Here is a 144,179-nt window from a genome sequence, read left to right as displayed (position 1 = left end):
ATAAGGTCAGGATATGCTTTGCAAGGACTAGGTTAAATGATGGTCTTAGGCCTCCTAACGAACCTTAGAGGGGAGTAAATTATAATTTACTGTTATTGAGCAGCAGCTGTTTTGACGGTGCATAATAATGTGATCGGCAAATATGATAGCAATTTATCCCAAGTAGTAACTGTGAGCTGCTATTTTAGTTTCATAAAAACATAGTTACAAAATATCATAACATACCAAATCAACTATTTTATGATCTCATAAAAATCATGCTGAAATGTGCTGTCCATGGAGTGCGGAGACAGGGCCATGCCTGTGGGGACAGGAGTCCGGGCAGGCACCACTGCCTTCAACTGCAGCTTATTCCAAACTGCTTTCCTGTAATTGCAGAAGAAGCTAACATTTCATGGCTCAGCATCGCATGGCTTCCAGCACCATGGTTGGATAAGGGGGTCAGATTCCCCTGGACCTGTGCAGACCTAAATTGGAACCAGAAATGGCCCTTGACACATAGCACAAAGAATGAATCTGGGGAGATTGCTGCCAAGGAATGTTTTTATCCTCTCTCTTAAGTTTAAAATACACTGAAGGTAGTGTAACCCTTTGGGTACAGGTAATGGCAACAGCATCAAGAGTAATGTTTGAAGAGCTTGGGGCACTCCTTAAAACTAACACTTTGGCTTGAGCCTGACCTAGAATTTCAAAATACCTCTCCTTAGTGCTCCAAACTGGCCATGCTTCCTCCTTAGCAGAGTTTGTGTCCAGAGAAAGGGGAATTGTTGCGGGCAGGAGCTCAGCATCAGCCCCAGCATCACCAGCAACAGCCCCCTGCCTGTACAACTCATAATTAACCCAGGCTGCAGTGTAACCTGCTCCCAAGGCTGTGTCCAGTACAAATGCCTGTTTTTCCTTTCCACACTCTATTTAGTGTTTAATGTAGACACAAAGAAAAGGCTCATCCTCACGCTGCTGGGTTTGTGGCTTAATTGTACTTAGTCCCAGCTCTGAGCAGGACAGATCTCATTAGAAATATTCCCTACTGGCTGGAAGCCCTTGTCTGAGGTAGAACTAAGAAGAGCTGATGTGCAGCTAGGATGGCTGGGAGCTTCAAGCATCACCTTGCAGATTGGGAAAGAAAGATAATAAAACCAGCAGCTCTTTCACTGGATGTACCTGGAAGTGATGCAGTATTATTTTAGGTGCAGTATTATCTTTGCAACTAAGCCTTCCCAAGAACCTGTTCCCCAAAGCCCCTGCTTCAGGATGCAAAATCTGGCCCAGAGAGGAGTGAGGTCTCGGTGGGTAGAGGAGGCTTTGATTCAGCCATAGTCTTGGATTCTGACAAGATCCCAAAGCTGACTACACCTCTGGGCAGACCAGGACCAGTGTGCCTTCCAGTCTGGCTCCAGGATGCACCCATGGGAGAGCAGCTCCTCCAGAACAGGACATGCTTTTTGCCATAAGGCAGAAACACCCAAGGGCAAATCCATGAGGAAAAAGCTGCACTATCTCCAGAGATATTTCATCCAAGTCTGTGTGGAGTGAATTTTGCTCAGCATAAGATTAAATGGCAAATCGGTTAAATGGAGATCTGGGGATCCCCTGAGTTTCAGGGGATGCAAACAAGAAGATGAAGCAATACATATGTTGTTCAGGAAAATTTCTAAGCCTTTGTCTTCAAATTGATTGTTGTCTCAATTCCTGAACAAATCCATGAATCATCTCCCCATTAAGGGAAAATCCTCCCACACCAACCAGCCCTGAAGTATCAGGATTAATGTTAGCCTTAATTTTCAGTTGTGACTTGCAAGGAAATATTCTACCTTCATATTTCATAAATACAGGCTGAATTTTGAAATCCCTGAGAAATGAAAATTTCTCAGCTTTTCATAACATCCAGGAATGGCTCATGAAGAGCAGTAACTTCTCTGGCAGAAGGCAGGATGGCCTCCTTCACAGCTGGCTTGCTGTCATTTATCCAGCAAAAGCTATCCCACAGACAGGGAATAAATTATGCAATGCACTCTGTTTCTTGACATCCTGATAATGAAAAATCTAATTAGTGTGAAAGTGTAGTTTGTTGGATCAGCTGGTTCAACAAACATCTTTCAGTTTTTCTCAAAACCAGGAGCCGGAGTTAGGATGAAAAACTCTCTGCTGCATTTCCCACTGGAGCAAGAAAATATACAGCCTGACCTCTGCATTAAGGCTGTTGCTTACAAGTTTGCCAGCTCATTTCTGCAAAGTACCTAAATAGCAGCTTCACATTCCAGGTGTGGAACCAGCTTTAACATACTCCAGGATGTTCAGGAGTGTTTGGGACCCATATGACCTCTTGGTCCTACAGGATCCTCCCATGCCCTATGTTCATCAAGGTTTTGATTTAAGTCTCTGTATAATGACTCCCAAGCAAGGATGGAAGATACAACACTGCCCTTTTTAATGAGTGATGTGGCTCAAATTAATATTCAGAGTATGAAAAGGAAAGACTCTTGAAAGAATGTCTCATTATTTCTGATGTCAAATGCTTTACAGGGAAATCCAAGATCAGAGAAGATTTGGGGAGAGTGGGTGTGAAGCTGGGTTTGTGAGTGAAACTGGGTCCTTCATCAGTGGTCTGAGTGGGGAGGTGATTAGCTGAGAGTGCACAGTGATGTATCTGGGCTTTGATTAATTTGTTAATGAGCTTATGATAGCCGACACCATGTCTATCTCACGTCACCCTTGCTATGTGTCATTTATCCCTTGAAATTTAAATCAAACAGAGATGCATTTTAATGTCATTTTGGACTTGGGGTGGTAGCTGTGGAAACAGTTAATTATCACTGATTTTCACTGAAATTCTGGACCAATTCAAGGCTCAGAGCTTCTTCCTTGACAAGCTGCCAAAAGGGCCATAGGTTCATCCCTTGTATGAACTCCCCTGTTTCCCGTTTGCAGCCATGCTTTGAGTTTTGCTGACCACAAATGCAGCATCTAATTTCTTTTGCACCCAAAGACAAGATGCATCTGTGCCCTGGTCCTGCAGACATTTATCATATCTTTCCAACTTTGCTCATTAAATATTTCTACTCATTTCAGTGAGATTAATAACACCCAATGCAGTAGATACAATAATGTTGAAATGTTTGGGACCTTAAACTGCATCTCTAAAATTCCTTATTTCCCCAGAGATTTTTGATGCTAAAGGATCGACTTCTTGAATGCTGCAAACTCTGTGTAGTAAGAGGCAGAAGCCCTCATATTCATAACAGGGTGTACTTTATGCAGACAAAAGCAATTTAAACGAAAATTGATCCAACAACACAAAAAATGATTGGGTCAGTAGTTTAGCAAATCAGAAGGATGAGTTCACTCCATGGGCATCTGCAGTGGATAATAAATTAGATAAAACTGAAATATTTTGACCAGAGGGTAGTTTTTTGGGTTTATTGTCAATCACAACTAAAGTATTATGCAAAAATCTTTTAGCTCAGGGCTTCAGGAGGATGAAAGCCAGGTCCAGGTGATTAAAAAAACCGTGTATCTGGACAAGAAAAGGGGTTGTAGTGTCAGCTTATGGATAAAATTCTGTCTAAAGTTCAAAAATTCCTGGAAACTCCAGGTATTCTTTATTTATACTGTAGTGATCATGTGACACTCACAAAGAACAGAGATAATTTAAAACATTTTAAGGCTTTGAAATTGCTTTGCTTCTGTAGGAAAACGAAACTGTTGCTGCAGTGCAATACAGACTGAACCCCTGCGTCAGGATGCTGCTTGCCTGACAAACAGGCAAAGGTGGGACAGGGGTTCTGCTCTAAAACAGGCTTGTGAGAGAGGCTCAGCTGCCTGTTAGTCAAACCTGAACCTCCTGATTTCATTTTTGCATCCAAATGAAAACACTTGCAAAACCTTAGACTGTTTCACAAAATGGAAATGGGGGTTTCTGATCAGCTGCAGGCTTTTTTCATTGTTCAAAATATTAAAAAAGCAGTAGATTATGAAAAAGTTGACCGACTGAAAATGTTTGTCACATTTTAGTCTATATTCATGCTGTAAGCTGCTTAAATACCTTTTACCTGTGTTTGAGGGTTCCTGGGATGTATGTGGTGAATTGTAATGCAAAATATAAATCCAGGATTTCACAAGTAATGAATTTGGGTTGATATGATCTATTCCATGCTTGCTGCAAACAGTTTCTGAGAAAAAGATCTTTTCATAAAATGGGGCTTGGTTATGTTGTTAGGCTGAGTTAGGCACCAGCTGAGCAGTGCTTTGGGACTCTGCTGACCTGGGATGATGTGGATCTGGCCCTCTCTCCACAGCTCCAACTCACCTTCTTACATCAAAGTGGGTGTCCTGGGGTGTCTTTACCTTTAAGATCGCTTTGGGAGCTAGGGAAGTTGAAGCTGCTGGAGGCTGATGGGAATTTTTTCTCCTGACCAATTATTGGCCATTTCTGAGAATTGGCGGTGGTTTTAACCATTGAGAAGTGAGATCAACTTGTGAACACCACCTTAACATGTAAGGCCAGGGCTCTTTTGCTCTCTTTGGTTTCCGGCTTTTGAACAGGTAACAAGGCTCCGGCTCGGCTTCCCTGCCCCCCACCCCCAGGCTGGACAAGGTCGCTGGCGGGGGCGGGGAGGGGTGGGAGGTGAGTGGGCCCAGGCCGGGTCAGGCCGGTGTCCCCGGCTCGGCTGCAGTTTCTGCCGCTGCTGAGTTTATCAGAGACTGCTGAGTAAAGAAAGAAGTCATCGCAGACAGCTCCAGCCCCCGCTCTGGCAGAGATAACAGAACCAGCTACAAAGCCTGGGCAAGATTTTAACCCTTTCATTACCCAGATGAGACTTGCAGATTAATCCTTTTTTCCAGAGAGAGAAAGAGAGATGTAAAGATGGTTGTATGTATGTATGTAATGCATGTATGTACATGTAAAGAGCCTTTATAAACTATCAAAGACAGTGAAGAAAGGAATTAAGCTTCAGAAGAGGTAGAGATGCTTTAATAAACTGAAATATTTTTCTGTTAAAGCTATGAAGATAAACAATAGTGTTCTGAAAAAAACTCCTTTAATTCATGACAGAGTATATTGGGAGGAATGGAGTGTTTCAAAGTGTGGATTTTGAGAAAAAAGGTGAAGTGGTTGTGATCTTATGAGATACTGAAACAGAAGAGGAGAAGTAATAGTTGAAGATTTGTGGTCTTGAGAAGCAAAGAGAAAACTTATGTTTGGAGGGAAGCTCACAAAGACAGATGAAAAGAACTTTTGCCTTTGAATAACTCATCCTTAAAAATGACATCCCTAGACTCTTTTGACCCATAATACACTTCAGAGTGATGTGAAATGGGAGGAGTAAACTGATAGCAAATTTTCGGGCAGCTGGCATCAGAGAAATAGAAAGCTATGAAGTAAAATAGTTTTCTTGTGAGAAACTCCATAGATTAGCAGAAGACTTCTGTTTCTCTACAAAGATTGATGAGAAGACTCTAGCAAGAATTTGGACTGTTTTAAACACCAAAGTTTTTTTGTCTCTATGTTGTCATATGAACAAGGAAATAGTTGAGTAGTGGGGGAGAAAAGGGTTTTCTGGAAGTTTTATTCTGGTTTTCTTATTCTTATAGTTTTTGTTAATAAACTTTCTTTATTCCTTTTAAGTTTTAAGTCTACTTTGTTCTTGTTCTAATCCATATCAGCAAGAAATAAGTAAGTTTTGTAGTAATTTTTTTAGTTACTGTTTTAAAACCACAACACTTGGACAGTAAGCCTACAGGGGCACAGTATGAATGAAATGGTTCAAACACTGTGCAAACTACAACAGAACATGTTGGGTTTGAGTAAAGGCTTTCAGGAGTGGATTAACTACTGCTCCAGAACCTCCTGTCTGAAAGAGAAAGTGGGGTCGGCAACAGACATTTGCAAGACCTCCATCAAGATTTTAGGTAATAATTTCAAGATAAATCAGTTGTTTTAGGATTATAAATCCCTGTTTGAAAATATGGCTTAAGATCTTCCTGGACACCAGGCAACTAAGTGATCAAAATTGCTATCTATCCTCTGTCCTTAGTGTTAGTTCAAACTAATCTGGTTTATTTTACTGGGAACCAGTTGAGACAGAAACCACATGTCAGCTAGTAAATATTCTGCTCTGATGTCTTTCTTTGTTTATGGACAGCATTCAGGGCTGCAGATGGGATGTTGGCACAAGATCCCTTTGTCACAGGCTCTTGTAAGGGAATAGCAAAAGAAGAATCTAAGGCTTCACCCAAAAGAGTTGTTCTTCCGTGAGGACTGTAGAGAGATTCACAGGTGTAAAACAACAAGGTTATATTAGTTCTGAGCTCAAGGTCTTTCAAATCTTGTAGCATGTGAATCTGGATGTTTTACACCTCAGGTAAGCCAGCAGCAAGCACTGTTTGTGAGCATTTACTCTCAAAGACTACCAAAATCCAGTCAATTAAATACAGAGATAAGACCTCTGACATGAAGAGATCCTAGGCTGGTCGGATGGGTTTGTATATGAACATTGGGTTGGACATCAGGAAGAATTTCTTCACTGAAAGGGTGCTCAGGCATTGGAAGGGGCTGCCAAGAGACACAGTGGAGTCCCTGTCCCTGGAACTGTCCAAGGAATGACTGGATGTGGCACTCAGGGCTCTAGTCCAGTTGGCAATGTGGGGATCGGTCACAGGTTAGACTTGATTATGATGGAAGTCTTTTCCAACCAAAATGATCCTGTAATTCTGTGTTTAGCAAAGTGTTCAGACTGTTTGAGTTGTGTTCTTGGGCAGAAATCCCCTATCACTCTGTTGAGTGACATAGTGGATTGGGAAGGCACATTTGGAGTTTTGTTGGCAGGTGTGTAAAACTGAGAATTCAGAATTCAGAGCCGTTCTGACAGCTAATATAAGTGCCAGTTGTTTATGCAAAGGACTGCTAAAATGAAGTCTGGAATTATTTGTTTTGGTTTTTAAATCCCCTTCTCTGAATTTATGTGATATTTGTGCAGCCATGAGGGAACACCTAGTAAAATTTTCTGAGATGTGCCATGTCCCTACAGGAAAGTTGCTCTACAGATTTTTCTCTGAAGGCAGAAATGCTCTCAGTTTCTTTCCAAAGAGAGGTTACTCCACCATGCTCTTCAAGATCTAGGAAGAAATTACAAAGGGACTGAAATATTTTGAGGTAGAATTCTGATAACGAATTCCCTTCAGAAAAAAAATTATATATTTGCAGGGTGAGCTGGCCATAGTCAGGCCGGCCCTCAGTCACAATCCCATTCCCTGACGGCCACCTCAGTTATTCTGTGTATTCTGCAGTGACAAAGGCATTTTTGTGGTTGTTTTAAAAGCTGCACAGACTAAGATAATGTCGTAGAAGCTGATAATCCTCACTAGGAAGAGACCTCAACTCATATGGTGGTTGTTTATCTTCAAGGAACATGAGCTGGGGCTGAGGAAGATTTTGAGGATTGTTCTAATGAGAGTCCGTGTCTGAGGATTTGTCTGGCAGCTGCCTGGAGGTATCTGCTTTCCTAGCAGGCCACACGTAATGGCATTTTCTGTGTTTCCCTTTTAAGATGAAACAACTGAGAGCAGCACAAACCAATGACATTTGTGCTTTCCAGAGTCTGGTCCTGTGTCTGTGTCAGTGACACTGCAGAGATTATGACAAGCTCTTGGCTTCACCAGTGTGGTCCTTACAAACCTGAAGAGTGAATGTCACTGCAAAGACAAGTGCAGCCATGAAAGGAGGAGGCAAACTAGGAACAATGCAATATAATAGTCTTACATGCTCTTTTCTCTCACCCCAACTGGTTTTGCCTTCCACAGCAAGAGCAGCTTCTCCTGTACAATTGCTTTGCTGTGTCTGTTCCCCCTCCTGCCTTAATGTGTGAAAACCACAGGGGATGAACCACTAACTGTGCTAAACTGATGATTAAGAAAAAAACTGATTATTTTGAAAACTTTTACAGTGCAAAAACTATTGCTGGGTGACATCCTCAGAGCAGCACATGCTACACTGACCAAGGCATTCACCTGAACAGGTCTGTGCTGGAAACTGTCTGTGGGGTCACACCTCAGTAGTGATGTGCAGAAGGGAGGTGGGAGCATGGGTATCCAGAGTAAGCTGTTCAGAAATGCCCTCTCTGTTAACAGCCTTGACTTCCATGACCTACTTATATCGCCATCTGTGGGCATTAACAAACTGAATATTAGAAAAATCAAGAGGTAAAGACCACTGTCCCTGCTCTAAATTGAAGCTGTAAAAGCAGACTGAAGTGCACATCAGCCACATCCAGATACAGAAATTTCCTGTCCTTATTTTTCTAATCGCCTGGGGAACACCATTCACTTTGTGAAAGCGTGTGATTATTAGGGAAAAGAAAAGATATTGAAGACTTGCTGCCAGCATTGGCTTCATTACAAATGCAGAAAGGAAACTGTCAAATAACTGGTTGTGTTTTCAGATGTACCACATATGACTGGTGCCATGTTAGAAAACATGATCCATCCCATGTAAATCATGAACCATTGAACGAAAGTCTTATTTGTAAATTTGAATACTGGCAGCCAGCTTTCAAACTCTCTGTCTTGAAAATAGTTCTGTGAAACTTTGAGCAAGCACAGAAATGCAGCAGGACTCTTCCAGGTTCCCTAGACCTTGCCAAATTTTGACTCAAACCTTCTTTGCCTGCATAAACGAAGAGAAAAAACAGAGTAAGGATCCCAAATATATACACATGAAGCAAAATCTGGCTCTAGGAAAATTTACTCCAAACAATATAGGCTGTCAGACTGACCATATACTGTAATTCTACGGGCACTCAATCACTTTTGTAAATTACTCCCGTTGATTTGCCTGTTCTGAGAACACACAAAAGAGAGAAACCCCATAAGTGAATTGAATCACAGCTTTTTTTATGTGGGTTTTGAAAACCTTGTAACTCATTAGGCCACTTTTTGGACAAAAGGCTTAAGCAAAAAGGCTTTAAGCCAGAATATCATGTTCTTAGATAGCAGGATGTTTAAGGAAACTGTTTTTTATTTAGTTTTCTAAGAGAATACAAACTGAGAATCCAAACTGAAAGAAGGGAAATTTAGGTCAGATACAGGGAAGAAATTCTTCTCTGTGAGGATGATAAGGGTCTGGAACAGATTGTCCAGAGAAAGTGTGGATGCCCCATCTTGGAAGGCTTCCAGGCCAGTCTGGGTAGGGCTTGGAGAGAGCTGGTCTAGTGGATGGTGTCCCTGCCCATGGCAAGGGGTGGAACTGGATGAGCTTTAAGGTTCCTTCCAACCTGAACCATTTGATTCTGATTCGAACACAGTGATTTCACCACTCACCTGCCATTGCAGGCTTTTCATGAAAGTTTGGTTTTACTCTGGAAGGGAACAAAAGCAAATTTTTATTCTTCAGTAAGTTGTCATCCTCTGGGCAGAGCTATTCATCAGAAGGAGGATTAATATGGGCAAGCCAGCACTGAGCTATGAAAGTGTCACATCCCCAGCTCCAAGGATGAAAAAGATCTGTCGTGAACATTACACCACCTCATAAAAATACAACTGAAGTAGAGGTCAGTGCTTTTTTCAGAGAGGTCTGTGATCTTGGATTCAGATGGCAGTGTGAAAGGTAAAGAATGCTGGGTTGTCACCCAAATTGCACTTTGCATGTAAACTTAAGCAAGTTTTTTCTCTCCATGCTGGTATTTATGCATGAAACTCTTGAAAGGTGCTAAAGTTTTCTATTTATATGCAAAACCCATTTATTCCAAACTCCAAATAATCTAATTTTTGAGATTTTTATCAAATAAGAGAGCATTTCACAAACTACAGCCATGAGGGGGTTATTTCCAAAATTCATTCAGTAGCACCTAGGGGTTCCAGTGACACTTGCTGAAAGAGGTAAATTTTCTTTAGTGTGTGGTGGTAGGGCTGGGCTTGAGACCCTGAATGTGGGGAGATTTGTTTTCTTCAGTCATTATTTCTCCAGTTTTGAGTTTATCTAGGACAAATTGGAGAGCTGTTGAATAATGAAGTAATTAAAAATCAATCTTGAAATACCTTAAGCTGACTTGATGGGCTTTTTATTTAGCAAACTACTTAAACAGATCATTGAGTAAGTTACGTACTGCAAGTTTCTTCCCCTTTCCTTTGGAGGATGTCACTATGGCCAAGGGCAGGGAGCTGATGAACCCATGGTTTGTCCTTTCCTGGTAATGCCTTGACCTTCAGATAACAAAGTATCCATTTTATATTACAGAAATCCTTTCTATTGTCAGACTTTGATGTTGCCAGGATAAATATTTATGTCCTGGTGAACCTGCCAAGACTTGGAGGCAAGTGTGCTTTTATGTCTTTTTGCATGTGCAAAAGAGTTTGTGTAGTAAGTGTGGGTTATATGCTATATTGTGGTGGAAGTGGCAATGATAACATCAGCAAGGCAGCCAAAATGCCACTTCTCAGCTGTTTTCAGTTCCAGCCTTCCTCTCTCAGGCAGGTAAGAGTTTGCATGATGTTATGGAGTCCCACAAGGCACTGAGAAACCATCCCGCCAAAAAACCCACTAATCACTTTGAGATAAAGCTCAATTGAGTAACTAAGCTTTTCATCTGACATGAAAAGACCAGAAGCTACATTTGAGACAAAAGCTAAAAGTTTAACAAATTACATTGATCAAAGGAACATTCAATTATATCTGCAACACCTAAATGGAAGGGTTGTTCTTTTACTTACTTATTTTGTGATAAAGAGGATTATTAGGTCTTGTTATCTCTCTTCACTTTAATGCATTCTGCTGAAACCCTCAGCAAAAAAAGCAAGATTTGTGAACAACAAAGTGAAGTGAAACTAATTTGTGAACAACAAAGTGACAAGTGAAAAAGAAAGATTAAAATTAGTTAAAGGATAAAAAAGAGTGTATATTTTACAGTCAAAATCATCTGGTATAAGCATTGATGTGTTCAAATGGAGAGAACAGATCTTGATTATGATGCCACTCTGCCTTGCTGCACTGAGTGCCTGGCTGTGGTCTTGCTGCAGACAACTAAAATGGCTTCAGAACCCTGAATTTGGGAAAAAAACTCCAAACAGCTCAGACCATACAGAAAGAGCTTACTACTTCTGGAATCATCACATGCATCAGATGAAAACCGAGAAGGTTGTGCCTGCTGGAGCAAAACTGACAAGGGAGACTGGGAATCATAGATATGGGAAGCTGAGATTTTCCTTCCTGGGAAGATACTGTTATGGTTTAACAGATGCCAGGTTATGGTTTAAAGTTACTGAGCATTTGTGGTAAGAAGGCTCTCAAGTTTTACAACCCTTGGTCATAATCCTTTCACTGCCTCCAACCATATATTTTTTCCCTTGGATTCATCTTATTAATCATATTTTTTTACTCTTAGAGCCTGATGCAAAGCCCAGGAAAATCAATGGAAAAATTTCTGTGGACTTATCTGATCTGTGGTTTAGGCCCCAATAAGCTTTTAGTCTTTGACTCAGATGATGCTTGCATGTTTTGCTAGCACAAATGTGAGATAAACTCCTTCCCTAAATAAAGGTATTAACCTTAAGTTTGTTCTTTGTCTGCTTCCTTTGAAGCCTGAAAAGAAAAAAAAATCCTCTTACTCCAAACCCGAGGGTTTATATTCTGCTTTGCAGAGCCGTCTTCTCATACAACAGAGTTTAGAGCAGTGGCACAGGCATACACAGCACCCACAGCAATTCTTTTAAATTTTCAATTAAATTTTCCACCAGCCCTTGTGATTTCCTTGAGCTCCTCCAGGTGCTGGAACACCTAGGCATGGCAACACAGCTGGTGAACAGTCAGGAGCACAAGTATCATGAGAAGCACCTGAAGGAGGGCTAGGGGCCTCAGCCTGAAGAAAAGGAGGCTTGGGGGAACTTTCTCACGCTCCACAACTCCCTGACAGGAGGGTGCAGCCAGGTGGGGGTGGGGCTCTGCTCTCACAAAACAGGGGACAAGACAAGCGTAAACAGCTTTGAGTTGTGCTAGGGGAGGTTTAGATTGGACATTAGGGAATTTTCTTTTTACTGAAAAAGTGGTTAAATACTGGCACAGGCTGCCCAGGGTAGTGGTAGAATCACCATTCCTAGAAGTGATCAAAAACCATTTAAATGTGGCATTTGGGGACATGGTTCAGTGGTGGACTTGGCAATGCTGAGTCAAGGGTTGGATTCAACTATCTTAGACATCTTTTCCAACCTAAATGATTCCATGGCTCTTTCCTGGAGGCTGAAATCCTTCAGGTGCTGATCATCTACCACTGCCAGTGGTGCAGAAGCATCCAAGATGTTCACAGAACCTCTCCTGCTGTATGTGTAAGAGCAAATGTTCCACAGGGCACAAATACTGAGTTGTTACTGGTTTTGGTGCTAGGTGAGGACAGTAAGTTCATTGAGCCAAAATGGTCCTCCAAAGCTCTATGACATTTTAGGGAGCAGGAGAGTGCTTCCCATACCATGTTGTCCTTGCTTGGTGAGGACACTGCATCCTGTGAGATGATAAACTCTCATGGTTTGGACTGTCCTCTCAGCTCACCAGACACTGTGACAGGTGGAAATAGCACCCTTCAGATCATACATAGTGACAGCAATATGGTTGCTGTCATCAGCATGAGCTTGGGAGGAGGTGATGCTGAGGAAATGGGAATAACGGCTGCATAACAAGGAAAAAATTCTGCTCGCTGCATTGATTGTTACACCTGATTTAGCTACTGAAAGAAGAAAGAGAAGCCATGAAGACATTAAATCTCTTATCATCCTGATGGAGTGAAATTGAAAAGAAAAAAAAAAACAAAACAGTTATTTGGCAGCAAATTGGTTTATTAACTTATAAAATGGTGTGTGTATGAATGTGATAGGGAAAGCAGTATTTGTCAGTGTTCACCACATCAAAAGACAAATTAATCCTTTGAAGAAAAGTAGCTTTTAAAATCCCTCTCATTAAACAATCTATCAGGAGACTGAGCTGTGGAGCCGGGCACTGGTTCCTGTGTAGGAAAAGGACCTACAGTTGACACAGGTCCACATATGGCTGCCCTCCTGTGTCAGGGTTTTCAGTCTGAGCCTTAAAAACCATGATGCAGGACCTACTTACAGGCTGTGCTTTCCCTTCCAGCTCTATCTTAACTCCTTTCCTGCTACAGCACCCACAGGGCTAAGGAAGTAGAGACTAGCTGAGGTAGCATGAGGAATTTTGATGACTTCCTCCCACCCCACCATCTCCCCATTACAGTCCCACCAGACTTCTCATGTCTCTGCCACCCTCTTCCTTTGGCAGCTGGTCAAAAATCACTGCTGGTGACTTTGTAAATATTCTTTAAAAAACTTCAGTGAGTCATGTGTTGCAAAAGGCTCTCAATTTCCTCTGATAATCATGCTCTGCAAGACTAACATAACCTTCTGTCATGGAAACCGGTGTTCTGGTTTTAGGTTTTTTTAGCTAGGATGGTCTGGTTTTCCAATCTGCTGTTTCCTGTGAGATGCCTTCTCCCCTCTGGAGCACTCCTCTAATGGGCAGCCTTTGAGCTGCAGCAGCATGACGCCCTCTGTCACAGTAAATACAAATTAAATACATGAGTGGCATCTCTCCAGATGGGAAAGTTACATCAGATATTGTGTTAAGAGGAATGATGCAGAAACTGAAGATTTTGCTACCTACTTCCTCTTGCCTCCTGGAGATCTCATGCATTTCAGGCATCTTTCTATGCACTTATTGAGCTCCTCAGCTACATCAACAGCTGCACTTTGTCTAATACAGAGCAGTAACAGATAAAACTAAAATCTCCACACCACAAAATGAGCTCATGCAACCACTCCTTTGCTGGCAAGTAAAGCAGGAAAACGTGTGAAATCCTAGCATGTGTCCACAGTGTACTGGATTTGCTGAAATTCCTGGTTGTTTCAAGTTATCTACACCTCTTTTAAATCCCTTTGGGAATTGTGGTTCCACCTCTTCCCTGGGCAGCCTGTTCTAATGCCTGACAACTCTTCTGGTAGAAGGTGTTCTTCCTAATAACAATCTAAACTGCCCTTGGCACAATTTGAGACCCTTTCCTCTTGTCCCTTTGCTTTTTACTTGGCAGCAAACAAATGTCCCAGAGCCTTTGGTGATGCTGGGACACCCTACTGAGGCAAAGTTAGTGTCCCTGCTGGAGACAGGTCTTCTGCTTGGACAGGCACAGAGCAATGTCTTACAGCTCAGGGTGTCCTCACCCTTTGTTTGGCTCTACCTGACATCTGTCTGTAATTAGCACTCAGGTTTCAGATAATGAATGAACAACTTTTTGTCCAAAGGGCCAGCAATGAGGGCAGAGATACTGCTGGGTTGTTTTTTCAGCCCCAATTCTAAAGCTTGGCAAGGGTAAAAATATTCATTGTTTATCAGCTCAGCTTCCCTTTAGGTTCAAGGACAGGCAGTGGCATCTCTTCCCATTTTACACATGTGGATATGTTGCACTGGAAAAGGGAAAGGCAGAATTAGATCCCAATCCCATAAATTCCAGGTTTCATCTTCCCAACAGCTTTGCCAAGCATGGATAACAGGATGGAAACCACCCTTTTAGAAGAACTGCTGGTTGAAACAGATTTATTGGCTGTCTTAAGATAAAGTTCCCAACATGCTAAATCAGCTTTCCTTCTTTTGAGTGGGGGCTATTACAAAAAATAAGGTCCAAACGGAAGTGTCCCCTTTCCCAATTTCTCACTTACTATGCATTGGAATGGCATAGGAGAAAAACCCCAGAGTTAGTGTCTCCAGCCTGGAAAGCCTGGGAAGCTTTGCAGCAAGCCCAGCCCTGTCAATGCCAGAGGAGATTTGGGCACCCTGTTTTCCTGAGTCTGTCCAGGCACATACATGGTTCTGCAGGAGCTCAGCAAAGTGTCTGGTATCTGGGGTTTGAACTATTCTTCCCCTGCTGCCAAGGAAGAGAAGAAAACAACCCTTTGAAGAGGCTCTGCACCTTTGATCTGAATCCTGGACAGTTCATTCCCTTGATCTTGTGGAAGACTTCCCCAGGCACAAAGTCCACCATATTATATTATCCAATGTAAGAAAGAGCTGGTTCTGATTACCACAAAAAGGAGCCCAGCAAAAATCAAAACATTAGGTAGGATAGATTCACTAGTTACCCTAATATCTTCTCCCCAACAGGCTGCAAATTCATCAAGTAGGAGTAAAGACAGTGTTTCCTTACGATCACTGTGCCTTCCATTAGCAAAAGTTTAATTGTCAAAACAATCATTTGCCCAATGTTGAAAGGCTGTGAGGAGAGAAAGAAAAGAAAGAAAAGAGGAAGGAAGAAAGAAAGAAAAGAAAGAAAAGAGGAAGGAAGAAAAGGAAGAAAAGAAAGAAAAGAGGAAGGAAGAAAAGGAAGAAAAGGGAGGGAGGGAGGGAGGGAGGGAGGGAGGGAGGGAGGGAGGGAGGGAGGGAGGGAGGGAGGGAGGGAGGGAGGGAGGGAGGGAGGGAGGGAGGGAGGGAGGGAGGGAGGGAGGGAGGGAGGGAGGGAGGGAGGGAGGGAGGGAGGGAGGGAGGACAATACATTTGACCTAGCTTCTGGGAGAGAAACTCCTCATAGTCATTACAAGTCAACTGTGGAAGTAGAAACACACTAATTTTAATGGATGTGTCTGAAACAAATTCTTTCGAAGAGCCAACATTCTTCTCTCCTTCAACCCACACCTGAAGGAACAGAGAATGGAGGTTGTCTGCCACAGCAAAAGTCCTTTGTTTCCTTGGTTATCTGAGAAGAGAGCAGAGGCATAAGTGTAAAGTAATTTATCAGACCTGCAGGAAAACAAAGTTCATCAGGATTTCCTCCCAGTTGCAAAGACAGCAGCAATATATTCAAGTGCAGTTAAATGATACACTCATTTTTGTCACTTAGGTTGTGGTTCTGGAAAACATCTTGGAAAAGAACTTCAGTATATGCTGATACTTAAACCTGGGTGTGAACCCCATGCGGACTAGTGAAACTAAAGCATCTGCTTTACACATAAGCATGGATCCACTCAAGTGCTGTCCTTATTAGGGATGGTGTTTAAGTGGCTCCTTGAGCTAGAGACTCCAGGTTTGAAAAGGCTCTCATATTCTTTGTGTGCAATGCAGAGAGAGCAAACTGAATACTCGCTTGTTTTCTATAGCACTGACCAGAACCACCTCAAGTGCTAGGGCAGCAGACATACAAGGAAAATTGACTCTGATCATCCTTGGGGTCATTTAATGAAAACACACATTTCAGTGGAGCTAAGTGTTCAGTGCAGCCAAATGCTTTTCAACTCCCATGGTGTCAAAACAATTAGCATATCACAGCAGCACTGATTCACTAGTGCTCCAAGAAAAGCATCTGGCTAACATATGGAAATTTAACACAAGCACCGAATAACCTCCTCCTCTCACCATCAGCTGCCTTCGGGAAAGCACAGTTCAGATGATTCACAGGACAGGTTATGCAATTGAACTTAACCTTCTGAAAAGACATCACTGCAGAATTCCAATTACATATTTATATCACAAACCTGCTTTCCATGGATTACTCCTGTTAGAATTAAGAGAATATAAAATAACCTGAGTTAGAAGGAACCCAAGAGGATCATCAAATCAAGTTTATTTAGCAAGTTGGAGATTTTGATTTAGATTAGATATTTGGAAGAAATTCTCCCCTGTGAGGGAGCCCTGGCACAGGTTTCCCAGAGAAGCAGGAAAGTGGTTCCCAGAGAAGTGGTTGCCCCATCCCCTGGAAGTCTTCAAAGCCAGGTTGGATTGGACTTGGACCAACCTGGAATAGTGGAAGGTGTCCCTGCCCATGCCAGGGGTTGGAATGAGATGATTCTTAAGGTCTCTTCCAACCCAAGACATTGTGTGATATTTTTAAATCCAAGACCTTCTGTCCACTTGCTATTGGTTACATCCCTATCCTACTTTGACAATTCCAGAAAGTATAATTTGTTACTAAAGCAGTCAGTACTCTTGCTGGCTAGTGAATGAGATCATGCCTGTCAGATTGGAAAAACACTATAACACAATGAGCCTGACCATTTACAAGGCACAGGCAGGGAAGCAGTCTCTGTGTGGATGGCATGTAGCTTTGAGATAGTTATGCATCTGGCATTGTCATATGGAAACAGAAAAAAATGGGTATGTGGATGGTGCTTAGTGTTTTCTGAGGCTCTTTCCTTAGGGAGGACTACAACCCTGATGGTAGGATGGTGTTGAGGGTTAGGTGGGAATTTTTACCCATTATGTGCTGGGACAACCTAACTACCGGTACTTAGGGGTGCTCACAAAGGACAAAGAGTGGCCGGGCCCAGGGTGGGGGGGAAAGGGGGCAGAAAAAAGGAGGGTGGGGACAGTTTTTAGCTGGCTTTTTCCTCGGCTTCGGGGAAGGACGTTCATGCGCTGGGTCGCGGAGCTGCTTCTTCTCCTGCTCCCCTCTTTGTTGGTGGCCTCGCACCCCCTGTCCTGCCAGGCATCGCCGTGGAGCTGCTGATCCACCTCATCCACCAGCCCAGGATCTCAGCTCGTCCCTGCTGTCCCAGCCGACTGTTTCCTCGGAGCCCTGCAGGAGCACCGGGACTGACTGCCCGAGGGGTTTGTGAAAACAAAGCCTCTCCTCCATCCCGTCTCAGCCGAGAAAGCTGTCCCGGGGTCCCTGGTTCTGTTTTCTTGTTATTGCTGTAGTTATTGTTTGTTTGTTTACCTGGTTATACTAGTAAAGAACTGTTATTCCTATCCCCAGATCTCTGCCTGAAAGCCCCCTTGATTTCAAAATTATAATAATTCGGAGGGAGGGGGTCTACATTCTTTCATCCCAAGGGAGGCTCCTGCCCTCCCTAGCAGACACCTGTCTTCTAGAACCAAAACAGATGGTCAGTGTGTTTCTAATTAATGTGCTTGTCCCCATCAATGGAACTGCCGTGGGTTCAGCAAGGAGATCCAAGGATGTGAGTGCTATTACACATGGTAGTTACCCCAGAGTTCCCTGTGTTTCCAGCAAAAGGTGTCAGATGGGGTAAACAGCAGCACAAAATACACTCTGTGTATAGTTCCATGAATTCCCTCACAATGAAAAGCAGAAGGTATTTAATCTACTTTGGTGTAGCGTATATTTCTTCTGATGCTCAAATTATGTTCTAGCATGGGTGGAGCAAACTGTGCACAGCTTACATCAACTGCTGGGTGACTTGCTATATTCTTCCCACCTCTAAAGGGGATGAAAGGCTGCAAGTGACCTTCAGCATCACCCAAAAAGGGACTTGAAAAGGCCAACCAGAGAGCAGATATTGTCAGATACCTCCTAAAAAGCTGAGATGTTTGCCCATCAGGAATAGGACACAGACAGATTTTCAGTTGATAATGAAAGTCCCATTCAGTCAGGAATGGATTTCATTACTCAAATGCATTTTTAACATAGCTTCAGACCTGGCTGAAAATGTTCCTTCTTATTTTATTATTGGCATATATTAACACAGCTATTAGTTACATTAATTCAACCTCAGTGGTATATTCACTGACTCCTAACAGACAGTTCTTGTGTATACCACATAGCAAATGTGACCAGAAGGAATTTGACACAAACGACCCTTCCTTTGGAATCAATGTGGGATCCAAAACAAACCTCTGGTGATCCCAGCATCACTGCCCAAGGAACCAGGCATCCTACAAATAAATACTGAATTGCAAATCTGTGGCTAGTTGTGAATAAATCTGCTTCACTGGAAGTGGGAGAGAAAGCAGAATTCAAAGTTTCTACTGAATTGGTGGCCAAATGCCAGTACCATTCACTTTAGGGTAGTATAAAATCATTCATCTGACAGGCTGACCCTCTAGGCTGGGAAAATAAAGCCATATAACTCAAAGTCTTGCAACAGTGGTTCTATGCCCTGTTAAATGGCAGCCATCTTTCTCCATGGGCTCTTCACTCATGCAGAGCCCACGCAGGACCTCAGCAACACTTCCAGAATGCTGCCGCTATTCAGTGTTGTTGGTGGGTTTTATTTCCCCACCTCTTTTCTGTGTAGTTCCTAGAGTTCCTAATTGACAGTTCTCAAGCTTTCTTGTGCACTTTCACCATTTACCTATTTTGCTTCACTCAGATGCTTTTCAGACTGCTTTGGGTTTGGGTTTTTTGCTTCCTCCTCTCCCACACCATGCCCTGCCTCACAGCAGCATCATGTACCCATTAGCTGCAGCTGACCAGCAGCAAATAAACTAGGTCATAAAACATACATGTGGAGGAAAGTCATTACAAAATCATAGGCCAAAACATTTCAGATCTGGATTTTTTTTTAAAAAAAAAGCCAGACATGTAAGCACTGCAGTGCTGTCATTGCATGTAATTGCTATTTTGTCCCCTCCATTGTCCTTGTGGTAGGACATCTGTTGTCTTACTACTAACTGTCTTCCTACGACTTTGGCATCTCTCAAGAGCATCCTGCATCATGCAGATATTGCTGTCTTTGGTATCCTCTGTGACCCTTTAGTGCTCCCTGAGTTTTGCACCAATCACTGGCACAAATCTGTCCTATTTCAAGACCTTTGTTTGACTCATTCCTCATCAGTGCAATAAAGTGATAACTTAGAGATGGCGCACGGTGTGCTGGAAAAAATATTGACATTGCAATTGGGACACCTACCTACGTACGGGCACTGTCTTGGGTACACACAGTCTTGTAGGACCCAGGTGAATCGTTTAATCTTTCCTTTCACATAAATTTGTTAGCATTTGAACGCTACATGTGTTCATGAAGAGTCACTGAAGGGAAAGTGAGCTTGGGTTTTGCCAGTGCTCATCGTCAGGCCCTTTGTTACTTAGGCCTTCCTCTCCAAACTCCAAATAAAAATACTTGCTTTATTTTCTTTTGTCTAAATTGTCCATTTAACATCAACATGGATGGATTTTTCAAGCCTTGGTACAGTACCTTGCCCAAAGGTGCCATGTAGGGCTATTGAGGTAACTTTGACACAAGCAACAGTGTTTTCTTCCACATCAACTTCTGTGCAGCCACCTTACATATGTTTGAGGCATGAATTTGGGAGAACTGATATTTCCATGTTAGAGATCAGAAAATTTGGGGTGCTGGAAGGGATTTCCCCTATATCAGCCATGAGGTGCCTGTGGCCATCAGAAATAGGACCAGAATCATTTATAAGACCACAAAATATTTCTTTACTGGGAGGGTGGTCAAACTCTGGAACAGGCTTCCCAGACAGCTGGTTGATGTGCCAAGCCTGTGAATGTTTAAGAGGCATTTGGATAATGCCGTTAATAATACTCTTTAACTTTTGGCCAACTCTGAATATTCAGGCAGTTGGATTTGATGAACACTGAATGTCTCTTTCAGCTGAAGCAGTTCAGTTCTATTCTATTCTATTCTATTCTATTCTATTCTATTCTATTCTATTCTATTCTATTCTATTCTATTCTATTCTATTCTATTCTATTCTATTCTATTCTATTCTATTCTATTCTATTCTATTCTATTCTATTCTATTCTATTCTATTCTATTCTATTCTATTCTATTCTATTCTATTCTATTCTATTCTATTCTATTCTGTTCTGTTCTGTTCTGTTCTGTTCTGTTCTGTTCTGTTCTGTTCTGTTCTGTTCTGTTCTGTTTTCTGTTCTGTTCTGTTCTGTTTTCTGTTCTGTTCTGTTTTGTTCTGTTCTATTCTAGCCACCCTTTTTTATTTCCTCATCTCCAAATCCTCCTTCCATCTTGTGCAGCTGTGCCAGACAGTCCCAGTGCTATGTTATCCTGGCAGCAGAGTGTTGGTTTATCTCTCATAAACCCTTTCAGCTGGTTTTTAGTTTTCCCTCTGAGCTGCTTTCTTTGAGGTCTGCTCTTGCCTTATCAAATAGTTAATTTCTACAGTGCTTTTCCCTCAAAATGTCTTGAACTGCTTCAGAGGGTACTCTAGGGTGACAAAGGAGCCAGGTCTGCTTTTTGGAGGAGCTGGTGCCCACAGGTGAGTGACAGCAGTACTGTGCAGTGTCCCAATACTCCCACATTTGCAGCTCTGTGGTGGCACATTGTTGGTCCCTGCAAGACAGGCACAGGGATGGTTAGGCACAAATCTCTCCCGAGCCTCTTGGGATCTACACTTGAACAAGGATCCTATCTTCCTTCCATCTGTATCCCATGCCAGGCCTTTCCGCCTTTGTTGATGTCCTGTCACATGCCTCAGATGCCCAGAGAATCCATTCCTATGCAGATCTCTGGGCTTGCTGTTCTGATTTTATCATTACACCTCTGAAATACCCTCCAGATTTTGACACTCTCACTCTTCTCTACAATTCCCTTCTGCTTCTATTTCTACCTTTACAGCTGAAGGTTTTGCTGTAAATTTTTTGTGGGCATCAGGTCAGATGTATTCCTAACAGAAGGTGCCTGTTCCTGATCTGTCCTTAGGGCTCCTCTGTGCTCTGCCTGTATTTAGGTCTTTGCTGTTTTCCAGAAGTGCAAATGTTACTGTGTTGGATCAGAGTGGAATCTGTCTAACCCTAGCATCCTGTCTGTCACTGAAGGCTCTGGAGTTGTAAGAAACCCCCAAATCAATATTTATAGGCCAGCAACTCCCATCCCCCCAGTTTTGGCTGCAATAAGAACACATTCAGTGGCTCTGTCCCACTGCACTGCTATTTTTGGTCTGCAGTTTTCACTGGCTCTAGTTCAATTTTAAATTCTGATCCTTGGATACTACAGATGCAGTATTTCTCTTTGAAAAGATTTACTACTAATCTCTCTGGTGTCTGTGACAAAGGACAGTTTCTCAGCATTACCTCAAATGTTAAAATATTCATGAGGGAAGAGTTTAGTATCTGGCAACTGCCGTCTGCTAGCACTGGAGATGGACTTAATGATCTCTGTGCCTTTGCTACTGCAAAATGAATATCTTGCATGGGAGAGATTGGACAGACCTGGCACCTTTAATAAAATATGGCCTCTAGTTCTACAGATGTATTTAAAATAATTTTAATCCTTTAATGTTTTATGAAATAGCAAAGCTATTTAGAAAGCTATTTAGAATGGTCTCTAAGCACTGTGGTAAGGTTTTTCTTGACCCAGCTCCCATTTGTAATGTGCTCACTCTTTATATCATGTTTATATATATACATATGTAATTTTTTTCTACCCAGATGACTTTTTGAAATGAATGGCCATAAAAGGTGCATGGTTGTTAGCACGACACACCAAGAGTTTGGAAATGAGCTGCCTGTGGGAACCTTACAAGCAGTCTGGTTTTCCTGTATTCTTGACATCAGTGATCCCACTGAACCCCATCTCTTCCAGGTGTTACCTTGTACCAGGACACAGCCACAGTGGGCACAGACATCTTTGAAGAGAGACTGGCCACCACCAGACAGTGCTTGGTGACCACTCACAGCTTAGTCAGTACGCAGAATTGTCCACAGGAGAGCCTAGAGGCCTTGCATGAATATCTGTACTGGTTTCCCTGGTTAGGAATGAAGACAAAGCTGCTGTTATTGAACATTCTGAACACTCCATCTATTTTTACCCAGTGCTCAAAGGGGGAAGGCAAGGCAAGATAAACTCTAGGTTCCTTCTGGCTTCTCCCTGCTGACCTTACAGTCAAGACATGCTTTTGGCAGCACTGGGCTTTCACTGATTCTGCTACAGTGTAATATGCCAATAAGGTGGGATCCTGCCCCTTGGGGAACACTGGTAACCTGTTCTTGAACAGAATGTAAAGATTTCAGCCACTCACACAGAAAATTATGGCTCTGAAATGTCTCAACAAGCAAATACGGGTCTGGAGCAGAGAAGCTGCTGAGAGCAGGTGGCTGGTGAAAGCAACAGAGAAGCCTGCCTTGCCACAGGCATGATCAGCTCCAGATCAACCACCTCCTTATCCACAGATCTCCATCATCTTCAGGCTGTGGCAGGAGAGCAGAGAGAGTGCTGGTGAGAAGGATTCTTACCTAAGTCTTACCTGAGCTCACTGCAGGGAGATCATGGCTTTTTCATTCAAGGGTTTTCCTTGTCACTGCTGGGGTCCTGGTACAGTTTTCAACTGCAGAAGTGGAAAGTCCCATGCTTTCACTGGATGGGAATAGGATGGGAAGGCATTTCCCTAGCAGGGATTAAGGATAGGAGAGGTAAGAGTGAGGTCCTGACCCAGGAGATTGTTTGACCTCTCCCTTGAGGAGGCAAGGGCTGTGTTGTCCCCACAGTGCAGTGTCCTTCATGGACACCCTGGGCTCAGCTCCATGGGCTGGCCTCAGTGACAAAACACTGACTGTGTAGTTCCACGGTGTATCACCAGGGGCTGCCTGTCCTCAGCCCTGAATTAAACCCTCCTCACCCCTTTCCCCACGCAATACTGGGCCAGGTGGACATCTGTGAATAACTCATCTTTTAGTTAATGAGTAATTCTCAAAAAACCCCTATGAAACTCTGTGGTTTCAGCTGTATTCCCAGAATTCAAGCCTTTCTTCTTTGAAAAGAAATATAATGTGCCTGAAAACCTACGTGAAGGATGGGGAATCTCCCATTTCCCTGCAGCAGTTTGGGAATGGGGGAGATGAAGTTCAGTTCCCACAACTGCCTTGTTACAATTTCAGCTCTTTACTTCCACAAGAGAACTCAAACAAACAGGCCATTTATACATGTTCAGGCAAAGTCCATCCATCCAATCAGTGGCACCAGTTTCACTTAGTGCAAACTATTTACCTGGCCATTGAGACAAGGGCCAAAAGGAGGAGACTGGTCCTGTGGGTCTCATGTTTTGGACTGCCCTGGGAGGCGGTTACACAGCACATGTTCTCTCTGGCACACAGGACACATGAACTAGGGCTGCTCACATCCCTTGTGATCAGTCCCAACCCCCAAGATGCTGGTAAACCAATTCTCTGTTTCCCACACTCCTTTGAAGCTGGATTTGCATTTCACTTGCTTTTGTTACAGTGCCTAAAATGAGCTTTTTTTTTTCATACAGGAAGGTGAATGGAGCATTGCACAGCCATGCATTTTTTATGGATTGGCTGAGAAGAGCAAACTATAAACTCAGGCTTTGGTTGCCTCCAGCCAAGCGCTTGGTTTTGAGTGCTGGGAGTTGGAGCTGTGCCTGCATGTAGTCACATGGGCACATGGAGCACTGGGTTTCAGTCCTAGAAAGAAGCAAGGTTCTTTTGTGAATTGCATGTGAATTGGTCAAACCTTCAGTCCTTTCCCCCAAAAGAAGAATAGAATCACAGAATAGCTTGGGTTGGAAGCTTTATGATACTGGTATCCCCAGTATTCCAAACCCTCTGTCATGTACCGTTCACTAGCCCAGGTTGCTCCAAGCCCTATCTAACCTGGCCTTGGGACACTTTCAGGGATAGGGCAGTCACAGCCCCTCTGGGCAACCTGTGTCAGGGCCTCACCACCCTCCCAGGGAAGAACTTCTTCCTAACATACATTTAAATTTATCCTCTTTTAGTTTAAAACTGTTCCACTTTGCCCTATCACTAAAGCACAAGTAACATACAATCTGCAAACACAGATGACTTTTTAAAAAGAGCAGCTCCCACCAGTATCACCACTCTTGTTTTTATAGCTTGTTGCAACATCTTAGGATAAATATATATATATTTATTTGCAGATGAACTTATAGAGACCTGCTTTATGTAGGCACCGCCTCGGTCTTTCAGGCCAGTAGTGGCACAATCTGTGTGTTGCAAACACCACGGCAGTGGGTTAGCAGCTCTCCTCATAAAACAAGCTCAAAGTCTTGCCCTGTTGCTATGTTTTTACTTTCCCCATTTAGAAGCTAATGAAACTAAAGGTGACCTGCATGGGGAAACTTTTAATTAAACTACTAATATAGAGTTGAGTCATTTCTGGTGGAAGTTTAAGTAGTCTGTGGGAAAAGTGATGAGTTGTGGGAGAAGAAGTCAGCGTTTGTCTTCAGCCCTGGAATTTGTCCATTCATCAGTCATCCCAGGACTTGTAGATGATCCAATTGCATACTAACAACATTGGCCATTCCTCACTAGAAATCAGTTGTAAAAAGTTCTTTAAAAGAACATTAATTCATCTTGTTTGTCCCCCCTCCAGCCCTCCCTTTGCCATGGATTTTCATCACCCCTAGTGAGAATTTCAGGGGAAATTGTTTTGGAATGCCTATTTTCCAGGGGAGGCTTTTTTTTTTTTTTTTTCTGTTAGAAATTCAGTTCAGTCTTTTTAAAAATGAGTATCTAAAGTCAGGCTCCCAAACTCACACCCTAATTTGCAAGTTGAACAAGAATATGAAAGGACCTCAGGAAGTCCACATATCACCCAGTTCCTGATGTGCATTGCCATGAAATCTGGAGTTCCCTGCTTTTATTGCTCCAGCTTAGCCTTGATAATGCAATAAACCATTGATAAATGGCTCCAGCCAGATTTCCTGAATTTTCTTTGTCACATTGAATCCACTGCAGAGACAGTATATCAGGTTACCACTTGGGTTTGGTGCTGTTTTACTTTATCTTCCTTATGCAGGTATAAATGGATCCATCAACCCTAAGGAACAACAGGGTTTATTTGCAGGGAAATCTTTCACATACCTTCTCATCCCTGTGCAAATGACTGTGGTGGGCTTTATACTGGTGGCTTTTCCCCATTGCAGCTCTACTGACCTCAGAAAAAGTGTCTTCTAATTTACATTATGGAGATCAGACCCAGCCTAAATTCACTGGCATTTTATGCCCCTGTTCCTCCGAGGAGACATGAATCCTCCTTGTACATGAGGACCTCAGAGAACCAGATACTCCCCACATCAGGGGTTTGCATGTTCCTGGAGGTGCCAGCAAGGAGCACTTTCTGAGACTTGTGAATTCATATCTCTTTTATATTGGGCTGCAATGGAAGCTTTCCTAACACTTTGTTTGTGTCCTGGGGTGACTTTATGATACTGGTATCCCCAGTTGCCTGGTTTATGTTATATATTAAGTTCTGCATGTTTAAGACTGGATCTGAGAGTGAAGGGGGTGAAGAAGAAGCACGCAGTTTGTGTTGAAAGAAAACATCACTCCCCCGCATCCTGCTCCTGGGCTGTGGTGTCTGCAAGACAGACTGCAGGACAGAGCTTCTCTTTGGCTTTTAGTTAGTTTTAGCTAGCTGAGGCAGAGGAGTTCCCTGGACTTCTTTTCCCTTTTTTCTTGGATACGTGCAAACCTGCTCTGGACTGAAAAACACCCAGACAAACCCCAGGAGCTCACGCCCACTGGGGCCTGGGCCTTGGCGCTTTCCGGTGCTGGAGGGACTGATAAGAACCTGAGTGGGCTGAGCTACACCACATGAAAAGGACTTTTCTTCCGGGATTTGCCATCCCATTGAACAGTGAGAGGTTTTATTGTTTAATATTATTCAATTTCTGTTAAATAAACAGTTTTTTCCACTTCTCTCCAAAGAAATCTCTTTTTTCCCAAACCAGTTGGGGGGAGGGATCGTTTGTATTTTGCTTTCCTGGGGGAATCCCATTTAGAGGCTCTCTCCCAAATTTGCCCTAAACTAGGACAGTATGGAAGTAGGAGCTGTCTTCATCCCAGCCCACTCTACAGTGGGGAAACAGGGAGTGGTCCCTCTCTGCCACACAGCACAAGAGTTTTCCAGCCAGGAGGCAGGACTCTTTATCTTTCTCCCATAGAAGCACCACCATAAAAAATTCTCACTCACAGAGGCATGGAAGAAATCAAATGTCATACACAGTTACTGTCTCCCTGTGCTCCTGGCCATGGGCCTTCATGTGGGGATGTGCTGTGTGAGACTGTGAGCACTGCAGAGGCACTTACCTGTTGCTGGGAAGTACTGAACCATTATTTACCATTCTTTGTTCCTGGTCATATTCAAAAACCTCATAACATTATTTTGTTAAATGAGTAGTTGCTGCTCCTCAAAGGGAATATTTAATTTTCTATAGCCAAGTGTGTGCTTCTAACACACCCAGCCCATCTGGTCACACACTCACACACTTAAACCCATTTTAACTCAGCTAAGAAACAACATCCTATTTCTTCTGCAGAAGGTACTAATACTCTCTGGCTTTGGATTGCAACTTATCTTTGCCCAGTAAAGAGAAATTCAGCAACTATCAATTTGGTACTGGGATTTCTGAGCAGTCACAGGACACCTTGGCTTAATAGAAGGTCATCATGCTGAAAGGCCATTTGATTAGGAAAGGACAAAACAATTCAACAGGATGAGAACTGGATCCAGAAGAGGAATCCAAAACTTTGGCAAATTGAAACCTTCCTGGTATTTCAGAAATTCACAAAGCAGAAACAAAAGGCTGGATCTGCCACCAGGGCTGGCAGAGGGGGAGCAGAGGCAGCTTGTGACCTGTGGTACCTGCACATGGGATGAAGGGCTCTGCAAGCCCCTCTGTGACCTGGGCCAACTCACCTGAGGATTAACAAAGGCAATGCCATGAACTCAGCTTTACGTGGGAAGTCAGTCTTTAGTGATTATTTTGAACTCCCCCACTATTGGTGTGTATAAATACGCTCGCTCGCGGTGAGAGACTTCTCCAGGGTCAAGCTGTTCAAGTATAAGCATTTTATTATAAGAGTAAAAGGAGGGGAGACCCGTGTCCGCCACCAGCCTCGGCGTCCACGTGGTCCGGGGGAGGGGAGAGAGAACAGGTAGAACAGGGGAGGTGAGGTTGGATGGGGGAGGGAGGGAGTAAGAGAGCAGAGGGAAAGAGGGAAACGGCAGAGGGAGGCTGCAGGGAAGACGAGAGGGGTAGGAGCAGGGAGAGGGGGCTGAGAGTTAGGAGTGGGGGAGACGGGTAAAGGGGTAAGAGGGAAAGGCTAAGGGGTGAGGGGTAAGAGGTAAGGGAAAAGAGTTAAGAGGTAAGAGGTCAGAGAGCGAAGTTCTTGTTACAATCGATTATATGCTTTCCTATAGTGAATATTCTAATTCTTAGTAACCAATCACCATGAGACACACCCACTAAAGAATTTACATCCAGCCTATGCGCTTCCCTATATTAACATATAGTGTTGCATTTTAGATTCTACAAAACCTTACAAGTTCTTTCCTTGCTTCTTGACCTTTGCATTCTTTATCAGCAGAAGGACATTGTTTTATCAACAGGGATTCTCCTCTAGCTGGCTAAGCTATTGTTCTTTGGTTAACCAGTACTCAGTATCCTATGACTCAAAGCAGGCTTTCATTGCTACTTTGATTCTAGCCTTCATATTTTCAGAATCTTTTGTTAAACCATCACATTCATAAGGTTTCCCTGTTTCACCTTCCCCAACACCCCACAAACTTCTTCTTGCTTTACCTTGGTATTTTGGGAAAAAGGTATTTCTCTTCTGGCTCATTTGTAGCTGTAAATGCTTCGGGACAGGGACTGTCTCCTACTGTGTCTGTGCCACGCACATCAGATCTGGGCCACTGTGAGGTCTGTAAGGACTGAACTAAATTATAGGATGGCTAATTAATACTAAATGACTGCAATGGTTATAGTTCTGTGATAGAAGCATAGGAGAATTAAATTTTAGACAGGTGGTTTGGGGATTCTGGTGAACACTGTGTGCTGGAAAGGATAAACTTTTCAAAACAAAGCTGAATCATGATCCAGAAGAAAGTAGGACAGATGCAGAGCTTGTTTAGTCCATGCAAAGATGCAAAGTCTTGCTAGTCCAAATCTTTGCAAGGGGAAGGGGCTACACTTGCAGTAACCATTCCATTCCCATCCTTAAGGAAAATTTTATGTGGAAACAGGAAAATACAATAGCTGAGGAGCAATAAAAAAAAAAGAGATGGTGGGGAAGTTGGATACAGCACAGTTTTTTGGCAAGGAGAAGGAATGGATGCTGAAGCAAGCATGTGTCTTGCCAAGGAGGGGAGGTTTTCGAGAAGACGGCAAGGGCAATTGGATGAGTGACTGCTCCTTGAGGCATGAGGAAGGTTTTTAGAAATATATCACTGTCCCCTGTTCCTGTACCCCAAAATGACACCTTGGTTCTTCCCTCAGGGTCACTGCTTGGTTCACTGAGTGGGAAACTGCTCTGGCACTTATTCTGTAGGAACAATCTCACCTGCATCTCCACCCAAGAACTGTTGTTCTTTGCCATAACAACTTTTTTAAAATAAAAGTCCTTTAGTCCTAAGTTTAGTATTTTTAACTTTTTGTTTCATTGTTTCTCCATGGAAAAGGTGTGCTGACCACATAGAGTGCATAAAGGTAATTTACATTTACGTCTCGGTGTTGATGATACATCTCATGTTTTGGTCTAACACAACTGATTTTGTTTGTACATCCAAATGTTCTGCCTCATTATGTAGAGTGCTGTGCCCAGTCCTGGGCTCCTCAACAGAAGAAAGACAAACTACTGAGGAGGGTCCAGTGGAGGCCACAAGGATGATCTAAAACATCTGCGTATGAGGAAAGACTGTCAGAGCTGAGCCTCTTTAGTTTGTGAAAGACTGAGGGGGGAATCTCATTGATGCAAATAAATATCTCCAAGGATGCCAAGAGGATGGTGCTAGACTCTTCTCAGTGGTGCCTAGTGACGGGACAAGGAGCAATAGCCATGAACCGAAACACATGAAATTCCACCTCAACATGAGTAAGAACTTCCCATGGAGGGTGGCCAGAGCACTGGAGCAGCTGCCCAGGGAGGGCGTGGAGTCTCCCTCTCTGGAGACAATCCAATCCCACCTGGATGTGTTCCTGCTTCACCTGCTCTGGGTGATCCCTGCCTTGGCAGGGGGGGTTGGATCCGGTGATCTCCAGAGATCTCTTCCAACACAAACGATTCTGTGGTTCTGTTATTTTAGGTCGTTTATTTTGTACGGGTAGAGAGGCGAACCTTTTGACTCTTTCCACACTGCTTTTATGTATTGGCCTGGGGAATTTCAAACTTCGGTATAAAAAACTTTCACTAGCTCAGTGCACGGCCACCGCGCACGGGCCAGCAGGCCTGGCAGAGCTCCAGGGTGGAACCAACGCGAGCGCCCCTCTCGTCGGGACAACCCCCTACCGGCCGCTCCGCCTCCGCGGTACCGCCGACCCGGAAAGCGTTTGGAGGTCGCGCCGGGAAGATGGCGGCGCCCAGGCGATGAGAGGAGAGCGGCGCAGCAGCCGCGGCCATGAGCGCTGCTCGCCGCTGCTGCCTGCTGCGGGCGCTTGCAGGTACGGCGGAGCCGTAGGGCGAGAGGGCCGGTGTGCTGGCAGAGCCGGGGCGGCCCGGCTCTGTGGAGCTGTCCCCGGAACCTGCACGGCCATGCATGTGCGGGGCGTCCCCCTGTGCCACACTGCGAGCTGTGTCCTCCACACGTTTGACTTTGCTGTTGTCCTATGGCAGCTGCTTCCTCTCAGTGCTGCTTTGGCAAGATAATCTTGTTGACAGTATATATAGTAGTGAGACAATACTACATTTTACGATACTCCATCACCAAGGCAGCCTGAGCTCAAGCAGCGTTTGGACAACGCTTTCAAGGTTAGGGTGGTATTGTTGGGGTGTCCTGTGAAGGGCCAGGAATTTAATTCGATGATCCTTGCGGGTCTTTTCCAGCTCAAGATATTCTGTGAAAACGCGTCTTTCTGGAGCTCAGGAATTTGGAAGAAACACCCAAAATTATCGAGACAGTTTTGGGCCCCTCGGCATAAGAAAGAAAAGGAGGGGTTGGAATGTGTACAGGGAAAGGAACGGAGCTGGGGAAGAGTCTGGAGCACCAGAAGCAGCTGAGGGAGCTGGAGGGCCTCACCCTGAAGAAAAGGAGGCTCAGAGGAACTTCCCATTCTCCACAATTCCCTTACAGGAGGGTGCAGCCAGGTGGGGGTCAGGCTCTGCTCCCAGGGAACAAGGTTCAGGATAAGAGGAAGTGGCCACAAGATGTGCCAGGGGAGGTTTATATTGGATGTAAGGCAAAATTTCTTCACTGAAGGGATGGTCAGGCGCTGTCACAAGCTGCCCAGGGCAGTGATAGTCACCATCCATGTAAGGGTTTAAAAAACAGTTGGATGTAGTACTTAGGGATGTGGTTCACTAGTGGAGCTAGCAGTGCTTGGTTAATATTCAGAATTGATCTTAAAAGTATTTTCCATCTTTAATGATTCCATGATTCTACACTGTCAGGTCTCTCACCTGGGGCAGCAGACATTTTCCCTCACCTGACCCTGATTCCCATTTGTTGGGATCTGTTGTTGGGAGCTGTGTCACAGCTGACAACAGGCACTGTAGTCTTAAGTAGGAGTGAACTCAGTGGCAGAGAAGAAACTGGAATCTATTGCTATATTTTTTTCTTGTTTTCCTTTATAAACAGGATTCTTTGTTTGGCGTCTGAGGAACACTGGCATACCGCAGATACCATGCCGGTTTGTGCACCTTCACCGTGTGGCTAATGACAGGTTGATTACCTTTCAGTACTTTAACTTTCTGAAACGAATGGTAAGTCAAGGAGTGAATTTATCCTGTGTTTCTTGTTCATCCCATATGATAAGTCAAAATGGAGGTTAGTTGATAAAAGTAATGCTTTTCTTATCAGCAAAACTCAGGTAAATCTAAGCATCTCCATTTCTCACTAAATCAGAGTTAAAGCACTTGGTATCATAAAACATCTGAGGCTGGAGGAAGCTTTCTGTAGCAGGGACAGTGCCTTGTGCTGCAAAGTCTCCTTTGCTTGACAGGAGGCTTCTGTGCCCTTGAAGCAGGCCACTCATCTCCTGTTGAGTGACGTAACATAAAATTATTTTTAAGTCATTATTTATAAAAATGCTGATAAAGTCACAACTTGGCTAGCAGTCATACAAGTGGTAGATGGAAGTCATTTGTGAAGGTGGTGTATTCTGAGTTAATCAGTTTGAGTCAGAATTCCTGAGCTCATTAAGTTAATGGGTTACATTTACAGTGTGCTGTTAGTTTTAGGTATTAAAAGAACTGTTATTATCATTCAAACCCTTGAAATTGCATCTTCTTCTTTGACCACTTATATCATATGTAAGTGGATGGTAGTATTTTTTTTTAATTGTGCTGCTGATTTGAAATGTATTCACATTGCTTATTCAGAATTGCAGATCACCTTTCCTCATTGTAATTATTACTGTGTACTTGAAATCAGGATTGGTTGAAAGTTCTGTCTTTCTGTGCTTCTGGTGCTTGAAATCTATAGAATATTTTGGGGAAGGATATATGAGGTGGACTCTAAATACTCTTTTTCTTATTCTGTGTTTATTATGTGAGATCTAGAAGAGAGCAAACAGCTCTCCTTATTTGTTGTTCAATATATGTTCCTTTCAAATTTTTTGTCTAATTTTAAAAAAAAGTTTGGCATAAATAATAATAGACTAATGTGGGAGATGATTTTATATCATAGGTGATAGATTGTATTTTTTAGCATATTTTTAATTTTTTTGTTTCTTAAATACGCATAAGTGTAGTACTTATATTTGGAAACTGAACTTGTATGGGCATTTGTATATTCCTCTGTTTAAAGGTGAATTTTATTTGATCAAAGGTAGGACTCAGTGATCTTGGAGGCCGTTCCAACCTTTTTTATTCTGTGGAATTGATTAGTTGTAAGTCAAGTTGTATTACCTGGTGGTTTTGAATATGACCAGAGTTTGTTGTTGTAGCTTTGGGGGAGGAAGTAAACTTATTCAAAGGCGATTCTCCAAGCTTATGTTAACATTGTTGATTCAACTGTGAATTGTAAAGCTGATTTTGTCATATCTAAGCCAACTTCAGAAACCTTCCTGTGTGTGAAATAAGTGTCTGAAATTCAAACTCAGGTGTGTCATGGAAGTAATTCTCCTAACAAGGATAAAATAATAATATTGTTGGTGCTAATGAAGTGAAATGGATGGAAATATATTTATCTATTTGTTTTAACATTTCTCATTATATTTAGTATGTAACACAGTGCAACAAAGACCTCAGCCAGAGAGCCAAACCCAAGTCCGATTCAATTGTGTCTCCTTTTCGTGAGCTTCAGCAATTGGATCAGGAAAAAAAGGTTGTGTACAAAATAAGTCCAGTTTCACCTGTTCATCAGTCATGGTCTGAGACATCAAGCAGAAATGAGTTGAGAGAAGTGAAATCAGCTGCAGAAACTGAAGACTCAGTCATACCAGTGGGAGGTGAATCCAGAGAAGACAGACGATGGAAAGAAATGAAGGTACAGCTGGATGATTTGCCAGGAATTTTGGCACGCTTGTCCAAAATCAAGCTTACAGGTATTACTGGTAATTTTTTTCTTATTTCTCTGCATTCTGCTTGATAGCAGAATTCTTTGGGATCTTACTGGTATGGTTTAGGTTTGCATGTGATTATTCCCACTTTAATGATGCTAAATTGGATAAATTTCATCAAGTATGTGCTAGGAAAATTGTTTATGGCAGTATTTAATAGTTTTCCCATTAAATTTGTTCAAAAACAATGAGAGGAGCTTGTATCCTGCTGTCAGCTAATTTCTGGGAAATAAATAAGTGTTAGTAGACAGACTACAGTGAAACTGGGTAAGGAACTGAATTTACAAATAATATGTTCAATGTTTGAAGTTGCCTTGCTTAAGTTTACCAGTGTTCTGTCTTACATGCCTTTCAATGTAGTACTGCTGGTTGTGAATTTAGCACTAAAAGGCACAACATAAGATAATCCAAATAGTTTCCTATATTAGAGAAGAAAATGTTTGAGTCTGACCAATTAAATTTTACAAAAGAAGATCTGATTTACTTTTCAGTCAGTGATAGTGTCTCTTCAGCCCAGCAATTTGTTAAGCAATTGCCTTGCAGCCTTAACTATATTTTGTCTTGTTCCAGTAATAATACTTAACAACTATAAGTTACTCCTTTATCTATAGGAACAGCTATAAATTGCCCCTTTGCCAATAGCTAGTGCTATGTATACTTTAATTTCTGAGGAAACTCTAATGATTTGGCCAAAGCCTTACATCTTACCTATGATATTAAGTCCAAGAACAGAAATGTTATTTCCTAAGTCCTTGCCTGGGTGCTCTCCAATGGGTCAAGTTGACTTCTGATAACAAGACTGTTTTTTGCCATAAAAATTTGTTACAATGAATTTTCTGAAAGCAGTTTACTTTTAAAAACTTTTTTGTCTTGCAGTATGTAAGGTTTCATAATTTGTTTTTCTGTGGAAAAATCTTGCTGTATATGTAGTGTGTATAATGGTAATTTACATTTTCATCTCAGTGTTGATGATACATCTTGTGTTTTGGATTTGGCACAATTGATCTTGTTTGCACATCCAAATATTCTTCCTCATTGTTTTTAGAAAGCCTGAGGGCATTTATTTTGTTCCGGTAAAGAGTTTGATGAGATGGAAATATGTGTTTTGATATTATACTATGTCACTAATATATTAGACTTGGAAATTTCCAACTCAGGTTATATAAGGCTCTCATGCCACATTCAGCAATTATCAGGATTATTTGCAGCAACTTTGTGGTACATACAGCCTCAATTATTACCTCATCTTTCTTTCTGCATTATACAGGTTTTGCCTTTTTCTCCCCCATGCTGTTCAGTTTTAGTAATGCTTTGCTTCTGTTGGGCTCACCATGGGTAACTTGGAAGTGCTGTGTTAACAATTAGCTCTTTTGGCATATTTTCGTTGAGGTGAATTTTCATTGACGTGAAATTGAATGCTGTGCTAGCTGTTGAAGTAGAACTAAATTAAAAAAAATCACTAGATCCAGAAATGAAAACTTAGAATGCTATGATTAAGGGATCAGAGAGAGAAAATTGGCTGTTGTCGAAAACACTTGAAATATCTTTTTTATGTATGCTGATGGGTAAGCTCAGTGCTCGTATCCTATCTCAGTGCTACTGGTGCTCCTCAAAATGGGAGTTTCAACAACCTCAGCAAGATGTGAGACTGTCATTTTGAAGAGGAATCTATTTCATAAAAAATACTTTTTTATGTGGCCTCAGAGTTGTTGCAAAACTCTTCAACAGTTCCTGGTAGCCTCTTTTAACTAGGCAAGCACCACTCTGGATTTAAAATAATGTATAGAAGGCAAACATTAAGGACTTTCATTCCCTTCAGGACTGTTGTTTTTTGTGAGAGTGACTTTTGAGGTGTAAGCTTATCTGTTAATTTTTGAACAGCATTACAATTTTTAATCCACCTCGCAAGCCTGTTGGGAAAGGGACTGTGATTTTAGTTTGTCTCTGCTGTGCCTGGAAGAGTTCTTGATCCAAGGTAAGTGTGGTAAACTTTACCTGTTGAGAAGGTGTAGAGAGATGGAGAAAGAAACTTTACCTCTTTTCTTGTTGTGATCTTTGGTGTTTAGATTTTTTAGAAGTGGAAAGTGTAAAAGTAAGTTGGATGACGAGGACTTTGTAGGAGAAGAGTTCTATTGTTGTTCTTCATTGGTCATAGGATAGTGTAGGAGATAAGCAGGAATAATACTGTGTGTAATATGTGGAGCAAGGAAAAATTTTTCGACTTGTGTAGTCATTTAGACAAATTATATATTCTGTGAAGACTGATGTTGTAGTTCTTTGATTTTATTTTTTTAAAGAAGAATAAATTCTCTGAGGTCAGTTTTTAAGTTGCAGATGTCATACAACTCAGTTCCTTTCGCTCGTGAAGTTCCGATAGATCTCATATCATGTGTGGGTTTTTTGGCAGACACTTTGTTTATACTTTTAGAAATAACAAAAAAAGCAACTCAGCATGATGCTAAAATTGGACTTCCTTATGCTCTGTTCTTTTCCTGCTGCTGCTGGAAAGAGATTTTTTGTTTGTAGTATGAACTGTACTTCACCTTGAAAAGGAAATGAGTTTTGCTATTTCCATACCCTCCTGCTTCATGTAAACTGCAGCTTTTGTGACTCTGCCATTAGAAGTTCTGCCTTAAATAAAAAAAAAAAATTAATAGATTTTTGTTTGTATTCTTTTGCCATAGAAAATAATTAGGGAACTTTTAATGAAATGTCACATAATCTACGTTTTTGGGTTCAATTTCCATCCATTCCCATCTTTGTGGTGTTTTATGTTGGCTGCTCTCTGAACAGCTGTATCCTACCATCCAGGCACTTGGAAAGCTAAAACATCTTGTCTGATAGGTTGTCAGAATTATAAATGCATAGTTTTCAATTTGATCCTAAAGTTGATGTGTAACTGAAAATAGGAGAGAGACAAGGGAAAGTATGGGAATAGGACAAAATTCTAGTGATTTATAATGTGCACACACGTTAGGAATTTCAGGTTGTCTTGTCTTCTTAAATTTATCTTCAAGTTTAGATTTAAGTAATGTTTTCTCCAGGGATTACAGATGAAAACTCAGATGAACTATATGTAAAACAACAGGAAAACCAAAATTCAGTTTTTAGTTTGGGCAAACTGATGATAGTATGATATGAAAAATGCTGAGTGTTCCCTTAGATAACGCTCTAGGGTTTGTGAACGTTTCCTTGTTGTTGCTCCTGTAGCATGTTGGTCTTTCTGTGAGGACAAGCAGCTAAATTGGAACAGGCTGTCCCATCGCTGGAAGTGTTCAAGGCCAGGTTTGACAGGGCTTGGAGCAACCTGGGGTAGTGGAAGGTGTTCCTGCCCATGGCAGGGGGTTGAAAGTGGATTATCTTCAATGTCCCTTGCAACCCAAACAGTTCAGTGATTCTATGATTCTGTCATGTACAGCACCCTGTGTCTTTAGGAAGAGACAGAGCATGGCACTCAGTGCTCTAGTCCAATTGACATGGCGGTGATCAGTTAAAGGCTGGACTTGAGGATCTCAGAGGTCTTTTCCAACCTCCTTGAATCTGTGAGTGCATAGCACCTGTCTGAGAAGTGGATCAACATGGTGGACAAATATGCTTATTTCTGAGCATTTTCAGCTTTGAAGACTAAACCAGATTTTTTTTTTCATATGTCTTGTTATAAGAAAATAATTCTGTTGTGTGTACTAGGAAACAGCTGGAATTTGTTGGATATATTGCTTCCATATGGATTTGTGTCTGGAATAGTGATCCTCTAGCACATATGTGCTGAACCTGAAATCAGAAGCATGAGATGCTTGTGAACATTCCTGCTTTATCTCTTGTCCGTTGTGTATTGGTGACATGAAGATGATGAAGATCCACTTTTTCATAATGACTCTTACCAAACTGCAGCAATGACTAGATAAGGGGCCTATGTTGTGTTTATAGGCTGAAAATCTGGTAACAGCTGCCATAGTAAAAAAAAGTATTTGCTTTAGTGGAGTTCCCATATGTTACTGTTGATTCTGGAATAATAGCATTTATCCTTTAAATGGTAACTTAAATATAGCCAGAGACTTTGACAAAGATTTATTGGTTGTTATTGTTCTGATTATTGCTAGTCTACATTTATTAACAGTTCTAAATATATTTCATGTACTTGTCAGAGTAGTTCTTCTTTTGTAATTATTAAACCAAGTAACTATTATCCCATCAAAGAAGCTAAAGCTGAATAGTGGTAACTTTCTGGTATTTGGTTTTCCATGCTACAAGAAAAATAATTGAAAGAAAAATAAAGCATTATTAGAGTTCATTTTTATCAAGGTATTTTAAAATTGTTTGATGGTAAGAAGAGGTTATCTGCTCTGTTTGTAATATTGCACTAGAATTTTGCATGATTTGATGCAGACTTGTTTCAAATCATTGTCCCAAATTTAAGTTTGCTTCAGTAGCTTGGTCTTTATTAGTGTGCAGGTTATAATCTATATCACAACTTTGATCTGCCTGAACAAACCTGGGTTTACAAAGGACATGTTAGTCAGGTGAGTAGCACTAAATACTGCTGCTGCATTTGGCTTTCCAGAAACCAAAGTGTGAAAACTCAGGAAGAAATATTTCTTCAGCTTTTGGAAGACTACTTGCCTTTAAGGGCTATGTAAACTTTTGCAGTAAAACAGTGGAATTGTTTCTTGAAAGAAAGGTACAAATGCATTTGCTTTTCTCCTTCCGTATGTACTGATATATCACCAGTGCAGGGCCTAGAGCAGGATTGATTTGCTTTGACTTTCTGTACTTTTATTTTGGCTTGGCTACTTTTTAACAGTAGGTAAACAAAATATGGCATAGTGATTCACATGCTATAAATAAAAAGGATTTATAAAGGTAGAGCACATTGTGATGAAGTGGAAAAAGAATGTAAAGAACACACTAAACTTTTGGACTGTATTTTTATTCCAGAAACATTATAATTCACTCTTTGTCACCAGTCCATTAGCATTTTCTTTTTCATCTACATTGACATGGGAGACAAATGTCCCCTGTTAATTCTTGTTTTAAAAAAATTGTTTTTTAGTAAAAGACTGAAAATAAGACTTAGGCTGAGATCATAATTTTAAATCTTGGCTTCTTTTTGAATAACGTGTATAATGCCAGCTCCCATCAACAAGTCTTAAAAGGATCAATTCCATCTATTATGCAGTAAGGTGAAGTTAATTTGGCCCCTAATGCACTAAACTAACAGGGATTAAAAAACAGAGTCAATGACCTCATTCCCTTGATGTGATCTCAATTAAATATACTTTTCTTCATGAGGGAAGTTGAAGAGTAAATTATTGCTTCCACAGTTAAAGAAAATGAGCTTCCCAATCCAAAGGGAGCATTTTCCTATTTACTGCTAATGTGTTGTATTGGAATATGTGGGTGATGAGGGAAGCAGGGGATGCCTGGTGTGCAAACCCTGCCCAAGCAGGAAAAAATACCTGCTTTAGTGGGACACCAGAGAGAATGCACTGCAGCCTTTTTAAATGAGATCCTGATAAGTCATGCTGAAATGACTGGCTAAAATTAATCTAGAGAAATCAATGGAAACTTTAATTAGTGCTGTAACTGTGCAGTGTTAGAATTTCTTTTGGGTCAGGGTAGTGGTAATGTTACACTGACCTAAACTGTTACACTGTTTGCCAATTCATTCCACCTTTCTTCCGTAAATGAGTTGGTGTTTTCCCATAATAAATTGGTGTAAAGTGCTCTGTAAGATAAGTTTTAATTAAATTCTTGTCTAGAAGTGAGCATGTGATTTATTATGCAAAAAAAAAAAAAAGAATGTAATCACTCTTGGAAATGCAGATGCTGCTGTTCACTGTCATTTTCAGTGCACTTTTAAAACCTTCTCAGTTACGCAAATGCATTTCGTGTTTTCTTGTGCATTCCTAAGGAGAATTCAGGAGTTTGGAAACTAACACAGTGTTGTATTTATATCATAAATAAGATCTGGTCTTTCAGAATGATCAATACCTTCATGTTCATTTGTCTTGGGAGGCAGCAGAATCTGTGGTTCTTAAAGAGCTGCTCAGAAGGGTGACATTCTGTCATAGATTTTAAAATCTGTCACTGTATTTTAAAAGTAGTCTGTGAATCCGTAACAGGCTAAATAATTAATACCTATTGTAATATGCATGTTATAATAATATTCAGCCATCAATGGATTTTAACACATAAGGAAAAGTTTTGATGAGCAACAAGTTTTCTCCATTGTGTTTTCAGGATTAAATCCTCAGGTTCTTATGTAGGCACAGTTCTTGAAATGAGCACTTTGCATGTGCATCCTTACTGGCAGGTCTCTGGCATGACATTTAGTTTTTCATCTCAAGTAGTGCAGCTTAATAGATAATCCAGGTATTTTCAGTCAGCAAAGAATATTTATTTTTCATTTAATTTCAGACCAAAAGGAGACTTTGTAGGAATCAGGAAGATAAGAACATTTTGATGCTTTGATTTAAGGTAGCTGAGGTCTGAAACATGTAACTACATCAGAATATAATTAAAATACTTTCTGTAATATCTAAAAATTTCAGATTGTAAGGCTCAAGGTCATGAGCAAGATGTTCTGTAAGTGTGATGATTTTTATAGTATAAGAAATTTGTCATGTCATACCATTTCTTGCCAAAAGTGAGGTTTTTGAGACGCATTATTTGGCTAATTATGATATTAGGATTGAAACTTGGGCAATTTTTATTTTAAGGATGTGATTTGTGGTACTGTACTAAAGGTACAATTTTGCATGACAAAACTAAAATGGAATTTTATAAACCCACTCAAATTTTGAGGCCATTAAATATCATTGGGTCTCTGTGATGATGTGATTGTACTTTCAGCCCACAATGGGCATGTCGAATAGGAGCAATGGGAAAAGAGATTCTGCAGTGAAATTACTGTAGCTACATGCCCCAGGCCTCTCCTTGACTCTGCACTACTGAAGTTCCTGCTAGAATTTTATATTTTTTCTTACTGTTTTTCTTCTGCGCTAGACTTTGCAATGATGTGTAAGTTACTGGAACAAATATTTGTCCTGTGTATGTTTGTGTGGGGCAGTTTGGTTCTGTAGCAAATCCATTCCAAAATGGGGAATACAGAGACCCAAGTTGTATCCTCACATCTTCTGCTAATATGCTGCTGCTTTTGGGTTTCTTGTTTCATCTCTGTCAGTTCTCATTTTTGATTTCTTAATGTAGAGTGTTTGTATTAATTGTACCCAATTCCTGGAGCCACTGTGAACCATAAAAATAGCAGAAAGTTAATCTGCACGAGAGTTCTTTCAGGGTTTGAAAGCCGTAACTCTAGTGTTATATACAAAGATGGTTTCTTGTTGATGCTTTGAACTGTGTTTGCACTTTCACATGTGTTGCAGCCCTGGTCGTCAGCACTGCGTCCGCTGGCTTTGCCATGGCCCCAGTCCCTTTTGAGCTCACCTGCTTCCTGTTCACCTCCCTTGGAACTGGCCTGGCATCCTGTGCTGCCAACTCCATCAATCAGGTCAGTCCATCTCTTCATCTGTACAGCAAACTGGTGTTGTCCTGCCTTCTGAAATGTTGCCAGGAGTGTGACTGGATGGCCTGGAGTGCCATGTCTTCAGCTGCTGCCTGAGCTCTGAGCTGCTAAAACTGACACCACAAAAGTAATATATGCCTGAGAATTTAAGTGGAGTTGCTAGGCATACTGTATTTATATAGAATGGAGTTGATGAGGTTTTAAGCCTCCCAGTAATGTTTATCTTGGTAATACCCAAGCCTGGGTCCCTGGAAATGACAGCAGGAACTGGGTAATTGGAGTGTAAGAATATCCAGTGGGGCTCCAGCCTTATGGACTGGATTCTTTGATTGTGTTAATGTATGACCTTGTTGGATCTGTCTTAAGAGTGGCTCAGATCCACTGTAACATCTTAAGACATCTGTAGTGGACATCAGTAGGATTTTGTCTAGGCTGGGATTATGGTCATCTGCATATCTGCAGAACGTACTGGGAACCTCCATGACATGGAGGTTGTTTCCTGCCAGAGATGTTCCGGGTGCCTGAACTTGAGCTTCCCTGCATGTGTCAACATGCCTGTGGAGCTTGATGCTGATCTTGGCTCTCCTGCACTCAGTTGTTAAGCACAGTGGCTTTTGGGCTCTCCCTACCTCCCAAAGGAAAACCTAACTTGTAGGTAATAACACTTGTAGATGCTGAATGGAGTTTCAAAGTGTAGTAGCCATGGTCACTTTCAGTTGTAAATGTGGCCTGGAAAAAGAAGGAGCAGCAGCAGTGCTGCATTTGACAGCACTTCATGGTTTCAGCAGTCACTTGTGAGTCCTGGGATTCCAATAGTGGAGGTTTCCTATGATCCACACCCTGGAGTCAACTTGGTTGAGTTGGGCTCTTTGATGTTTACACCTTGTAACACCTCAGTTGTTAGGTTTGTGATGTGTTTTTCGGGGTTACACGCATTTTCCTCAGCCTAAAGTCAGTCCTATTTACTGTTTTTACAGGTTTTAGTGTTTATTTCACTGAGCTTAAAACTGGGGCAGGCAGCTCTGTTTCCTCTGCAAAATGGGAAGGATGATGCATGATTTTTAATTGCTTGGAAATGTTTAGGTAGCCTGCCTAACTTGGTAACACACAGCCTTGAAAAATAATTTTAAGTAAGTCACACTATTTTCTGAAGAATACATTTAGTTATCATATACATATTTTTCACACAAAGGCTGAGTAGAAAGGCTGTCATAACTAAGGTGAAGTTTTGCTGGGTTTTGATATAATTTGAGATGCATTTTTTTTCCTCCCTTTTTTCCTTTACTACCTTTTTAATATTAAAAATTAAATTTATGGGTTATCTTTTGAAATATTTATTGTCATATGTACCTGCACTTACTGGACTAAGATAATTAATGATTGCTTATTTAGAGACTCCTGTGCAACTTGTCTTGAGATTTTGCTAGATCTTCTGGGAGGTGACATTCACACACAAATAACTGGTTTTCTTTGTCTTCAGCTTCCATGTATTGCTCATTCTATTTTGTTCCTTTAAAAAGAGTTTAAAAAGTAGGCACTTTTTAAACTCTTGGAAGCCAGTTTTCAAACTCTTTAATTACTCAGGAGTAATTCTGTGCTGTAATTCGGAATTGGACACTTGGGATAGAAAAGGGGAGTTAGGAGGAGTGCAGGAACTTTGTGCTGGGGCTCATAATTCACTCTTTACACACTGCAAGTTACTCCAGCCTGGTGGTGTGTCAAACTGTGTTCAAAATTTCAGCTGAATACTTTAAATTTTTACACTCGCTTATGTTGAGTCACTTGCCTGTGTAGAGAGACCTTAAAAGGCAGATTACTCCTACCATAAAAAATAAAGGAGCAGAGTTGGTAAGGAAGGAAAAGAAAAGAGCTCTGGTTGGTGCAAAGAGATCTGTTGTTTATCAATTTTCAGTCATTGAGTGTCCTTTTCCCAGTGTTACTGTCTGAATTGTCTCGGAATTTAATTCTCCATAATTACTTAAAGCTTGGATAGTCCATCTTGACCATTGGGAAGGAGCACATTTGACTTGGAACTTCCTTTATTGCTACTTTGCTCTGTCCATTGCTCCCCATATGCATCCACTTCTCTGGCAGCTCATGACTCATTTTTCCCCTGTTGCTCCTTGCTATCCCTTAAGGACCTTTTTATATGATAACTGTCTTTCTGCTTCCCATATTGCTATAAATCTGTACATCTTTAAGGGCAACTCATCTTTCCCACTCCTCATTTCCCTGATAAATCTATGTGTACAATTTACAGTCCCCCCATATGCCATGGGAAGGTGAAGTGTGAATTGTGTAAGATTCTTCCCTATGCTTTAGGACAGGATGTGAGGAGCCTGGTCCTGTGAAAATGTAATGAAGATTCTGTAAAATTCATGGAAGTATTGATAGAAACTTGTAACTGGTCAGGTTCTGAGTTTTGAGGGGTTTTTCTGTCCCTTTTTTTTTCCTTCTCTCAACTACTTGATTTCAGCAATCTGATAGAAGCCAAGATGGTTTTACCCACAGTGAATTAAACTGAATTAAATATTTAAGTTGACTTAAGTCCTGGGGCAGGAGCCAGGCTTGTCCTAAGTTCTTCACAGACACCAAAACATTGTATTTTATTTCTTTATAAAGTTGGCCTAAAACAATCTTCTAATTACCACTTTTTCCTTGTTTTCAGATGGTTGTATGTCATACTTTAAACTTATTTTTTCCTGACTGCAAGAACCAGAAAGTTGCAAAAATGTGCTTTAATGGAGATCGTCATCCTGCTTTCACTGTTTCTAACAAGAAAGCAATAAAAAAACACCTGGTGCAAATTGATGACTTTGTATTTTTTCATTGTTTATAGAAATACAGTCTGGATAGGTGTGTGTTTAGAAAAAGGTTTCACAATGCACCAATTCTAAATTCTAGCAGTGCTTTCCAAAGCAAATAGAAAGAACGCATTTTGATGGTGATTCTGTGAAGTTGGACAATGATTTTTAAGGAGCTTGTGACTTAACTGTTCTGTGACTTGAGAGTGAAAAAGTCATATCGGAAAATACAGACAAAAAATGCAAAAGGGATATGTGGTGCCTGCAGTATGGCAAGGTCATTCTAGAAACATTTGTTTAGAAAGTGTCAAGAAAAGTATCTTGGAAGAAATTTTAGAGACAAAAGTTTTAGAGACACAGACTTTGGCTGGTGGAAAATGTTACGAATTCTGGGGATCTGGATAAATATCAGAGGTCCTTGGATTTTCCTGTGGAGTGTGTTGGGTCTGTGGGCTGTGAGAGAGGAAACTTCTATGGGAAGGTGCCAGAGAACAGATAGTGTTTTATTTCTCTTGTCCTCCACCAGCGTTTCTGCCTCTGCCTCACTCCTTCCTATCACAATACTTCAGAGTTGTACCTCACACCTAATCCAGCATTGCAGTGGCTCCCAGAGCCCTGGTTCTCTTCCACTTCATTTAACTCCATGTTATATCCTCCGGCCCTTTGGAATTGTACTATAACATGTCACCACTCCTCAGTCCCACCTGCTAAAACAGCTTTTGGCTTTTTTCCCCCCTCTTTCTAACAGCATTCTTTCTTTTTTCCATCATTGAAGTAACTTAAAATTGTTTTGGACAGGTGTTCTTTATTGGTATTCTGTCTTTTGAAAAAACCATTATTTTACAGTGGGTTTTGAAGGAAAAAAAGACATCTCTTAATGCATTTACGAAGGACTGGATTAAGACACACTGTGTCTGTAACATTACTACGATAGCCAAAACCTCAAGAAAAATCTCATAAGAAGGGATCAGTCTTATTAGTTGTGGTTATGGTAAGGAAATGGGAACATATTCTGCAGTTTTGTCTTGTTAACACTGCATATTAATCTTGAATCAAACAAGTAAATGCTTTAGTGTTATTCCTTACAAGTTACAAATAAATTAAGTAAACCCTTGGTTTTTTGATTAGTGAAGGCTAGTTTCCTAACTTCTTTTTTTCCCATACTCCAGGTTCTCATAGAAAAGGAGTGGGAGAAATTTATATTAAGTTAGTTAATAATATTTTGCTTTTTCATAGCTCTGTTTTTTGATTATTTTTGAAAGCTCACTCAAGCTTCATGGAGTGGAGGCTTACATTTATATTAGAGAGAAAACATCTAATTTTTGAGACTTCGAAGATAGTTGCCTCTGATTTATGGAGAAGGAGATAAAACCAGAAGAGATGTTTACAACACAATACATGGCATTAAAATGTTAGAGGAATCACATGCACATTTTATAGGTCAAGTACATTCTTCTGTAACTGCAGCATGGTTAAAAAGTGGGAGAGAACTATAAAGATGAAAGCAGGATGTTTAAAGTGGTTTGAATTTAGTAACTGAGAGATTAAATTATGTGCTTGGGTTTGACTGCTGGTACCTTGACAAGGAAGTACGCTGGGCCAAATGTCTTAGCTGAAGTTAGAGAGCTGAAAATGAGGAATACTGTAAATATATTAAGCAGGATGAGAGAACAAATGTAAGTTAATATTTCTGTCCCTTGAGGGTCTAATCTGATGACTTTCTTTTGCTCTTAAAGTCTCATCTTCTCCTGACAGCGGTGATTCCTTAGAAGTGTAACTGTAAGGAGCAGGAGGGATGGGTTATTGTTAAAATAATGGTCTGAAATACAGGGTTTGAGTTCAGTTACCAGCCCAGGGAACCTGTATGTGATCTTTGGTGTAAGACAAACTAAATTTCAACACAAAGGAGAACAGCAATAGTTCTGTACCCCAAATCTAAACTAGGTATGTTTTTGGTGTTATCTCCATACCAAACTTCTCCTACCAAAGAAATATTTTATTGAATGTCCATGGGGTGGGAACTTTCTATTCTAATGCTAATGTTATTAATAGGCGCTACTCCAAGTTGGAGGAGCTGACCTCTGTCAGATCATGCAACCCACTTCCACTCAGTACTGGAGGTTTTTGCTAAGTAAACTCCTCAAAGTTCTTTCTTGCCCATTTTTGAGATCTCTGAAATTTTGTTTTGCTCCTTTCCCTCACAGATAACTGCACTGTCATGTTGGAATGAGAGAACTCATTTCAAATGCCAATGAGGTTTGCTCCATACAGTGTATGTAAAAATGATATAGTTGAATGATTGAAGTGATTTAGAAATAGTTTAAAATCACTTTCCCAGGCTTTGGCTTTGCAGATCAGAATAATTCATGCCCAGCTAATAGCACTTTTTCCCTCCTACCTCTGGAATGATCATACTGTAGCAGATGCTTTCCCTTTTCCTGGGAATAGCAAGTGTCAATCAGCTCAGTCAGGCCACACTTCCCTTTGCTTATTTGGGTCACACCTGATGTATCTCTGTCTCTCTCTGAAGTCCCTTTGTTTTGACTGAACTTATCACCTGCAGCAGCTGCCTGGTCTTTCATCTGCCCCCCACCCCATTCCTGCCAGCAATCAAACAACTGGCAGGAGGGGCTATTAAAACCTGATGTTGAACTTCACACTTCAGGACTGTTAGAGGCAGCCTGGGATGTAATTTACAGTGGATAATAAATGTAAGAAAAGTGCAACACTGGAAGTCTGTCTTGTGCTCTAAACTGTGTTGATATATGCTGCTTTGATAATTTAACTGCTAGGCAGCCTTTATTAGTGATCATTGAAGATCATAACTTACAGTTCCAACAGATAATTCATAATTGCAACAGATGGATCAAGTTAGCATGGTGGAATCATTGATAATGGAGTATCATTGGTCCATGTATCATGGAGTAGGACTAGCTCAGCTTGTGAGGATGTATTTCATGAGCAGTGAGAATGATGAGCACTAATGAGAACCAACCTTCTGAAGGACCAATAAATTTTAAATTATCTTTGCAAAGCATGAATCATTTGACCCACAACTGAAGCTTGATAAAGGGTCTTAGAAAAATAATACAAATTAATGCATATCATTGTTGAAATAAATTCTCTTTGCTTGCATGCGTATCGTATGAGTATGGTAGGCAGAGTCTTAAAGTGAATGGATTCACATAACCCTTAGGACTTATACCCCAGTCACCATTGTGATGTTCAGCAAAGACAATGAAAATGCATATAATGGCATCTTTGTTACTACTTTCCTGCCTTCTGTGGCTTTCACTATTAGCATAAAGTTTCAGATTCTAGGGGAGTTCGAGTCAAAACGTTTTGATTTGATTCTTACTCTTTCGTTGCATCTCATATATATTAAAATCTAACAATGACATAACTGGTGGATAAAAAATGAATTTAATGTTGTGCCCCCCCTTTTATGGATCATCCTGCTTCCTGATTTGATAAACACGGTTTTCTGCAGATGCACAAAGTAAGCTTGTGCCATTATTAACAGGGCAGACTTGCTTTCCTCCCTGGTTGCATTGTTGATGAGCAGCTGATTTCCTAAACAAACACCAGCAAGGTGGGAGGGTGGTAAAGGGGAATGTTTTAGAAGTGTGGAGACTGCAGTCCCCTTTGTCCTGCTGGGACAGAGCAAGGGAAACAGCCTTGTGGTCCTTTGTTTTCTTTCCATCTGAAACTAACTGTTCATCTGCACAGGCACTGGTGATAGACATGGGCTGGGAGTGAACAGATTCCTGTTAATCTGCAGTACCAAAATGTTGGACAGGAGCTTTCGGATGGCAACTTCAGAAGCCCCTTAACATCTTTGCATACAGAGATCCTTGAGACAATGCATTTGGATGCATCAGGAAGTTTTGTCTCATTAGAACCACACTCACAGGTTCTGTGGAAATACTGGGTGCGAGCAAGGTAGGGGGTAAAAAAGAAGTAATTTACCAAGTGATGAATTGTCAGGAATACTTCAGTGATGTGGGGTTCCCTTTTGATCCAATGCCAGATTTCCCCTGGAAACCCTGATCACGGGCAGAACAAAGGAATTTCAAAGTGCTGAAATGAGGGAATGTGAAGAGAGGACTAGACAAAAGGGAAAACCAAATACTTAATAAGATTTATCTGGCCTTTTGATCCATAGGGGTATTGCCTTTCTAAGCTCAGAAGAGTGAAAATAATTATTGTTTTTGCCAACCTTTAAGTGCATGTTTTGATATTTCCAAATAGCTGAGAATTCCTTCAGCAGTGCAGGTATTAAATACTAACCTTATTAGATAAGTAATGAAATGTCACTTTCATTTTGTAATTTTAATGGTGCCATATTCAACCTGTTTTAGAAACAGCAATACAGGACCTAGTGTACTGTGCTGTATGAAAAATTGCAACAATGTGGTGAAGTCCAACTCAGAAGGGTTAAGGAAAATTATTTCCTGGTTCCCTGAAATAGCCTACTGATACCATTTCCTTGGGAGTAGCTCATTGGAACACAAATTCAGAGAATTCTTTCAGTCCCTTTCCTTTTGATTTATTTTAGGGTTCTCTTCGAATTTCCATTGTTAAAAAATACTACATAAATGCCACGAGTTCAGATTCTTTGTCATCTTAGCATTGGAAAGGATTTATGTGCAGTAAAACTTAGTGAAAGTTCTCTTGCTTTAGTTTTCCATGACTGTTGTCTCTGTTAAGATAAAGTTTCATTCTTCTTTGACTTTTGACTTTGTTCCTCACTCTGGTTGTCAACTTCCTGTGAAGAGTTGACCTGACTAGGGGAGAGATGATCGAGATTTGCTTCAAGCATGGACTGGAGCAAGCACTCAAATGCTCTTAATTGTATGGGCTGCAAGAGTTTCAGGTACCTTGTGCGGCTTTTGACTTTTTTCCAAAGCTGCAAGGCTTTACAAGAAGGTGTAGTGCCGTGTTGGTTTCTCTGACCTGATCTGCCACGGCTTGGGACAGGCAGGTGTTCCAAGGGAATCATTCCTTTCTCTGCTGTAGCTTGTAATAGAGAGAAGGAAGACAGGATATCTCTAGGATATGAGAAAAGGGACAGGGAGGGTCTTGCCACACCTTCTCCTAGGAAAGAGTTAAAGAGCAAATGGCAATTGCTGGGACTGCTGGAACTGTGAGGTTAAAGAAATGAAACTCTTGTTTTCTAAGGATCTTTCATGTGAAGAAAATCAAAGTGACCATTTCAGTTTTCTGTAGGGGTCTGGTATATATGTGGGTAAATGTCTCTGTAGCCCATGCAGTAATTACAGAATCAGATTCATAGAATATCCTGAAATGGAAGGCACCTCTCAGGATCATGGAGTCGTATACAGGTATGTTGGTTTCGCACAGCCTGGTTTTTGGTAGCTTGGGGGCCACAGAGGTGGCTTCAGTGAGAAGCTGCTGGAAGCTTCTACTAGGTCTGGCAGAGCCAATCCCTGATGGCTCTCAAGATGGCCATGCTGCTGGCCAAGGCTGAGCCAATTAGGTATGGCGATAACTCCTCTGTCATAACGTATTTGAGAAGAAAATCAAAACAAAGTAGGGCAGAGGTTTTTTTCTAACCAGAGAAGAGGAGGAGGAGGTGAGACCATGTGAGGGAAGCAACATGGAGACACCAGGGTCAGTGGAGAAGGAGGGGGAGGAGGTGCTTTAGGCACTGGAGCTGAGATTCCTCTGCAGGGCATGGTGAAGACCATGGTAAAGCAGCTGTGCCCCTGGAGCCCATGGGGATCCATGGGGGATGCAGAGATCGACCTGCAGCCCGTGGGGGAGGTGCCCATGCTGGAGCATGTGGATGCTTGGAGAAGGCTGTGATCCAGTGGAAGACCCAGTGGAGAGAGGGGCCCCTGTTTCCAGGCTGGAGCAGCCTGTCCTTGGAGGACTGCACCCTGTGGAAGAGTGACCCACTCTGCAGCAGCCATGGGACAACTGTTGCCCATGGAGGAATTAATGTTATAGCAGGTGTGTTAGGACTGCTGCTTGTGAGATTGGACCCATGCTGGAGAAGTTCATGGGGAACTGTCTCTCCTGGGAGGGAAGACACAGCCTCACGGGGGAAGGACTCCTATCCCTGAGCAGCTGAAGAAAGGTGACCAAACTTTCCATGCCCTGTCTCCCTGTGCTGTCAGTAGGAAGGTGGGAGGGGTTGGGGGACAAAAAGGTGTTTTTAAGGGCTTATTTTACTTCTCATTATCCTCCTCTGACTTTGTTAGTAATAAATAAATTTTATATATCTTAAGTTGAACCTGTTTTGCCCTTTACCTTTCATTAAATTTGTCTTTCCTCTACCCAGCTGTGGCAGGGTAAGTGAGGGTGAGTGAGTGACTCTTGTGGTTGCCTGGTGTTTGGTCAGTGTCAAACTGCAACAACAGGACACCTCAATAGTCCCACCCCTGAGAGCTTTGTCCAAATTCCCCTTGAGCTCTGGCAGCCTTGAGGCTGTGACTGTTCTCTGGGGAATCTGTTCAGTGCCTGACCACCCTTTGGAAGAAATACGTTTTCCAAATATCTAACCTAAACATCCCCTGATTCAGAAAGTGTGATGACACTAGTATAGGGTACTTAATTATTTAAATTCTTCTTTCTTTTGTCACATTGATCCTTTTTTATCTTTGTATAAAATTGCACTGTGCTTTGGTACAGATATCACAGTGTTGTAATTATTTTGATTTTTCCTTCAAGCTCCATAAATAGTTTATTGGAAAAGCCCTTCTAGGGTTGTCAGGGTGGCAGGTCATGGAGAGCCTGCTAAGGTGATCTCTGACAGAAGGGATGCACCGGTGGGTGTGTTTCATTCCAGTTTGGAAAACTCCCTGTCAAATGCAATACCAGTTGTCTGCTCCTGAACCAGTGCTCATTTAAACATTTTTGAAGGCACTGTAATAGATCTTTGAAGCAGAGTGTGTGCGTTACAGCAGATACAGGTGACAGAAGCCTTCCCTTCATGACTGTGGTGGTAGCACTGAATTTTCTTACTTATTATCTGAATTTCAGTAGTGTCTTGAGAGTCTGATGGTTTTCCAGCATGTGTCCTGCAGAGTTTACAATGTGGGAAGTTATAGTGTGAAAGTATGTGGGTTTGCCTCTAAAAACCAAAACACTTCTGCAAGTCACACACTTCAGTTTCTCAGGGGAGCATAGAGAGAAGATTCAAAACTGAGTTGATTAGTCTGTAAAAGTCAAAGAAGGTAGTTATTGTTGTGAGAGATACAGCCTTGAATGGAAACAAGCTTCTTTAAATCGATAAAAACTCAAGGACTATCCATCTTTCTTGACATGACTTAACTGAACCTTGGAATTGCTGCAGGAAGTATTAAGGTTTGTCAAAGGTTGTGAATGTTGGTATAGTTACTGACTAGTGCAGCTGAGAGTTGACTGAAAATCAGCACATGTCACATCCTACAAGAAGCAAGAAACTCACTGAGAGTTGATTTATGCAGATTAATATTCCTACTCATAGAACATTTTTAAGTTTTTCCCTGTATTGCTGCTCATGGATTGGGTTGAATGTTGCTCTAGGTACTAGCGAGGTATGTTGAATCTTTGATTCATGCTTATGCAGTGCAAGAGCTTTCCAATATGTGATCTATATAATTTATGGTAGGGGGAGTGCTCATGGCATGTACAACATCCATATTGCCAAATCTTGGGGCATTTATCAGTTGTCCTAAAAAGATCTCTTGACCCATAGTTGCTAACAGCTGGATTTTTTGTTTTAAAATTCATAATTCAGGACACATTTCTTGTGAAGGTGTAGATTATATATACACACACACATATATATATATATACATATATACATATGTATGCATACACACACACACACACACACACACACACACACACATATATTTGGAGCTCCACATTTTCTTGGGTTTTGATGGGAAATAGCCATCCAAATTGTACAAAAAAGTAAAGGAGTATCCCTGGTGGGATTATAACACTAGTATGATTTGAAAGCTGAAGTAAATTATTTTTAGAAAAATTTTATTTGTAGTGTTCAATAGCCATTTGCCACTAAGTGACTTTTTAAGAAGATTCTAAGCATAAGCTGTTTAATGAACAAGTAAACCACAGCTCTGAGCAGTAATCCATTTCTTCTGGCTTTTACAAGATCTGTATGGAAACTGAAGGAGGAGGTTAGTTTTCAATACCAAAGTCATTAGGTACATCATCCAGATTAAAAAACAGAAGGCATGTTGGAGGTATCATTAAACTAGGACAAGAAATAAAATGGGACGCGTGGATGGAGATGTAAGACTTACGGCAGCTTAACTTTATAAGCTTTGACTTTAAACCAGACGTGTGCAGATCTTGGAGGTTTGGTATTCTCAGGTCACTAAAGGCTAACTCTGCCTGGATCTGTATAGATTATGTAAATTTTTGAAGTAAACCAGAATTCTAGAAGATGAAAATCTCTCCCTATAATTCTCCTTTTAAGACTTCTTATTGCAGTCAAGATTTATGTTGGTGCTTCCAACAGCGACGTGACAATCCATTGTAACTTCAGATAGTACTATAAAGATGCTGGCATTTGAGAGCAGGCTGGATAGTTCGGCCTCAAACTCATTTTTATGTTCTGAAATGAGATACTTTTAAAAATAATAACCTTTTACAAGCTACTTAAAGACTTGGAATGCCTTGTTTTTTTTAAAGGACATTAAAACCAAAATATTATCTTTGAAGGGCATCCATTATAAAAATGTTTATCTGAAATGGCCTTAGGCAGCAAGGGAGCAGAATTGGGAATAGAAAATAAAGTTACAGTGAAGGGAGGTCTCTGCTGTGTTTCTCTTGCTGCTTGTGCTGGTTACAGCCTGATTCACAGTTTTTACCATTATTCTTGGCCTCTTCCTGACAGTGGGAGTGTGCAGCAGAGCCAGCCCTGCTTCAGGCAGGCTTCTTCTGCTCAGCTGAGTTTTCATCAATGAGAAAAGTTCCTGTTGGTGTGAAGGTAAGTAGCAGAGCCGTGTCTGGAAGGGACAAGTGGAGAATATCACCTGGCGATGTTCCAAGTGTTAGAGGGAGATGTTGAACTGTGATCTGTGTGTTGAGTTCACATTCTTCATCCCTGATTAAAGTCTTCAGGGCAACGACCACTCCTGGTGGAAATCGTTCGTGCCTCCTCTGTAAAATGATGGTTGACTTCAGCTCCCTACTGATCTGAATGTTTCTAAAGTTTCTTTTGAAGTGCGGCCAAGAGGTGATGCAGAGGCTTATGAGCAGTGCAAGTTTTGTAGGGAGATTTCAAGATTTTTATTAGAATTGCTGCTAGAGTCAGAGAAACTGGATAACCTATAAAGCACAAACTTTATTCAAGTCATCATACAAATGTGATTCCATAGCTCTGGTCAGATCTGGGATTAATTTAGAGTAGAGTTAGAGTGCAGTTGTTTCTGTGCCAGGATTGTGTAAGAAGAAATCAATAGTACTATTACAATGTCATAATTAGTTTCCAGGTAGCATTAAGTAGTTGACAGGCAGAGTGTCATGAAGGGCTGTAAAAATACAACTGTCTGGGAGAAGATGTTTAGGAGATGGTTATTTACTGTCACTTGAAAACAAGAATGAGAACATTTAGGAAAAGGCAAGATAGAAATGAACAAACGAGTGTTGTTGGGCACTGAACAGGCTTCCCAGAGAATGGTCACAGCCCTGAGACTGCCAGAGCTCCAGGAGTGTTTGGACAATGTCTCAGGCACGGAGTGGGATTGTTGGGATGTTTGTGCAGAGCCAGAGCTCCATGATTCTTGTGGGACCCTTCCGACTCAGGATATTCTGTAACTGTGATTCTTCAGCCAGTGCAGTTACAGTGAAACTCCTCGCCCTGAGAGGTTTGGATGTCCAAGGTTTTGGTGAGGGTGCTCATGTCTCATTTGGTGTCTTTGGGATTTGTTTTGTTTATTTTCCAGTTTCAGTTTCATTACTGGCCACGTGAACTACATTGAGACATGAAAACTGAACACAAGATCTAGAAAAAAAATCCCAAACAACCAAAAACTGAAACCCTCAACAAATTCCACCCCTAACAAGCTGCTAGTGAAAATTAAAGCTAGTGGACAGCAAATTGCTTTTCTAGCCAAAATCCAGCATCCCTATTCACTTGACTCTCAAAATCTTTGCTTCTGCTGCTGTCACCACTAACCTTTTGTTAGGTCCGCTTGGAAAGCTGTAGTCTTTCTTTTTAATCTGGATTTTGCTGCAAGTGCTTGGGTGGTTTTTACTGTTTCTTCTATTACAGGTTGTGCAACTTCTGTGGGGTTTTTTTGCAGTTAAAAAGAGAGTTTGGAAAGGCTGATTTAAAGTATTTTTCCCAAAGAGAGAAATAGAATAAAGAGCCAAGTGCTTAACTGCTTTGAAATTAAACACTTCCAAAGAAGCTCCTCAAATAAGTTATCCCATGACCTATTAATTGTATAATTTTGCTGACTTTGGATATGCAGCTCAAGTGCAGAAGACTTTTTCTTCTATGTCTCCAGACATGGAGATATACTGAACACATATCCTTGGTTATGTTTTTTTAAATGCCTGTGAGTTCTGTGTGAGCATTCTTTCTGCAGGCGACAGTCATTGTATTTCAGAAAGTGGCATTAATTGTGATAATGTAGCATAGAGCTTCTCTTTGTGAAATTCAAGTCTTTTTAACATCTCCACCTTCAAAGACAATAAAAATTCCAGTCTACATTTATCTATTCCCATGTGAGAGGTTACTGCAGTGTATATTGTATCATTCCATATGAAATTCTTCTGCTTAATAGTCTCATTTATACACAGTTGTCTGAGGTCAGTTTTCCATTTTGCAGTTGTCAAACAGCTGTCAAATTAAGAGACCAGATCCCAAAGTTCATTTACATTTTATGCCATTCTTTGGGTGCCTGTTTCATATCTTAATATAACTAATGATTTATCTACACTTGTTTTTCACAGATGTTCACATCCTCTCTTTCTTCAAGAGCAGCCCTTAAAATAAAACTTGTGTAACATTTCATTTGGTGAAGCTTAGTTATACAGCGAAAGGAAGGTGGTTCTTTATCTTCAATGCAAGCAATGAAAACAGTTTAAATTCTGCCTCATATTAATGGTAATTTGAATTTTGAATTGAGAAACAGAACAATAAAAAGTAGGTCTTGAAATGTGCTATTAGAAATTACAAAAGAGAAAAATCTGTTTCATTCATTTGTTGTTGGTTTTGGCTAATAATTAGCCCAGCTATTGATTCCCTCCTTTAACTTTAGATTTCTTGTTCTTCAGTAGGAAACAAAAATAAAAAGGGCTTTGTTCACAAATCATCTTTGTAGTAAAATGTATTAATTTTTCATCAATATCAAAGGCTATCACGTGAGTGAGAACACAGAGACTAAATTGAATACTATTTGTGGTTTTGTGGCATCATGATTCTTACATTGGTGAGTTCCAAGCATAAATTTATATGGTGAAGATTTAGGGGTTGTTTTCTTACTTATTTTTATTGGTGTAATGATCAAAGGAGTATCTCTATACATGCCATTGATGTCTTACTACAAAGTACTTAAATAGCCCAGGGTAGCCATCTACTTTATAAAAATTCCTTAAAGACAAGTAGGACCCTTGGGCGTTAAACGTATACTTTTGAGCTTGTTGTGTTGTCAGGGGAGGAATGCAAGAGAGGTTCTGTCACAGGCCTCATTAATTCTCCATAGTGCTGAGATTTAAAGGGCTCTTTTAAAATGTTGCCTTAAATTATGGTCACTGGAGGAAGTTTGTCTGGGATATGCCAGGCTAGAGAATGTTCCTGTGCCATTTCAACATCTTTCACTAACGTATTCAAGCAGTGTAACTTGATTAACTCTTTCCAGGTTTGAGGGAAAACATTCTGGTCTACACATATGCATTTGTAGCTGCTTAACATTCCGGAAAGAGATTGTTTCAAGGCTGTCAGTCCTTCTTTGTGCCAGTCGCCTGAAGACGCTGTGCTTTGCTGAGGAAAGGGAAACAATATCTGCGCTATTTGCTGCATTTCATAGGCAATTACTAGTCTTTTCAGTTGATGGGATCTGCATTGGGTTTGTAATAAAACACAAGTCAATGTGAAATTGGATGCAGACAAGGAGAGAAGATAAAACCAAGTGAAAATTAATGACAGATGTAAAAGTTGTTGGTAATAACGTAGTCATCTTTTTACAATCTTTTTCCAAACTATATGTTTATTACAGCAGATGTCACTTGAAATCTTTGGAGTAAATCATCTCTTTGATTTTGATTATGATCTTCAATACTGAAAGTAGCTTAATTATGATGGGTTCTGACTTACTTATTAACAGATTTTTACATTTGAGGGCAGTTGTTCTGTACGGTAGGATGCAGAGTGTCCCAGTCCGTAAGTCTGTTTTAATGGCTCTGGGTACCACTAGTGTTAACTCCAGAGTCCACAGAGCATCACTGAAGCTGGGGATCTGTCGTTGACACAGCTGGGACATGGGGAGTGGCAGGGCTGATTTGCCTAATGTTCACTAAGAAAAATTTGGGAAAGCTCGACTTTTTGATACTTGTTCAGAGCTGAGAATAAGTAGCACTTCTACAGGTAACTGCAAAAAGCCTTCCCCACTTATTTTAAATCATAAGCTAGCTTTGTTTTCTTAGTTTCTTACATAAGAAAGACCATCCCTAGGATGGTCAAGCCAAAGGCTGTCTGATGCAAGGATTCTATATTCAGCAGTATTCATGAATGACCCTCTGTCTCAGACCCATTGGGTCTTCTCATTAATCTCTTCCTGACCCTGTTGCCTATTGGCAGCACAGGTGGGAAGATGCTGGACTTCAGAGTTCCTAGGAGCTGAGACTTCTTGTCCTCCATGAAGTATAACTAGGCAGCTCCCACCCAGTCCCTGGGTGCGTGCAGGGATAGTGGGAATTCCTGGGGACTGAGGGCCTGGAAAAGACTGGTTGGTGTCTCCAGCTCTTCCCCAGTTCCGCACTGTTGACGTTCCTTCTCTTTTTCATTGTCCCTTGAGCTTACCCTGCAACACTTGTTCAGAGTAGAGATGGAAAAGGGTATTTTTCTTTAGAAGGTGAAATTCCATAACAAAATTGGGTAGTAGATACTTAACCTTAAGATGTGTACAGACATGAGTCTCCAGAAGACTTTCCAGCAGATTTTTTGTCAAGAGACAATGATGGTGTCTGTATCTGTGCAAACTTCCCTCCATGGATTTGTCCAATTCCCCTTTGTAGCACTGGGAGAGTCAATAGCCACTCACTCAGTTGGTTCTCCATGCCTTTTATGATTTTGTGGACATCTCTTGTATTTTTCCTCTCTTGTCCTTTTCCAGGCTGAGGAAAGCTGCTCAATCTTGGTTCTCCTACACGGAGCTGTTCTGTACCTGCTCGTCTTCATTGTTGCTTGGTTTATGATCTTCTCTTTGGGAAAGGTGGACCCAGAGGGTGGAGGCCCAGATACAGGACAGTGCAGGAGGGATTTATATAGCAGTTGTGTATGTGCAGGGCAGCATCCCCTCCTCAACAGGCATATCCATGTGTGTGCACACACTGTTGAGTGCAACTGAGAAGAGCAAATTTGATTAATCAAAGCCTTAAGATAATTAAAATGTCATAAGATCTCTTGGGACAGCAGTCAATCACAGCAATCAACAGTCTCTGGTACCGTGCCTCTTGCTTTTGTTTCTCTTTTATTTGTAAAACTAATTCCTGAACAGTGACCGGCTCTTCTATAGACCCATCTATTCCTACCTTCTGGTGTCCTTCTCCAGGAAAAAAGTCAGAGTTGATTGGTTTCTTTTTCACAGGTGACAGAACATTGACATTTATGTCACTGATGGTGGAGACAGGAATGCGATATACACAGACCAAAGTTCATGCAGCAATAGCCAACTCTTTATTGAAGCACGCCCTCTTTTGTAATGGCTTTGAATTTTCCACGCTCACAGAGATGTTTGGACAAAGGTCTTAACTCCACCCAGTGCACTGGCCAATGATATAGGTGCATTTGTGGTTCAAAGGGATTGGCTGCGGTCCCCTGGTTTGAGCTTGAATCCAGCCTGTCATTTTAAAACTTGAGGACTTGTTTACTCCTTGTTCTCTAATGAGCTGGGCTGGTTGAGTTGGTATCTGTTATGCCAAATTATCTGTGCAGCTATAGACCAGCTATAGCTGTCACAATTTGTACCTACCCACCAGTTTCTGCCTCTCAGTTGGTATCTAAGATACTACTGGAATTCTTCACTATCAGCTTCCACCCTTAAAGATCTGGAATTTCTTATGTATCACAGAAGCATTTAGGAACATTGTTCAAACCTGTACTTAATACATTAGGAACCATGTATTTTAAAATTAGGCATGAATTACCATGAATTACATATCTAGACAGCCTGTGTTCTCAATGTGATCATGCCAGTAAAAGATCTGATTTACGTGGGCTGAGCACGTGCAGTTTGTGCTGAACTTAAGCGGAGCCAGCTGGGAGGTGTGAGCCCAAGTCTCCTACAGAAGATACAGATAACTTTGGGCAGCCTTATCCTGATGAGGGTGTTCCTTGCTTTTGCTGCTCAAAAGTGCCTGAGATGTTAGTTTTGACATGTGGGAACAACAATTTTATTTCTTTTTTAAAATCATTGTTGTGAAGGTGTTCAATTGCTGTTGAGGGAGGGAGGGAGGTAGGTTCAGCAGGTTTCAGTGTGGTGACTTCAAGGTTAACCCATCATCTAAGGGGTCCAAAATGTGCTTCATGTGGCTGGCTCAAAAGAATGGCTTCACTGCAGTCTTCTGCTTGGTCCTTAGTGCCCATTCCAGAATGTTTTTTATTTGGTGGAGGAAATGTGCACATTTTAGCTGCCTTCCAGGGTGTTACTGCTCTCATCCTGTCTTTTTTACGCCTGTGTTGACTTCTCTCATGTGGCTCAAAGAGAAAATGTCTCTTTCCTCCCATGCCCAACTCAGCTGAACAGTTGCATCTGTTTCAGATTGTCTGTGCTTAGAAACTTGTCCCTTTTTTTCTTCTCCCTGAACTATATAATTTGTTCCAATAAAATGTTTTTGATTTTTTTTCTGTCTACTATTCTATAGTATCCTGGAGCTACTAGAATTTGAGAAGAATTTGAGAAGTTTGTCCTAGCTACCTTGTACTGTTGTGCCTCCAATACACAGTTTACTGTGTTTGTGTTCAATATATCCTTTTATCTCTTTATTTACCCCAAATGGACCCAAAACTGAATGTGAATCACTGCCAGGATAGAGTATGAACCAATGGACCTGTTGTCCAGGTGCCTAGACATGTTCTAGGCAGAAAAACAGCATATCCATTGGTGACCTTGCTGACAGAGCAAAAAAACTGAAAGTGTCAAAAAAGCTAAGATATGTTAGCCTGACTGCCTCTATTTGTTAGGGTTAATTACTGAAATTAAAGGTATTAGAAAGGCAGGAACATTTTTCTCTCATGATTCATTTGGTTTGGCCCTGAAAATCCATACTACAAACTGCATGCTGATAAATTATTTTTGCACAGATCATAAAATTAACAGTAAATTTATATAAAAGGCTATAAATTAGAATATTGAAATGTTATTTTTATGGCATGTTAGGTGGAATTATTTTAATGTAAAAGGTTTATTTCAAGGAAACTGTGAAATTGATAAATAAATCTGCTCTGTTCCAGTGCTAAACATATGAAATGTAATCTTTCTGAGTCTTATATCCATAGGCCTACATCTTTGTGTTTGGAGTAGGATGTAGGTGCTACTAATGTGTGTAACAGGTGCATGTAATTTAGCTGTGGAACTAGTCAAAATACCTTTAATCAGTTAATGTTAAGTCAAACCATATGTGTCGAGGCTGTTTTTCTTGTTCTCTCCAATCGGTGCTTTTGTGGCTCAGTGTCTTGCAGGATCCAGCAGTGGGATGGAGGGAGGACCCAGTTGCTGAAATTTTAATCTTTGTGCCCCAAAGTAACAGCTGCCGGTACTGGAAGTGCACAGTGATCTGTTCCAACTTTTCTGCTTTTATGTAGGCATTAGTTTGGGAAACTGCAGTGAGTGATGCTGTGAGGAGCACAAAGACCAGCGTGTTCCTGGGACCGGGGAGCTGTTAAAGGTGCTTCAGCGTCGGTCTGTGTGAGAAACATAGCTAAGTGAATGCGGAGAGAACAGGGTGTTCGTATGGTTAATCACTTTCAACACCAAGTTTCTGGGATATTTTAAAGCTGATGTAGTGAAAGCAAAGCATAAATATCATAGAAGATGAGACCACTCACCAAACAGGCTTTTCCTGCAGTGGAAGTGAGTAGCAACCAGAAAAGAGCTTCACTGGTTATCCAAGGCATGGATATGTTTTTATGCATGTAGAAGGCAAGTTGCTTTCTCACTCTGGAATATTAGTTTTGCCAAAGACTATTTCAACTGGGACAGAAACAGATTTGCTGCTGAACTAGAGTAGTGTGAGTGTCCGACAGCACTGAGCAGTAAGTGGGTTTAGTTTGTCTTTTTGCAGTAGGTGAATTTCTGCTTGAAATTGTTTGCGAGAGCTTAATTTTTCAGGCAGTGTATTTGGTGTGTATATTCCCTGTTAGCTGGTGCTACTGGCAGAGAAGTGTTCAACGGGTTTGTCTTTCTGGGTGGTCCTTCCAAAGCCGTAATCAATGTATGCACAGCAGGTCTTGTCAGCGTGGGGCTCAGTGCCACAGATTTATCATGTAGGATAGCACTAGCCAGAGCGTATGGCCAACAAACTGTTCAAAGATCCTGTATACAATTAATAAAACTAACTTTTGAAGTGGCCTTTTTCTTTCATTTTATTAAAACAATTGGGAACACCAAGTTTTCCCTTTGAAGTTTAATTTCATCAGCCTGTGCTAGTGGCCTTTATTTCTGCGGATCACAGATTCAGAAATATCAGATGACAAATTTACTCCTGAGATGTTTGTAGAATTTGTTTTCTAGGAAGCGAACCTTAGCTAACATTTAGCTTCATCGTTAGAGTCTCCTCAATGATTAGTTGCAATCAAATGCACAGAAATAAAACATTCCTTTGACAGGTATTTAAAATAGCCATTGTAGTAAGTACTGTATTAAACACAAAAATACCATCAAAATAATTTTAAAGGCTGTTTTTATACTTTTTTATCCTTTTACTTACAATAAGTATTTCAAGTCATTAATTTAATGACTTTTTCTGCTAATACAGTCTAAAAAGCAAATGTTGGTTATTATTATCAAACTATTTTTCGGAAAACTGACTTGGGAAGCTAGAGAAAATACATTAGATGGCACACTTAGGCAAGGTTGGAGAGGCACAAAACTATAAAATAATTTTGATTTAAAAATTACAGGAAAATAGCCTTTTGTTGCTGGTTATAGTAAAGACAAGCCAGCCCAGCAGAAAACAAGGCACATCGGTACTACAGGGAGTGTGTGCAAAAATATTGGCATTTCTTTTATATGCCTTGTGAAAAGATTTCATCTTTACTCTCTGCCCTCTGAGAAGACTTCAGCTCTAATGTTCTGGGTAGCAGAAGACATCTGCTCTACTTTCAGCTTTTAAAGCCCAGTCAGCACTTAAGTTGGGTAGACAGCAGCACTAATCATGTTAAGCACAGTCTCCGCAGGCCGGGTGAATGCAGAATTAATGCATTGTTTTAGGGTGCGGGGCTGCAGCGCAGGGCAGAGTGTGCAGCTCCCTGCCAGCAGTGGCCCAGCCTGGAGCTCCCTAAATCATGTTGGTTACACCTCGAGCAGGAGCCAAGCCGTCAAGGAGCCCCCATTCAAGTGCTTGCCATACCGGCTCTGGGGTAGTAAATGCTAATTTGGTGTCAATTAGAAGAATGCCAGTGACGGGGTGCTGCAGTTAATCAGAGGTGCTTCTGTTGATTCCTGGCTAGGTGGGTTTATTCCCTCTCCCTGTATTTTGTGACTCTCTCACCACTTTGCTTTTTCAGTTTTGAGCCACTTCCGTGCATTTTGCTATTTAATCTCCATTGTAGATATTACTCCAAGTTTACTTTAAGCAGTATATCCTTTAGTCACCCAATGCAATAAATGGTTGTATGCCGTCTTTTTAACAATTAAATGGCAGAATAACCCTTGGATCTGAGCATTTATGGTTGTTTTGTAAAATCAAAATTTATTATTATGGGATGGAATTTTAAAAATGTGTGGCAGACTGTGCTACATACGTGTAGGTACTTTGCTGATAAATTTATTGCAAAGTGAATCCTGGTTTAAACTTTCATTCCCCACCTTATCTTTCAAAAGATGGAAAATGTATGTTGCAGATATGTGGTTGCAGTCTGGTGTTTTTGATTTTTCTGTTTTTTTAACTTTCCTGTGACAGCATTGTTTCCCCAAGTTAGCCAAGTGTTAACCTCACAAACATTAGTTTTATGAGTAGTATTACCCTCATAAAACAAAAATGAATGGATAACACTTTAAAGAAAGTCTGCAGAGGAAAAGGAGTTTGAAATAACATTCTACTCTGGCTTTCTTGACTAATTTGAACTACTGTTATATTTTTGGTTAAAGGTTGATATTACTTTAATTGGCCTCTTAATCGGACATCTGTGTTTCGCTGGGGGGTGGAAATCACATGGAACAACATGCCCTTAGCATTCCCATTTCTCCCTAGAAATCTCGTGGGATTCTCCAGCCTTTCTGAAGTGTACTATCAGAACTAATTGCCTCCATGCCTGGAACAGCTTTCTGCCAACAAATAGGATAATATTTTAGAAACTAGATAAATTCTAGCATTGACTTTTAAATCCTTTAAGTAGCACATCTGAGCTTTCAGGTGCTCTTTGGAATGATTTGGAGAGGGGGAATATAAAATTAACTACTTTTAATTAGCAAAATAAGATTTTAATTTAAAAAGTAAGCTATGTATTTGATTGTATCGTGTGAAAAGTCTGAGAAAATTATTTTTTTGATGTTTGAAGTTTATTTATGCCTTGTGTAGTGCTGTGCTGTATTCTCTTGCACAGAGTAGTGTGTTCATTGCGTTTGCTTTAGGCAAAGTCTGTTTGGACAGAAAGCAATGGTAGATTTATGCTGCATTTAACAGGCATAGGATTGATCCTACAGAGCTAAATATGAATATTTTTATGTACTGCTAGAAAACAGGAGGGCAGTGAACCTCAAAAGGAGATACGTCATAGTGAAAGCATATTTAATTCATCCACCCAATGGCATCTCTGAAAACATGGGAATGGCTTTGATTTTATAATTGGAATAATAAAAAGTGCTAGGAGACAGTCAACTTAATTTTTTTTCATTTTTTTTTGATCACCAAATACTGATGTGCTTGGTATGTAGCCAATTTTGGTTTCCTGTTGAGAAGTATGTACGGCATTTTTCATTTGATTCTGTAGGCCTTTCTTACATTAATAGGGGACAGAGAAGAGTTGGAACACAACTCTTGAAATGATGAAACTCATGAAATGATACATGTTAGCAGGGAGTCTGCGTAATTTTGTAATGCCTGGAATAACTTTTAACTGACTTAATGCTGTTTATCTGTTACAGAATAATAATCTCTCTGTAGCATAAATCAGATGTGAATTAAATCATTGCTTGTCCAAGAAGATGGGAAACTTGTGAAAACTTTGTGGTAATTGTTAGAAATATAGCTTTTAGTTACAAAATGGCGTTTTGGATTGCCTGTATTTTTACATCTGGTAAACACCAAGTGCTTCTTGGTTTTGAAAACCTGTATGGTTCTGCTTTGTCTCAGATTTACAATTTGCATTATGCCTATGCACTGCATTTGTTATCAATATGTTTGACAATATATTTTACTAATGAATATAGGGGCCTGTAAAATGAACAGTTATCTTGAGTGCAATAAATAATAATAGGGAGAAAGATGCAAATCAAAGACCTGGTCTAAAGATCTTACAATTTTCCTCAGTAACACGGACAAATACAGCTGTGCATTTGTGAGTGTTTATAACCACACTGAAAAATCTGCTTTGTACCATTGGATGACTTGGGGCCATGTCATCCTGCATGTTTTTCCTGTCCTGACAGTGGCTGGAAGTCCTGCTCTGGGTTAGTTTATTACCAATCCACTACTGTCTAGTGTCTGATTTTTCACCAGTGCCAGAACACCCTCCAGGAAGCCACATAAAAGTTCGGTTCCCCTTCCCATGAGTGTTCTTAATTTATTCTGAAGTCACATTTCTAGTAGTGGTCTAAAGCTATGATGCTGTGTGTGGTTTTGGAATTACAGCAGCAAACCACAAAGACAAAAAGCTCTCAACCCAGATCCTGCCATTCCTGAATGTAAAGCTGACTGGCTTCCTTCATTTTCTACAGTGGAGAGCTTTAAAAGGATTCTGTCAAAATAAGTTAGGATCACAGTCTAGGTTATGGAGTGTGGTGGAGGAAGAAGTGATTTCCTGAATAGTTTGGAAAACTTGATTAAAAAACCATTGTAGGTCGCTGGGGTGTGTTGTCCGCTATCACCTGCACTGCGTGCAAAGGTTTGTGGAGGTGTGGATGTACCATGCCAGCACCTATTACTGTCTGGAGCTGGGGGCGGGGCATGTGTTGTGCTTGCACAAGCTGGATCCAGCCTAGATCTTGTTTCAAACTGTGAAAGCTGCCCTGGATCCAAAATCCAGAATGAGAAAAGTCAGGGTTTCTAGCAGTATTTTCCCTATTTGTGTTAAAATACCCGAACACATTCTACACATACTGCCAGAAATGCTCTGCTGACTATTTAATGTCTGGGGTTTCTCAATATATTTTAAAGCTTAAGGTACATTTCAAAATTACCTTTTTGAAATTAACAGTTGCTGCCTCAGGGAAAGCCTGTATCTACTGCTTAAACTTCATCCTGTGCTGCTGGAAAGCCTCCAGTTGCTGGAAAAGGTAGCATGATTTTATAGTTACAGCAGTAAGAAGTAGAGCTTGTTACCTGAACAGGAGAACTTGGCATGTAGTAAACTACACATTAGAAAACTCTTATGAAGATTTCTTTTTAAGTCTTTAATTGATTAATAAAAATAAATTTATTTTAGAAGTGCTTTTTTCCACGTATACGGTGGCTTCTTAAGAATAAGGCAGAGCTGTACTTAGCAGATAAACTTTGTTTTCTCTTGCTGTGGCACTGCTGTGATCCCCATGGAGCCCACACTGAAGGGGAAGCTGCAGTATCCAGTCCTTGGAATTTGTCCTCTCTCTCCCATCCCAGGTATCTCTTGCCAAGCTTGCAGCAGAGCAGACACTGATGTCAGGATGGGATCAGAGATATTTTGCTCTAGCAATGTGAAATGTAGAATCCATTCTTGTGTATTTTGTTTTGCCAGCCCCTTCTCCTTTCTTGGCAACACTGACAACTGTGCAAACCAGCCTTTCTCGAGTGTACTTTGATACCTGTCACTGATTTAAATATCTGAGTGAGCACTGGAGGATGAAAATCATGAGCTGGCTGGGTTAGAATACCAAAGCTGTTGTCCTGCAGGGTGATGATGCCTGTGTCCTACAGCTCCGGTGTTGGACCTGGGGGCCCGGGCACAGGGAATGAGTACCGGGGAATGCCGGGCTGTGGGCGAGAGGGAACATGAGCAAGACACACTGCTGTGGGCAATTATCCTGCTGTTGGGTGGTGTCAGCTTTTAATTCAAGTTAACAGGGTTTTTGCATGACAGTCTATATTTAAACCACACTGGTGTATATTGCTTACAGGACTTTATTTTTCTATTTTCATTCACAGAAATGCTCATCTTCACATATGGAAACATTTTCTCATTTTCCAGTAATGAAGCAGTTTTGACTGTTATACAGGATATTATGGATTGTGTATCAGTCAGTACTTTTCATAAGAGTCAGGATTTCTGCACCGACTGACTGTTTTGAATGGTTAATTTGAACAATCTTTGTGTGTGTTTTTGAGGCTGCTGGGAGGGACAGATTACAACAAACCCTTAAATCATAGGTAGCTCCATACAGAATGAAGTGCATGGCTTCAAATTAACCATGTTAATTATCAACTTCAAAAAAGAAAGTTATTTCGTCTGTGCTCTGACTTCTTTTATGAAGTTTATTTTCTGATGTGAGTGATAGCATTTTAATGCATAAAAGATGCACCAAAGTATTTATCATTCAGGCTTCTGTGGTTTTGCTTCACTGGATACTCGCTGAAACAGGAGTGTTTCAGATTCTCATCTGAATTTTAGATGAGAGCTGGGTACTCACCCAGATTTCTTTATGGCAGGCATGGAGTAGGATTAAAAACAGACCACCTTGTTTATATCCTTTATATTAGCTCAGTTTATTAAATCCTTATGAGTTTTAATTTACAAATATTTATGAATTCATTCATTTAATCACAGAGGAGGAAAGAAGAAATTCTGAAAATTATTTAAAGGGGATTTTAAGGGAGAAGGATGTGTCTGGGTAAATGCTTGGGTATGTGTTGGAGGTCCATATGTGTGGGATACAGGACTAGGTTTCTCTTTGGTTTCAGGTGAACACACATTCACCTGCCTACTGAAGGACCAGAATGCTGGTGACTGTTCATCCTCTTTCTTTCATATCAACTCTTCTAAAGGATTGTCTGGACCAGGAAACTGAATCCCATCTGGAAAACATTTTAGATTTTAGGGCTGCGCAGGGTCATTCATGACTGTCTTGGAAGGACGGTGGCAGGAGCTGAGGTCCTTCAGCATGTGGAGCCTGTCCCAACTTCTCATGTGTTGTGCCAACATGAACTTTACCCACCTATTTTACAAAGGGAGAATATTAAATAACTTGGTGTTCATTGCAAACTTTTTAAAACAACCTTGAAGTTTCATGGGTGTGGTTCAACACCAAAGTCCAGAATAGCCAGTGACAATTTTGAAACAAATCCTTTAGAAAATTTTGTCATTTTAAGTAACTTCTACTGTATTTTTGCTTTTTCCCTTAACTCTCTTTCACACCCTTGCTTGATGTCTCTGGGTTGTGGACAATGAAAGCTCTGTCTCTGCTTTGTGTAATTTCTAGTGAGAAAATGAATCTATTTATGGGAAAACTCTGCAGAGAGAATGTGTAATGATTGATGAAGTTAGTGTTTATTTAGTTTGCATTTTAATAATTGCTTTAAGAATTTGCTTCAGATTTTAAAGAACTTCATAAACTAAGCTCTTACTGGCAAGGAGGCAATTATCTAGGTTGTGTTGCTCATCACTGAGTGTTCTTTTTTCCCTTGGTGATTTTTTTTTCCTCATTTGGGAAGAATTATTTGTTAAGCATGAAATTGCATTTATGCTAAGAAATGCTTTTTAGAATTAGCTTTAAAAATGTATGAATATAAGTTAGTTTTTTTAAAAGGATTGCATTATAGCATTTTTAATTAATGTAAAAGAGGCATCCTATAACTTAGAATGCCATATGGAGACTTCAAGTTCTGACATATATAAAATATACAGAAAGGACATTTAATCAACCTCAACTCTATTCTGTATAAACATCTATCTGGAAAATGGGTTTTGTTCTACTGCAGCCATAGGCTGGGAGATGGTGTTGTTTTTTGCAGCCTCCTGCTAAATGTTTATAAGAAGTAAATTTGAACATGAGGGGTCTTGCTTAGAGCAGTCCTGTGGTGAACAACCACAGGTCTTGTATTTCCTCTTGATTAAGTAGTGTCAAGATCAGTTAAGCAGAACAACTGAATTTTTGGAGTGCTGACCTAGCTTTGGATGCCCAACTTCCACACCTTCACCAGACAGGAACCTTTTTCCTACTCGGTCTGTATGTGGTCCATTGAAAATTGGGGATGGAAAATCCTGCTGGGCTTCAGGGAGCTTGGAGAGCATCTCCTTTGTCATGCCCCATCACATGTGTGCAGACAAGTGTGAGCTGAAGGTTTCTGAGAGGGAGGGGTGTTGAAAAAGTGTTTCTTGGCTGCCCAGCAATGGAGATGAAAAGTCAATTCCTCTCCCAGACATGGTTTCCGAGCACAGTGGGGCTCTGCAGGGAGCCTGGGTTTGCTTTCTGTGTGCCACAGATGTGTTCAGCCCTGAAGAAGAAATGCTGCTCCACCCAGGAGGACGTCAAGCTTTTGGAACCTCTTGGTGCTGTACCTAGAGGTGGGTTTAAAAAACTGAACAAGCATAAGGCTCTGAAAACCAGCTCTGACTATAATCACCTGTGGCTTAAGCATGAAAAAGTATGCTCTCAGTGGCAATTTGATGGCTAAAGTAATTTTGCATTCCTGGGGTGTAAAATGTGCAGTGCTTAGGGACCTGAGCTGCTCTGCAGAGGAAAGAAGAGTGGCCTTTTTTATCATCCAGGAAGAAAAGGCGTGTCTAAAATCCAGACAATCGTGTTCATCAGCTAGCATTTCATAATTTAAAAGTTTAACCCTATAGTTGTGACCTGGGTAAAAGAGAAGAGTTTGAGTTGCAGAGCTGCTGTGGCAGCCCTGGTTTATCAGCCCAGATGTGTTTGTCACACCTGGAGTAATGCATAGCCATGCCTGAGGCTCTCTGCAGTTTTTGGTACAAGTATTTTAATCACAGCTAATATGCTATTGTGCTTCAATTACTCTCCTTGGAAGCTTCTGTTACTGCTCTGGAGTAATAGGGAATTTTTATCTCCAATTTTGAAGTAACACATTGATCACATTAAATGGAAGCATATGAGTAATTCAGCTATTCAACAACATTTTTTAATCACTGAAATCTCAATTTTTGCAATCAATCCTTGTATCCTTGCTTTCTGTTGGACTGATGTAGCTGTTACCTTGGGTACTGGAAGCAGAGGAGTTATCTTTTGTGTAAACAAGTGATTGATTTTAGGCATTAGACATTCACTGCGATGTAATAAATATTTACATTTTCCTACTTCTATTTCGAAGTGACCTAGAGGCTTTCCCAAACAGGTTGTCTCAAAAAACTACTAAAAACATCTTTATACATTCTTTGCCATAATATTTTTAAAACGGGGTGACTGGACAGTTGGCTGTGTGGAGTGGCCTTTTCCTCTTCACCATATGTGCATAACTCTCACTATACTCATAGGGGAACTACATGTGCATTGAGAAGAAAAATAGGTCCTAAGTGTCAGAGCTGTCAGGAATTTTTTCTTCCACTACATTGCTTTGCTTTCTTTCTACCTACAGGAACTTTTCAGCTTTTGCACCTTGTTATCTGCTGCCTGTCAAATGTCATGTTTTCTATTTCCTTATTCTGAGCTGCCGTGGTGCTCCGAAGGTTTTGGGAGGATTTCTTAGGCATGTGTGTGTTGCTCTGAAAATCCTGCACCACAACACAGCTGTAACAGGAGAGAGAAGTCAGGAACACAGCAAATACAACATTATAGTTTGGTCTTTCCTATTCTGATCTGGCACACCTTTCTGATGACTGCCTGACACAAAATGTGAACATCAGAGCTTCACTCCCTTCTCACCTTTGTTTAAAAATGTGACACATAAGAATCTAAGCTATCAATAAAAATCACCTCTCCTAGAATGTTTTAAGAGCTATTTTAAACATTTATATCAATAAAAACCAATCTGGTGTTTATTCAGCATCTTTGCCCTCATAAGAACATTGGGGTCTTTTCAGAGAATTATGCATTTGTGGAGGCAAGGAGAGATAAGTTTCAAAAAAATATTTGGCTTAGTGAGGATGGAGATTCAGTAGTAAAAAAAGGGAACTTGACAGAAGTGGAGAAATATGTTTCTGTGAGTGGAGGTTCAGTAAGAGCATTTTGTTATGCCCAAAGTTTTAAATTTTTTTTACGATTAGTGTGGATTAGTTTTCTAAAAGATGTGAGTTGTGGAAATCAGAGCTTTCCTTCTGTTGTCAGTTTGCTCCATTCCGCTTGAAAATTTTGTTAGTGTGTCTGACACAACTTTTGTATTTTTCTCTCTGGCTTTCTTTGCTTCCTCTTGCTTTACTTTGAGAAAGGTAAAATAGGATTGGTTAAGAAAATGCATAATATTGATAACTGTTTGCGTTGCTTGGGAGAGTTCAATAACTTTGGTTGTTGTGCTGTTTGCTCTGGTGACCTTGTTAGACAAAAATGCAGTGGTTACTTTTAAAATTTCTTTATCTGGTTTTGCTGATCTGACTTTGGATTTTTGGGATCTAGGTGACAGACATGCAAGGTTTTTCTTTCTTTCACCTGTAGACGTGATTGCCTGTGAAATCACCAGATTTTCAGTTAAATCTATGTGGCTTATAAAATAATTCCTCTCATTTGGAATCGGAGATACTAGGAAAAAAAAATCAGTTCTTAGTAGTGTTATCCAGGGCTTGGACTCAATTAGGGATGAGGCATAAGCAGTTGTTTATTAAATGCCTACTGAGTTTTAAGCTCTGCATTAGTATGACTTAATCCTGCCTTTTGTGTCTGTTTTAACATTAAGCTTTTACACTGGCTGCTGAGCTTCAAAATCAGTTCTAAAATGTGGCTGTAGTTTTACTGTGGAAAGTCCTGCTTTCGATGGCGAGATTGTCTAGACCTGCCCATGTGTGTGCTGCTGGCAGTGGTGGTGCCCATTTCTAGCAATAAACACCTAAATGAACAGCATAAATTTGACTTCTGGATTTATGCAAGGAATTGATGGCAGCACAGCTTTGTGTTGTATAAACAAGTATTCCTGGAGAAGCTGAGGTTCCTTGGGTAAGGAGGGTAAGGAGCACCATTCTCGATGGTGAGATGGCTGCAGGCAATCAAGCTAACAGGAAAATCAATACAATTTCTGGCCCTTTATCATGGTTTGTGAAGATGAGAGGTGCACCCCTGTGTGATAGTGCTAATTGCTGCTGAGAGCCTGCATTAACCTTTTGCAAGTAAGCTGTATTGAGGGGAGTAAATCTAATAGGAGGTTTTATGGAAACACAGCAATTATATACATACAAAATGTTTGGGTTTTTTGTGTACAACAGTGTTGTAAGACCATCTTTTCAGTGCTGAGGACTTGCCAGCCAGGTCACAACACAGGTAACCCTGCCTGCAGAAAACAGCTCTGCTTACTCATCCCTGAGTGCTTGCAGAGCACCACAAAGAGCTCCACAAAGGTAATGTCTTTAAGCCACTGTTAGATTCCACCAAGGTCTGATGGTTTTATTTAGAAGTTAACGATGTGTATTGCCCATGCATACTCTTATATGTGAGATTTCCTTTAGGTTTTACTACCCATCATTTATTCTGATGTTTTACAAACACCTAGAAAACACATATATATCTTTTCATGTTTAATTCCCAAAAATTTGCATAAGAAACTAGATAATGAATAAAATGGCTTAAACTACCTTTGTGATCTGGCTAATATTAGATTATTTGTATTGGTTTTCACTAATACAAAACTTGATAATTATAGGTTTTATATCTCAGAGCAAAAAAGCCAATAGTGTAACTTCAACAGCACTTTACCTGTCATCTGTTTTTTTACTTCTCCCTTTTCTATCAAGGCATGGCTTAAGAAATTCCAGGAAGAAAGCATGGATGTGAGGGGGCATAAACGTGTTTGCTACGTCAGTGATATCTGTAAAATGCATAATCGTGAAAAATCAATGCAATTCAACCCAGAAATATTATCAGATTACAAGCTAAATTATTTTACTGAGGGGAAGATTACTACTGCTGTGCTGTGTCTTCTAGGCAGTGATTGAAAACTGTGAGCAAAGTTTAATTTTAAGGCTTGGGTTCTTAGAGTGTACAAAGCTCTTGAAATCAAGAGTTTTTGTTGCCTGCAGTTGAATCATCTGTCATGCAGCTTTAGATGAATTAAATCAACAGCCAAAATCCTGTATTGCAATATAATTTAATTAGAATTGTAAATAATTTGGTCAAAATTGTAATTCATTATCAGCTCATTAGTGTATGTGCTTGTGTGAAAAATGTCTGTAACTAAAGTTTTTTCAAGGTAACCAAACCCCTTCTGTTGAGCAAGAGCTCTGGGAATTTCATTAGCTCACAGGAGAATTTTTTTCTGTATCTTCTCTGTCAGCAACTAGCAGTGTTTCTCAAAAATATTTGAAAATCTACTGTTCCTGTTAACATCTGCCACTTAATGTTTCACATTTTCCGCTGTGTTATAAATAATTTATTATAGCTGTATATTTTTATTTCACTGTAATGATTGTATGCAGGGGATTATATTGTGAAGATGCTATGTGGTGCAGCATTGGAGGGGGTTTGGGTTTCTAGGATTTGTAATAGTGTTGTAAAGCATAAATACCAATCCAAGTGGAGTCCAGAGTGATCTTTTAATTTACTTTTGAACTGATATTTTAATTGCCTCCTGTTAGCGTTGAATTCTTTTATAAAAGATCATATGTTATTGATAACTCTTTATTATACATAATTTCATTGGCAGTCTGGAACTTTTTCCAGTAGACTAGAAGAAGGAATTGCTTAATTTGTAGGCTGCTGTAGTTCTCCCACATTATTTCTTCCAATTTATTCTTTGGGGTGTGCCCGTATTTATGTGCAAAACAGTTGCTCGCAGTGAGAGACTTCTCCAGGGTCAAACTGTTCAGGTATAAGCAATTTATTATATGGGTAAAGAGAGGGAGAGACCCATTTCCGCCGCCAGCCTCGGCATTCACGTGGTCCAGGGGAGGTGAGAGAGAGGGACGGGGAGAACAGGAGAGGTGAGGTTAGAGATGGGGAGGGAGGGAACAAGAGAGCATGAGAGATCGGGGAACCAGGGAGGCTTAGGAGAGAGGACAAGAGAGGGGTAAGGGGGGGGGAAAAACCAAGTGGGTAAGAGAGGGAGAGAGGGAAAAACAAGAGGGAGAGAGCAGGGAAAAACAAGAGGGTAAAAGAGGAAAAAACTAAGAGGGTAAGAGTAGGGAAAACAAGAGAGACCGAAGTTCTTGTTACAATACATCTTTTTCTGTAGTGAATATTCTAATTCCCAGTAACCAATCACTACGAGATACACCCACTAAAAAATTTACATACAGCCTATAAGAATTACTACCTTAACATACAGTGTTGCATTTCAAACTCTAAAAGCTTTACCAATTCTTCCCTTGCTTCTTGACCTTTGGACTTTCTATCTGCAGAAGGACATTGTTTCATCAACCAGGGATTCTCCTTTAGCTGGCTAGGCTATTATTATTATTATATAGACTAGTATATAGAGCTGTGCTATATATACTAGTTACTATATATAGTCATATAGTAACTAGTACTCAGCATCATGACTCAAAGCAGGCTTTCATTTCTACTTCAATTCTAGGCTTCATATTTTCAGAATCTTCTGCCAAGCAATCACATTCATAAGGTTTCCCTGTTTCATCCTCCCCAACATGCCGCCTGTTTAACATAATTCCTTTTTTGCTTGAAACCAAGGTTTAAAACCATTGCAGTTCCTACAACTCAAAAATTTCATTCATCCTTTTCCCTTGCCCTGTAAAACTATTTCAGAAACCCTAGGGACTTGGCCAAGAACTTTAAAGTTATATAATTCATTGCAAGATTAGTGAATTTATGCAGATCTATGTGTTGATTTTTGCATACTCCTAAATTAGATCCATCCTCTTTTATTTACAAAGAGAAATCTCCTTCCTAGCCAAAGAATCTGGCTGTAAATCACTTGCTATGCATCTGGCCAGCACCTGATTGCACATGCCATCACCAGGAAGGTTTCAGCACTATTCTCCATTATTTAATGATTGAAATACTTTTTTTACCTGCTCCCAAGGGCCAGAAGATTTATAACCCTTTGGGGACCTCTGGAGATAGAGTATTTCCTTTCACAGTTGCTCCTACTCTGATTGCAAATGATACTTGCAGGGTAACTAATATTATTTCCTCCTCCTCCACTTTCCTTTTCCTGAAGCCATCAGATTTGTTCATTTACTCTTATGTGTGTTACCGCTGAAGATGAACAGATCACACGGACACAGGTCGAGGTGTGGTGAAGAGAAGAGAGAGTTTATTTTTCCCTCCAGGATTTATAGGTTTCTGACCACGGCCAGAGATTGGATGGTCAGGATAACACTTTCTCACAGCACTGGCCATGAGAGATGTCCATCACAAGACGTGTAACAGAAAGAATGTACACATATCTATGTTTACAGTTACTGTCCTGGGAAAGTCTTTAGAAAACTATGTTAGCAAGCTCAGAAGCTGAGTTTTCAGGGCGACATATGTGCTCTTGCAAGGCACTCTAAGGCTCTGGTTTCTTGACTGAGCAGATTTCATGTGCTTCCAGTTTGAGGGAAATGCCAGTAGGGATTGAGTTTAGAGACAGTGCTCCCTCGTTAGCCTAAAATCTTTGTTTCCTGTGCCTTCTTCTATTGGAAAGGAGGTCTAGGAAATAGCTGTCCAAAGTATCCTTGGAAAATGTCAGGGAGTAAAATAAAAATCACTAACAAATTGTCCTTATATATGAGCTCTTTTAGTATCTTGTATGTGATACTGGAAATTTTATGAGTCTTTCTTCACTGCAGTTGAAAATTTGGAATTTGATGAGCACAATAATTTTATTTTATTTTATTATTGTCTTAATGCTCTATAGAGCTTTGCATTAGGTAATCTTCAGCACTTGAATGAAATAATAGTGCTTTTCACTCACTACAGTACCTGCAAATAATATATTAAAAGTATTTGTAGCAGCTTCTGGACACAGTCATCAAATATTTTAGCAATCCTCTGAGGATTCCTGTTCCTTAGCATCCTGTGTTCTTTGGGTTTTTCTAAAGTCTTTCAAAATGAGAACAAGAAAAAAAGAAAATGGAGAAAATGTGAAGAAAAGTAATATAAAGTATTATGTTCAACTTGGAGCTTATCTCTGGGAGTGAAGCATCACTTCTTGGAAAACATAATGAGATTCATGAAATTATGCAGAGTTGAACATCTTAGGTGAGGCATTTTAGGAAAATGGGTGCCAAAGAAGTCTTTGTTTTGGCTGAACAACTAATGAGATGTCCTTTAAAATATCTTTAATCATCATCTCAATGGTTGAACACCAAAATATGTTATCTGTAAGCTGAGATAGTTTTGAATGCACAGGAGTGGATTTAAGGCTGTGTGGTACTTCATTTCAGGATATGGGGAATTGTGTGTCTGTAATAAGGAAAAAATTTCAACATCATATTTTGTATATTATAAACATATCATGTTTTCTTGAAGGAATGAGCTTTCACAAAAAAGGCACTGTGAATTCAATCAGTTTTCCCTTCTGCATCATCAAGAAACATTATTGTTAGAATCCTGAATCTCTTATATTTGTCTGGTGCTGTTTTACTCTTCTTTTTAGTTCACTTTTCAAACGTGAGTGGTAGTGCACATTAATTTATGTTTAGTATTTTATCACTCTCAAAATCTGTTCTGTTCTCCTTCTTTCCACATTGTGACACTGATCCAACCTAAACCTCACTCTTGCGGGTTTTTTTGTTTGATTTGGATTTGAAAAACTGGAATCCTAAATATTGTTTTGGGTAACTGGATGACATGAAAAGCATAACTTATTAAGCACTTCCCTTCCTTACTTTGTTACACTAGTATATAGGATTTAATGTGTTTTTTCCTGTGTATTTTTTTCCACTGCTTATAAATTTAAGCATTAGTATGTGGTACAGACTCCATTTCCTCATAACTTTTATGGATTTAATTACATTTGGGCTTAATTTGGTTTAAAAACCCCTGGTTTCCTCACTTGTGGAAAGAGAGGATAATCAATTTTTCGCAGTTTCTGTTCCTTTTCCAAACTACTGTGGTACACAAGGAGGCTTACTAAAATGCCACTGAACCTTTAACCTGGTGCTTTTGACTGCCTTCATTGTAGTAGAGGATAGGGGCAGAGACATGGCAGCAATGTAAGAGCACAAGATACATGTGGCTGAGAGCAGCTTTTCCAGTTCCAGCAGAATAGCTTGAATGAAATATTTGGAATCTTTAATGTGAAAACTGGTCCCCAGATTTTTCAGATTGTGATTTGCTTTATTTGGGAATGGCAGGGAAAGGGCTGCTGCTACTTGGTGAGGCTGTTGGATTGGGAAGTGCAAATGCTGGTACTCCCCTTGAAAAGCTTAATTCAGTTTTATTTGTTTGATTTGTTTTTTTACTTAAGTTCTTTTCCAACCCATTATGAGAATCTGAAAAGCTTTATATTGTTCTGTTGGTGTTGCTCAGATCCTGAGCTGTCTATAAAAACTCATGGATTCCTGAAGTTGTTTTGGATATTGGATTTCAGGCAGTAAGCTGCTGGCTGCTGCTGCTAATTCTGTTGGTTGTTTTAGGCAGTGTTTGTATTTTAACTCTTGTACATGGTATTAAATAAAAAGTGGTTATGTCTTATTTTGTGGCACTAAAATGTTCAGCATGTGACCCCAAGATCTGATCCATGCCAGTGGCACCAGGACTGGTGCATCCCTTCCTTGGCAGGTCCCACTGCAAATGGAATAACCTTCCCCTGCCCTCCCTCTTCTTTTCCCACCATTCTGGAAGATGGCAGTGCTCTTTCAAAACACAAGAAGCTATTCTGATACCACGTCACAGAATTTCACAGGGATTTTTTTTTCTTCTTTTCCTCCTTTTTTGAGAAGCAGGCATCAAGTAGTACACAGGCCAACTGAAATACTGGGAAAATACTCAGCATCCTATCCATTTTGCATGGCAAGTGTCCTTCATGCTGTGGGACACATCAGCAATTTCAGACCTTTCAGCAGCTCCTCCTGTGGTCCCAGTCCTGCCCGTCTGTCACGCATTCTGCCAAGGTTGCCCCATCTCTCTATCATTTGATATGGGCTGAGAATGACAGGCAGGGGAGTGAGGGCAGCCACAGGCGAGTGGTGGGACTCTGAGTACAGCTGCCGAAAGCTGTCAGGATCTTGCCGGCTCATCCCCTAAAGGAAGATCTTCCATTATGATCTTTCTCTGTGGCTAGAGACTTTTCCAAATCCACTGCATGCTCTTCCAGAAGCCCTGATCTGAAGTTGCTGTTTGTAGGGATAGAAAGCATGCCAGAGATTTTCCCTTTTGTGCCTTTGGCATTCGCAGGCATCTTAGCCCTGTCTCTTCCCCAGGCCCCCTGATATTGTTCAAAGCCATCTTTGTGTGTCCCTTTACATCATGTTACCACTGTTTGCCTTTCCATTGTTTATTTCATGCCATCTCCTATGTTCTGGAAAGCTTCCCCAGTGTTATTGGACAACCACACTCTGTCTCTTTTCCCCCATGTCCCCTGATCTCCCCAGACTCCCTTTTCTGAAAGTACAATTTGAAGTGAGGTATAACATTCCCCCATATCCTGCTCCCATTTTTACTTACTCTGTTTTGCCTGATAGGGCAAATCACTCCTCCTCATTTTTAATAACAAGCAGAATGCTTTCAATTACAAACCTTTCCATCTTGCCACAGGATTAGTTTATAAACCACCACCAGTTTATTTTAAAATAAAAATTTTAAAAAGCAGGTTTTTTTTATGTAGCATTAGAAATATATATATATATATATTTTTTTTTACATAGGTTTTTTTTTTTTTTTACATCGTAATCCAGGGCAGTAGTAGCTGGCTCCCAATGTGCAATTTCCTTTTAAGTTTATGATCTAGGCACAGGACTTTTCAGTTGAAAAAACAAAATAAAAAACAAAGAAAGGCCCCCAAAATACCCAGCCTACATAGTGTGCTGGGACTGTTAGTGGGGCATAACAGCCTGGTAGGGTGAACTCAGACCTCACATACCCATAGAAAGAGTTATCTTGTCCCAAGACATTTATTCATTAAGCTGTGTTTATCCTGCCTCCCCTACTCACCCTGCAGCCTAAGCTACTACACAAGTAGTCCTATTTTTAATAGGAACATTCATAAATAAATTAGCCTCAGGGGCGGCTGGGAAGAGGTTACATCTGCGGTTATAGATGAAACAGCTCCACATGGCCAGGATGATATTATTTACTGCTTGGTTCTGTATTTCTGCTTGCTGCTTTGAAAAGCGCAGAAGTCACACCAACTTCAGTGTTGAGGATGGCTTGTTTTGCAGTTGGAAATCCTGATTTAAAATAGTCTCAGTACACAATTCTGCATTTTGCTGAAAAATGGGCACTTAGTTGAGCCTTTTTCTTCCCTGGGTGCCCCAAGGAGGTAATGCATGTGCGGATGATAAACCCAACAGGTGCCAGGGTTGGTGGGTACTGGAGCCAGTTGGCTTTGTGCCGGCAGCGCACAGTAGCTATATTGTGTCTCTAGGTTTTTGTGTGCTTCCATGTCCTTGTGAGGGATGGTATAACTCAGTTGAAATACATACTTAAACTCCTGAGGGATTAAGTGTGTTTCCTTTGCTTTACAGTTCAGAATTTTACAGTTTCTTTGTTTGGGGGTTCTCAGATTGCTTAATGATTTTTTTTCCACCCTGTTTTGCCCAGATGTGTATAATAGCAGTATTTGAACCTTACTAGGTTTGCCAATTTTATTACTCAACATATGGTATAGCCTTTTATTTTTGTCTAGTACATAATTCTTCTGCTGAGAAATCTCTTGGTACGGACTTCTTCCTTACCATTCTTCAATGGTTTGGTTTGTAACTTGTCTGTACTCCAAACTTCAGCTTTTTGGTAGTTATCTGAGGGGACAAAATGTCAGATGTTTTGCTTCTGACTGAAAAGTATTGTTTAAGCTGTCACTTACTGGAAGTCCCACAGTCAATTATTGTTAAAAGAGCCCCCTTTCCCACCTCCCTGGGAAGCTGTTGCTCTCTGACATAGGAGAAGCACGAGGAGAAGGCCTGAGATGATGTGGGTGCTGCATCAGCCCAGGAGCAAGGGCATCCCAAGCCCACGAGTGGCTCCTCTGTGGGTCTGCCATTAGCTGTGCTGGAGAGCCCGAACTTCCTAGTGAGGAGGATGAGCCCACATGGGGTCTGCTCAGCCAAGGCTGGTGGTGTTGTGGAGCACGTTCAGCCTCAGACTGGATTCTTGCAGAGGTTTGGGAAATTAGTGTTTATTTCCACTTCTAAAGCATTCCAAAACCCAGACTCTTATCTGCTCTTCTCTTAGCCGTATGGGGAAGTTAGAAATGAGACCCACATGGGCAAGTTGGTTTCCCATGATACAAAGATACATTCATTGCTCCAAGCATTATGTAGTCCCTCCAAATCCCTGCATCTGTGGCTCATCCTTGCATATTTATTCTGTATTTATAGTGACCAGCATTTGCAGAGAATGTGAGTAGGGATTGTTTTCCTGGTAGGCTTGGGAGCGGATTCTTTTGTGGTTTACATCTCTATAACTCAATTAAATTGCATTAGGATAGACTTACATCAGCTGAGTTCTCTGCCTGGAGTCAAAGTATAATTCTTAATAATGACGGTTTTACAAGTGATTTTTCTTTATAAAATTTCATTAGTGTTTTTTTCTGAGTGGTTTCTTAAGCTTTTCCTCCTTTGTAGCAAAGTCTGTAAGAGACTTCAGACTAAGAATATTTTGTTTGAGAGTCAGAGACTCAGAATGATTTGTAGTCTACTGAAACTATCCCAAATGTTCTATTTGCATAACTCTTGTATAAGCTTCCCATTTCAATTGTAAAGGCACAGATCACTTGAATTCTATCATTTGTTTCCCAAGCAATGGGAATAACACATGGCTTTCTCTTGGCAAATAGTTAATGTTTGTATCTGAGTTTGGAAATTATAAATTGCTGTCTGGTGCTAATTGCTAATAATTGTAATAATAGTGTAATCTTCCATATAATGAGAAAAAATATTATTTCATTTAATCATTCCTGATATTCACAGTGGTTATCTTGTTAGGTGCCTTGAGGAAAGGAATAAAATTCTGAAGCTACCAGGTATGTCAGTCATGTATCAGACAGAAGACCTAGTTAGAAAAATCCTTTTCTTTTTATTTTCTTTAAATAACAGGCAGAACATTACATGATATATTTTTCAAAACACTAATAATATCTGGCCATCCCTTGTCTGGAACTCAACTGTTGACTTCCCAACAAGTCTAGTTACTTGGAAGCTGATGCCCAAATTACTGAGCTGTCATTCCAGTGTTAATTAATTCCTAACCTTTTACTATGATTAGGTTGGCTGAGCTTTTGGTTGCTGTACTGGGATTATCCCATTGGTGATACCTGTTGAGATATCTGCTGGCTCCTTCTGCAATTATTCCCATAGCAGACACTCGGGGTTAGGTTTTTTGCCAGACTTAGTAACTGTGAATGAGGGTGAGTACTAAAGATGAGATAAGCCATACGGACAAGTGGTGGGGAGCTGGACAGCTCTTTTTTTAATCCATATTTCAGGGCAATGTGTTGTTGAGGCAGACAACTGGAGTCCAGAGTGTATTTTAAAATCAAATAGGCCTTTGACAAAGGCACCAAACTGGGGCAGTGTAACAGTGACTGTGAAATGTAGGGTTTGTAGGACTGGTAAGTAAGAAGAACCAGGATCAGCTGTTTCCTTCACTAAAACCTCCCATTGAAATTTCTCCTTAAGCTTCTTTCTCAACATTCCTGTCATCCTGAGAAGTTTTATTTTGCCATTAGAAAGACACCCAGCATGTGTTTCAGTTGTACTAGGAACTGTGCCGTTGGAGCTGAGCAGAGCTGCTGGCACCTCATGCTGCTCCCACCAGGAATTCCTTGGCATCTCTGGCGTGCCTGGGCTAAGGATGGGATTGAACCCACTGTTACAGCTGAAGTAGCATGGCATAAATAGCACACAGGATACATTTTTGCTCCAATGATAAGATAAAAAAATATTTTAATATGTATTCAGTTTTTAATGTGTCCTTTGGAAGTCCTTCTGCCCAGCCCTTTAAGTGGGAAGGGTTTTCCCAGCTCAGATTCTTGGGAAGGCTTATCTTCAGGTGCTAGTGCAAGGGCCTGGAGAACCTTGGGTAATCCCACAGCTCCTTGCTCGCTATTGACACTCAACTTGTGTTTTAAATGACTTAAAACAAACCAAAAAAAAAACCCTCAAAGTATTAGCTCTTAAAACTTTATCAATTCAGAAGTGTTTCTATTTAGTATAACTATACATCCATACTATTAGGTTTTTAATTAGCAGTATTAGAGGCTGCATTTGGTGGAGACCTATTTTGGGTTTCAGTTGTCTGAATTCTGGAGGGTTTCTGTGTGTGCCTAAATTACAACCAGTATGAGTGATGGTAGTGCTGCACTCTCCTAGGAGACATTAAATTCCCATCTGGATATTGGTTGGTAGGATATAATTTGTCTATGATAAGCTGTTCAAGGGCAGGTTGGATGGAGCTCTGGGCAACCTATTCTAGTGGAAGGTGTCCCTGACATGGCAGGGGCTGGCATGAGATGATTTTTAAGTTTCCTTCTAACCCAAACCATACTGGGATTCTGCAATTACTAACAATGCTTATATCTCCTGTGCCCTACAGTCCAGAAGGATTGGTTTCTTCTCTTCAATATCCCTTTGGATGAGGCCTTTTTCTAGTGCTGAGGATTTTTTTCACTTTTCATGTATTTCCTTGTGATGACTGACTGACTGTTAAATAATTTGTAAAAACTTCTGAAGAATATCCAAGAAGATCATCCTTTCTTCACAATTTCATTTTTATGATGGGACAGCATGCTGGGAGCCTGGAGTAATCCTGACCAGCACTGTCCCCATCTCTTCGGGTTTTACAGCAGACATTGCAAAGTGCTTAGTGGATTTATGTCTCCCCAAATCCAGTTTGTCTTCTGTTTTTCAGTAAATCTCACAGCCAGTGCAGTCCCCCAAAAGGTTGCTCAGTAATGGACATTTATGGGAACATTCTCAAAAATAACAGAAAACTTGCAAGGTCCTGGAAATGCCTTTGGATTTTGCCATAATTCAGTAAGCTATTAGCAGCTCGCTTTTTGTTTACTAATACTACCCCATTTACATATACTTGTGTGGCTGTGCATTAAAATACATGTCTTTCCAAACAATGACAAACCACGAAAATATTTTAGAGCTAGATCGTTTCATGAAACTTTTGAGTTCGGGAGGCGTGAGGATTTTTTCCAGCCACAGGGAGAATTGTTTTAAGGTACTGGAGTAATTTAGATTAAGAGGTGATGCTTGGCCTTAATGAGTTCTGGATTTAAATAGTGTGGGAATGAAAAGAACATGAAATGACTTCTTCAGGATCACTCTCTGGGCTATTAACACCTGACCTAGGTTGAAAACCAGGTTTTTGCTTTTTGGTTCAGAGTTTTATCTACACTTGGATCAATCCTGGACCTTTCTCAGGCAGAAGGAACAGAAAAGGTAAATAAATCTCCTTTTCTTAGAGCATGACTGTGCACTAGTGCAAAAAAGGTAAATTAAATCTTGATTCAAGCAAGGCATTTACATGGAGGCTGGGAACCATTAATGCCATTAGCAGATAGTCATCTGCAAAACTGCACTGTTCTGGTCTCCCATATGCAAGAAAAATGAACTCAAATGGGAACAGGTGCTGAAAAGAACTTGCTGCAATGTGTGAGGGAACAGGGAGGCAGACTTACAAGGGGTGGCTGAAAGAGCTTGGCTTGTGTGGCTTGGCAGGACAAAAACTGGTGTGGATCTGATTGCTCCATAAATATATCCAGGGGTAAGTACCAGGAGGAAAAGGACCTTGCTGTGGCTGGAGAGCAGTGTTGGCAAAAGAATTAGTGGGCAGAAATTAGCTGTATGTAAATTTAAGCTGGAAATGGGATGAAGGTTTCCTGTTATCATAAACTTCTTAGTGATTTATGAACCAATGATCCCTTGTGTATCACATAACTCCTTGTGCTCCAGGGGCAGCACAGCCCCATCCCTTTATTCAGCACTTATTTCAGCTTCCACAGAAAGGTTGAGTAACCTGCTGAAGTTTTACATCCAGCTGTTTAAAACAGAAAACTCCAATAAAAGCCTAGCTTGTTGTCTTGCCTTTGGATGAAATTACCAAAAATGTATGAATGTTGTTTAATAGATCTATTATTTGCCTTTTTATTCCTCTAATAAGGACTCATTCCATTTGGGAATCTAGTTTTTGGGGATTTTTTCCCTATGAGTGGCCCTGGACTGAATTTAAAATGTGATGTATTTTCATCATGCAGAACAATACCTATTCCAAACAGCTAAAACCTGTCATGTTTCTTCAGTCCAAAGAGCTGATGCACCTGCCTGGACCAAGAATTAAGTAGATAAAAACTGACCTTGCCGAAGCTTCCCGGTCATTACAACTGCTGTGTCTGAGGAGCTCTGCTCCCTGGCAGAGCTCAGAGCTACTGTCTCGTCCATTCCCAGCGTATCCCTGGTGCCTCCTCTGCAGGTGCCGTGGCTGCTGCTTGCAGAGACCTGAGTGATTGATGGTGCTACCTAATTTTAAATTGCATTTGAAGCTTTATTAATCTGTGATCACTAATCAGAATGAAAGTTGGTTTTTGTTGGCTTTTATTACTCATTCCACTTTGTCCATATTAGTTAAAGGCATAATGTGATTGCTGCTCTAGTTTTCCCAATACATGACATTCCCAAGGGATCCCCTTCACTAAAATCTAGATTTCTCTTTTCAGCTTGACAGATTGCTGTTACAGCCATAGAATGCTTTCTAATGCTTTACAGTTCTCAATGCAAAGAAACTTCACGTTGTTTTCGTAAGTGAGAGTGACATAAATGTTAAAATGCCTCCTGTTACTTAATATTTAATTATGAAAGCATCCACTGGAAAAATAGTATGAGCCTGGTGTAATCGGCACTGGGGCAGACCTGCTAATCTTTTCATTTGGTCTAGACATCAAGGATGCTTTGTACTAGTCTGGCTGTAGCCTGATAATCTAAGACCTTCAGGACTAAAAGTTTCAGGACTCTTTATGAAAGGAAAAACTCCTCCATAAAACCCCTTAGGTTTGGTAATTCCTCAGGCTGATTAAATGCCTGTTTGATTAGTTCATGGAAAGGGTATTTGGATGAACCTGACTATGGAAGCAGCTTGGCTCTGTTAGTGCCTTGATGTCTGAGAGAGCAGCAGCCCCTGGGTGTCATGACAAGGGTGCTGTTCCTGCTTCTCATGGCTCTTTGAACTCAGATAATTCTGATTAAACAGCATTTTCATGTTACTTAGAAAATATTTTTGTAATTAGTTATGTTCCTAAAGAGATCTACAATTCCTGGCAATTGTTTGGAAGTGACAAATGGGTTTCCTTGCTCTTTTCTCTCTTTCTGTTGTTAAGTAGCAACAATTCTTGTTATCTATTTAAAAACAATTTAAAGATTCTAAATAAACACCAAAAACAATTGCCAACAGTCTGTTTTTCAAAACCTATCCACATACTTCTCATGTATCACAGTCCAGTCTGTAACATTGTTTATGTCAGACCTCTGCGTCTTTAATTACAGAGTGGGTGGGAGTGCAGCAGCTGGAACCCCCTTCACCTGTAAGATGCATTGGAAAAGTCATTCAGGGTCAAAACAAAGAAATTCTGTCTCAACAGTGGCCAAAACTGAATGCCTGAGGAGGAGTATCAGAACATAAATGAGGTCTTGTGTTTTTGATGAGTATTTTAGTTCTTTGAATGGAAAAATTTAGATTTTATCTAGCCTGGAAGAATTCCAGTGCTGTCTAAAGAAAACTTGCTGTCTCAATAAAACCACTGTCTTGTCTGGCACAGCGCTGGGAAGCGCTGCTGCAGCTCCGCCTTGGGGAAGTGGTGATGATGTGAGTGCTGGGATGGGTGAAGCACGATGTGCCTGAACTTGCCTTTGCTGGACTAGGAGCAGCTCCCAGTGTGCCTGTGCCAGTTTGCACTGACCTGCCCCAGCCAGTTTGTGTTGAGATAAAACCCAAGTCCCCTGTAATCTGATGTTACCCTAGAAATTGATAACTGTGACATTAAGGAAATACAAGCTGGGAATGCACAGTGGAATTACTTTTTGTCCTCTGGATAACAAGGCAAAGCCTGGCTGTAGCATTTCTGCAAATCTGTCACCATGGACTGTGCCCAGTGTGGAAATCCAGGCGTGGAAAGAGTTGGAACCCCACAGGGGTGATGTTGCAGTCAGCAACCTCAGGATCTCGTCCAGGGAGGCAGCAGGATTCTGGGGACCAGCATGGAACACCAACGAGACGGGCCTTTGTTCATGAAACCATTTATTGAGCATGGGAACAAACTCTGATCCAGAACAAAGAGCCCTGAATAGAGGCACGACAGGGGTTATTGAGGGACAGAACCCCTGAGGGTCTCCACCTTTGAGGATGGATGTCAGGGTCAGGGACGATTAGAAACACAGCAAGGGAGAAACTCCCCAGGGACTCAAACCAAATCAGAACCCCTGGGCCGCCCTTCACAAGGGGTTTGGGGTGGGACAGTGGGACAGTCTTCCTCGAGGCACGTCGCCGCAGGGTGAGATGGAGCTGCATTGCCAACTTTGCTGGTTCATAGTGGGTTTGATTTGGTGCTGCTTTCCTGAAGTAGCATGGCTTGATGATGGTGGAAATACTAACCTTGTGTGTTTAGAGAGTTCTGTGTTTGTTGTTCTGTGTTCAGAGAGTTTCAGGAAAGGTGCCGATACACATCTCCTGCACTTCCAATCCCACTTGCCTTTTTTCCTTTCCCAAAAGAGTATCTTCTGTAAAATGCAGATCATAATTTACTTATTTGTGGGGAGGAAAGACAAGAGGATACAGCAGAATTAAATAATGGTGTTGTTTTTTTTCTTTCCCTTGTTTCGAATAGTCAAGCAGGAGAAACAGCCCTTCTGAAATGTATTTATATAGAGATGGTGAGGCACTGGCACACATTTCCCAGGCAGGCTGTGGACTCCCCAGCCCTGGAAGTATCCAAGGCGAGGCTGATTGAGGCCTGTAGCAACCTTGTCTAGAGGTAGGTGTCCCTGCCCATGGTGGGGTGTTGGAACAAGATGAGCTTTAAGGTTCTTTCCAAACCTATGATTCTACAATTCTGTATCTGTAAATATGGTTTGTTTGCAGTCTGTAACTTCTTGGAGCAACATGATCTTTCCTTTGTTTAATCAAAGGCTGTGTTTGCTAAGAACTGAGTGCTGGGTAATGAGATGGTTGACTAAGGTGAGGTTTGACTGAAGTACTCTAGAATGACAGGAGAAACAGCTCAAGGCAAGGCTTGGGGCTTAACTAGGACTTCCTGTGGCATCTCAGTATTTGCAGGTCATCGTGCCTCCCCTTCCCTATTCCCTGCCAGCTTTTAGAAGCTCAGCTTAGTTATCAGCAGCTTGTCTGCTAATAGGCACAACAGTTCTCTATCAAGGCTTTTTGAGCAAAGCATCTGGAAATGTGGAAATTTGAAAGAAGTATCACTGGTGAAACCCAACAGAGAAAAGCTGTGAGGTTGGGAGAGGGAGCTGGCAAACTGTAAATATTTATATACTAAATGCATGTGCTGGTGTGTAAATGAAGTGCTTATAAAGCCTATGAGCAATCTTCCAAACCTGCCTTGGGTATGGTTTAGTTCAGAAAATGTATTTTAAACCTTTATTTGTGTGAGCATGTGTTTAGAGGGACACTGCCAAGGAGCATGACAGGGCTGGGTGCCCAGTGTTCTGCTAGGACAAGGCGCGTGATGCAGAGTTCCTTTTTCTTCATGGCACTTCTTTTATTTTTCTAGTTGCTGGTCCTGGGACCACAACTGGATCTATTTGTCTAATTTCTGATTGTTTTTCAAAGCTGTAATTTTTTCACATAGTTTCCCTCAACTTTTTAGACAAGCACCTAAGGGTAGAGCTAATAAAAAGAAATCGTATTTACTAAATCACACAATTCTGTTATTTTTTTTCATGATTTTTTCAGTGTTTAAATGACTTGGAAAATGCATTTAGATTTCTTTCTAATTTTAATACTTCAATTAAATAAGTAGATGGGCTATGCATTATCTTTTGCAGCAGTTTTGGTAATATAAATATCTGATCCCAGATATTTATAATTTTCAATGATTATTTTAATTTTTTTCGAAGTGTAACATACAGATATAGTAACTATGTGCTTTGATCGTTTTATTTCATGCTTCCTCTATAAATCTTAGTTCAAAAGGAGAATTACTGAACATTGCAGTTAATTTCACCACTTCATATTTAATGATTATCATGTAAGAGCATCTTGGGACTTGTCTACACAGGAACTACAATGTAATTAAATGGAGGGATACATTTAAGAACTTGCTTACATGGGGAAATTAATCTGAATTTTAATATGATGTGAATTTTTAATCCAATTTTTTTTTTCTTGGTATTTATTTTATAGGTGTTTTTGTTTTGGAGTAAGAACTTGTTACAGTTTGTTTTGGAATTGCAAAGTTAATGTTTCTCAGGTATCTACACACACTTTCATCACTGATGAACTGAAATCTGGTCAAATGTAGGTGTTTCACCATATGTTTTTGGTTGTAGAAATAGGGCAATATTTATTTTGAGTTTCAGTTTGCAATGTTGGGGGTTTTTTTTAATTTCAAGAATTTCCATTAGAGTAAGTGATTTGATTTTTCAATTATTGTTTCAGAGGACCTAATACCCTTTTATATTTTGATTTTTGTATGATTTTCCTTTTGCATAGGTGCATATATGTGTTGGGCAGCACCACATATGGATCTGGGCTCAGGGATAAGCAAATGAAATTCTTTGTTTTATCCTCTACTTGCCAGCAATGATCAGCCCTTGATGCTGGACTTCCAGTCTTTTGTTTTCTTTTCTTACACAGAATCCCAGGGTGGTTTGGTTTGGAATGGACCATGAAGTTCATCCAGTTCTACCCCCTGCCATGGCAGGGACACCTTCCACTATTCCAGGTTTCTCCAAGCCCCGTCCAACCTGGTCTAGGATACTTACAGGGATTCAGGGGCAGCCACAGCTTCTCTGGGCACTTTATGCCAGGGTCTCCTTACCCTTACAGGGAAGAATTTTTTCCTTATCCCAGGCAAGCCTCCCCTCCAGCAGCGGGAAGCCATTTCCCCTTGTCCTGATACTCCATGTCCTTGGAAGAAGTCTCTGTCTTTCTTCATGTATATATTCTTCCTTGCCTATCCTTTTGATCCAGGATGAGATACTATAATGCACTTCCATTACCACAATAAGACTTTTCATGATTCTGGGTTTAGTTTCATGGAAAGCGAACACAATATCCAAAGCACTCGTGGTGCAGTCTGGCTTTAATGAAGCCTTTCGTGAAGTGCCTCAGTCAAGCGTCCTGCTGAATCCAGATGATTTTTTCCTTTTTTTTTTTGGGGCTGAACAAAGCACCAGTCCAAACCATCTAGCTTTAGCAAGACCCGTGTAGTCAAAGCTTCCCCTTTCCTATGGTGGCACTGACAGGAAGTAGTTGGAAATAGTCCCCCCAGAAGCTCTCGGATGGATGGATACTGGCACCCAGGGGAAATCAGGCCACTGAGGTGCACAGTTGGTTATTTTTTTCCCAGTAGATGCTCAGAAAATTTCATATTGGACTAACACTTAGCAAACAAAGGTGACATTTGAGCCACCTGGAAGACAAACCTGACAAGAATGGCATTTCCATATCCATATTAAAAACCATTGGGAGTTCACTGCTCTGGTAATATCCATTTCACTGGGCTGCAAAAGCTTGAGCCCTTTGGCTGAACAGGGAGTTCCTGGTTTAATAACCCTTTTCTTGTGTGCAGTTTTAGACATGTGCTTTGATGTGGAGCAGTGCTGCTGTAACAGCACTCATGAGCAAGAAGCTGCAGTGGAGTTGAAGGGAACAAAAGCTACCCCAGGTTTCATGTGGAAAGCACCAATTCATTCCAACATATTGATGCTCATGCAGTGCTTAGAACAAGTCTTGCTTATATGTCATTATGTTCCTTATTATGCTTGTATTTTAAGAATAGCCTTCTAAGAGAGAGAATTATCTTATTTTGTCCCTATATTTTCCTTTTGGCAAAAATCTTTCTGTTGCCAGAACTCAGATTAAAATTAATGTTGTTTAAGCTTCTAAGGCTTTTGAAAGGATCACTGGCACAAAATAAATAAATGTATGCAAGTAAATAGGTCATTATACCTTAAAAAGAGGGGAGGTAATTTGATTTGGTGTCTTAACCTTTACCTTGGTTTCCAAGGTAAAATTAATAGTGTGTGGAATCCCTCTTAGTAACGTGACTCGGAACTATTTATTTTTCAACTCCTCTTTTGAGATTGATGGGTGTGTTATCTTAGCATTTGGGAGATGCAAGCAGTGCTGGAATGACAAACATTTCTCATTAGCTTTAGAAAGATGGATGGTGTGATCACTCTGCAACAGGTTTGGGTGTTTGTGCTTTCCAATGGGTGACTCTTTCCATGAGACTCTTGCTTCACTTTCATTCTTAGTGAAGGGGAAGGAAAGGTGAGAGCTAATTATGGGTTTGAGATGTCTTTTGTAATGTGACTTCTCAGTATACAGATTTGTCATCCAGCTCTCAACAGAAGAGCATAGTGATGGTCCTTCCCAGTTCATGGTCCCAATTGGTGCATTTTGCTTTTAGAAAAGAAGATGGTTACTGGATTTTACTGCAAAGCTGGTGCTAAGTGATGAGCTACACCTCGGATATTCGTTATTGTATTATTATTGTGTTGTTACTTTATTTGGCAGTTCTACACATTCTGTATAAAATTATGTTTTAAAGAAGAAAAATCCCTTACCAAAACTAACCTGCTATGGGCAAAATCCTTAGGCTTGACCAGAATCTTTATATTATATATAAAGATTATATGATATATTATATTATATTATATTATATTATATTATATTATATTATATTATATTATATTATATTATATTATATTATATTATATTATATTATATTATATTATATTATATTATATTATATTATATTATATTATATTATATCTATAATATATAGATACTTGTGAGCATTTCTTACATGTCTTTTGATCTGCAGAGTTGTGATAGCCTTAGGAGGAGAGAATACTTTGAAAATACCACACGTGTTGCCTGCCACATCAAATATCTGTGAAATTAATTAGAGAAAAAATACATGATTAATATATTGATAGCTTTCTGGTAAGTTCTATACAGATGGAAGAGAGTGATTTCTTTTAATTTACTTTATTGCCAAGATTTAAAACTACGTAAAACGATTGTCATGAAAAGAAGTTACAACATTGCACTCACCCATGTGCCTGTGATATTCTCCCCTAACAATTAAAACTCTTCAGTATATTAGGAACTGGGCTCTTTTTGGCTCTGGGAACACACACTGGAAGGAAGCACAGTGAGAATATTCTGCCAGTGCAGTGTAAATCCTGAAATGCCCCTTAGGGTTCCCATGCTCTCTTTTTAGACATTGGAACAACAGGAGAAAGTTTGGTTTAAACTTTGTTGTAAACTCTCTCCTACAGATTTGATTGATTCCCCAAGTGTACTGTATATAAAATGTGACTTGAAGTTCTCCTTGATATCATCTCCTAATATTTAAAAGTAGTAATTCCTAAGGAATGATTTTATTAGGACGTTTGAGCTGTGGGTAAGTGGAGCAGGTGAGTTCTGTGACATTTGAACATTGTTAGCATGCTGCATTGCTGAGGCATGTCAGTAAAGGCGTATGCCAGTTGACACCCTGGTTCACATTTAAACTTTTTTACTGATTCTGTTACAGCATTCCTGCATTTCATCCATTGTGGGTTTTGGAGCTTTGAGGTTTTTAATATTTTGGCCAGAAAGAGCTGTAGATTTTCATTTTGCCAAATTTGGCCAGACCAAAGCAAATTCTCTTTCATAGATGCCAGGAACTTCAAGTATAAAAATTAATTTATTTCTGAAAATAAAAGATATTTTGAACAAGCAGTTTATATGTTTGCGCCTACTGAAATAACCTCTGCCTCCCCAAAAGCAGGCAAACCTGCAGCTGTATGTACAATACTACTTTTGTCTGTCTTGGAAGAAGAAAAGACTCACTAATAGGATGTGTCAGCCATGAGCAGTTAAAACCAACACATCTCCATGTGATATAAGAGAACAGTTTATGGATTAATACTCAGGTTCCTGGCAGGAAGCACATTGCAGTGGATTAGTATTCTTACTGTTTGAGTGACAATTTATAAAAGGCTGATTAAAATGACCTGGATCTGGGACACATGGGTTGGAGCCAGGAGATGTGTGGAAGTGATTTAAACCTCACCTTCCTACTTCCCTGTTCTAATCTCCTGGGCAAGAGCAGAGCACAGTGAGGCTGCTTGATTTTACAGCTCTCTAATAGTCACAGGGGACTGAAAGCAGCTGATTCTAATGGTCTGGAGGCCTCTTGAGTGACCTGCTCCTTCTGCAGCTGCCCAGGCTAAATCCAGGAACTCAGGATCCTGCTGTACTTACTAGGGAGATAAATAATAAATAATAAAATCTTCACAGCTCCTGCCTCTGTTCTCACTCCTCTGGAGGAGATTTGTGTCTCCTGGTTGAATCGGGATCTCCTGCTTGACTTGAGTGCTGCATTGAGCAGCAGAAATGCTTCCCCAAGAGTTCCTGAGTAACAGCTTTATTCCACCACAGGAATTTGTCTAAGCCATCTTCAGTATCAGATTTTATCTGCAGTATTGCTCAAAGCAGCTGCACTGTGTCCAGAGGACCTGGCCTGGTGTATTTTAGGACATATTGTAACTTAAACCAGATACTGACCTTGTGCAATAGGTGAAGAGATTGTTATTTGAAGTTTTGTTTGTTTTTTAAATTATACATTGCACTCATAGCATGCTGGCGTTGTGACAAATACAATTCAATGCAAAGGAATCTCTTGAAGAAAATGTCTTTGCAAAGTGATTCAGGGGATATTTTGGTAAGGCATAAAGGTGGTATTTTTCTTCAAACCTAATAATGGTTCCTAAAATACATAGTAATAGCATAGTTCCTGAAGAAGCTATGTTACACATGTCAGATGCTTCTGACAACTATTTAATGATGATAATTCATCATTAAAAACTTGCAGGGCTAGGGAACAGATATGGGGTGATCAGAGCTCAGTTGTGGAAGTGTGTGTGGAGTGGTGAAGTTTTCTTATTCCAGGGCAGTACAACACAGATGAAAGTTGCTTCATTGCCTTGTCTCCATGACCCTGGAAAGAAAGAACACTTTAACCCCTCAGTGAGAAATAGACCACTGAGGTAGCTGCTTCTCTCCTGGGGCACATGATGCACCAGCACAGCAGTGGGAGTGGTGTAACAGCTTTGGCCTTTCCCTTTCCTCTTTTTGTGTCCAGGGTGACCTGACCCAGTGACACAGATCAAAAAATTGAAGATCCTGAGGGAAATTAGCTGATTTTTGGCCAAATCAGGTTGTTCTGTGGGTGCAGTTGGTTGGGTGAGCACAAGGGAAGGGTATGAATTGTTTATCTAACTGAAACACATTTTTTAGCAGTTTTCATTTTAAGTCGAAAAAGAAGAGCCTGACAGCAACAAAATCCAGAATGATGGGAAGATATTCAGTGCAGCGTGTCCTGCACTTGGAAATTGCCTCCTTTGATCAAGGAGCCCAAAAGCATTGATGGGCAAGTGTACTCCTGAAAGAGGGGCTCAAGAAAGGCTTGGAGTAAGGAGCTTTGTTTCTGGATGCATTAATTGTGTGCTAGATAGAAAGGACTTGGTGGTGGTAAATGTATAAAATTATTAGTCTTTGGCAGCTGGCCAGAAAGCAGTATTCCTTCCCATGGAGGTTATTTTTCCAATGTGGGTAACATGAGGTGAAGCCTATCTATGGTATCCAGCTTTCATTTCCCCTGAAGCCATGGCTGACCTCCATGAGGTCTTGGGAATACACTAGCTAGGTGGATCAGAAAATCTAGTTTTCAAGATGGAGCAGCTTATAAGGGCCTGCTTTTATTTTTATTTTAATGTCATTTTTGTTATGTTCTCTTCTTAGCAAAATGTGATTTTAATGAGAAGAGCCAGACTCATTGGCGGTCACCTGCTCTGTTTCTCATTTACTAAACTAGGAGATTCATGTCTTTTTTCCCATTTCAAGCTTTGGACATCAAGTGCAATGAAAAAAATGAGGTTAAATGAGCTAATTTTTCATGCATTGGTACTAGAAAACTTGAATCAAGATGAAGACAGGAAAAATGTTTTGTGTGGAGTGAAGTAGATGAAGAATTTTGGTACAAATGCCATGTTATTTAACTTGTAAAGTTAAACATACAATGAAAACAACATGTACTCCTTAATTATTATTTCCTTGCTTCTTGTGGCAGGCTTGGACACAGCAAGCCCAGGGTCTTTCCTTCCACTCTCACTGCTCTTCCTCAAGTGTGTGCTACAAGCACATCCACGCCTGCAGAGCCAGTGGTTTATCCAGCTGGGCTTCCCCAGTTACCAGCAGTGTATTTCAGGGTATGTCCATCGTCCTCTCCTCTATCCTGACCCCTCATCACTGTGACAAGCCCCACATGCAGCAGCAGCAGCATTAGGAACATGTTATATGTCACGTTATGTGACACTCCACATTATCATAGCCATGAGCTTTTCAAGCTCCTTGTAATGGCACTTGTGGTATCAAAGGATGTTGTTTGGCCAGAGTGCTGAGGAAGAGGCTCAAGCTACAAGAGCTCAATGACCACTTGTTTTGTTGGTCAGAGCAATTAAAAAGATTTGGATGAGCTGAAAACAGTCATGGAGCCCTGTGCCAGGCGTGCTGGCGGCTCCAGCTGCTGCTGCCAGTTACGGATACTGAAATACTAAATGCCATTTAAAGCCTAAGAAACTGCCCCATTCTGCGGAAAGTGTCTCTGGAATCCTTGGAAAGCCACACTTGTGAGTGGTCAAGAGAATAACAGCATCACCTCTTGAGCACTTAAAAGCAGAGCTGGCACAACTGGTTGTTAGTCCAACAGGTCAGATGTGTGCCTACCAGAGTCTGCCTTCTCCATCCTGAAAATCTCTAAAGTCACAAGTATCAACATTTTCTTAGTCATTTCCTCCTGTGTATTCCCTGTATAGAGCAACGGGCTTTTAAATGCTGGCTAATAGTAGGAATGTGTCTTTTGTGGGAAAAAAGAAAATAAACTGTGTCAGATCCTTTATGTGGCAGACCATTCCAGTTTTGTGGGACATGACAGTCTGGGGTTTAGCTGCCCTCCTCTGTCTACAAGTGACATTGTTCAGGCTTGCATCAATCTCGTTTTTAATTAGAATCCTCTTTGAGATGGAAAGTATCAGAGTAGATCTGTAGTAAGACTGGGAACTTCACACCCAGAGGGTTTTCAGATACTGCCTTTAAAAAAAAAAAAAAAGAAAAAAAGAAAAAGCTATTTCTAATCATTAAAATATTTGCTTTGCTTTATTTTCATATCTTGAAGACAAACAGGTGCTGTGTGCCCTTTATGATTCTCAAATATACAATCTCCAAGCCAGTGGTCTCCAAAGCCTTCTCTTGTTTGCACAATTAGGGTAGGATTTTCAGAATCACTCAGTGTTGGTCTGTCTCTGCTCTCATTGAAGTCAAACTGCCGTTGACTTCAGTGAGAATCGTGTTAGATCAGTACACGAGTGCTTTTGAAAATCCTTCCCTCCACTTTTTTTTTAGTCACATCTGTGTACAATTGAGTAAAAAGACTTTTGTAATATGATTTAATTATTCTTTGTTGTTTTCATATAAAAGTGATTGAAAGGAAACCAGAAGGAAATCTGTAATAATCTTGACTTCGATCTTATTTACCCTGAATTATATGTTATGTTTTTCTTCTCCATTTATGTAATTATGTATTACTTTATGGCAGTGTAAGATAAATCACTGAAAACATGAGGAATAGAAATAATTAGGCAATACAGAGAGGAAGAACAATCTCAGAGGAAAGTATTTGATGCTTTGTGGTCTGGTGGGTTTCCAGTGTTGCTTAAAGCAACTTTTGGCTGTGTGTGAAAAGCGGGAGACTTCATGTGAAAGGCTAGTGCTGAAACCTGATGAATTTGGAGGCTGCATGGCCAGCTGTGAGGAATGGCTTTCTGGATGTCACCTTCCCAGGAAACTGCAGGTTATTGCCCAGATATCCACAGTCTGCTCTGCCACTGTGCTTTCCACACAGTTTGGGTCTACCTGTTCCTCCTTGGTTCATGCACCTTTTTGGTTTCCAGCATGTGTTTCAGTGGTGTTTCTGGTTAACTGTTTGCTCTTGGGCAATACCAAAGAAAATCAAAGAGAATCAGGGCTTTTTGTAGCTCGGGAGGATTGGGAGAACCCCAGAAACACCTAATTCAACAAGATCAGTATTTACAAGACTTACCCCCTATACAGTCCAACTTCACCTCTGGCTGTAGATATTCACTGAAGTGCTCTAGTGGGGCATCAGCTCTAGTGTTTTTTATTTGTATCATATTAATGTTTGCTTGGGTTTGTAGCAAGAGATTTTAGCTGAGGAGGAGCTTTGGCCATCACCTATTGCTCATCTCCACCTCCCATTGTGGTACAAAGCAGGGGGGATTTTGGAACCCAGCAGAAGGAGGTGACTGCTTCACTCATTAGTGCCAAAAATTTACCTGAACTGCGCTTCTGGGGGGCTTTGAAGAGAAATATGTAGATCCATAGGGCAATTGTTATATGGCAAAGCACACATGGAAGCCTGCTTGAATTCAGGGGTGGTTTTGCAATGGGAGGACCTCAGATTGACCTTGAATTAAATTGCCTTTTAATGGCAAGGTACCATTCCATCTTTAGTCTCCTGGGGTTATCAGTTCTGCTATAAATATGTGTGTTTAGCATTAGAGTAAAATGTTATGTCACTGCATGGCACACTCGTTGCCTGTTTCAGCTGCTGCTGTTTCCACCATGTGTCACCGATTAGAGCTGAGCCAGTGGCCAGGCTGGTCCTTGATACACTTGAAATCCAAAGTGGTCTATGAAAGATGTTTATTAGATGAAGTGTGGCAGATCTGTTTGATAAACATTATGTCATATTGTTCCTCTTTGTGCACTCTGTTGGTGTTTTCATGTGAACAGGAGTAAAGTGTTGGACTGCTGTAATTCAGTAGATGCAATCTCTCCTGCATGAGAGATGGATACCATGCATGAGATACCTGCATGAGAGAGATACCATGGATGTCAAGTACAGCATATGCTCAAGGCTCCACTGGCCTAATTAACTGAAAATTGTAAGGCTGCTATCTTGAGAAACTTAATAGGCGGTCTTGGTGTTCAACATCCAGAGGGTGCCGGGCACTGAACAGGCTCCCCATGGAATGGTCACAGCCCGAGGCTGCTGTAGCTCAGGGAGTGTTATTGCAATGCTCTCAGGTACAGAGGGATTCTTGGGATGTCTGTGCAGAGGCCGCAACTGGACTTGATAATCATTGTGGGTCCCTTCCCTCTCAGGAGGTTCTGTGATTCTACGAACTGATGGAAGAAGCAGAAGTCACCTACAGAGGCACTGGACACGCTGTCCTCTTTCCCTATCAGTAGTCCTGAAAGTGCCAGCATAGTGCAATCTGCATCTGCAAGTTGTTGTTACAGAAATCCTGCTATAGTCTTATTCATCAATTAAAATTATTCATCTGTGAGCCCCCTGGAAGGTCTGAGTGTTCAACCACCCTCTGCAGGCACTGCTGGTTCCAATAGGTAGCTTTAAATTAAATGTTCAACATTTCACTTATAAACAAAATGGAAACCAGTGTGAAGAAGCTGAGGGACAGAAAGCCCATGAGTGTAAACAGCAAACAGCTCTGAGCAGTAATGTGACAGCTATGGTAGAAATTGTGAGATGTTTAAGATATAATTTCTGTATATTAATGAGATGAGATCTGCACAAAAAGCATGATGAGCCTGCCAGAGAAATAAACCACAGAGTACTGGCTGGTGTTATTTTTTTCTTTTTTGGACATCATCATGTTTTAAATGTTCATGCATACTGATTAAAATTTAGGTTAGGTTCTTGACAGCTGTTGCCAAGTTTTGTCACTCAGTGCTTTTTAGATGCTGTAGATTTAACCCTTCTGGAGGCCAGTTTCCCAGATACTGAGGGCAGATAATATTCTGCTATGTCCAGCTGAACTGACGAATTCAGACTTCCTGAGGAAAAAGCCTCTTGAGTGCATCTAAAATATTTATTTATCTAAGCTTCATCTTACTGAATTTACTGTTCGCTGAAACAGGCAGGACTCTCTTGTCCTGGCGTGAGATAATATGTTTGACTTCACTCTTTCATTTCTATGGAATGATATTTGAGATGCATGACTTTTTTCATTTTTTCTAGAATATCAGGGGAAAATAATTTCAAAGGGAGAGAGAATTTTGCTTAACATCTGGGAGCAAAATGGAGAAAGTTTGATAAATGACATTTTGCTGACATGGAATAGCATCTAGCTCAGTGGAGGAATCTAGGGCATTGCCAGTAAAAGGATTTTTAAAAGTTCAGTTGGAAGTACAGCGCTGTGCTGTATGCATACGTTTGACTGTAACAGATTATTCCAATTGTCAGATTTAAAAAAGCGAAAAGATTCAGTCTCAAATCATGCAGTAGTCTTAATTTCAGGAGCAGCCGTGTCTGTATACAATAGACACAGACATTTTTTGACTACTTAAGTCAGCAGAGGAGATTCTTGTTCAAAATTTATATTCTGTTCGGAGGTTGATTACTGTGTTAAGTATATGGAAATATTTGATACACTAAGCATGGCATCATCAGCTTATATTAATAACCCAACTGCATAAATTTAAATTCTTTCAGGTGTTGACTATTCACCTGCTCTTCATTTTAGCCATTTTTTGTCTGAGACACATTGAGTTTAAAATTTGCACATTATTTTGATTTTATCCATTGCACACAGATCCTTTATGCATAAGCTTAAATACTGTCAAATAAGCAAAAATCTCGTTGTGTGTACAAGTTTAAACTGGAAGTAACTCACAGCAGTCAGACCTTTGCAAGCAGAAATAAAACCTGTGACTTACAAGAAAAAAAATCATAGCCCAAATATTTCCTGGAGAACAGGCTTTAGCCCTATAGTTTCTTCCCTGTCTGATGAAAAATGTCATTTTTTTTCTTCATTTACCATAGTTGCTTCTGAAATATAACAACGAAACCATTAGCAAAACACTGAACTGACAAGCAATCACAGCTTTCAAATCAAAACAGGGGACTTTCCTTGCTCTGAAGACACTTGTGTCTGTATCCTATAGAGGTTCTTTGTGAAACATCCAACACTTACAGGTTAATGTTGTAGTTGAGATCTGGTCTGTCCCTCCAGCATGAATTGGAGGGCAAGGACCCCTCCATGCTTTTCTTTCAAACCAGGGTCTTCACCAGTTCTGGTCATTAGGAATGACCCTGACCACTGCACATCAGCCATAACAATTAGTGGGTGAGAGATTTTCTGTCAGCTGCATAAAAAACACTGTAGAAGCTGCCCAGTGCTGTGCCACAGAGTCCAGGCAAAGCAGAAGATGTATGAACAGCCTCCCACTTCCTTCAGGAGTATCTATAATAAAATTGGAAGTCAGAGATTTCCAGTTCTGTAGGCATTATGTCAAGGTGATAGATGAGAACGGTAGTTCCTGGAAACTCCGTATGCCTGGAAATGGAGCATATTTCCCTTGAGGTACATCTGGAGGGTTCTGACAGGTTCCTGCTGCTCCCATGGTCACTGTCCACTGGCTTTCCCATGGAAGTGCTCAGAAAGTTGCAGGACCAGTAACATGGACTGTCAAAATGAAGGTGTTTGTTAATTGAGTATTTTGTAGCATAAAATGTTAAATCAACTTGCTGGAATAGATTTTATCATGTAGTCCTTTATTGTATGATCACCTAAAATCTGTCTTCAGTTTGGCTACACTGAACTAACTGAGAGTCTGACTGGAATTATGATTTGTTATGGTACTTCTCCTGCATATCCCTATAGTTGGGATCCTACCTCAAAACCTCAGATATAATATCAGTAAAAAATATTTTTTCTGTAAATATATTCTACTCTCTGTAAATAAATCTCTGCTTAGTACTTGTATTATTGTTTTGCGCACATAAATCTGAATGGTTTTAGATTTGCCTGGATGGCAAAGTGCATTTAGTTTTTCCAGTAATATTCTTAAAAAAACAGATCTTGCAGAAGCCTCAAGGAATTCTGAGTGGGCATGTAGTGATGTTGGAATTTTCCCATAGGTCATGTTTAAAGTCAAATTAGGTTGTGACATTAAATAACACCATATAGTGTGTTCACTCCCTCCTGCTCCAACCAGAGGCTCAGAGCAGTTCCATTAGTGTTTTACAAGAGTTAGGTTGATTTTGGGGTGGGTTATAGGTTCTGGCAAGGTAGGTGATCTTGGAAAAAACCTTAGCACTTGTCTTTTAAAGACCAGAAATGCAACATTTACAGGGATAATTTGTATGAATATAAAACTGAGGTCAGGGATCTGGGTGGGCTCAGCCTGGAGAAAAGGAGGCTCAGGGGGGACCTTCTGGATCTGCACAACTCCCTGACAAGAGGGGACAGCCAGGAGGGCTCAGACTCTGCTCCCAGGGAGCAGGGACAGGAGGAGGGGGAATGGCCTCACCTGGTACTGGGGGAGGTTTTGGTTGGGCATTAGGGAAAATGTCTTCATTGAAAGGCTTGTCAGGCATTGGAAGGGGCTGCCCAGGGAAGGTGGTGGAGTCACCATACCTGGAAGTGTTCAGGAAACTTGTGGATGTGACACTTGAGAATGTAGTTTAATGGTGACCACAGTGGTGGTGCTGGTTGGACTGGATGATCCTAAAGATCTTATCCAACCATAATGATGCCATAATTTCCATGTGTGTGTGCAAATGTAATTATGTCTAAAAGATGTGTCAGACCTATTGGAAAAAGAACTTGGAATCAAACTGTACTTCAAACGATAAACTTTTGGGGTCTTGTGGAAACTGTTTTTGTCCTCTGGGTGATTTTCTTTCTAAGGGGATGCCAAAAGCATCAATTCAGACTATCAAAGCTCCATAAAACCAAAAATTTACCATTTTTGTTGTATCCCTGAACCTTCAAAAACAGAGATTAAAGCACCTGCAGATGCAGACAGGACAATCTATGCATGGCACATTTTCCAGTATCCTTTCATTTTGATTCTTCCTTTCTTTTTTTTAATTACAGTTCTTTGAGGTTCCATTTGACTCAAATATGAACAGGACTAAAAACAGACCACTGGTTCGAGGACAGATCAGGTAAGGCAATGCACACCTGCTCTGGCTAAGGAGGAATAAACCTTTTATCTGTTTCCAAGTTTCCCTCCTTCTTTAGATGACGAAAAGTAGCACTTTGAGACAAAACACTAAAGAAAGAAATGCAACTCTTTGTTCCTTGCTATTTCTTTGTTTATAACTTTCAGGTGAGGAGTTTGGGCACTCACAGCTATAAAATACTGAATTTCTCAATAGAGTAGAATTTCTCTTCATATTACATATTTCTTCATATGTGATGACTCTCTGCATGGTGTGGCAGCATGCAGTGATGTTCCACTGAACTTTTGTTTTGTAATAATAAATCTTAAAAATTTCCCATCTAAGAAAATAAAAATGTGTGTTGCTTTTACATATCTAGCTCACAATTGTGGCATCTTAGGAAATTAATTTTAAAAATTGTCATCATAAAGTTTGTCATCATCTAGAACTAAATTCCTGTCTGCAAAAAAAGTTCTGTGTTAGCATAGGAATTTCCTTTAAAAAAAAGTCTTCCATTCCTTCTCTTTTCTTGATTATATATCAGTTCAGTTTCTCAAGGGCTGTTTTGCAACTAAAAAAGCAAAGTGAAAAAGAACATCAATAAAAATCCACCAGCTTACTTGCAAACTGAAACTGAAGGCCCAATTCATAAATGATTCAACAAACAATTTTAGTATTGCATTTCCATGATTTGTGCCAAAGAGTATTTATAACAAAATTATGTTTTCCCTTAGGCTTCTGTGAACAGTTGGTCCTATTTATTTCTGTGTTTTATCTATCAACTTTGGAGGACTGAAAAAAACCATGACAGATGAAATTACAAGAAAATTGAGACAAAATAGTCAAGTGAACCTTGGGGGTAAATTCACTCTTGTGGTAAATAGTTAGAGCACTTCAATAAACTTGTTCTGATTTGTTCTCGAAGGTGGTGCTAATTGCGGATTCCCAAGTTAATTTTACTTAAAAACATATTTTAGGGACCACTGCAGTGAGGACATCATCTGATATACAGTAAGTCAGGCTTAATTGTGTGGTTCAGGGGACCTGCACTTCTGCCTCCCTTGCATGTTGTCCTTAGGCCCTGGGAGAAGAAACACTTACTAGGAAGAAAAATGGTGGGGAGATTTTCTTTTTATTATTATTATTTTCTTTTTATCATAGGCTGCTAGTGTGGTTTGCAGTGCTTCTGGAGTCAAAAATATAACAAGGAAATTTTCTGTCAACTTCTAATTTAGAGAAAGCAATTTATTTTAGGTTTCCAGTGTCCTTAAATTAACTTCAGTGTCATCTGAATGCACCACAGATTGGCAAAACCATATTTCATGGATTTTCTTACTTCCCCCCTTTTCATATTTGCCTTCACCACAAAATGGTAATGTTGGGGACATTGGGCAATCACTCATCAATCTATCTGCCTGCCTGTCAACAGCTAATTTAAAGTTCCTTAAAGTGTCACTTCCCTTGAATAATGCTGCTCTCGCTCCCTGCAGACCATGGAGTATGCAGACCTTGAGTTGGGGTTATTTCTTCTACAGTGTGCCAGAGGAGAATAATCCAGTGCAAGTGATCTAACCTTGAATTTTGCCACATACTTCCTGATGTTCCTTGAACTCTTTACTTCCTGGCTGATTAAATATAACCTGTAAATGGTTATGCTAAAACTAGTCAAAAGCAGAGAAGACAGGGCTGGATAAATAGTACATAAGACGCTGGTGTCTTGGCTCTGGGAAAGAATCCGGAAAGTTTGGGGAGTTCTTGCCCAAAATTTGTCTGACATTTGAGTTTTGACGTTTTCTTCTCTTTAGCTGCTTCATGTAATGAAACATTTTTAGTTCTGCTGTGCTACAACATCTGTGCTATCCAGTGCAAATGAGATATCATTTTCTACTCCATCTTCATTTTCACTGTTTGTAAATATATTCTCATTTTTATCTTGCTGTCCTTGCTTTTTATTTATCCATCATAGTTGTTGTTAGAGAACTGGACAATATGGGTAGCAGTTTCTGACCTGAGCTTGAGATTCTTTTTGAAGAGAGAAGGCTGTTAACTCTCCATCATGTTGGCTCTGGACCTCCTTGGAAAGGCTTTCAGTGGTGACTTTGGTGTGACTTCTGCCCACTGAAAACTGCACTGAGGCCAGTGAGAGATTTTTAGAGGTTGTGCCATCACAAATAGAATTCTTACATGCTTTGAATGTAGGGCCAGAATCAAACTGGTAACCTCAGTGAGAGGATCTTGGAGTTAGTGAGTCATGCAGTCCCTGGATAAGCTGGTGTCTCTGTTTTAAGCAAGATAATTCACAGAGATGGCTTGTTAGGACATGTTAAGCTTTTGTAGAGAAACTATTCCTCTGTGTTTTGCTTTGTGGCCTCTGTTTGCAGCTTCAGCCCCTAGTTTGTTTAGGGTTAAAATCAGATGTCTATTCTCTGAGTGATCTTGCTTCCAACAATGTTTCTCCCCTGAACAATGTTTCTGCCTGAAACCTTCACTTCGAGAAAACACCACAAATCTGTCTCAGGGGCTCGTTTCCCTGCATATACATTCATGTGGTTCCCAAGCCCCTGCATGTCACCATTTTCTCTGAGCTGCTGAGGACTTGCAGTTTCCTTTGGCATTGATGAGGAATCTCAGTAACTTTCAAAAAAGGCTCTGTGTCCAGGGCTGTACTTTGAGGAGTGGAGGTCTTGCTGGAGACGGTATTGTTCTCTTACTGGTGACACTGAAGAAGTCTCAGTTGAGCAACTTTGGCCTGTCCATCATTCCCTGTGAGCCAGGAGCCAGTTCTGCAAAGATCTCTGGAAGGATGGAATTTGGAAAAGTAATTTTGATCCATCCTTTGTGAAGTCTCTCCATCGCATCATCTTGATAGCTGAAACAATTACTTAGTGGCTCAGTGTGCCCCTGCTTTATATTTTATATATTTGGGCTGGGCAGTCCATAAAGGCAATGATACAGACAGGTTCTGCAGAGCTGGGGCTGCTGAATGTAGGGACAAGAGCACATTTACCTTATTTGCCAGTCTCCAAACCCACCTCTCATGCCCCCAGGGAATCTTCTGACACTGTTGGGAGATTTGTGACAAACAACACCAGATAGTTCATTGACTGCTTGCTTTACAATGCTCAATTTAATTTGTAATGCTCTGAAAAAATGTTCTCTTTGAGCAATGAGATGTAACCATCCTTAATCTCTATTCAGAGAATAATCAGAAACATCCTGTTGCAAAAACAACAGGAGTAGACCCAAACACAGCATACCACTGAGTGCCATCCATCATCCTGCCTGCCCATGTGTCTTCCTCCTCTGACCCCTCAAGTCTTGTTTGGAAATACAAACAGCTCGAGATGTTCTTTATACTTGGGCTGCAGTGTTAAACTCATTGAGCATATTTGTGTTCTGCCTTATAATAACAGCTGATACTGTTTCCTTCTTTTCCTTCGATGAATTTGTTTTGTGTCATTGACGAGGAAAAATTTCATGTGCTCACGCAATCTTAGATTTGTCTGAAGTGACAGCAGTTTTTCCTGATTTCCTGTTGGGTGTGATTTATTCCCTTGGTTTTTAAGGTAATGGATTTAATTTTCCTGCTGATTAATTTTAATAAATCTCTACTATGAGCTGCAGTAGCTGAGTGAGATCAACCCCAAAGGTGACAAGTGCCCTGCTCTGCTATGTTGTGCAAAGTGACAGATTTGATCACCCTTTACCTGCACACACTCCTTCTAAAAAGTGGCAGTTATACAAACTTAAGGTACTGCTGGATCCGCTCTGCTAATCACTAATAAAATTTTTCATAGTTGTGTAAGAACTGTTTTTCATCTGAAAAGAAAAAAAGACCTTAAACAGTATGTTCTAAATAACAAATTCATGGCAGTGTAGATATTGTTCATTTCTGCTTCTGTACTATTTTGCAACTTACAGCTGTTGTCTGTATCGAGTCCTTTGGTTTGGCCTCAGCAGTGGCTGCCTGGGTGTGGGCTGGTGGCTTCTTCTGTGCTTGCCTGGACCATGAAGCATTGTACAAAGGTAGCTTCAGAGGTAGCTTCAGAGGGTGGTCCGGGCTGAAAGGTGCCTCAGGAGAGATGAAGACCCATCTCCTGCTCACAGCAGTCTTAGCACTGAGACCTGGTTGCTCCAGATCTTGTCTCCAAACTCTTCCATATAATGGCTTCAAACTGCAAAAGAGTAGATTCAGATTAGATCTTTGGAAGAAGTTCTTCCCTGTGAGGGTGGGGAGGCCCAGGCCCAGGTTACCCAGAGAAGCTGTGGCTGCCCTAACCCTGGCCATGTCCAAGGCCAGATTAGATGGGGCTTGGAGCACCCTGGGATAGTAGAAGGTGTCCCTGCCCATGGCAGGGGCATGGAAAGAGATGAGCTTTATGGTCCCTTCCAATCCAGACCATTCTGGGATTCTGTGATTAAACTAACATGCTGTTGAATTTATTGATATTCTCCTTACGCAGATTATTTGTACTCTAGCTACTTTTCTATACCCATTTAAGAAGTTTAAGTCTATTAAAATAGCAGAAGGCGGCACAACATAGCTTATGCCTTGAATGCTTTAACAGAACTAAATCTTAGTGTTGTTTGATGAATATTTTTTTCCAAGAATCCCATTACCCTTTTCCCTTAGCAATGCCCAAGGAGCTGTGTTCTGTCTGTGAGCTTTCCACTTCTCATGTTCACAGTTGATGGTTACTGCACTTAATGGAGGCAGTAACACTTCTACTGATTGATATTTCTGAGTGGAGCATTGTCTTGGCTCAGTTTAAACTATAAGCCGAACTCTTGAAGAATCAGACCAAAAAGGGCTCCTATGCTATTACTATTTCTCACCAATGGCTTATATTTGTGAGTAGTAGTCACAATTGCAGATATGGAAGTTGGGTGTTCATGAATTAATAGAAAACTGCAACATGTGAAATTTTATTTATTGAGAAGCACATTGTGACTCTAGACTAATTGTATGTAAAGCTGAGTTTTTCAACTCTGCTGCCTGTAGCAGACCTACTATTACAAGTGTAACAAAACCAGTCCACGCTGAAAAAAATGTGTGCATTTTAAAACACAGTTTCTCCTGTAATCACTGTGGATAACTCAGGGTAATTAGCTTGTTCCTTTGCTTAACACTAATGTAAATCAGGAATGTTCCTACTGATGTTAGTGGAGCTGCATGGATGTAAGTGAAGGAAAATCCATGTCCTGGGCTTACGCTGATACCTGCATTAAGTGTTTTGCTAGCTCTGGTTAAGCCAGAGATTTAAAACCTCCCCAAGGGTCTTGATACAACTTTGGGTCCCCTTTAGGGCTCAGCCCCTGCTTAGCTGGTGGCTCTGCTCCCTTGGGTGGTCATTTCAGACAGGTTTCATTCTACTTAAGTTAAAACAAATAAAACAAAAACTCCATAAATCTAAAGTTCTTCAAGAATGATAATTTTTAAGAGATCAGATGCTCATTCCCTGCAGGGGAACATTCTGATGCTTTGTTTAGAAAATACCTCATTTTAAAGGGTCTGCCCTGAGATCTTTTTGAATGATAAAAATGTTTTTTTTTTCAGTGGGAGGCTTTCCTCTTGTTTAAACAGGGCACAATTCAAAGCAGGCACCATCACAGCAGCCTTTTCAAGAATTTCTTATCCTGCTTGTATTCAGGCTTTACTATTAAAAACAAGTAAATGCATTCCTTCTCCACCACCACCCTCCTACCTTCATTTGTTTTTCTACCCTGTGTTTTCCAGGAGCTGTTATTGGCTGTGTTTGGTAAACAAGAAATTTAAAAAGTAGCTTTATATTTTTGACGTGTACAATTGCTTGTAAAAATGTACTTCTTGCCTTTTGAACAGTGGGGTATTTAAAATTTTTTTTTCTGGCATGGCCATGTCACAGAGAGGTGTGTGGGGAGAAACCTTGGGGCTAAAACATAGTTTAATGAGAATAAAACCCACATCTAAAGAGGGTCAAATGTAATGATGCAATGCTTACTGTGTCTCTTTCCCAAAGGGGATATGGTTGACAGTATTTATATTTCAATTATTTATTCGTTGCCTGCATGGGATGTTGATTAAATGGTTCTAAGGGATTAGAGGCCTTTTGTAAAATACACAGAAAAGTGGTGATACTGCACATTATCCTCAGATCAAAATGTGTGTTAGGAGGAAATTATATGGCTCTAACTACATATGTATTTTGTTTCTTAGGGCAATAAAGAGGGTTGTTTTATTAACTCCACATTTAAATTTGTTTCAGTTGAAATGAAGCAATTGCTGATTCTCCAGCTCACTCCTGCCCAGGCCTCATTCTGCCACAGCTCAATACAGACATTCCTTTGCAGGCAGCTCTGTTTGGTAAATATAAATCCTGCGGAAACACTTGATCCCTCATGCCTTGCTGCTTTTCAGCTCAGCCTATGGGTCTTTACCCCCAAATTATTTATCTGAATCTTTAATTATATGTGGGACAGTTGATAAATCAGAGTGTGCCTTGCCCCACATTAGGAAACATCCCACGTGCTCATGTATAAAGCTGGAGTCACGGTGCATTTGGCTAAATAGCAGCTTCATCTGCTTGTGGAGAACATTGCAAAGAAGTGATACAGGTTCCTAATGAAGTTGTCTTATCCTCTCATGTCAGCTCCTCACCGGGGCGGGGGTGGTGGGGGTTTGTGGATAGGGCCAAGGGAGCTGGAGGGAACCGAGCCATTGTGCACTAATCCTGCCATCTTTGTGTCTAATCTGAATGGGCCTCTTGGACATTGATTGCAGCCATTGCCTCCTTTCCTCTTGAATTGACTAGTAATGAGTCATTTTCTCCAAAGGTGTTGTTAAAGTGAGTTTTTACAAACAAACAATATTTAAGCTCAAAGCCCAAGATCCTTTCCCCATCTTGAGGGCAGTGTTCCCCTGATGGCTCTTCTTCCCATGTCTGTCAAACATTTCAGGTTCATATTTGTAAATTCTGGCTTAATGCAGTCAACACCTCAACACTTTGTTCTTTGTATTAGTATTGAACCTTATCTGATTTAACCACAACAGTGTCATCATTCATCCTGTGCCAAGTGGTGTAGGAAATGTCACTGCTCAACAAGTCCATTATGGAGCTGCCTTTGATTAGGAGCTGCTATACCCTGAGATCTGTTTACAGTGAGTCATGTTAGAAGTGAATTTCTCTCTGTGAAGGGTAGAGTTTATCATGTCTCATACAAGTTATAACTTACATGTTATCAGCTTCGCAAGTCAGATACAAAAGAGGTTTTTCTTGCAGTTGAATTAGCTGTGCAAACACAGATGCTTGCTCTCTGATATCTATTACTAGAAAAGTTGCATTCCTGAGGTTGAGATATGTGGAAAACTGCTTTGATATGTTTTATTTAGTTCTTTTTTTATAAATAAATTTATATTTATATTATTTATATTTATTTTTATTTTTTATATTTATTATTTACATTTATAATATAAAATTATAAATCATGCTAGAAAGGAGCCACAGTGACTCCTATTGCTGCCTATGTGACAATAATTATCTTCTATTCATGCACTTTGATGGTATATGAAAGGTTTTTCGTTTTGTTCCACTGAAAAACCCCATAAATCCAGATGGTAACTGTAGATAATCTACCTAGATAATAGTGCAGAAATCCCAAAATACAGCCATCCTCATCCTCTTCACTTCTGAGATAAGACTTGGCAGCTAAGAGTTCTCTCACCCAAGCTGTGGATGTCAAAGGCATGTTTGCAGTGGTGCAAGATGGGCAGAAAGGATCTGGCTGAACTTGAAATTTATCAGGCTCAATCTGCTCCATTGCTCTTCCACTGGCTGGTGCCTAGAAACTGTTCCTCTTCCCATGGCAAACCTTTGTTTCTTGTCCTGCTCTCTTTTGCTATAGTGAATAACTTAATTTCTTCATTTTTATTGCTCCTGGAAAGGTATTTAGAAGCAGTGTTCCCATGGTGGGATGACTGGACTATCTTCTCTCTTCTGTTTTTTTGAAGAGCGGGTTAATAAATATCCTAGAATGTCAGTTTTCTCTGAATGGGATTGAGATCTGGCCTGAGACTTCTTTACCCAATGCTTCCGAAATGTTAGCTGAGGGCTCAGCAGAAGCATATGTTATATTTAATCATTCTAAATTAGAAAAGTGTTTCTGGAGAGACCAAATTATCCATTCTATTCATCAGGTGTTGTCTGGCTCTTAAACAAAGAGAGAACTTAGATTTTGAAATAGAATGAATAGATCATTTAATTGCCACTTTCTAAGGTTAGATTAAAGAGGAGGATTTAGTTTAAATATTGTGGGGGACATTTTTCAGATTTACTGTAGGTTTGTCCTGTAAGCACTTTAAAAAAATATTTACATTTTCATGACTGTGGGGAAGCTGTGAATATTATTAGTCACCCTTTCACTCCTACCTAACAAAGCCACATACCACAAACGTATTGACGCTCCACAGGGTTGCTCAGGGTTATTATGATTAGCATTCTGGTGTAGATATCAAGTGTAATAAGAGCATAAACATTTTGTAAGTATAGGTCCTTTTCATTTGTAATTCTTTATTTACAAGTGAAGTGATGAAGCCCAATTGGAGTGTCTGCTTAATAACAAAGAGCACCACAAAAGTTTTATTTTTATCTGAACTGCAAGTCTCCCCATGGTACACTGAGCTATCTCATCCCAGACCTGGACTCAGACCTCAGGACAGGCTCACAAAAACATTAAAAAACAGGTCCTGGTATTGTTTGCAGGGAGTTAGATGAAAAAAAATTTTTTTTGGAAAGAATGAGAGCAGGAGATGTGTAGGAGAAAGCTCAATGCTGAGGGTGGGACTCTTGATCTCGCCTTCCTTGGCTGAGTTGAGATTCATGTATCACCTTAGTGAAACCTTCATCAAAATCAGTCAAGCCAATTTTGATTTACTGAACCATAAAAAAGAGAGATTGTCCCTTTCAGGATGAAATTATTGTTTTAAATGAGCCGTGTTTGTTTATGATAGTTTTAAAGCACCTCAATCTGGCAGGAGATACAGAACATCTGCAGCTTGGGTTCTTGAGGAGTGAAGGGAAAAAATTGCCCCACTTTGCATAGAATACAGTGTTGATTATACTTTTATACAATGATACACACCCATGGCAGGGTGACCTGGGCTACATGCTTGGTCTGTTTCTTCTTTGGGAGAGAAATTAATTGACACAAACAAGCAGTGTTTTATCCTAGCCTGTGTTTATTTACACTAAATACACTTCCGAGCAAGTACATTTGATGGCAAAGCCAGAGCTGGTGGCAATTTAGAGGCAAAACTCAAAAAGGCAACTCCATGATGAGACTTAGCCAGTGATACATGTTTATCCATCACTGAACTCCCTTTATGCCAAGTTCTCCCTGTATGACATTCCTTGGGAGATTAAGACATCATTCACTGAATCCTGCCGTGTTTCCCTGTGGATGGTCCAGCTGTCATTCAAAATCACATCCAGGTTGGTGCTGATGGGCCTGGCTGGGCCCTATGGATAAAGGAAAGGTACTAGGAGTGATTGCTTTCAGAGAGATTTGAATTTTAAAGAGGTTTACTTGAGGATTGAGTCTGTAAACTCTTTTTCTGCAGGCATAATTGTTGTGGTGTTTAAATGTGCTTAAATACTACCTGTTAACCCAGCTCCTTAGATTTTTGGGGAGCACCTACCACTCTCATACTTCCTCTTAACATTGAATTCTTCCTCAGCTCAGGTTTTATGTTACAAGTTAGGTTTAGAACTTTTCCATTATTTTCCTTGGGGCTTTTGTTTGTTTGTTTGGAGTTTTTTGGTGTTTTGTTTTGTTGGTTTTTGTTTTGTTTTCCCACATTTCAGGAAAAGTAATGTCCAGTCTGAAGTTAGCAACATCTTTATCATAGTCATTACCAGAAATCAAATCACAAAAAAGACACAAAAACACAAGTGGGCAGAATTGCAGCAAGTGTGTTCTGGCAGTCTTAAAAATCATGGTACACCCAGTTAAAGGGGATTTGATACAAAATTCAGTAATTGTAGTACATGTAGAGTCTGATCTGCCACAGCAGCACATTTTTGGGGATGAAATGCCAGACATTGACAGAATGTAGATACTACTTAACCTGTGAAGACAAAATTAAATAATTCATGAAGAAAAAGAGAAATACTTGAAAAAGCGCCCCATTTGTTTGTCTTCAGCACTAAATGTAAACAAGCTGTATTCTGATATTTGCAGTCGATAGAGAAAAAATTGAATTCCCAATTAAAAGTGTAGTTTAGTCTCACATTTTAGTTTTAAATCCTTCATCCTTTGTCATGACTCATGAACTTTCATGCATGACTGAAAGAGAATAAATGAGTATTAAGATCTTTCTCAACATTTTCTCCTTTAAAATAGTACCATTTTAACTCATTGATACATATTATTCAGTTACATATAATTCTGGTACTTTGCAAGTTTAAACTTCAATCAGCAGCTTCTTGGGCTTTTCATAATATTCAGCCACAAGGTACCTGTAAAAGACAGTATCAAAATGAGAGCATGAATTGCTTGTGTTAAGTAAAGTTTCTGACACTGAATCAGAAATACATGAAAGAAATAGAGGTCTGGCAGTATGTCCATTCTGCCACTGTTACAGCTATTTTTTTTTTTCCTTTTAATTGGAAGGAAATCTTTCCATGGCAGAAATCCAGTCTATAATTGGAAGTTGTAGTTGAATGTAAAAATATTTTGCTTTGAGTCCTTATAAACCTCAGCCTCAAAACTGTACTAATTAGGGGTCATGATGTATTACAGAATCCCAGAATGGTTTGTGTTGGGAGGGACCTGAAAGACCATGTAATTCCAACCCCTCTGCCATGGACAGGGATGCCACCCACTAGATCAGGTCATCATGTAACCACTTTGATTCCGAATCTCATGTCTGAATGTAGATGTTTTTTCTATCAAGCACATCCTCTGTAGAGTTATTTGGGAGCTTTATCTAATTTTTTTTTGTAAAAAGAATGTAGAATAATTTTAGTAAAGTCCTCAGCAATGAAGCTACTGATCCACACAGTGTTGTTCCAGTTCCCATTAGTAGTGTTATTACAGTGGAACTTTTACAGCTGACAGTGGTCATGGATATGGTTTTTATTACTAAATATAGAAATACACAGCCTGAAAGAATTTGTGTGGAAAATTAAAATTTAATTTCAGATTTGGTAGATTGCCATAATTCAGCATTCTGCCGTGATTACTGGTTTCTTTTGAATGCTCTGGGCCTTACCTCAAACATAAAAACTGTGTGAGGGGATTTTTTAACCCTCCATCAACAATAATTTCAGGGATGCTACCGTTGCTGTCTGGGGCAAAATGTGTCTTTTCCAGCCTTCTGGCTCCTTTCTTGCAGTCAGCTGAGTTGGCGGCACTTGCGCCAGCAGGCGACTCCATTGCCAGTTCCAGGCATCCGTCCATTGGGGGAAGCAGGGCTAGAAATGACACAAATGCTGTCCAGATGTGTGCTTGAAGGAGATAGGCCTGCATCCCTGTTACCTCAGCTGTGGGAGCAGGAAGGCTTCTTATAGTCTTCATAACACTCTAGGCTCCTTCTGTCTTCTCCAAATGGGATGGGATTGCCTGCTCTAGCTCCTGAGGTTCATTGATGGCCTTCCCTGATTTTTCTGGTGGGTCTCTAAAAGCTGCTAAGCAGAGTTCAGCAGTTCTTGGGTGCTGATCTTAAAAAAAAATAAATATAAGTTTAAAAAAATACTTTTGGCTGGTGCTCCTCCCAGTGTGGGAGGTGATCAAGCCATAGCCCAGTACTGTAGGACAGTCATGCTGACCAAAGGCACAGCTCCTGCCCTGGGACTTGTTTTCAGCAACTCTTAGTGTTGCCTGGCTGCAGGATTGAGAAGATGCCAGGAGATGAGCAAAACTAAATCAGCAGCAAAGGAAGAGTATGGTTTTCTGCATGAGTGTAGGTAGACATTTCTATGGATATCCTTTCCCCTTCATGACTGTGGGCTTCTGCACCCACAGAAACCATCAAAGGGGTGGTACTTGAACTTCTGTTTGTGTAACCTCTCATTGCTGTTGGAAGAAGGTGAAGCATTCAGACTGATGCTTTTGTCTGAATTTGTAAGTGGCTTCAGAAGCCTTAAGACCATACTGCTGACCTGGAAAAAATTAGGGAAAAGAGGAAGGGGCTTCCTCCAGCAGCTTTGTACTGATGAGTAGTCTGAGGACATTTTAGTACCTAGAGAGTCCAGAAACAGTAAGCAACTTAAGATGCTTCCTCCTGAAATCTGATTTTAATTATGGTTTTGGAACAGCACTAGACTCGTATCTCAGCTTGTCATGGTGAAATGTAGTTGCAGATGAGGATCACACTTGTGTTCTTTGTCTGCCAAAATACCTTCTCTTGAGCTCCTGCTATTTTCAACCCATCTGTGCAGGAACCTGGTTCAGGCTGTCCCTCTTATTACAACAAATTGTTTTGACACTATATGCAGGTAGAATTTGGACCCAGAGTAGCAATATTGAAATTAACCTGAGCCATCAGTCTCACCTCTATGTTCTCAGCATTGTTTACCTGCCACTATGGAATATGCTGAAGTCACGGATAATTTAGCACCATTTCTGTGGGTGAGCAAGGGGTAGAAGCACAGTGGTCTTGTTGAACCTGTGTCTCAGATGGCACAGAAAACTCACCAAAACCCAAACACAATTTTTGTCTCATCAAAAAGTAGGTAAATTGAAGTTTTATTAAAGGGCTAAATTTGTGCAGAATATTTGCTTTTACTAAAATCCCACACAGAGGAACAGAAGGGTACGTATTTGACTTCATTTGGATATAGAAATTACTCTAAATAAAGTTTCTTCTCTTTCCACCCTTGTCACACAAGCCCATGCCTGGATTCTTCCTTTACCATCCCTGCTCTGCTTATTTTAGAGCATCACATGCATTTGGCAGAACGGATCCATGGTCTTATGGCCTGAGGGGCAGTTGTCAATACTAATGAGATCTAATACAGATTAATTAACTGGGAATTTAAATGTTCCAAATCCGTTAAGGTACTCCAGACATGCTGCAGCTAAACAAAAAAGCATTGTTGTTTAGGTTTTTTATAGTTTAACCTTTTAGAAGTGTGTGACACGTCTATGAAGGGATTTTGACAGACAGGGAGAAGACAGGATTTATTACCTTTTGTATTAGGCTTTGAATCTAATTTTCAGATATATGCACTTATACCTCACCTGCTTTTATGTAAGTATGTTTGGTGTGCCCAGTTTCCCATTAACACATGGTCACAAATTAAGTTTCTTATGTATTTGCTTAACATCGGAACAGGAATTGCATAGAACTGCTGATCGAATCAATGCACCTATTCAGGATGCATTGTTTTGATGCAGTGCTTTGTGTCTGCACTTGTATGGGAGTGTCAATATATTCAAAGGAATATATACTGATCCAGGAATTTTCCATATTTTCAGGTATTCATAGATTTTAAGAGGCAGTTGTGTCTTGCTCTTTTTTAGGTTTTGTTTTGTTTTGTTTTTTAATCTCTAAACTTTTGCTCCATTTTTAACGCTGTTAAAATTGTTTTTTAGATTGTAGTTCAAACTACTTTGACAGTTGTCTTCACAAAATGTTTGGGCAAAGCCAGCACAGAAAAGCATGTGTAAGTCGTCCCACTGTTGATCATTATAGACATGAAGCTTGCTCTACTGATGCTGTGAAATAGGTAAAATACTACATTAATTTTATAGACAGGCAAATGCTTTAATTTGTTTTTGCCTCTTAATTTTTCCAAGTAAGGCTGTGAGTCAGGAAGTACTATTATCCATGGTTCTCGAGCCTGTTAAATAAATTTATTTCCTGCACGTGTATGTAAGCTCATTATTTACATATAACCTGGACATCTGTAAGTGGTGACTGGTTTAGAGATTATATTACTGCACAGGAATTGAAATATGCTGCTGCATCTTCCAAAGCCTCCTCACTCCTCTGGATGAGGGTCCACATGGATGTCTCGTGGTCATGTGTGTAGGAGATACCTGAATAGCACCTGTGTGGAATTCCTCCTGCCTGTTCCCATTCCCCCCAGCACCTCTGGGGTGTCCTTGAACAATCCTCCCCAACCCAACCAGCAGCATCTCTCCGGAACTGAATGAGGAGAACGTGGGCCTCATCTTCCTCCTGCTTCTCGTTCTCCTCTTGGATTCTCTCCGTGAAGTGTGACTGGAGTGGGGCCATCTTGGGTGAACTCCCTGGAAAAGAAATGACAACACATTTCCTTTGCATCAGGAGAAGTCTGATTATTTGCTAGTCAAGCTGAAATTCTCAAAAGCTTTTAGTTGAAGGTGGATGTCTTTTAGCACTTTTATTAGGTAGATTTTGGCCTATTTGTTATCAGTAGAGGAGAGAAGAGGGACAAGGCAGAACTACTAAGCTTTGGTTTGTCTTTAGGAGGTGCCCTGTGTGGTGACATACTGGGTATTTTTAGAGCTGAAATGCCAAGATAACTCAATTGGCACTTGCACTATTATTTCAAAGTCTGATTTTAATCAGCCAAATAACTGAAACCAACTCCTCCCAAGAACCCATCATAAAACGTAGTTTCTTACTCAAGATGTTTGCTTTCTGAGCTAGCTTCCTGGCCAGTTTTCCAATGGAAGATTGTCTATTTTTCCCATGGGAGCGATTCCCTCAGCAAACATGAGTGCCCAAGTGCAGTGAGGCGCATGTACCAGCATCTGTCACCAGCCTGCACTTACTGCATGGTATGGTTTAAGGATGAAGGAAATAGTCAGAGATGCCTCAGCCACTTTGAGTGTCATGTGAGAATTCCCTGGCATTGGGTTGCATGGTTGCCAAGGCTGACATGGGCTGCATGGTGGCATGAGGCTGTAGTAGAACTGTGTGAACATTAGATGGTGGGGTAAATTCAGTGACAACTCAGTATCTCAGCCTTTCTACTGCTCCAGGATGAGATGCTGGTCTCCTATAGTCCCTTGATGAGATGTGGGCAGCCTAGCAATGGCGTGTGCATCAAACTAGCAAACATCGCCCCATATACCTGAGTACTGACAAGCAATGTGAGCATGGACATGCACACTGGTCCCTAGAAGACATTATCTAGTAGAAATCAGAATACCCTTTAAACTGCTGTGATTTAAACCTAGGCTCAGTCTTGTCTCAAAATCTGCAGCATCACTGAAGCAGAAAGAGCATCACCAGTGACTGAAATCTCTCTACATTTTCCTCAAATATTTTCTTTTTCACAGTGAGGAGTTGCTTATACTTGTCCTAAGCCTTATAAACATGACAAATTTACATGAGAGTGAGTTGATTTCTCTTCTACCTCGGGTCTCACCATGAAGGAAAAGTCCTAATTTCTGATTGCAGTGTCTATGTGATGCCAAATACTATTTTAAAAGGGAGTTATAACAAAGCTGAGTCATCAGATCACAGTTTGACTTCCTAATCTCAGCTGGAGTTTCAGGAACAGGCCTTTGTAAATCAGACAATTACTCTTCTTTGCTGAGGAAACACTAGAGAGAAGTAGAAAATGTGATGCTTTCAGGATGTCTGAAAGTAAAGTAGTTCAGCTGCTTAAGAAGAACCACCCATTGACTTTATGCCCTCCCCTGAGACCATTAGGACAATTATAAACACTGATCAAACTGCCTCAAATTGACCAGAGAAGTTGTGGCTGCCCCACCCGTGGAAGTGTTCAAGGCCAGGTTTGTTGGGTGTTGGAGCAACCTGGTTTAATGGAAGGTGTCCTTGCCTTTCAGAGGGGGGTTGAAACAAGGTGGTCTTTAATGTCCCTCTCAACACAAACCATTCTGTAATTCTGTGGTTACATACTGTGCCTCCAGGAACTTCCCTTGAAGAGACAAAAAGGAACAAACAAAAATGTGTTCTCTTCCACCAAGATTACAGCAAATCTTTTCAAAGTCTCAGCCACATAACTTCACCCCTCCCTTTTGTTAAAGCCTTATTTTTTAAAGGTATTTTTCTGATCCATTAGTTGGAAATGAAGGCAGCAGACACCTGGGATCAGGGCTGGCACCAAGGGCTGTTGGTGCTGCAGGGAGGCAATGTGGGAGAGGCAAAACAGGGTTCATCTGTGGAAGAAGGCTTTCACTCCCACCCTTTTCCTGTCTGAGACATGAAGGGCTAGTGCCTGCTCAAGGTGGGTAGTGTTTGTTTGAATTGGAGACAAGTAGATAAGTCTTTACTGCTGATTAGTGAGAAGAGTGCTCGTTGCATTAGATCAAACTGTGCTCTCATTTATGTGTGTGAGCCCTGCAGGGCGGATGTGGGCAGCCCAGTCTAGTAGTGTCACGCTGGTCTTTGTTGCCTCGAGAGTGAGTATTGTGTGAATCTGGTGTTTACTGTCAGGAATCTATCAAGATAGATTTGTTTAATCAAGGCCAGTCAGGCTTTCACTGTAGAGGGGCAACATCTACAAAGTACTCCAGCATGTGTGGTCAGCATTGAGACCACTGGCAGTACAGATTGTGTTTTTCTGCCTTTCTGCAAAGGAGCACCACAGGCTGCAGAACCAGAGGGCACAACTCCTTTCCTAAGAACAACCTCAAATTTTATACATCTCATTGTCAGTGAAAGGCAGTGATGTACCCTCCCTCGACTCCTGCTGTATTGGTAACACCAGGGCTGATAACACTGAGCAGAAATGTGCTCTGTGCACACTGTGTTACCTAAAATCTGTTAATGGTTAGGAAAAGCTGTATAAAATTACTTACCCAATTTAAACTGAAGGCATATCTTTAGAGTAAACTTTGCTCATTTTTGTTCTTCCAGGTATTTAGGATGTCTGTACTGTATTGGTCTAACAAACATCTTAAATATCAAAATTTGACTGGTAGGATTTTTTACTGATAAAACTCTCATAAAATTCATCCTCACCAGCAATTTTTTCTTATTTTCTTCTGACTGTTGGAGCAGTGCTTGCAGCATGTATTTTAGGGTTAAGGATTTGACCAGAGGGCAGAGTGGATTGTAAAACACAAAGGCTACATGGTTTTCAATTAGACAAAACAGGTAAAGCTGAACTCTTTTTAGAGACCTTCATTGCAGGCACAGATGTTTTCTGGTTTTACATGGGTGACTATGAGTGTGTATTTAGCTACAAGGGTTATTAAATACAACTAATGTAATGGCATTTTCCAGAGGTTGCCCACACCACATTATTTCTTAGCGGCTTTTAGAGCTCTCTTTCTATTATACCAAACACCTCAAACAAGCACATGAGAGGAGATTCCCACCAGCAGCAAACATGTTGGTCTGGCACAAGGAACCTCAACTTCCTTAGGGTTGTGGCATCATGCTGCCTGTCAAGTGTGGTTCTGGTAGCCAAACAAAAAATCCTTGTTTATCCTATTTGGATGTTTATTGTGGAATTTATTAGCAGAAGTTTACATAGCTCTAGCCACTTTCTGACAGATTTTAAGATGAGTTTCCAACCTTCCCTAAGCTCTCAGCTGATCCGCAGTAGAAATGCACAGAAATAATTTGTGTCTCTGTTGTTTGCTGATTTCAACCAAACCTAAAATATCTTCAGGTAATTTCAGTTGTGCTAACAAGATAACCAGTTTTGATTCTGCTGCCAGTATTGTTTTGGCTCCCTCTGCTTAGTACAATGGATCAGATAAATGGGGGTCTAGAACATTCAGACTTTTTTTCAGTAAAGTCAAAGAATGCTTTATTCCTGTTGATGTAATTTCAAAATGATTGAATGTACTTTTTTTTTCATAAATACTTCCTAATTTTGTGTCTAACCCTGTTCATTGCATAACTGCAATCAGTTAAAAATCTGACAAACTGCACCCATTTTAATTTACTCTAAACTCTGAGTGTTTTTTCCAGAGGTTTAAGTTTACTAAAATTAAAATGAAGGAGGAAGATCTGCTGAAAGCAGCATAAGGGAGAACAGTTCTCCATTACCTGCAGAGCTTGGAATTATTTGGTGAACACAGCAATCACAAGATTAAGAATCACCTCCGTTGCAGAGCTGTAGCAAGATTGTCTTAGCATTTTGGAAAGGCTTTTGTTAGGATGGGGGCTTACACAGGAAAATTTAGGATTGCTGAGTAAATAACAAAAATTCAGTCTTAATTTTGGGGGGGAGATCACAGGAAAGGGACAACAGCCATTCTCTAAGGCCAGCTCCTGCTCAGCATTTGCCACATGTCTCCCCACAGCCCCCTGCTCGCTGTCTGCTTTGCTGCCTCCTGCGGAATCCCAGGAATTGCCCTGCTCACACTGGGAGTGAACTCTCTCACCGGGGCCCTGGGAGCCTTCAACATCTTCCTCTACACGTGCTGTTACACGCCCCTGAAGAGAATGAGCATTGCCAACACGTGGGTGGGAGCTGTTGTTGGGGCCATTCCCCCCATCATGGGCTGGACTGCAGCTACCGGGAGTCTGGATGCTGGTGAGTATAAAACCCTTTCATCAGGGCGAATGGTTGTCAGGGTAACTAAAAAACCTACTCAAAAGGCAGTAAACTTTGTTCTTTTTGCTTGTTGACTTACCAGGGCATGTTGGACACAGCTTGAAGCAGCCAGGTTTAGTTGAATGTGCCCCTGCCTATGGCAGAGGGTGGAAAGATATGATCTTTAAGGTCCCTTCCAACCCAAACCGTTCTGTAATCCTGTGGTAAGGCTTTGAAAGCAGCTAATTTTGGTAACATTCTCCTTACATGGATATTTCAGGGCAAACCTGAGCTGATAAAGCAGCATGTCTTATTGAATATATGTTTTGACCATTTTAAAAAAAATCCAGAAAGAAAATAGCATCTTTGGTATTCACATAGCAGAAAATGTTACATAATTTCAGGATTCAAACCATGTGTATTTGTCTTGATTTAGGGCAAATTTGGGAGAAAACTTCTAATGGGGCTCTTTCTGGGAAGCAAACTTATGTGGCCCTTTTTTCTCACTCTTCAACTGGTTCAGGAAGAGATTTCTCTGAGAGAAGTGGAAAAAACTTGTTTATTTTACAGGCACAGCACTACTTAGCATAAGAATGAATGATATTAAATTACAAATCTTTTCGCCGTTTTGAAGAGATGACAAACTACAGAAGGTCTCTTTCCTGTGGGTGTTCACTCTGTTATCAGTCCCTCTGGCGCTGGAAAATGCCGCTGCCCAGGCTGGGCTCCCGGTATTCCACGGGTGCAAGCTCCCGGTGCTCCCCCGAGTCCCCAGTCCAGAGCAGGTTCAATTCGTTTCAGAAAAAGGGAAAGAAAACAGTCCAGGAAGACCTCTCTGTTTCGGCTAGTTGGAAAGCCAAGGCGATCTGTGTCTTGTTGTCTGTCTGTGCTGTAGTCAAAACTCCCGATGTGGGGGGAGCAAGTACAGTTTCTGATAACAGACTCGGTGCTTCTTTTCCACTCACTTTTAGTCTCAGATGGAATTTTAAGAATATAAAACTTGTTTCTGGGTTAGGTGGCCGAATGGGGATACAATTTAGCATCATAATCAATGTCCAGGACATTCTGCCCCTTATCTTCATATCGTCGACTTACTGCCAAAACTAACATTTTGACTTTGCACACATATGCATACATAAAAACTTCGCTTTCATTCTACTTAAAAAATGCAAGTAATATATTCATTATGCCTTTGTCACGCTCTACACTAAGCTACTGAATCTAGGCCCTTATGCTGGAGAGCTGTAGGATTCTTTACTCTCTCATTTTACTCACTCAAAACACTATCTTTCACTTTCTCATACTTTCAACACTTAGACATCTCTTTTTATTTTATGTCTGCGTGGTTTAATGTCCAGACGATGCCAGTAACTTTTTACTCAATGATCAGGTTTCTTTGAGGTACACATCGTGTTGTTCTATTTTTCTGCATTATTTACTATGTACAACTTGGTCTTTGAGCAAAGACAACCTCATGAATGGGTTTGTTTGTACTTGAGGTAGAATTGAATCAAACCATTTTTCTTAACAGACTTCTGACATATACTACTGGGATTTTTTTTTCATCTACTACATACAAAACTCAGACTGGGCAGGACCTGCTCGGTTGGTGGAACTTTTGGTGTTAACTAGGTGGCTTTTGCTAGATGTTGTTCTTAGTTTTTTAAAAAATCTTTTAGTCAGTGCTTTTAAGGTGGTTTTTAACAGTCTATTGTACTTCTCTGCTTTTCTAGCAGTAGGTGCATGGTAGGGGATATGGTACACCTACTTAATACTATGTTCCCTAGTCCAGATGTTTATAAGGCTGGTTTTGAAATGAGCCTCATTGTCTGACTCAATCTTCTCAGGGGTACTATGCTTCTAAAGGACTTGTTTTTCAAGTCCCAGGATGGCGTTACGGGCTGTAGCATGAGGCACAGGGTAGGTTTTTAACTATTTAGTGGTGGCTTTTATCATTGTGAGCACGTAGTGCTTGCTTTGGCAGGTTTCAGGCAGTGTAATGTAGTTAATCTGCCAGGCTTCTTTATACTTGTATTTGGACTACTACTCATTGTACCAGAGGAGCTTCAACCGCTTGGCTTGTTTGATCGCAGCACACGTCTCACAGTCATGAATAACTTGAGAAATGCTGTCTATGGTTAAATCTACTCTTCGGTCTTGTGCTCACTTATAGGTGGCATTTCTACCTTGATGACTTGGGGCATCATGAGCTCATTGGGTTAGGAACAACTCTCTCTTATGTTCTCAATTCAAATCTATTTTTGATAGTTGTATTTTTGCAGCCTGATCTACTTGCTTATTATTTTGGTGTTCTTTATTAGCTCTATTTCTGGGGACATGGGCATTTATGTGGCAGACTTTCACTGGTAGTTTCTTTATCTTGGTAGCAATATCTTTCTACTCTTTAGCAGCTCAAATTGGTTTTTTTTTATGCTGTTGATTAGCTTCTTTCTACTTCTTTAACTATTTTTACAGAGCATTGGCCACTATCCATGAATTTGTGTAGAGGTAGAGCTTTGGCTACTTCTTTTTTTCAGCAATATCTAAAGCTAGTTGAACAACTTTGAGTTTCAACAGTTGACTTGATCCACCTTTTTTTTCAGTGGTTTCTGTGACTTGTCGTGTGGGGCTTTATACTGCTGCTTTCTACTTCCGGTTCATCCCTACGATGCGACAGGAACTATCAGTGAAAAGAGCGTAGCGTGTTTCTTCTGCTGGCAGCTGGTTATATGGTGGAGCTTCTTTAGCTCTTGTCACTTTTTCTTGTTCTTTATTTATGAGACTAAAATATTCATATTCAGGCTAGTTTGTATTTATTTTTAAAATCTTAGGGCGTTTCAGTTTACTGATACGGGCACACTGCATGATAAGACCATGTCGTGGTTTTGAACCAGTAATTAACAAAAAGGGGGAAAAAGAATTATTTATTTCTTGCTGTGAGATATGGATTAAAACAAGAGCAAACCAGGCAAACCAGCAAAAAAGGAATAAAGAAAGTTTATTGACAAACTACAAGAATAAGAACACCAGAATAAACTTTTAGAAAAAACCTTTTCATTTCTCACTGCCTACCATTCTTTTGTTCACATGACAACAGAGACAAAAACTTTAGAATTTTTGATGGTTTAAACAATTCTTAATTCCTTCTATAGTCTTTTATCAGTCTCTGTAGAGAAACAGAAGTTCCTTTCTGTTAATTTATGGAGTTTCTCACAAGAAAACTATTTTTGTTATAGTTTCCCATTTCTCTGATATCAGCTGCTCAGAGCTGCTGTTATCAGAGCCCACCCCTCCTATTCCACATCACTCTGAAATGTGTTATAGGTCATTAGTTTGGGGATAGTATTTTAAGGATAAGTTATTCAAAGGCAAAAAGTATTCTTCATCTTTTTCTGTGAGCTTCACTAGAAAACAGTTTTCTCATTGCCTCTCAAGGCTTCAAATCTCCCAGCACTTCACTATACCATAATTACTCTACTTTTTCTCAAATTTACACTTTGAACACTCTATTCCTCCCCATACTCTATCATGAATTAAAGGAGTTCTTTTCAGGACTTCATTGTCCATCTCCATAGTTTTAACAGAAAGATATTTCAGCTTAATTAAAGCATCTTCTTAATTCTCTACCTTTCTTGAAGTTTCTTTTCTTTCTTGCCACTAGTAGTTTATAAAGTCTCTTTTCATGTTGATCACTCTCCTTTTCTCTCTCTGGATAAAAAGATTAATCCGCAAGTCTCATCTGGATAAGAAAGAGTTAAAATCCTGCCCAAGCTTTTGTAGCTGGTTCGGTGATCTCTGCTGAACAGGAGCTGGAGCTGTCTGCGATGGAAAGTTCCTCATAGCTGCTCTGGAGAGCATAGTCACCGTCTCTGCTTGCAGCAGGCTTAGAGCTCTTCTCCTTCTTTACTCGGCAGTTTCTGGTGAATTCCATCACAGCAAAACCTGAAGCCAAGCCAGGAACCGGCCCGGCCCGGCTTGGCTTGGAGCAAGCTCCCGTAGGCCCCATCTCCCGGCCGGGAGAACGGCAGGCCCAGCCCGGCCCCCGCCTGGCCACGTGGCCGGGCAGAGACCGAGAGGCTGAAGCTCTGCTACCTTTCACAGCCAGAAAACAAAGAGAGCAACAGAGTTCTGGTTGTACACTTTAAGGTGGGGTTCACAAGTTGATCTCACTTTTCAATGGCTGTCAATTCTCAGCAATGACCGATAATTGGTCATGAGAAAGACTGCAGGCAGTCCCCAGCAACTCCAACTTTCCTTAAAGGTAGAGTAACTCCATGACAGACCAATCTATTTGCTCCATGTGGCACTGGTTCCATGATGGGTGGAAGGAACTTTTCTTCTGAACATCCACCTCAGCACTGGTAGTTGGGGTGCCAGGAGGAGTTGTGTTTCAGTGCCAATCGCCTCTGAGGCAGCTTGGACTCTTTCATAGGTTGCTAAAATTTCTTTTTCTGTTGGGGTGTAATTAGCTTTAGATTTTCTGTAGCTTTGACTCTAAAATTTTAATGGTCGGTCTCGAGTCTCTTTAGGCACTTTCTGCTAAAGGCTTCAGGACAGACCGTGGTTCTCAGCTGCAGAGTAGAGCACGTTCTTTACATTTGATCTTGTCTTGACTGGGCTAAGGGCTACTGCATGAGCGATCTCTTGCTTGACCTGAGCAATGGCTTGTTGCTGCTCAGGGCCCCAATGGAAATTACTCTTTTTCCCAGTGACCAGGTAAAGAGGGCTCACAATCTGACTGTATTTAGGAATATGCATTCTCTAAAACTTTATGGCACGTAAGAAAGCTTGTGTTTCTTTCTTATTAGTTGGTGGAGACATTGTTGTGATCTTATGGATGACATCAGTAGGAATCTGACGCTGTCTATCTTGCCACTTTACTTTCAAGAACTGAATCTTACGAGTTGGTCTCTTAACTTCGCTGTTTTTGATGGCAAAACTAGTTTCTAGGAGGATTTGGATGATTTTTTCTCTTTTCTTAAACACTTCTGCTGCTGTGTTCTCCTACAAAATGGTGTCATTTATGTACTGTAGATGTTCTGGAGCCTCACCCTTTTCCAGGGCAGCCTCGATCAGTCCATGGCAGATGGTGGGGCTGTGCTTCCATCCCTGGGCAGTTGGTTCTAGGTGTACTGCACTCCCCTCCAGGTGAAGACAAACTGAGGCCTGCATTCTGCTGCCAAGGGAATTGAGAAAAATGCATTGGCAATGTCAATAGTGGCGTACCACTTCGCTGCCTTGGACTCCAGCTCTTACTGAAGCTCCAGCATGTCCGGCACGGCAGCGCTCAGTGGTGGAGTCACTTCATTCAATGCACGATAGTCTACAGTCAATCTCCATTCTCTGTCAGACTTGTGCACAGGCCAGATGGGGCTGTTGAAGGGTGAGTGGGTTTTGCTGACCACCCCTTGGCTCTCCAGCTCTCGGATCATCTTATGGATGGGGATCACAGCATCTCAGGTTGTTTTATATTGTCAGCGGTGCACCATCGAGGTGGCAATTGGTACTTGCTGTTCTTTCACTTTCAGAAGTTTTACTGTAGATGGCTTCTCGGACAGTCCAGGCAAGGTGTTCAGGTGCTGGATACTCTCTGTCTCTACAGCTGCTATCTCAAATGCCCACCTGAGTCCTTTTGGGTCTTTGAAATACCCACTTCAGAGGTAGTTTAAGCCCAAAATGCATGGGGCTTTTGGGCCTGTCACAATGGGGTGTTTTTTCCACTCATTTCTAGTCAGGCTCACATCTGCTTCTACTAAAGTAAAATCCTGCAATCTCTCTGTCATGCCAGCAATAGAAACAGATTCTGCACCCACCTATCTTGATGGGATTAGCGCGCACTGTGCACCAGTGTCAACCAAGGCCTCATATTTTTGTGGTTCTGATGTGCCAGGCCAATGAATTTACACAGTCTAAAAAACGTGATTTTCCCTAGCCTTTACCTGGCTAGAGACAGGGCCTCTCTAAGCCTGGTTATCCTTCTTTCCTTGGGTATATGTCTTCCATGTTCTTTCAAGGGGATCGGACATGTCATCATCATCATACCTGGCAGTTCGGCTACAGGCAACTGGAGTTGCTTCTCTTTTGGTGGAACTTCTTTTGTGACTCTTCTTTTCCTTTAATTCACGCACCCGTTGTGCCAGAGCTGCAGTAGATTTCTCATTCTGTCTCCTCATGTTTTCTCCGCAATCACGGAGGTAGAACCACAGCTCAGCTCGTGGGGTGTACTTTCTCTCCCGATCTGGGGAACGTCTGCGTTGAGTGCCAGGACCTCTGATCTGTACTGCTGAGATTTGGAGAAGGTCCTCTTTAATCTCATTTCTAAGTTTTTTGTGATTCTCCTCTATCTTATCTTCTAATTTCTGCAGACATGTTTCTACAGCTGCGATTTTTGCATGTGTGGGGCCATGCACGGCATCTGCGTATGCTCTGAGCTTCTTCACCATATCAAGCACAGTCTCTTCCCTTTCATCTCACTTCATCATTGCTAAAGCAGATGCATATTCTTGTGGCTCAAGTCGCACCAATTTTTGCCACATCACGGATGTACATGGCACTAAGTCTGGATTCTTAGTTGGCATGTCATTTGAAAAGACAATTTCTGCCACTGTCATTTTTCTCAGGCGTTGGATTCCTTGTTCGATGGTTTTTCACTGTGTTTGCTGTATGTAGAGATCATTTACACACAGATAATTTTGAGCTACACTTTCCAGGACCCGTGCCCAGAGACTGTGAGGGTTAGCCCCCCTCATCATCCCTTGGTCTATAACTGGATCGTGTGACAGGGATTTCAGATGCTTCACTTTAGTGCTATCTAGAACTGTAGCTTCACCTGCGGCGTCTCACAGACAGACTAATTATAGATTCATCAGGTCGTCGAGTGTAGTCCTTCCTCAGGGCATGAAGATCTTTCAGGGAAAAGGACTCAATATTAGCCTCTGATTTTGTGCCAGTTGCTTTGACTCTTGATTTTATGTCAGGAGGCATTGAGGGTCCTTTTCCTGCATCATCATCATCTACTGGTCGATTGTTTTGTCTGTACACTTTTTACTTCTCGTGCTAGCAGCAACAGCCATTGGTTGAGGCTTGCTGTCTGGTTTAGCTACCAGCTTTGTAATTGGGAGGTTGGCTGCAGCCTGAGTAATTGGGGTAACTTAATTTATCTCCATGTCCCCTTTCTCCTGTTTGCTGCCCTACAGTATCCAGCAATGTACGATAAGCATATACTAGGGCCCAGCTTACTGCAATGATCTTTTTTTCCTTGGAATCATCATGACACTTCTCATTCAGGTATTTCCCCACCTCAGCTGGATTTTGAATTTGTTCATGTGGAAAGTCCTAAACTATAGGGTCAGAAAATTGCTTCAGAATTTGGCCCATATCCTCTCATTCTCCACATCGCTCAGGATTTTCCACACCTGGTTCAGGGGTCTCATCAGTCCCTCTAGAAATCTCAGCCCTCATTCTAGAGAGGCTGAAGACTGTATAGAGGAAACTTACCAGATTAAATGCCAGAAAGATGATCTCTTTAACATTCAGGGGAAACTGAACACTCTCTTATAGTGATGTAACAGATTCAGAGGAGAAGAAGGAAAGGAAAGGTTGAAAAGCCTAATTTCCTGATCTTCCTCTAACAAGCTGGGTGCATAACCATACCCATGAATCCTTTATATTTGGAACAGACTCCAGCACCTGAATAAACTTCTTAGAAATCATAATCACTAGACCCAGCTTAATAGCTATTCCAATCTGTGCCCTTCTCCTGTAAAAGCTATGTGTTAGGGACAATACTGGGGCTAGTTGTGGATAAGAAAATAAACTAAGGGACTATAAAGGTATTAAAACCTCAAAAAAGCCTAGCGACCAGAAACACATGAAGGCTTGCACTTCTAAAGACATTATTAATTCAAGCAGCATGGCTGGATGGCTAGGGACTGCTTTATTTTATCCCAATACAAAGTAATTGCCACTTCAGTACAATCAGTACAGGATTTTTCCACTCTCTAGTGCCCCACGTTGGGCGCCAATGAATGTATTTGTCTTGGTTTAGGGCAAATTTGGGAGAAGACTTCTAATGGGGCCCTCCCTGGGAAGCAAACCCACGTGGCCCCTTTCTCCCACCCCCCAACCGGTTCAGGAAGAGATTTCTCTGAGAGAAGTGGAAAAAACTTGTTTATTTTACAGGCACAGCACTACTTAGCATAAGAATGAGCGATATTAAATTACAAATCTTTTCGCCGTTTTGAAGAGATGACAAACTTCAGAAGGTCTCTTTCTTGTGGGTGTTCGCTCTGTTATCAGTCCCTCTGGCGCTGGAAAATGCCGCTGCCCAGGCTGGGCTCCCGGTATTCCACGGGTGCAAGCTCCCGGTGCTCCCCCGAGTCCCCAGTCCAAAGCAGGTTCAATTCGTTTCAGAAAAAGGGAAAGAAAACAGTCCAGGAAGACCTCTCTGCTCTGGCTAGTTGGAAAGCCAAGGCGATCTGTGTCTTGTTGTCTGTCTGTGCTGTAGTCAAAACTCCCGATGTGGGGGGGAGCAAGTACAGTCTCTGATAACAGACTCGGTGCTTCTTTTCCACTCACTTTTACTCTTAGATGAAATTTTAAGAATACAAAATCTGTGTCTGGGTTAGGTGGCCGAATGGGGATACAATTTAGCATCATAATCAACCCAGGACACCATGTTCAATTTAAAACCGTATCCAGTAAGGTCTAACTTGCAAGGAACTTTCAGCTGAAAACTTCCCAGATGTATTTTACTGTCTTTCCACAAGCCAGAAAATATCCTGGGAAGATTAATTTGTTGGTCTATTTCTTAATTACCCATTTCTAAACTCTGAGTTATAAATGCTTCTTCCCCCTTCTTGAAAAGCAAACAAAGATTTCTATTTTAGTAACTGTGAACCATTTTTACATCCCTTGTAAAACACTGATCTCTTCAGCAGCTCAATTCTGACACAATCAGGCCTTGTTTTTCCTGCCAGCTAGAAACCTAAGAATCAAAGTGTCTCCACAAACTTACAGTCTGAAGCAACTAATGAAGTGCAATTAATAGGCCTGTTAAGAATTGGTTTAGTACACACTTGTCCCACAGGGGGGCATATTTAAGGCTTGAATGATACTTTCGAGAGCAAGGTTTTTAACCAGAAATTATCAGAATTTGTGCAAAATCTGTTCTTTATGCACTTCCTAGTAAAAGTCAGTCTGAGCTGGCTTTGTGTCCACATGTTCCCACTCAGATCGAAACCAGAGCAAGGATGGAAGGTATTGTGGTTTTTTTTTCATTGTGTGCTGCTTCTATACAAATATTTGCTTCTCTGAAAGTTACTTAGACCTAGAAATTATATGAAAGAGTATGTATAGTTTCTTGTGATAAAGAGTGCATAACAGACATCATTAGCAGCTCTGTACTTTAGAAGAGAAGTGGGAACATGACAAAAAAGGTGTTGAGGAGCTGGAGCGTATCCAGGGAACGGAAAGGAGCTGGGACAGGGGTTGGAGCACCAGGAGCAGTGGAGGGAGCTGGGAAGGGGGTTCAGCCTGGAGAAAAGGAGACTCAGGAGGGACCTTCTGACTCTGCACAACTCCCTGCCAGGAGGGGACAGCCAGATGGGGGTCAGGCTCTCCTCCCAGGGAACAAGGGTCAGGATGAGAGGAAACAGCCTTGAGTTGTGCCAGGAGAATTTGGACTGTATATTAGGAAAAGCCTTCTCCATAGAAAGGGTGGTCAGGGATTGGAACAGACTGCCCAGGGTAGTGATGGAATTGCCATTCCTGGAAGTATTCCAGAAACATGTGGATTGTCCTTAGTTGAGGACATGGTTTAATGGTGAAGGTCATGGTGGTGCTGAGGTGATGGATGGACTTGATCTGAAAGGAGGTTTCCAACCTTAACGATTCTATGATTCTATAGAAGTAATTTAAAACCAAATGTATATATTTAAGACCTTTATCATTCTGGCTGCAGATACTTAGACCTTGACTCTAACATTGTTTGGGGATTTCTGTGTTGTTTTTGCCACTATATTGCAGGGTTGGTTTCCAAGAATGACTCATGTTCCTGTGTTTCACCTGCACAGTTCAGCCTGGAGGAGCTGGAGTGCAGAGCTGCATGTCTCCAAAAACCCTTGCTGTAGAGGCCAGTGAAAGGCCAGCATGTTAAACTGGTATTGATTGTCATTAATTTGTCAACTTGCTCTTTGAGACCTATTTTGCAAAGAGCAAAGCTGTTGCTGTACAGAAGCAGAGAGGGCAGCAGGGAGGCCCACTGGTGCCCAAGTAAGCTCTTCTCTCTAATTTGCAGCTAAAATGTGGTTATGTGTCCCTGTGACAGCTCTGCTGTGGAGGGAATGATCCTGTCCCTGTGACAGCTCTGCTTTGGGAATGATCTCTGGCAAGATGATAACTTTAAACCACCCAAGCAGGCTTTGTCAGAACATGTGAATCTGGTGCATAGTTAGTATGTTCTGTCTAGCTAAAACTTGTTAAACCCAGTCTGCATCAGGGAGGCCAAGCAGCTTATTTAATAGAGAAAGAAATGTTATTGAGCTGATACTGGTGTTTGTAATGAGGCACACCTGGGAAGAGTCCTGAAAACGGGGACTGGAATGTAATATTTTAGTGCATTTCATTATTAAATGAAAATAAAGAAAAACCCCAACACAAACCGTACAAACACTTTTACAGAGAAAAAAAATAACTAGAAGAAAAGGGTAAATCATTTTAGACTATGATTTTCAGTGTTAAACATTCTACTTTCGCAAATAAGAGAGTTCAGCCCTTCAACAGCATCATATCCATGTCTAATACAGGCATGCATCCATATACAACATGCAGATCTGCACTCCTTCCCTAACCATCCTGATCTCAGTCGTTGAGCTCATTAATAATGTGTAATTAGTGTGGAGATTTAACCTAGTTTTAGGTAAAGGTGTGAAAATGCTTTTGCACCTCATTTTAAAAAATCATTCTACTCCGTAACAAAGAGTAATGTGAAGGAAGGAAACTAATGAGAAGGAAAGTTCTCACTGCTGAAGTAGTGGGATTTTGAGTTTGCATTTTCCTGTGGATTTTCTCTCCTTGTAATCTTCTCACAGCAGCCACATTGTTAATGTTGCTAGTTACAGGGAAAACATTATTTAAGTGTAGCCCTTTCATTACCATTTTGGGGGGAGCTAAGCATTAAACTTGTGTGTAACAGTTAGGACAGCCATGTCTGCTCCCTTCAGAATTTCCATTACATATCTCCACAGCTGTGAGATATCTTGTCCTTTGGGAGAGTTGGAGATGGTTCCTCATTTCTAGTTCCAGAGCTAATAAAAAAAGTATTCCAGAGTGGAGCAGCCTTGTTTTAATTTGTCCTCATTTTGTTTATGACTTTTAAAGATGAATGTCTTGGCATACAAGAAACAAATACTGTGTATTTAAAGATAGAAATCTGGGACCCTCACATTTCCAGTGATGCAAACACTTGCTGTAATTCATAGAATAATCACAGAATCATAAAATTACTTGGGTTCATAAGGAACCTTAAGGACCATCCTGTTCCAACCCCCTGCCATGGACAGGGACGCTTTCCACTAGATCAGGTTGCTCCAAGACTCATCCAACGTGGCTTTGGGTCCTTCCAGTGATGGGGTAGCCACAGCTGCTCTGGACAGCCTCTGCCCGGTTCTCACTACCCTCTGAGCAATTTCTTACAGTATACATCTTTGCAGATCTTGTGGTACTTCCCAGGAATGTTTGGTTCCATTTCTGCCCAGATAGGTAGCTTTAATTATATGCTCTTAAGCATGATTGAACATCCAGCCCCCAACCCTGGATTTTGTGCCAATGTAATTTAGGGAAAACCTCCCATTTCAAAAGCAAAAGATAAGGTTATCTCTGGGTAGATGTGGAGTTCCTTGTTGTGGGTTTGGGGGGAGGGTTGTGTTTTTTTAATGGCAGCTGTTTGAAACTGATGAAAGATGGGGAATGTTAACATTTCCTTGCTGGGGGAGTGAGTGCAGGTGAGATGGTCAGAAGTGCATGATAAATATAATTTATCACACGGATATCAGTGCCACATATCTGGGATTTTTATGCAGAACTTAACTGCCAGCCTGTGATTTGCAGTAACACGATTGCTTCCTTGAAAGCAGATTTCATTGCTCCTTCATGGGACTGTTTGTTTCTGAAGAGATTTGTTTTTCTAGTAAATCAAGATACTTTCAAATTATTTTACAAGGGAAAGACTAGTAGGAAAATAATGACATTCACTTAAAACCTTAAGTGATAGCAGGGAGACAGGAAGATAGGTCAAACTTGGCAGTGTCCCCTGTTCTGTGCCAGATCCCCCTCCTGCATGGAATCTACAATCAGAAGTGCTCCTGGCTGTGCCATAATGCTGCTGAGCTTGTGCACAGGGATCCTTAGAAGGAAACAGAGTTATTTGTAAAGAGCTGTTTATTTGTATACAAAATAAAATTTGTATTTTATTTGTGTGTAAGAGGCACAGTGCATACATGCTTTAAATTACCCTTGTGCTGCTGTTCTTTCTCCTCAGACTAATGCCCATTTAAACTTCTAGTTAACAGAAAACTGAATCTGGAGTAAATGTCTCCAAATGCCACAGCCCACTTTTTGCCTTGCACGTAATCATAGAATAGTTTGGATTGGAAGGGACTTTATAGATTATCTCATTCCAACCCCCTGCCATGGGCAGGGGCACCTTCCATTAGATCAGGTGCTCCAAGCCCCATCCAAGCTGACCTTGGACACTTTTAGTGAGGGGGCAGCCCCAGCTTCTCTGAGCACCCTGTGCCAGGGCCTCCCCACCCTCACAGCCAAGAATTTCATCCTAATATCAAATCAAAATTTCCCCTCTCTCAGTTTGAACCCATTCCCCCTTGTCCTGTCACTACATTTCATGATGCAGAGTTGTTTTCAGGATTCCTTGCAGGCCCTTCAGATCCTGGAAAGTGCTGTGAGATCTCCATACAACCTTCTCTTCTCCAGGGTGAACAGCCCCAATTCTCTCAACCTGTCCCCTTAGGGAAGATGCTTCAGTCTCCTTATCAATTTTGTGAGCTCCTTTGGACTTGCTCCAACAGTCCCATGTCCTTCTAATGCCCAAGAACTTTTGTGCTTCTTCCACTGACTGTGCTCTGCTCAGGTGCCAAAGGCTGGATCCCACTGGTGAACAGGATTGGTGTCATGGAGCGGTGCAGTTTGGTGCCATAGAGTTCATACAAACCATCCAGTGAGATGGAAGTGACAAGCAGGGCTCCTCAACCTAATGTGCTTATCAGCTAAAGGGATTTATTCTGAGTAGGTGGTGGCAGGGCAGATAAGGGTCCTGACAGTGTGTCAGACATTGCAGAGCCGCGGTGGCCCAGGAGCCATAGGTATTACTGCACCAAAGAATGTTTATCTCAAGAGACTGTTTAGTTTATCAGATGCTCCACTCCTGGTCTTGTTTCCCTGAAAGACATCTTGTACTGATTTTCATTCATTTTCAGAAATCTGAATAATTCCTCAGGGTATGGAATTTATAGACTCAGTATCAATTGTAATCATGTGGAGGTTGATTTTTAAATTGCCTTTACTTTGTAATTCAAATTGTGTTATATGGTAGACATTAATTATGTCAGCCAGCATCTATTTACAAAAGGGGATTTAAAAACAGGCAGTTCTTATCAGCTAGTGACATTTGGCAGATGGATGGTTTCGGTAACAAAAAAAGAAGAGTAGGAAGGAGGGGGCCCTGTGCTCAACCTGCCAAAGACTGGAGTCTCTCATACTTCCCTGGTGTAGCACTTGTCTGCCAGTAGGAGGGAGAGAAAAACAGCTTAATTGCATGCAATTGTGTCCCTTCCAGTTAAGCACTTGAAGCTTTCAAAGCCCCTTGATGTGGGAGCAGGTCTGGGAGCCAGCCGCCAGAGCAGGGCGACTCCAGCGTCCTGCTGCCGGAGGAGATGAGGCTCCAGCTATAAACTCCCACTGGTAAACTCAGCTTTTCAGGGTTTCACTTCCCAGATGAAAGAGCAGAATTTGTGGTCTGTTCCAGAGGAAACAGAGATATTCATGTCACTGACATATGAGACTTGGAGCTGGGGGCCCAGGAGTATGCTTTGTGGGGGTAAAAACTGTAAAAAATGAGGCAGAGGGACAATACTAGTGAGCAGCTGGTCTGAATTTAGGACAAAAGCCAGGGGACTATTTCTTTTCTTCTTTTCCATCTTCATAAGAGACAAAAGAAATGGCAGTTCCACTGCTGGGGCACCTGCAAGTTCACAGGCAGCATGTCCTTTGCCCCGTTCTCTACCCCGTGTGTGGCTGATGGGGCAGCCCCACACCCCTGGGTGTGAAACACAACAGCGACAGAGAAATCAGGATGGGGGGGATCTGCAGGAGGGACTCCCACCCTTGGGCTAGTGGCAGCCCTGCCAAAGCCTGAAAGAGGTGGCTAATGGGGAGGCCTGGCATGGCTCTGCAGGTTTGCAACCCTCTGCTGAGTCTGGTTCTTTGGTAAATGCTTCCTAAACGTATTTGCAGAAGACTGTATTTTCATCTTACCCAACAGGCTCTTCTTTTATGGCATCTCTTGCTGGGGTTAGCTAAGGTGAGTTATATATAGTGTTGTTTTCTCAGCCTTGCCTGTGTAATGAAAGGTGTTTCCCTGTGAGGCTTTTGGCTGCAATAACTTGTGTGTCACACAAGAAGTGTGCATGCCTCTATGTATCCATACACACAGAGCTTTTTTCCATGTGGTGAGCGTACCTGAGGACATCTGGCTTCCTTCTGTTAAAAAGCCAGGAGCACTCTCTCGAGGTGAAAAATTCCACAGCCAACTTCATTTCCTATTCCCGGTGGATGCTGAGGATCCTTTTGTTTTCCGGACAAGCCAAACACACGGCTAACATCCCCTTCTCTTTCAGTGCTGCTGCAGAGGAGTCTATTGCAGCCCCTAGATGCTCCTGCTTCACGGGCCTTTTGTGCCATCCTTCAAAAGAAACATCTATTGAAACCCCTGACCATGAAGCTTTTGAGTTTTCCAGTGTTTTCCTCTTCGCCCTTGGTTTCCATGACAGTGTAACCTTGGAGGGGTACAATGTGGGCCAGGCCATGCATCCCACACTGACAGCCAGGACCATTGTCCCAGCCCAGGGACTTTGTGTGGAGCTTTAGAAGTGATACTTTCCCCTTTTCCTCTCAAGGCTGTTCCACCACTCTCGTGCCATCCAGCACAAAGCAAGTAGCATCTGCTTTTGTTTTCCAGTGGAAGCAGAAGTGCTGATTGTTGTCTTGCTATGGTGCTGATGTGGACAAAGTAGAGGGGAATTGCATCAGTTCGGTTAATGTTAGTGTCTAGGTAATTCCTAAATGTCTTTCTGAGAAGGCCTCATAATTGCAAATTAGGATGTAAATTTTGATGAGCTTATCCTGTTCCTAATTCTAAAGACAGTGGGAAGAATTAAGTACTTGGTAACATTTCTCTCCAGGAGGGATGGTATCAGGACAGTATCTTGAACAGTTGTAACTGGAGGTCAGATGATTTAACAATCATTTTCATCACCAAAACAAGCTGAGGCACAGACAGTAATGATTGTACCTTCCAGTTCTCCTTCACAAACAGAAAATGCAACCAAGAGCTGAACAAACCAGACCTTATGGATCAGGACATCACAGTGTGTTCTGGCCATGACTCTCCAAACCATTGTGAATCTTTATACCAATACCCCCAAATTATCCTGCAAGATTGCATTGTACCTGAAGTGGGCAACTAGGCTTTAACAAGATTTTAAAATCTTTCTTTCTTTACTCCCAGAATTGCTCATAGTTAGAAATCTCCAGGGAAGACTACTGTTAAACTTGTGAATGAGCACAAAAGAAAAGACAGAATATAAAGGTTTTGGATGTGTATTCTCTACATTTCTTGTGAATGTAACATCCTGTAAAACTTACATAGGACTGTGATGAAGAGTTTGGGACTGGTTATGTTTAAATTCCTTGTAGAAAAGGTGGAAAAGGCAGCCTGAGACAGCAGGGGTGCTCACAAGCAGGTGGATACAGCCGCACCAAGTCAGATCTCTGAGCTCTAATCTACCTTGTCTGGATTAAAGAGGAGTAATTTGTTCAACATCTTTTAAGGGAAGAGAGCCAGTTGTGTGCTATCAAGTAAAATGGTGTGTGGTTGTTTCCTGACTACAATCCATTAAGAGTCTGAGCTTACACTGCCAAAGCCTTCCCCTCCCTACAGCAGCCAAACTCACTCCCATTTCCTAGAGACAAAAGGCTGGTGCTTTCCTCTCTTAAGTCACAGCTACCAATGTCTGGAAATAATTTTAAAATTCCTTCACATTATTCAAGGCAGAAGAATTACTGAAATTGTGCTTTAAGCAAAACAGCATTCTTAGGTTGCCAAGGCAGTAAACACCAGCTTTGGGAAATGCAGTTAAGATTTCAGCATCTGTTTCGGAGCTGATATTTAACTATTCCATGTTTATTTTAATGCCTGGTTGGCCACTTCCCAGTTATACATATGCAGCACCAAAGCAAGGAGAGAGGGAGCGAGTCTGTTCTTGAACTGATGCTGCAGGTTAGCTTTCATTCCTTTTTTTCATTTTTTGTTATATTAAGTGAGTAGGTGTTTGTCCTGTCTGCAGCCTGAATGTGATCTGAGAGGTTTGCAGAACCCTGTGCAGTGGGAAAGCACGGTGTGTTCTTTACAGAACAATAAGAAGGGCGAGAAGAGAGCACATGTTGTTCCTCTTCAGTGTGTTTTCATGAACACAGTGTTGATACAGCAGTCCCTGTAGATAATCTGGGGTGTTTGTCCTGACTTGTGTGGACAGTCCCATGTTCAGCCATGCCGAGGCTGGTTGGACTCTAGCTGACCCTGCTTCTGAGGCTGGAGCTTCTACCAACACACCCTGTGCTCCTTCTGTAGCTCAAGTACTTTTCTTTGCTGGAGAAACCTGTCTTCAGAAATTTTTTTGAGCTTCATTTGGACCATCCCAAACTGTTGTGCCTCATTTAAGCTGAAATAATTCATCTGTGGGTGAAACCATCACTGTGGCTCCGTGTGCCAACTGAACAGGTATAAAGCTCTTTGATGATGAAAGGTATTACCAGCATGAAAGAGGCATATTTCAAATCATTACTTAAGAGTAGCGGCATCCTCGGCATGAGACAGGCAGAATTAAGACATTATTTCTGCCTTTTAGTGGTTAAGAAGGTAGGTTTGCAGTCCTCAGGTGGCTCAGTTTGCTCAGAAGGAGTTATGTTGGCACTGATAATTCAGCAGCTGCATGTACTTACTCTTTTTTGAATAGATGTTGTATGGACTTGAACACTCTCTATCCTTTATGGGACATGAGAAGTTTGGGCAACTGGAACTTTGAATCGCTGTATCACTGATGTTAGTGGGTAGGAGAAGGATCTGTTGCTGCCTGAATCTCTTCTCCTCCTCCTCCTCCTCCTCCTCCTCCTCCTCCTCCTCCCCCCTTCTTCACTGCCAGTTGACATTTTTCCTTATCTTAGATATTCAAATAAAACAAAAATCTCAGCGTATTCTTCTTTATTAAAAAGGAGGTGTATTACTATTGAAATAAATCACAAAGACAAATTTAAGAAGGAAATAATAGCTTCACCTTAAAATTCATGAGGAAAAATAAAACCTGTTATTTATCTTGAGCTCTGTGGGCACTTTAGGACCTACCTGGTTCTCTGCGATCCTGCAACTTTTGAGATGATTTGAGACAGTGAAAAGAGATGAAAGAATAGGAACTCAGGAATAAAATATTTTATTCCTATTTTGCATACAAGAGTGAAAGAGTTCCAGAGACCTGAGCCTTGTTTTCTTTAGGTGACTTCATTTTTTTCCAGAATCAATCAGCACTGATCTGACAAGTTATTGGGATTTTTAAGTGTCTGCTGCATCTGTCCCAGGTTCTCACAGCTGGAGAGAAGAATTGGTCATAAATGGGCTCAATTGCAGCAATTCAAAATTTGGCCAAAAAGACTAAGGAGTTTGGGATATCCACAAGCCAGCCAGGTACTTGTGGTCCTGCAATTTATGAACTGTTGCAGAAAAGCAGAGAGATTTGAGTTGCTGTCAGTCTGCCTATTCTCAGATTTCCACAAGCTGTGAAGGAGCCAAGAGACCCAAAGGTGCTGCATGTCCCTGGGTGTCCCTGGGTGCTGGCTGTCTCCTGCTGCCCAAGCAATGACTCTGTTCCGACAACCAGCTTTGCTTTTGTGAGCCCTGTGCCAGGTCCATGTGTTCCAATTGGGAGCAACCTTTTCTGATGTTCACTTAATTATAAACTCTGTAGAGAAGAGGGAGATTTGCAATGATTAAGCTGAGTTCCCAAACTGTTGGGAACGGTGCAGAGGCTGTAGAGTAGACTCAGCTCAGTTTGGAACCAGATTAGTCTCCAGAGTTCGTCTCGCTATAATATTGCTTAAAAACACTGCTGACTTAATTATGACAGTTAACATTCATCTAGTAATTAATGAGTATTACAGTGTCTGCTGTGGATTTGACAGATTCCTACTGTGAGCTCATTTGATGCTGAATTGTACTGTACCATGTGCCATGCTTTGCAAGTCATCAGTTTTACATGACACTTAAAAATCTCTGACAACCCGACAATCTCCGCCTAGGCCAAGGAAATTACAGGATGTCCCAGCACATGGGAACTGAACAAAAAGATTGGGTCAGTTAAAGTCCTCATAATGGGCTATTAAATTGTTTCACTGTTCAGCTTCTCTGTAAAATATCAATTATCTCAATGGTTGTAATGTAATCAAAGTAATTAAGTTCCAAAGGCTTGCATGTGAAAACCAGAGCTTTGTAAATGGGAATCCAGCCTCAAGTATTTTAGTTGGTCTGTTTGTGTTTAAAAGTTTCTCCAGATGACTTTTTTTAATGGTGTCATTGTTAGGGAACTGTTATAGGGCTTTGTGTGTTTGAGGTTTAGGGTGTGTTTTAAGCTTGGTTGCACACAACATTTGAACTACTGAAAAAGCAAAACCTGCGTTAGAGCCAAAACAGGGACACAGACACAGGTCTGGAGCTATGGGAAGCAGGGACAGCTTCTGCTCCATGTCTTAGGCCCTGGCTTCATGTACTTAAGAGTCTTCAGCTGATGGATAATTGTAGCTTACCTTTACCTAAGTTGTGAACAATGACAAGCTAGTGTCTCTAAAGCACTTCAGATGTGATACTTGAAAAATACTGCTCTCTTAGGTGTAGCACATTCAGGATCCTGCTTTTATTAATGTGTTTTACAAGAGTAGGAAAAAGCTAAAGAGTGACTTATGACAAGAACATTTTCCCTGTTCTTTCTCCTGATGTAGGGAGAACTGTTCCTTTAGTAAGTTTAATTTTGCCTTATTTCAGGAGAGCTGCTCCCTGGGGTTTCAGCAGAACTGAATCAAACACTGTTCTGTTAGGGCCAAATTTACTTTTCTGACTATGATATTCTGAAATTATTGGTAATTTTGGGGTACATTGTTTTCAACTGTCTTAAAAGGTTCCAACTGAGAAAAGGTGCTAACATCCATATCCAAAAAATTGACTTAAGAAGGATTGAGTAGCTGGATTTGAGCTATTTTAGGCCATAGATAAAGAAATGGAGTGACTTAATTGTGGCCTTCCAGTACCAGCAGGGGCCTGAAAGAAATGTGGAGAGAGACTAGTTACATGGGTCTGAAGTCACAAAGGGGAAATGGCTTCACACCGACAGAGAGTATGTTACATTACATGTGAGGAGGAAGTTCTTCCCTGTAAGGGTGGTGAGGCCCTGGCCCAGGTTGCTCAGAGAAGCTGTGACTGTCTTATCCCTGTAAATGTCCAACGCCAGGATGGACAGGGCTTGAAGCAACCTGGCCTGGTGGAAGGTGTCCCTGCCCATGGCAGGGAGTGGAATGAGATGATCTTTAAGGTCCCTTCCAAACCGTCCTGTGATTCCCAGGAAATCACCTGGAATTCGTGGCAGACATTGTTGTTCTGAAAGCTGCACACCCAAGGTACGTGTGTCTATCTGTGTGCTTCATGTAATCAACTTTGAGAGGTACATACCTCAAGGAGTATTTGTTACTCTTTCAAAAAAGCAGTGAGATGGGTCTTTTACACTACTACTGTATTTATAAGCTACTGGAAACCTCCATGAAGCCTAATGGAGAGTTCCTTCACTTGTGATAAGGTAGGGCGAAAAAAGGCAATTTCACAAACTGAGATTATTATTATTATTTGCATGACAGCACCAGGGCAAATTGTGCTGTTAGAGACAAGAACTAGGCATGCACAGCTCCAAGGAATAGATGGAGAGGAGATCTGAACCATGAAGCTGTTCAGAAGACACAGTGACTTGGGCTTTGTCAGAGTTGCTGGGAAAATCTTTAAATACCTTAACCTGTTTGCAGATAAGTGTTGCTGCTTCTCTCAGGTCATTAAGAAAATGCTGGATGCATGGCTCCATTTGGAGAAGTTTCCACAGAGAATGAGCTCATGGAGGCAGGAGATATAAAGAAAGCATTTTAATGCAAGAGCAGAGGGTTTGGGAGCTGGGGAAACAGAAGTAAAACCCAGGAATGCCCATAACATTGCAACAGCCTTGGGGAATTTTTTGTCTTCAGATAAAACTTGTGAAGGGAGTTTGGTCTGGGAGCCTCCTGGAGGCTCTCTGAAATGAGCACATGAACTGCTTCTGCTTCAGTAAACCCTGTACTGTGTCCCAGGAAGAGCTATGGAAATGTAATGCTTCCATACCTCCTTTTTAAATGTAAAAGTAATTAACTGGTGTGAATAATGTTACTTGATCAGACTGATTAGAAGTTTCTGCAATTGGTTTGAAGAAATAAGTTCTCCATGTCCTGTTAGTTCATTAACAGCTTTCTGCCAGTTCTGTCCCCTGCCCAGGTCCATGATGGAGCTTGTCCTGTGCCAGGAGTAGTTCCCTCCCTCATGCAGTGGGCAGACAGAGGTCTTGGTCTTGCTCCAGCCTGCGATACCAGGGTGTGATGTTTCCCCAGGTCTCAGGAGCAGCAGCTTGTCCTCTTTCTCCTCTCACTGAGCCCGGCTCCCTGTGTCTGGTCAATGGAACCACTGCTCTGCCCACTGGCTTTTTTTCTTCTCTCGACACACCAACTCAGGAACCTGAGAGTAGAATCTAGAGGCTCCCAGGAATACAGTCTTGTCCAATTTCTCTTCATTCCCACCAGTCTTCCCTCAGGTAAAGACAGTTGGTGCAGGAACCAATTAGCAGTTCTTTAGAAGGAAGTGCTGAAATGCTTTTCAAATTAAGTGCTCCAAAACTAGACAAACCACTATGCTTCAACCCTGTGTGAATGCCATGAAAACCAGAGGTTCCTTATCTCATGGGGCTGCCCTGTCCCTGTACAGAGCAGTGCCACCCGTGTGCAGTGTCACTGGTGTCATAGGTGGGTAGCTCTGCCCTCCTGCAAACAGGGTGTGACAACTGAGGTCTGTGTGTGGCACTTCCTGCAGGGACCCTCTAACACTCTCTCTCCCACTACAGGTGCATTACTGTTAGGAGGGATCCTCTACTCCTGGCAGTTCCCTCACTTCAATGCCCTGAGCTGGGGTCTGCGGGAAGAGTACTCCCGAGGAGGATACTGTATGATGTCTGTCACTCACCCAGGGCTGTGCAGGCGGGTGGCTCTGCATCACTGCTTCGCCTTAATTGGACTCTCAACAGTGGCTCCTGTCCTCGACATCACCACATGGACTTTCCCCATCATTTCACTTCCCATCAACCTCTACATCTCCTACCTTGGCTTTCGGTTCTACAGGGATGCTGACCGCAGCAGCTCCAGGAAGCTCTTCTTCTGCAGTCTGTGGCACTTGCCAATGCTGCTGCTTGTCATGTTCACCTGCAAGAAATCGGTCCTGGAGAAGGAAGACAAAGGCGATCTACGTGGGGGAAGTCATGAGATGGCTCTGGAAATTAGATTGCCTTAAATGTCAATACCTGTCATTCTCATGACACATCAGGTAGTATATTTTAGTAATTGCAAGGGGGAATCCTGTGGGAATCTGTTTGAAGAAGAATCATTTGTGCCTAGCAACCACTTCATGTGATAATTTTCTATTTTCTTTTGAAAGGGAATAGTCAGGAGAGCTTAAAGCATTCAGGGCCTTAGGCCCCTTAATTCATCACAGGTTATGATTTAGCCTATGCCAGAAGCACATCACTTTGGGATGGCCTTCCAAAGTCCCTGTGAGTCATGGTCTCTGTCCTCATGGGTGGGTGAGATACCTAAGTTAGGAAGTCACATGTGCACATCTGCCACCGGCAGCACTAGCAGCCTTGGTGAGGCCATCAGGAAGTGACCAATGAATGATTTCTCACCCTTCTCCCCAAGCACCCTTTCCTTTAATTTAAGCTTTGAGGCACATGAGAGGGTGAACTCTTCTCTGAATCTGTGCCATCCCTACACTGGTATTACACCAAAGCCCTCAGTTCTGGGGCCTTTTTTCGATCAGCTGCTCTTCCCAAGGTTCCCATTCACCTCAGTAGATTTTTAGCTCTCATACACCCGGCACAGTGCTAAAGGAGTGAAAAGAACTGTCTTTCAGCACAAAACACCCAAGCATTTAAGCAGCTCTCCTGTAGCATATCCCTTGGACACACTGAGCCACTCTACTGTATTTCCATCACAGGGAGCTTCTGACTCCCATGTGGTTTTACGTCATTAGCGTTTGAGCCCTGTGTGTCAGATCTTCAGCTTGTAAAAATCACCATTACTGTTTATGACAGAGAGGCTGTGAATTGTGGAGGAGGTGAGCAGCATATCCCAGAGACCGGGGGTTGTAAGGCTTTTCCATGTTAATGTGTCTTATGCCAGCCCGTTGAGTCTCGGCATCGTTAGACAAGCTCTGGGCTGGCATCAAGGCCTTGAACTGTGTTTAATGTCACAGTGTGGGTGGTGGCTCAGAAAGGCTTCACTTTGGGGATGATTAATAGGTAAGGAAACAAATTTTACAGAAAAAAGGCTGGCGATTTTAATCTAACAGAATGTTCACTTGCTGATGTAGCCACTGTCTCTCCAAAGCAATTATGCAGATGGTGACCCACGAAAAGTACATTATTCCTGTTAATTGATATGCTGAAGAGCATTTCTGATCACAGTTTAACATGCTTGTCATCCTGCTGCTCTTTCCTTTCCTGGAGCTGTCTGTGACCTCCTGGTGTGCTCCCAAACACAGCAGGTCGTGGGCAGACAGAGACAGTGATAGTTTATTGTGGTAGTGCCTGTTATGACTTGATGTGTTTTCAAGACAAGATTTCTTTCCCATATGGAGAGGGACTGGGCAGCAGGATGAGCACTGATCCAAAGATACAGCAATACCTGAAAAGGAAGACACTATCTCAAGCTTGATCTCAAATAAAGCCCCTCAGGAAATGTCACAAATCTGCCACCACAAGTGTATCACACTGACATGGCTGCTCTCATGATCCAAGCCTGGCTCCTGGTCTCAGTTATGCTGATGTAAATCAGGAGTGACACAGTTTAACCTCTTTTCTGGCAAAGGTGCTTGCAGGAGCAGGGCCACCTGTTTCCATGGCTCTTAAATAATTGCCTGCAAGATCTGGTGACTTGAGTGATTGCAGATGACAAGATGGAGCTCCCTCACTGTCTGACAGACTCCTCTGTGCTCAAGTTACTGTGGGTGACACTTCGTGGAACTGTCTGGAAACTGTGCTACTCCTGAATTTGTTCTAAGAATGCATCCACTCTTCTCTGCAATAAAGTGCATACTGTCCAAAAGGAAATGAGTGCTCCAAATCTGTTTTAAACTATTCACTTCTTGTTGAAACTCTGGTCGTGTTCAGCTAATTGCAAAAGTATTTGGTAGTTTTAAGGCACTTCTCACAGTAACAATGTTTTTGACCACTGCAAGAGTAAGAACAGCCTGTGAAATACTGATTTATTGTGCAAGCAGCACACTGAAAATAAATCACGTGAGTGGAAAGGGTTTGTGCGAAACCAAAGAATTTGGTCAACCTTTAGATGGGAGATGAACCTTCAAAGAGCAGATGGCTCACAAAAAAACACAGATTTTCCTCCCAGAGGCAGAAAGTGGTGCTGAGGCAGGAGGGTTGTGGGTTTCTCTTAAGACATTATAGAGACAGGCTTCAGATGGCCTGCAATTCCCGGGTGCTGCTGAGGAATTCCATTCTGATTAAAGGTCTCAAGGACATGCCTGTGGTTGTGTTCTGAAGAGAGTCATCATCATTTCTTGGGCCAAAATGTGTAACATTCACAGGGTTTAGGGCTGGACAGGAGCTTTGTAATCATCACTGAATGTCTGCAAAATGGAGGTCACTGGGTTGCACCAGCATCTCCACACCCAGTGGGTCTGGCCTTGAGGGAAAGCATGGCTTTAGAATCAGTGGATCTGGGATTTAAATATAAGAGTATACCTTATTTAAATTTCTTACTTAAAAATAAATGCTTTACCTAGAAAGTGTTCTCAGCTCTGCTGCACATTGGCCATGTGTCAGGTGTGGATGAAACCATATGCTGGCATTTTACTGCCTTTAGGAAATTTTGCTGTTACATATGCTTTGCAAATAGACACCTTGCCAAACTGAAGACTTAGCAAGAGACAGATATTGCAGTAGGTGCTCTCAGGTCTCTTTTTCAATATTGCTGGTGTCACTATAGAAAATGAAAAATCCTGCTGTCTGCTGTCACCCAAGGATGTTTGTGGTCACTGTGACCCTCCAGGGAGGACTAATGCCAGCCACCTTCCCTTCCAGCACTGCTGATACTGCTGCCCAAATCCTGCAGGGAAAGAGGCAGCTGAGGTGCATCATGAGGTGCCTTGCTGTGCTTTGCACAGGAGATAAACCTGGGCTTTCTGGATCTCAGTGCTGGGCTGCATGAACATCAGGCTTTGAGGGCTCCTTGAACCTGGAACAGCAGTTCCTGCATGGAAATGCAATGTTGTTTTTCCCTTATCCCATTTGGAGAATATGGTTGTTGTCACTCTTTATCCTGGTTACTCAGGAGCTCTCCATGAACTGGTTCTGCAGAATTAAAGAATGGTTTGGTTTGAAAGGAGCCTTAAAAACCATCTTGTTCCAACCCCCAGCCATGGAATTCTTTATGTGGTAGTGAAAAAAATAGCAGTGGCGTACTGTGTCCCTCCTAGCCCTGGGTCTGCTGGTAGCTGAGAAGGTCCCATCTCAGTGTTGCTGTCACAGGAGGCAGCTCTGCACCACCAGAAACCTGCACTGAAGATCATGGAGAAATCTGAACCAGTGACTCAAGAGGATGAAGCTGGGTTTTGTCTATTTGGACTTTAAATCTTTTGTGTGGTTTTGTGGATAAAGCAGTAGCCCTGAGGCTCAGGAGATCTTCATTCTTTCCAGATCTCTGTAGAAGAAATGCACTCCAGCTGTAAAATAGGGATGGAAGTACTTGTTGGAGGGAACAGCTCATGTCTCTGTCAGCCCATGCCCATTCTGAACAGCCCTGCAAGGTGAGTGCTGGGTAAGGCTTTGAGGAGTTGCAGGGAGACTGGGTCCCCTCCTCTCTCCTTTGCTCTGGCATTAAGCAGATCACAGAGCACAGCACTGGCCTGGCAGGGTGGTGTGGGAAACTGAGCTATGTGACTGGGAGTTGCCCTGAGCTCTCAGGTTCACAAGGAGCCTCAGGCCTTGCATGAGCTGCACGTGGTACCCCAGCAGAGCAGACATCCTGGTACCCCTGCCAGGGAGGCATCCCAGCACAACAGGCATCCCAGCACTGTAGGCAGTTGGTGGAACAAAACGCTCTGCTCTTTGTTCCAGCATGAGTGAAGAAACTCAATCCCTGTGCTCACAGCACTTTCCTTCTCATTTCCCCCACTGGGGTTTTTTTTTCCTCACTTCCTGTATCAATCTCCGATACAATCTGCCCCAGCAGAGTCACACATTCACGCTCTCCTGGCTCCAGCAGCAGTTCCCACTCAGCCAGGCCATGGCATTTCAAGGCTTACACAAAATGCACGTCCTTTTCACTTCTGACGGTCCCAGGAGAGTAGGAATGGAAACAGTGATACTGTTAGGAATCATTATCATTAGAGATAGAAAGCATGTTGTCCTGGTTGCTCTCCAGAGGTGATTAGATATTCCCTCTTCCTTGGAAATGCAGGGTGTCTACAGAACACTTTGCTATTAAAACAGACATATCAGCAATGTTTCCTACAAGCAGCTCTGCTGGAGGTAGTAATTCTATATGGTCCATTACA

At 41.1% G+C, this 144,179-nt stretch overlaps 1 protein-coding gene across 4 annotated transcripts; it reads left to right on the top strand.

The window, feature by feature from the left end:
* Positions 1-29,996: 29,996 nt before the first annotated feature.
* On the top strand, positions 29,997-141,714 carry LOC131585776 (protoheme IX farnesyltransferase, mitochondrial). 4 transcript variants are annotated; one of them, XM_058852257.1, is made up of 7 exons: positions 29,997-30,125; positions 31,259-31,383; positions 32,927-33,167; positions 40,568-40,692; positions 99,439-99,509; positions 117,702-117,934; positions 139,456-141,714. In XM_058852257.1, the coding sequence occupies exons 1-7, from the start codon at positions 30,083-30,085 to the stop codon at positions 139,896-139,898; spliced, it is 1,281 nt and encodes a 426-aa protein (XP_058708240.1). In that variant the 5' UTR covers positions 29,997-30,082; the 3' UTR covers positions 139,899-141,714. The 4 variants fall into 4 exon arrangements, with proteins under 4 accessions (XP_058708240.1, XP_058708239.1, XP_058708238.1 ...); XM_058852256.1 differs by having other exon boundaries at positions 32,921-33,167; XM_058852255.1 differs by having other exon boundaries at positions 32,843-33,167.
* Positions 141,715-144,179: the final 2,465 nt, after the last annotated feature.

The sequence above is a fragment of the Poecile atricapillus genome, chromosome 17 (genome assembly GCF_030490865.1).
Source record: "Poecile atricapillus isolate bPoeAtr1 chromosome 17, bPoeAtr1.hap1, whole genome shotgun sequence".
NCBI classification, from domain to species: Eukaryota; Metazoa; Chordata; class Aves; order Passeriformes; family Paridae; genus Poecile; species Poecile atricapillus.
Note: the sequence above shows the minus strand (reverse complement) of the source record. Positions and strands in the feature narration are given on the sequence as shown.

Coding starts and splice junctions, on each gene's coding strand:
- LOC131585776 (XM_058852255.1), top strand. CDS start 30,083: ATGAGCGCTGCTCGCCGCTGCTGCCTGCTGCGGGCGCTTGCAG. Junction 30,126..31,258: donor CCTGCTGCGGGCGCTTGCAG/GTACGGCGGAGC, acceptor CTTTATAAACAG/GATTCTTTGTTTGGCGTCTG. Junction 40,693..99,438: donor CTGCCAACTCCATCAATCAG/GTCAGTCCATCT, acceptor TTTTAATTACAG/TTCTTTGAGGTTCCATTTGA.